Here is a 144,179-nt window from a genome sequence, read left to right as displayed (position 1 = left end):
CAACGTCTTGATTTATTATATAGAGGATAATTAGTGCTGTGCACCTTGATGATCAGGTTTGACTACATTCAAGCATTCTACCTCCCATTCATTTCTTCTTGTATCAATTATCCAAGCGACTGTTATATTATATTTTTTTTACTGTTATATAACATTATACATATGGCTCATGTAATATTTCTCAATTTATGTAGCCAGTGCTCAGCAAGCATCAACTACTACATGCATAGGGCAACTTTGGTAACAGAAAAGACCCTCATGATGTATCAAAACAGTTAAATACTTGAGCAGATCACTTTATCCAAATTACTTTAAAAGGCTGTTCACCTTGAGCTGAGTTAAAAAATAGGACTAACTCAACTTCAAAAGTTAGCTCGTGAAATGAGGATTGTCTAAGGAGACATCCCATTTCGTCAACCAATGTGGGACATTCTAACAACCCCCAACAAACCTAGGCCTAGACATTTAGAGCATGAAATATGTAAAATGGGGACCCAAATTGGGTAAACTAAGAATTGGAATGGGTCTAGCTGTTATACCATATTAAAAAAAAATATGGACATTGGGCCTAATTTAACCCAAAAAGCTAGCTCATAAAATTAGCATTACCGAAGACTAACATCAATAAAATTATATTACCCAACCAATGTGAAACATTCTAAGAAGACCATATACGAAGGATTGCCGAAGAAAAGACGGATTGTCGAAGACCATATAAGAAGACAATGACTCATTCTTGGAACCAATGTGAGACATTCTAATAAGAAGAGAACCCGCATCATCAAAAACATCAAGTTTGTGAGAGTGTCTCTAGTTGACCCTTCAAACACTCTCTCACTTATGAGTCAGATTCTTTTTGCTTATTTAATATATGACAATGGATGAAGTAACACAAGACCCTTATAGAACATTTTGGATGCCCTTTACAACCAATGTGGGGGTTGTATACATATCAACATCTCCCCACACGTGTAAGTCGAATTTTGGAGTTCAAATGTGGACTTGATATGCACTTACGAGAATGAACGCGCTTACCATGTTGATGCGCGAAACATTTCATGTAAAAACATAAGCTTTTAAGAGGAGATACTTTTATTTATTAAACTATGTCTTTACAATTAATCCTTCACAAGATAGGGGTAAGGTCTGCGTTCACACTATCCTCCCCATACCCCACTTGTGAGATAACATTGGGTTCGTTGTTGTTGTTGTTGATGTTTTCACAATTATTATTAATTATAGTAACTGACGTTTCAACTTTCACTGCTAATGTGGCCCTCCTATCAACACATATGTGATTCATCCCACAAACATTTACACCACACCACAATAAGAGTATAAACATATATTGGTAATACAATCATATATATATGTGTGTGTGTGTGTTTATAAGGACAATAAAAATTGAACAAGACGATAAAAACATGAACAGAAAATTAAAATAAAACCAACTTATCTTGTTGGATATTGTTAAATGAATGTTTTATATGCCTAAGGGAAACACAGAGAGCACTAGAGCACAACATGCATCTCATTGTTACTGATTAGTGTAGTACCCATATCAAGGTTTTTGCCCCAACTGCTCCTTTCTCTTCTAGTCCTTGTTTTTCATCCTTTAACCAGTCATGTATAGCTTGGAAATAACAGACGATGAAGCAGCTCAATTAAATTAGGAAATACAATGGAAATATAGAATTTTTTAATTTTTTAATTGAATTATGCAAATAGGTCTATGGGGAAAATGAAACTTCCCGCCTTGGAATAGAAAAACCTTGGTATGGAAGTTATGCATGAATGTAATGCTCACAACTTCCCTCTAGACCTAACTGTTATCGAAGCTCCATCTACAAATAGTCCGAATAATGTTGTATATAAGCAGGCTCCGTAAATCCAGTACAAGTGAACTAGATAAAATGAAATCAATCCAAATTATAGAGCCACGACACAATAAACCCGAACGAACAAAATGTTAAATTGAATCATACCAGTCTTCCAAGAGCTCAGATCAAATCGGTATATCAAACGAAGCATCCAACATGCTGCTTAAACATTAAGGTAAGGTTGTATTCCAATTATATAACTAAGCAGAACTTGTTATATAATATTTAAAGGAAGAAAAAGAAGTTTCAAATCATAATAAAGTTCTATTAGCCTTACAGCTCTTCCCTTTCCAACCCCATAATGTCTTCATGTCAGAATTAAATATGCACCGGGTCCTCAAATTCTGCCCATCACCCACATTTTGGCTAGACATATCCAGTAAAATCATACTGTTACTTATCAAGATAATTGCAATTTCCTCTCAGACAGAGAAAAGCAAAAACAAACTAACGTGCTCAGCTTTACTTACAACAGAAAGTCTGCACACATTATCAGTGTCCACCATGAAATTACAGAAATGCATCTAATACTTAAACACAAATTTTCCTGACTTTTAAAAAATTCAATCGAACACCGCATATGGAAGCTTGCCAAAGCATAGCCTGTTCTGAAGCTCGCTATAAAAAGGAGAGTTACAGTAGATAGACAGTCAGCATAAAATTATCTAACTATACTTGGTCCTCTTAATACTGAACCCTGAATAAAGCCGAATGAAACAAAATTATAGCCTATCCCAACTAATTTCTCATGCAACTTCACATAACGCAGAATTTGATCATTTTGGATAGATGCTAGAAGGATAGAGGCGTACTTACTGATTGAACAAAATTCCAACTAACACAAGTTGACTTAAAACTTTCCACAACGCTTATAAATAGCACTTGCAACAGTACAAATTTCAGCCTTTTGCATAAATCGATAGAATGACACAGGTAAACTCAACAATAACGCATGAAAACTTGTTCAATGCTTAAAGCTAAACTAAATAAGTTAAAGAAATCACAACATGCTGCCAATTTTTCTTCTTTCTTTTAAGTTCAAACTAGCTTACACACACCTCGACTATTCCACCGGGTACACGCTATCTCCCACCAGCACAAATATCGGGTAATTGTCCTATCAAGGCAGGCGTAGGCAGATAGACAGAAATCAGCTAGTAGCCTTTTTTGCAACTGCCAATTTACCATAGCCCGAAGGCTCGCCCTCAAACTAAAACTAAATTACAGGAGTTAAAGTGGTAATTAATACTTTCCAGAATGCTCATAAATAGCAGTTGCAAAAGCAATCTTTGACATAAACCAAAAGAACGAAACAACTAACACAGCAATAAAGCATGAAAACTTCAAATTCAACCCAAATTACATAAGAAATGACAAATTGCTTCAAATTTTTAAACATTGTACCGAGGTTCGCCCTCGAAATAAAACTAAACTATCGGAGTTAAAGAAAATTACCACATGCTGCCGCGGTATTTCAATGTATAAGGCCCACTCTCAAGCGACCGATCAAAATGACTATGAACCTTATGCTTCCCTTTACCACTCTGATCAACAAGCGTCAACTCAAACAAAGCCCTAACATCCGTTCCTTCACTTGCAAGCGCAATAAAAACCGACACGTACGTCGAAGTATCCTCGGGATTTTTCCCATCCGGATAGAAGTAAATCGCCCACTGATGACCTCCGACGGTGAAATTATCACTTGCGATGTGTTTTCCCACTCCCATTCCTTTCGCCAACGAATACCCCTGGATCACGAACCGGTGCGAACCGTTTACAGTTTCTGTCACGGATCGGGAGCTCGTCGGCCGGTTCAATGGACTTGTATCGGAGACGTGAGTGATTATTGGCTGCTCCGACATTGTGTGAATTGGGGATTTTTTGGGGTTTTAGGGTTTGTGAAAGGGGAAGTTCATGGGAGGGAAAAGGAAAAGGAGTTGGAGGGAATTAATCGGAATTGTGAGGGTAAAATTTGGGAAGATTGTGAAGAAATTTTGTTAGGGTTTTTGTATTTTTGTTTCGGGTTCTGTAAAAAGATTGAAGATGGCAATAATTATTGGGTGGCGTTGGTTTTTTCTCTTTTCTTTTAGGAAAATAGGAGAAGTGTCCCATATTTCATCCCTCCGAGTTTAATACTACAACTTAAACTTAATAAGGGACGTTTGATAAGCCGACTAAATTATTTCGGGATTATAGTCAATAAAAATAACATCAACAATAAATTTAGTGTATCTTACAAATAAGGGTTTGGGGAGGCTTACTCATACCTTATGCCGGTAGAGAGGCTATCCCGGGATTATAGTCCTGAAATTATAATTCTTGTACTAATTTTTTCCACCTGGAAAGTGGGATAAAACAATTACAAGTTGATAGGATAAGGTGGGATATCCGGGATTAAATTTGTCTACCAATAGTGTTGTCTCAAGTCTTAATACATCTAGCGGCACCCGGATGAATGGAGTATCGCGAACTGTGGGCCTCCTAAAGAATCAACTCAAGTAAACCATCCACATTAGACCGCAACACACCATCATCCCCAATAGTAACCTCCTTGGCATCACTGTGATGAACCATGTCCTTGAGGAAGGTTCTTTCAAATTGTTTCTCATTATTGAGAAAGGGAAACAAAGATAAAATACGAGCTTGTTTTATAGCAAGAGTAATTAATCGTTGTTGTTTCAAGGTCAATCTATTCACTCGTCTTGATAATATTTTTCCTTGTTCACTAATAAATCGACTAATTAAACTCATGTTTCTATAATCAATTCGATCCCCCGATTGAATCGGGGGCAAACGCCTACGAAAAGATCGCTTGAATTTAAGAAAAGGTCGCTTGGATTTATCCATGGTTTGTTTGTTTAATTTATTCCTTATCACTAAAATCCTATTTCTTAATTCTAATTCAGTTTAAATCCACCCAAAATAGGATTTTTAAAAAATAAGATTTGTTTATTTTCTATTTAAATATGTTATTTGGGGTCGCCATATTAACGCTCTCTAATACGGGCGGTAAAATTTATCGTGGGATAAATTTATATCGTCAACTAAACACAATATAAATTTAATTCCATTCTTTATCTCACCTTATCATACGTAGCAAATGACCTATTAACAGAGTGATAACTACTCTTTTATTCATAATTAAAAAAATTAAATTAAAGTATTGAGTATGAAATTCATTTGCTAGAAAGCATTTTGTCCCCTAATATAAGATTTTTTGATGTACAAGACATCAGATACATAACCAAAAAAATTACTAATAAGTATCACATAATATTTGCTAGTTAATTTTGTTGGTGAACTGTATTTAAAAACAGAAAATCAACAACAACAAACCCAGTTTGATCCCAATAAGTGGGGTCCGAGGAGGGTAGTCTGTACGCAGGCCTTACCCTTACCTAATGCAGGTAGAGAGGTTGTTTCCAATAGAACCTCGGCTCAGGAAGGGCAAGTAGAATAAGAGGAAATCAAGGGAGGAAGAAAGATGGAAGATAAAAGAAAATCGATAGATAAAGGATAAGTAGTTCCAAATAATAGCAAAAGGGAATACAATACCTGAGAAAATCAAAAAAGCATAAAAACGTTAGTTCAATAAATAAAATAGAAAATAATTCTGAACCCACAAGTTGTTTGTGTGTCCTTAAGAAATTTAATCCCCTCACGATTGTTCAAAGTTTTTGGATTAATTTCTCCCATGATAGAACAGAATAACTATTTTATAATACTAGCAATCGAAATTACAAAAATTCGGCGAACTCAACAAACGGAGCAAATCACACTTGACACTTTATTTATTTGGAAAAACAATGCAACGGTGTAGAAAAGAGAGGAAAAGTTTTCATATTTTACATGTTTTTTGATACAGTTTACCAAAATTCTTAAGGAATTTAATGAGTGTGCACGGTAAAATCGGAGGGTCCAATTTTCCGTCATTATGATGCCCCGTAAACATATTTCACAAGGTTCAAGACTAGGGTTGAGGTTCACCCTCGAGGGATGTCGACGCTCGACCTCGAGGCGATGCAGACCAACGACTATATTGGAAAAGTGGAGAGTTCCCAAGGGGTGCAGCTAGAGCCGATAAAGTATGTCAGGCTAGTCTGGGCCCACATCATAACATCAACTAGCGGTCCCATCTCCATATCTTTGTAATAAATACGTTTGTACTATGTTGGGATTCCTCTATCCTATATAAAGGGGGTCCTTGCCATTTTGTAAACGGTTGTTGCTCCATACTAAATATACAAGAACATTCTCTCTACCCTCTAACACGTTCTTTTGATATTATTATTCTTCATTTATTGCTTATTATTGGCCATAAATAGCCATTATTGATTTTATTATAACTGTTAGTCGTCCATCAATTGCCCTCGATAGCTCCCAGCCGAGCATCAGAATCGACCTCGAGGCCCCCGGAATCGATAAGCCCGAGGCCCTGATTGTTTACCTATCTGTTTGGTTATCACCTTGTTCTGAACTCTTATCCAGTTTCTAAGTCTTTCACATAGTATCAACTGCCTAGCAACTAGCATAAAAATAGATCATGTATTTTTAGAATCTCATATTCAAATTTAATTATTATTACCATTTTCGCGGTAAACAGTTTGGCGTCCACCGTGGGGCTAAAAATATTAGTAATTATTTTCTTGCTAGTTTTACTATATAACACAAGTTACTTTTCACGCTTTTTCTTGTCCAAGATTTTTAATTTCAGGTCAAGATGTCTGATTCGGTAAATAACAATCTCGAGAACCATGAAAAAAGGGTATAGATGTTCCAGGTGTCGGTGTACCACCGCAAAACCCTATGAATGCACCAGAGTTGATTCCAGGGGTACGACCTCACACAACGCCCAATACGTTAGCACCGGTCTTCGCAGTCACCAAGAAGCGTGTCGAGAAAGTCAGAGGGAAACTCGAAAAAATCCAACCTTGGCAAAAAGAGAGATCCTTCGGCATGTCGTTTATATGATTATCGGAGGGACCGACATTCCCCAAGGACCCACGATCAAATGGATAAAAATATCTGTTGTAATAGAAGGGCCGATCCGAGACTGCGTGACTGAAGACACCCTCGCATTCAGCGAAGAGGATCTCGAGACCTTGGCAGAACCACACAACGACGCGTTGGTAATTTTATTTATTTCAAGCAACGTTCGAGATAAACATGTGCTCGTGGATCCAGGCAGCTCGGCTAACGTAATCAGGTCAGAGGTAGTAGAACAGTTTGGGTTACTCGATCAAATCATACCCGCCTCTCGGGTCTTCCACTGCTTCAACATGGCCGGCGAAGTAACAAAAGGAGAGATCGTCCTCCCGATTGACACGTCTGGTGCGGTTCAGAACACCAAGTTTCACGCCATCGATGGTGACATGAGGTACAATGCACTGCTTGGCAGGCCGTGGATACACAACATGAGGGCAGTGCCATCAACTCTACACCAGATGATAAAATTTCCAACAAAGGATGGTGTAACGACCATATACGGAGAACAGCATGCGGCGAAAGAAATGTTCGCGGTTTACCAGGAGACGCCGACTCCCATACGCTCCACCTCGGATGAGTCTGGGAGCGTACAGACCCCCGAGGACGATGAAGAAGATTTCCTCGCTCCTCGAACTTTCGTTGCCCCCGAAGAGTCGGATGCAACAAAATCAACAATTGAAGATATGGAGCAAGTTGTTTTGATCGAACACCTCCCAGATTGGAAGGTACACCTAGGAACGAGATTAACCTCCGAACTCAGGAAAGAACTCATTCAATTTCTTATTAATAACATCGACTGTTTCGCTTGGTCCCACTTAGATATGACAGGAATCCCGCCGGAAATAACCTCTCACTGATTGAGCGACGAAACATGCATTCATCAAGGATGAAGTAACGAAACTCCTTAAAATAGGGTCCATTAGAGAGGTAAAGAACCATAAATGACTGGCCAATGTAGTAGTGGTACCCAAAAAGGGAAATAAGTTAAGAATGTGCGTAGATTATAAAGACTTAAATAAGGCGTGTCCCAAGGATTCGTTCCCATTGCCTAACATCGATCGTCTGATCGATGCTACGGCCGGCCACGAGACCCTCACCTTTCTCGACGCCTACTCGGGGTATAATCAAATCCAGATGAACCTCGAGAATAGGGAAAAGACTTCGTTCATCACGAAGTATGGTACCTACTATTACAATGTAATGCCCTTCAGACTGAAAAACGCATGGGCTACGTACCAGTATCTAGTTAATAAAATGTTCGAGCATAAAATAGGTAAATCCATGGAAGTTTATATTGATGACATGCTAGTTAAGTCCCTGCACGCAGAGGACCATTTAACTCATTTGTAAGAAACATTCGACATCCTCAAAAGTTACAACATGAAGCTTAACCCCGAGAAATGTGCCTTCGGAGTGGGTTCGGGCAAATTCTTAGGCTTCATGGTATCAAACAGGGGGATCGAGATTAACCCCGACAAAATCAAGGCCATCGAAGAAATCACGATGATAAATAATGTAAAGGTTGTGCAACGGCTGACAGGGCGGACAACGGCTCTAGGCAGATTCATATCGATGTCATCTGATAGGGGTCATCATTTCTTCTCTTTACTCAAAAGTAAAAACAACTTCGAATGGACACCATAATGCCAACATGCCTTAGAGGAGTTGAAATGATATCTGACTATCCCACCTCTGCTTCGCACGCCAAAGGAGGATGAAACGTTGTATCTATACTTGTCTGTATCCAAGATAACAGTAAGTGGTGTACTAGTCCGAGAAGAGCAAGGTACGTAATTCCCTGTTTATTATGTAAGTAGGACCCTAGGGGATGCCGAAACTAGGTATCCGCACCTAGAAAAATTAGCTCTTGCGTTAATAAGCGCATCGCGAAAATTGAAACCTTATTTTCAATGCCACCATATTTGCGTTCTTACAACGTATCTCCTCTGAAGCATATTGTATAAACCGAACTGTCGGGCCAATTGGCCAAATGGGTCATCGAACTCGGGTGGTATGATATCGAGTATCAACCCTAAACGACCATCAAGTCCCGGATTCTGGCAGACTTCGTGGCCGACTTCTCGCCCTCCCTCGTGCCCGAGGTAGAAAATGAACTTTTACTAAAATCAGGCACGTCTTCTGGGGTATGGACCCTGTTCACTGACGATGCCACAAACGTGAGAGGATTTGGACTCAGTATAGTCCTAAAGTCACCTACGGGCGACGTGATCAGGCAATCTGTAAAAACTGCAAAATTGACTAAGAACGAAGCCGAGTATGAGGCTATGATTGCAGGTCTAGAATTGGCCAAAAGCCTGTGAGCTGAGACCATCGAAGCAAATGCGATTCACTCCTGGTTGTAAACCAGGTGAATGGGATCTACGAGGTCTGAGAAGACACGATGCAAAGGTATTTGGACAAAATCCAAGTCACATTATGCTGTTTCAAAGAATGGACCTTGGTCCACATACCTCGAGAGAAGAACAGCGAGGTTGATGCCCTCGCAAACCTGGATCATTAGTTGAAGAAGATGACCTACTCCTCGGGACTATTATTCAGCTATCTAAATCAGTGGTCGAGGAAGGTCATGCCGAGATTATTCAACTAGCCTAACATGGGACTGGAGAAATAAATACATTAACTATCTGAAAGACGAAAAATTGCCCGCGGATTCAAAGAAATCTAGGGCCCTGCGAACCAAAGCAGCTCAGTTCTCGCTCGATGAAAACAAGACTCTGTACATAAGAACATTTGATGGTCCCCTAGTAGTATGTCTGGGGCTAGGGGACATGGATTGCGTACTCCGAGAAATTCACGAGGGTACTTGCAGAAACCACTCCGGCGCCTATTCCTTAGTTCGAAAGGTGATCAGGGTAGGCTACTACTGGGACAACATGGAAAAAGACACCAAGGAATTCGTCTGAAAGTGCGACAAATGCCAGAGATTTGCCCCTATGATTCACCAACCCGGCGAACAACTACATTTGGTCTTATCGCCATGGCCATTCATGAAATGGGAAATGGACATCGTCGGACCCCTACCAATGGCACGAGGTAAAGCGAAATTCATTTTATTTATGATTGACTATTTTTCAAAATGGGTGGAAGCTCAGGCCTTCGAGAAGATAAGAGAAAAAGAAGTCATTAACTTCATCTAGGATCACATTATGTGCCTATTCGGGATTCCTTCCGAGATAACATGCGATAATGGGAGGCAGTTCATCGGAAGCAAAGTAACATAGTTCCTTGAGGATCACAAAATCAAGAGAATCCTGTCAACGCCTTACCACCCGTATGCAAACGGCCAGGTCGAGTCCACAAACAAAACCATCATCCAAAACTTAAAAAAGAAGTTGGGAAGCGCTAAAGGAAAATGGAGAGAAATATTGCCCGAAGTGTTGTGGGCATATCGAACAACTTCAAAGTCAAGCACAAGGGAAACACCTTTCTCTCTAGTATATGGCGCTGAGGCCCTGATACTAGTGGAGGTCGGGGAGCCAAGCCTAGATTCCGACACACCACTAGGAGCTCGGACAATGAGGACATGCCTACGGCCCTCGAACTATTAGATGAAAATCAAGAAGCCTCGCTGGTCCGAATGACCTCCCAAAAGCAAAGGATCAAAGGTATTATAATAGGAGAACAAACCTCCGACATCTCGGAGTTGGGGACTTGGTCCTAAGGAAAGTCACCATCAACACCTGAAACCCTAATAAAGGAAAGCTAGGCCAAAATTGGGAAGGACCGTACCGCGTCCTCGGAGTAATCGGCAAAGGGTCCTACAAGCTCGGTACCATAGAAGGCGAGCAGCTTCCAAGCAATTGGAATATATCAATACTGAAACGATACTACTGCTAAGACATGCGTTGCACTCTTTTCCTTCGATCGGATTTTATCCCAAAAAGGGTTTTACCGGTAAGGTTTTAATGAGGCAACACCCATATGCTACCTGAGGAAGACTCAACAAGTATTCAAGGCTTCTTTTACAATCAACCTCAAATACTGGGGGCATCCCCCCTGAAGGTCACCAACTCACAGAAGCCAAGATATGCCAAGAAGGGCCTTGGTAGGAAAATAATATACCGGGCCAAACGGTCGAACGAACCATGTCCCCTTAGAACAACCGAGCCTGCAACAACAAAAACATGTATACTTGTACCAAGTAATCAATGAATACTTCCCAAAAGCATTTTGCATCTCAAGGAAGTTCGATATTTTTGCAAAAAATATCCCAAACACTCGGGGACTGGCATCAACAACTTTAAAGAATGCGACCCATAGGTCGGAGCTCCTAACTCGTAAGCCCTCAATGAGGTATCAACGATATCACAAAACAACTCCAGAGTTAAAAACATCTCGAACACTCGGGGAGTGGCGTTGAAAACTCAAGGCTATACGACCTCCGGGTCGGAAACTCCAAAATCATAAGCCCTCGATGAGGCAATACCAAGTTCACAAGTAATGGCTTCCGAGCCAAGAAACCCCCGATGACTCAGGGATTGCCGACAATCGCCATCTTCATCGGGTTATCAAAACCCAAGGCCATAAGACTACATGCGGGCAGCCTCGGTCTCGTAAGACCTATATAAGGCAACAGAAATATCTGTAAGACCTCAAGCAAGGCGTGAACCGTACTTGTACCAAGTATTCAAAACTGTAAGACCTCAAAGGCATGTAAAAATTGTAAGACCTTACTAAAGGCATAAACTCGATCCCAAAGTTACGACTATATATCAAACTTGTAAGACCCCTAAAAAGGCATACTCTCGATATAGATGCCGAAACTACCTCACTCGGGATTAAAAATGGCTCCGGCTAAGCACAAATGACTATGGTCACAAGGCTGTACCAGCCAAACTAACGCGACTCGGGGATGCCCGACCGTCACTACAAAATCACAGTCCTTCATTACTTCGAATCTACTTTGAAAAGAACCGTTTAAATAGGCTACCCTCGACAAAGGCAAAAGAGCTTCAACCATGTCAGCTCCAAATTATAGGCTTCGAGATACTCAGCCTCCAATCCAAACCTCCTGAGGTGCTCGATGATCACCACATAATGACTCGTAATCGAGGTTTTTATCGAACCGTCAAAGAGTCGGGCAAACATTATTTCAAAAAAGTCCTTAACGAGGAAAAAATTAAGCCTATAAAAGGCCGCATCGACCCAAGGCGTAAGAGCTATTGTCGCCAACCTATATAAAAGGTCGCATCGACCCAAGGCATAAGAGCCACTATCACCAGCCCATACAAATCCAAAAACTTGAGGGTCGAATGAGCTCGAGTTGAAACCCGACTCGGAGACTAAACCCAAAACAATTAACTAAAAGGTCGCATCGACCTAAGGCGTAAGAGCCATTATCGCCAGGTCCCACAAATCCAAAAACTTGAGCATTGAATGAGCTCGAGTCGAAACCCGACTCGGAGACTGAACCCAAAATAGTTAACTAAAAATGCCTAAGAGCCAAGGCGTAAGAGCCATTGTCACCAGCCCACATAAAAGGTCGCATCAACCCAATGCGTTAGAGCTTAAGGGCCATCTTGAAATTTTAAACTTGAGGGTCAAATGAGCTAGAGTCGAAACCCGACTCGAAGACTAAATGCAAAATAGTTAAATAAAAATGCCTAAGAGCAAAAGCATAAGAGCTCAAATGCCAGCTTATACTAAAAGGGCGTACTGACCCAATGCGTACGAGTCATTATCACCAGCACTAAGATCAAAGGTCGAGCCGACCGGATGCATGAAAGCTAGATCTGACCCGAGAAACTCTCGGGGACTAACCTTTGTCCGTTACAGATCACTCGACAACAACAAAAAACCGAGGGTCTAACCCAAGATTTGAAGCCTCGGATCAACTGTCAAAAAATATCACATATTGTTTCCAAAAAAACAAAAGGGAAAAGAAGAGGTAGGAAACAAAAATCCTTTTTATATGGCCCACAGAGGCATGTTTACAAGGCCCGAAAAAACCCTTACAAAGAAGGAACCAAACAGAACCCTAATCTGTCATCAAGCCTACATGGCTCCACCGGAGGCTGCACCCCAACGATTTCGGCTACAACTTCAGGTCCTTCGATGACCTCTTCCCCTATGGGGGCTCCGCCTTCATTTTCATCATCTCCTGGGCCACTGCCCAGCGCACCTTTGAAAGCAGCCGAGGCAACATCCTTCTTTTCTAGGGTCTTTAGCCTCTCGAGCTCGACATACTAGTTGATACCTCCCGCGTTTATATCCCCAAGAGCCTGCCTTCGAGATCTTAATCAAGCATGCTCCACAACTCGAGTCATTTTTAGCTCGGCCTCTTTAGGCGCCCTCCCAGCTTGAGCGTTTGTCGCAAGACATCCTTTCTATGCAAAGATATAAGCGCCTCGGCTTCAGTTTTGATCCCGGATAATGCATCCACTAACTCGAAATGTAGACCTCTATACTTTTTACTGTCCTCCCTCGCGTCACTAAGCTGATGCCCAATCGAGGCCACCTTTTCCTGGAGGGCATCCCTCTCAGAAGTTATATCTCTCACATGTCGTTTGAGTTCGGAGTCTCTGGTCCGGAGCTCCTCCCTCAGCAAGGCACCTTCATTCTCAAACTGTACGAATTAGATCCAAGATGTTAAAACATTGGGTTTGGCAAGCATTCAGATAATGGCAAATGAGAACTAGGCAACCTATTCAGCAAGATAAGCCTTCTCACGCTCATAACATGTCACCTCAGCCTGAAACCGGGTGAAAGTATGACTATAAAGCACCTTGGACTGAAGCCATGAAAAATACAAGTTAGAAAGACAAAGGACAGAATGATAGAGGCCAGAACGACAAATAGGATTCGCAAAAACTACCTGCTCATCTCACCGAAGACGAGTGAACATCGATCTCGGGGATTCCCTCGGGAATAGCTGGAAGCCTTTCGAGCACATCTTTGCCTTCGATAGGCACCCCCGCATCGAAAGATTCTTCATGCCAGACATCTTGCACTCCCGTAGGGGTAGGGTCGTTCCTTGAGGGGAATCACTCTCGATGACACCAACAGGGTCAACCAGGACCATATCTTGTCCATTCAGGGCTGTAGAACTAGGCTCCTCCGAACCACCTATGAGCACGTGATTTTTGCTTTCACGAAAACTACTCCAAAAGAAATCAAAATAAAATAAATTTTCTTTGGCATACAATTTATTTTTAGAAATTTGAAGGGCATTTTAGGATAACTATTTGTGCATTTATCTGTGAATGTTTATCTTGTTTTGATTAATTAAAATACCAAAAATATGTTGCATGTGTACTTAGGATTTTATTTTTTTACAATTAGGAATTAACTGCACAACATTTGGTTTGTGAAAGAAGAAAATCACAAAAATATATATCTGTTGTAATTTTGTCATTTAACGTATAATTGTGTGATTATTGTTTCAATTAGTATTTAATATCGTGTGAGATCCCTTTTAATATTTTATTTGAATTTTACGGATTTAATTGGGCATTTAGGAATTAATTAAACCATAATTTGGTTTTAAAAGAAGAAAATCACAAAAGTATGTATTTAGTCTATTTTGTCATTTAAAGTGTGGCATTTTGTTGATTTTATTTTAATTAAATATTTTAACTTGTGTGATAGTTGTTAAGGGATAATTAATCTTGTGTGGGTTAATTTTGATTTTTACAAAATTAATTTAGGAATTTTGGGTTAATTAGGAAATGAAAGGAAAAAGAAGAAGAATGAAAAGTGTGAAATAAATTGGATTGGGCTGAAATTATAACACAAAAATCAAGCCCAAAACACTTAAATGACCCGGTCCAGGTCCCCTAATCTTTCAGACCAACCAAACGACGCCGTTTTTGCATCTCAAATCTGGGTCGTTGATTTGTCTCAATCAAACGGTCCAGTTCAGCCCCTGCTAAGTTGAAACGACGCTGTTTTAGGCAAATTGATCTGAGCCATTCATCTCGTTTAATCCTACGGTCCCCAACACATCTTATGACCCGACCCATTCTCAATTGAGACCGACCCAGTCTCACAACTGAGCCAAACGACGTCGTTCCTTTAAGTGAATTGATCTAGGCCATTGATCTCTCTTGATCAAACGGCCGATATCAAACCACCCCACCCCTATATAAATTCAATCCCTTACCCGACGCCCCCGAGTCAAATACCCCCCTTCTTCTTGTTCATCGTCTCTCTCAATCAGAGGCGAACATGAACAAAACCCTAGCGCCGCCCCCTTGTACTCCACCATTAATCCCGGTGGCCTGAGGTCCAATAACCCCCATCTTCACACCCCTGAATCACCTCGACCTCCTCTTTCTAACCATCACCATAACTCCCCTCGAATCAGGTCCCAGCTCTTCGAATCTTAAATCGAAGGTTGGCCTGAAAATCCAACCGTCTCCGATGATCACCAAACTAACACCCTGTGACCTTCCAGCCACCCCCAACACAAATCCTCAAACTGTTTGGCTCGAATCATCTCAGAGCTTGATTCGAGCCAAACGGAAACCTACACCAATCAACCCCAAATTTACACCACAGCACCCCCTGACCTTCCTAATCGCCAAATCATCATTGGTTTGGTTCGAATCAAGCAGAAACTGTTCGAACCCCAAATCAGACCCTCAAGAACCCTAGAAAACCAAACTATGGAATCTGTCCAATTAAAAGAGGGATTGGGGTCTAATATACCTTAATCGAGGTGTTCTCAGTTGAGAACACTTCGATTGAAGTCCGTTCGACCTCAAAAAGGTCAAGCCAAGTTGATCCTGGGTCATTTCTGTTCTTAAAATCCCTGAGGTATTTTCTCTCTTTTATTTGTTCTTTTGGTTTATTATTATTCAGTTGTGTTATTGTATTAATTTTATTTTTATTGTTCCTCTTCTTCTCAAATCAGACCTTTTATTTGGTCAAATTATTTCTGTTCGTTTGTTTAGTATACATTATAGGTTGTGTAAACGATTGATAAGTTTCGTCGATTAATTAGTTTCCTGTTAGCCCCTGTTTTTGTCAATACCACTGAAATCACCTGTTTGTGAGCCTATTTCTGGTTGTTTGTTGTTAATTGTGGTATATTATGGCATGTGTAATCAATTAATTAAATGTCGTCAATTAGTCTTTTAGTTTTAAATGGTTCAAGCCATGACATGTAGCAATAGAACCTGTGTTAACTGCGGCTATTTCAGTGTATTTGCAGTAGGTTTTGTTCATATTTAGGTTTAATTTAGAAATGTATCATGTTTTCTCCCTGTAGTTCTGCCAATCATGACCTTGATAGTTCAATATGATGAGTTATGATTCATCTGCAGCTTGGTTGAGTTTTTAATTTCAGATTCATTAGTTTAAGTTGAGTCAAGAATCATTTAGGAATTGGTTGTAGCTGTTAATCAGATTAGGTTTAGATAATTATTAAGTTTGAACAAATTGGTTTGGGAAGTCAGTAATATTAAGGGGTTTTCAGGGCTGATTTGGGAATGAAATAGTTATGATTATATTTTAATATTAGTGCTTTGTTAGTGAAATATTAATTAATACACTAATGGGGAACCAAAGGGAGTGGAGGGGCTGGTAATAAGGAAAAGTTTGCCTTAGTTGGATTTAAAGTGAAAAATCAGATTTTAGTGGGAAAAATCTTATTTGAATAAGGAAAAGGGTCGGGCACTAATTTTAAAAGGGGGTTTGGTTGTATAAAAAGGAGATTCAGGAGAATTTAAAAAAAAGGATTTGAGAGCTAAAAGCAAAAAGAAAAGACTATTTTTTTTAACTCTGAAAAAGAATCAGTTAGGAGGGGATTGGAGGAAAAGAATTCTGGAACAAAAAGGGAACCGGAAAAATTTCTAAAGAAAAGAAAAGAGAGTGAGAATTGCAGGAGAGAAAAATTCAGAAAAATCAAAACTTTACATTAAAAGTTAGAGTGTTTAGGCTGAACTTTTTACATTAAGAGTTTCAGGCTGCTTTTCTTGAGTGTTTGACAAATCAGGAACTACTGTTTCCTTGCATCTGTCTGTGTTGCTTTGTGATATTGTTTGGTTTGAATTTGGAATTTCCTGGGATTTCTGTTGTTTCTTCAAGCCCTGTTCTATTGAGTCGCTGGGTTATTCTCTTGTTTTCAATATATTCCTGGGATTTCTGCTATTGTTATTTCTGGTTTCATTGGTTTTGTTGTGTTGTTGAATCTGCTGTGTTGTTGTGTGTGTGCTACTGTATTTCTGCTGATCTTCCTCTTCTTTTGCTTTCCAATATCAGGTACACAACTGATACACTGACTATTCTAAGCTGAAAATATGGAAGCATGTACATTATGAAAGAATGGAAGTTTGAAGTCTTAATATAGCTTTTCTTTTCTTTTCACTAATTGTAATTAGAACATGCCATATATTGTTCTTATGTAATTTGATTCCCCTTTGGTATAACTGAGCAGTTTTGTGTAGTAATGTAGTCAGTGATATTTTGTTCATTTTAGTTTGGTTATCAGTTATTATGTATTCAAATACATGTCAAATAAAATCAGGTCCAGCAGATCATTTTAATTACAATGGCAGTCTAGTTTCAACATCCAATGGTTTGAAGTTAGAATTAAAATTAGACCTCTAAGTTATCTCACTCCAATTGATTGATTCTTTAAAACTTGGGTAATTTGTTTAATTAGATATCATCATTTTTACCTTTCAACATTACAAATTTGGAATATGTGTAGAATAGTTTAACTAGGCCTCAATATTGGAATAAAATGGCTCAGGTTCAGTTTAATACTACCTACGTTGGACCTGGGCCCATGCTTGGCAAACGGACTTTCCATATGCACCTTTATATTCTGCTTTAACAAACCGCGTTCGGAACTTAGCTATAACATGTAATTTAATTAGGACCTTTTTCTTCATTTACGTTAGAGACAAACGAAATAGAAAACATAGTCATTATAGGACGACCTTTAAAATTAAAATGAGATGAGCCTCGCCAAATAAACTATAAGTTCCAGGGGACTCAATAAATATTGTACTTAATTTTTAGACTTCGGGATGGGCCGTTTAGTGAATTTCACGGCCTTTCCCAAAATAATAACGCATTAGTCTCTTTAGGGCGCGCCTTTAAATTTATCTTCTCAAACTCGGGTGCATATTTATGTGACCCAAATCCAAATCCCAATGAAGTTAAAATGTGTCAACAACCACGGGTGCATTTATGTGACGTGATTCGAGACATGTTTTTACGACGTTGCCATTCTCTTTTAAAATAACAATAATAAAAGTGGCTAAAAGTTAAAAGTTGCACATAGACTCATAATTGTTAAAATCAGATAATTTACGCCAAAGATGACAGTTGAGCGACCTGCTAGAAACACGGAACTCGGGAATGCCTAACACCTTCTCCCGGGTTAACAGAATTTCTTACTCGGATTTCTGGTGCGTGGACTGTAATACAGAGTCATCATTTTCCTCGATTCGGGATTCAACTGGTGACTTGGGACACCAAAAATCTCCCAAGTGGCGATTCTGAAATAAAGAAATAAATCCTGTTTCGATTGTCCTTTAATTGGAATAAAATCCCTTCCGCGTCTCTTTTGCGGGTGGCGCGGGCGAAAAAGGAGGTGTGACACCACCTACCGAAGGCGTCCCAGCCCAAGGGAAGTTTTGGCCATCGGTCAGCTCAGAAACATCACCCGATACTCCCTCAGTGTCCTTTCCCTTCCGAAGTTAGACCACGATGATGTCATACTCCGACTTCAAAGCCACCATATCTATGGCCCGAAGATCGGCCAGGTTTACCCCTCCCTCGGGCGCTGTCGAGAAGTACTTTCCTCCTCACCTTCAACTCGAGGACTTCCCATTATTTCTAGAGTTAGGGTTGTCGGGTCGGCCTTAGTTTCTTCCGCCTTAATCTTTTTGGATTCCGAAGGTTCATTCGACGGATCCCTTTGTCTTTTCTTCCCTTCATCGAGTACCAAAGCACCCTCCTCACCAAGTGATGCTTCCTTCATCAGTAGGACCTCCCCTAGACCTACATAAATGCAAGAGGTAAGCATAGGAAACGAGAGCGCTGTCAATAGCAATTTAGGTGGAAATATACGACTACAACAGGGGTGAAGGCTCACCATGATCTTTAGCTTCCCACTGAGCTTGAGACAAATCACGCCACACTCTCTCAGCGTATGGGCAAATCGAGTCCAACCGGCCGACCCAACTCAGGAGGTTCACGACAGCACTGGGATAAATTGATGCAACTATATTAGTAGGAAAAATTAAGTGCCTGGAATAATGTAGTCAAAAAGAAGCAAGGGAATGCTAGATAACGTATCTACTTATATTCCATATTCCACCTCTCGGGGAACGACATCTTTTCCACCGGGATAAGGTCCGAAGTCCTTACTCGAATGAAGCACCTTATCCTCCACGCATTCCCAAATTCCTCGGTGTAGGCAAAGAGGGCCCTCGGAGCTCGGCAACGGAGCTTAACCAGACCCCCACGGAAGAGGCGAGGGTTGTACATCCTAATCAAGTGATCGAGGGTGAAGGGAATCTCCTAAATCATGTTCACATAGTATCTGATCATGTTGACAACACACTAGAACGAAGGATGAATTTGACAAAGGGTCACTTGATACCGTTGGTAGAAGTCGAGAATCACGGGATCAATCGGGGGCGAGGATGGCCCCACCGGCCCTAAGGTAAACGGGTAAGTATACATACTGAGAAAATCGACTTTGTATGTCGTTACGTCCTCCTCCCAAGTAGGAATCTCCATAAGAACCGTGTCCCCCTAGCGACAATCAGTTCTTACTCTTCTGATGTCTGTTATCGAGCTAATATACTGAGACACAGGCTCACGACGCCCTGGCTTCGAAGAAGGTCTCTCGACCTTGAAATCGGAAGCCATTGCAAAAAATCCTGGAGCACATTCCTCAGCACAAGGAGGAATTGCCGCTTCACCTTGAAATAGAAGCGAAGAGGATGAGGTCACATTCTCTTGAGAAGTAGGGGCGAAAGTTTTTGCCATTCCTAAAATATTCCGGAAGAGAAAGGGAAGTTGCATTTCTAAGAAAGAACAGAAGTTAAGGCAGAAGGAACCTTTTTTAGGGCTTGGTAATGTAGTGAGTTGTAAAGAACGAGAAAAGGGAGTATTTATAGCGGCCCCGCACGCGCGTTGAAGGAGTCCAAGGGACAACTAACTGCCATAATCAATGCGAAGGCCTTCAAGGGCTGCGTGTGCGTCGTCTTTTGGCACCTTATGGCTGTCGTCATTACAAAAGTACCAGAGGAGCAAAAATTCAAGGTCGTTTCTTATCACCTTCACTCTAAGAAATGCAAAGACTATATGTGCACGGTAAAATCGGAGGGTCCAATTTTCCATCATTATGATACCCCGTAAACATATTTCACAAGGTTCGAGAGTGGGGTCGAGGTTCACCCTCGACCTCGGGGCGATGCAGACCAACGACTATATTGGAAAAGTGAGGAGTTCCCAAGAGGTGCAGCTAGAGCCGATAAAGTCTATCAGGCTAGTCTGAGCCCACATCATGACATCAACTAGCTATGCCATCTCTATATCTTTGTAATAAATGCATTTGTACTATGTTGGGATTCACCCTCCTATATACAGGGGGTAATTGCCATTTTGTAATCGGTTGTTGCTCCATAATAAATATACAAGAACATTCTCTCTACTCTCTAACACATTCTTTTGATGTTATTGTTCTTCATTTATTGCTTATTATTGGCCATAAAGAGACATCATTGATTTTATCATAACTGTTAGTCGTCCATCAATTGCCCTTGATAGCTCTCAGCCGAGCATCAGAATCGACCTCGAGGCCCCCGAATCAACAAGCTCGATGCCCGATTGCTAACTATCGGTTTGGTTATCACCTTGTTTTGTACTCTTATCTCGTTTCCAAGTCTTTCACGTAGCATCAACTACCTAGCAACTAGCATAAAAATAGATCACGTATTTTTAGAATCTCATATTCAAATTTAATTGTTATTACCATTTTCACGGTAAACAATAAGATTATTTGATGTTTGTATATTAAACTAACATTTTTTCCTTCAGCATTCGTCCTTCTGAATATTGAAACAGTAGAGAGAAAAATGCCCCACTCCTAGTCGACTCATCACATCCTAGGGTTGAAGAAGGTCCAAAGGGTTCCGTTGTTCGCCATTTTTTGATTTCGAACACAGATTACTAACAATCTTTTTCATGTTTAGAAAATGAGACAAATCCTCTAAATTTATAAACAATAAAAGGGTTAGATAAAGAGGTGCAATTCAAGAGGTGCCTCTTCCATTTCCCATTCACGTCCTTTAAAGAAAAACCTAACAAATTATCTAATAATATTAAGTTAGATCTACTTTACATCTCTACCATTATAATTTGGCATATTATAACAAATAATTTATTCATTTCACATATTATTAGTAAAAATACTGATTATGTAATGTTATATGCAATTAAATAGAGTTTTCATTCAATTTAATATTTTTACCAAAAACGATGTACCATTATTCGTTTAACAAAATAAGATGAAGATAAAAGAAAAAGGAAATGTTCGTACAACTAATATTTTTCGATTTAGTTATATAAATTTTTGAGTGGTTATTTTTAAGTAATTATTTATTAGTAATATGCTAAGTGAATACTTAGTAATATCATGTATTTGACTTTTTCAACTAACCCTCTTATCTCCAAATTCAAGCTCTTATGTCTGGATAGACTTAGGACTATATTATGTAATATTTGTGTTACTTGAACTCAACTTGTTAGTTTCATTATCCAAACCCATAAATATAATTTGATTAGAGATCATGCTAGGTCGAATCTTTAATAGCTTGAGTTGTTTGGCGGGATATCCGATAGCTGGTAACAATTATACTTATTTTATGTTCCTATTCTTGTGTTGCAAACACATGACCTATTATTCGATAAGTTTTCTTCCTTTCATGTGGATCGGGCCGAATGCCTCGACAGTATATTGAGATTCATTTATGGTTCATGTCGGTCGACCCTCGGTAGTATACACACTATTCTGGATCGGGTCGTACGACCTCTGCACAACTAGTGCGTAATACTGCTAGGAGTTCAATATTCATGAGATTCCTCTTTTGGTTAGGATATGGCAGTTACATGAAATGCCTTATTTGTTGGGATAGCGCTTGATATCCCTTACCTGTTTGAGGTAGCCTTTGATTCTCCTATTTGTTGAGATAGTACATGAGATTTGAGAAATTTATATTTATCATCAGATTGAAGGATAGTTACAGTTCTTGTCTCATTATTACTGTTGTGTTTCATATCTATTTTTGATTTATTATATTAATTTATTAGATCACTAGTAAGTGTCGGTATTGATCATTCGTCGCTACTTCTTCGGGGTTAGACTAGATACTTACTAGGTACATGGGTTATACTAGATACTTACTATGTACATGTTGATTTACGTACTCATGCTATACTTTTGTACTTATTGTGCATGTATATTTCAAATAGTCATTTAGGCGTAAGGGCGCAACTATTGAGGGTACTTTAAGCTGAGTTGCATCACATGATACGATCTGCAGCACAGAGTCTCCATCATGTTTATTTATGTTATCCCGTATATTTCACATTCTAGACATATATTGTATTATTATTGTACTTCCTAGTTGATGCTCGTGCATTTGTGACGCCGGATTTTGGGATATTCTAGTTGATGTTAATAGTTTTGCATTAATATTGTCATTTTATTGTCTTATATCTTACTAATATTTGTATTATCTATGATTTTAAATACATTAAATTCTTTATTTAATAAAATTTATGATTTAAAATGTAATAAAATGAATAATTATTTAGATGGTTCATCGTTGGCATGCCTAACGGCGACGTCGAGCGTCATAACGACCTATAATGGATTTTGGATCATGACATCTTGGTATCAAAGTTCTAGGTTTACTTAGGTCTTACGAGTCATGAGCAAGTCTAGTAGAGTCTTGGAGATCGGTACCAAGATGTTTGTACTTATCTTCGAAAGGATACAGGGTTGTTAGGAGAACTTTCCTTCTTGATTCACCGTCGTGCGATTTGATTCCTTTGGAACTCATGTATTCATTTCTTTCCTACTCATATTTATCCGATATTGAGCTCTTGTTATCAATTGGGGGTCAAGGAGTTGTAGTGGTGCTGCAGATTTGGTACATAATGTTTTTCCATGTGTATTTGGGCTCACTATTATCGTTGCCTTGTGAAGAGGTGTTTTGTCGTTGCATCCCAGTGTTGGTGTTGCCTAGCGTTTCGAGCCTATGCACAACGTATTGTAATGTTCATGTGTTGTTACGACATAATGCTTATGTAAATGGTAGGATGTTAATTTATGTGTCGCAAAAATGAATGACTTGATAGGATGATTATTTGGTTCATGTTTTAGACATTCGTCATTTTATCCCAACGAAGGAGAGGGAATTGGACTGTGGATGTTCAGCCTTTGGTTGACGGAATAGCGAGATCAGATATTTTCGAACATAGTGGAATTCTCATTTGAGTTGTGGTGTCGTCGTCCTTGTTTGAACACATTAAAGCTCGTTAGTGTGATGGTCTTTGTTTGTTTGCCTTTGGGGTACAGTTTCGCAAAATAGTACATAAGAAGTAGTTAATGAAGATGATGGTGTTTTGCCACTGCAGGGTCGGATCAGTGTCTCCAGTGTTGATGGCTCGAGGAAGAGGATCTTTAAAAAGGCTTAGAGTTGGTCGCAATTTATTAGTTCGGGTGCTACAGAGATGGATTATGATTTAAGGCAATATTTTGGTAGCGAAGGATGAGGAATGACATGGTAGGAGGTGTCTCGCGGTAGTTGAATTGATAGCAGGTCGAGTATGAGCAGCAAAGGTCAAGTAGTTCTCTTCGGAAGATGGTTAACTCAGATTCAGAATATTAGCGTATCGTATGGATTTTGTGGTAGGATAGCCACATGCTTTGAGAAAGCTTGGTGTGATTATGATCATGGTACAAGGGGCTAAGTCTGTGTTTTGTTTGAGATGGTGGCTTCCACGCTTCAGAAATTTGAATATGATAGAAAGAGTTTTCTTGGGATATAATATGACTTCGAGTTTTGAATGCATCGCTGGACCTTCTTTGGTATTGATGGATATAAACGGGCGTGTATAGCTGGTGGGTGAGTATGGACTTAATAGGATTAACTGTTTTTATGGTAGTTGTAACCAGGGTAGTGACGTGGAAGATATCGATATGGGGTTGCACGGGTGGGCTATCTCCTGTGAGGAGGTTAGGAGTGGCATGACGTCTGACGAAATTCCTATGAAGAGTTCTAATTTCTATCCAACAAAGTGCAAGTACTAGATGTGAGCTGTATCGCTTGGGAAGATGGCGCGACTGTATGAAATTGAGTGTGAATCTAGGACTGCTAATTCGGGATGGGTTATAATTAGTGCAACAAGAACTTGTGAGAAATTTAGTCGAGTAACGGTATGAGATTTTGGTAACTGAGAAGGATGAGTCATTATGGGCTCAAGATTTTTGTGATTGTGGCTTAAAGCTAAGTGGGGGAGCCTACCGTCTACGATTGGGTCGCGTGGTTATGTGCCTTGGCTGTATCAGAATATTTGTATGTTGGTGGATTAGTTATGACTAAATGAAGGAAATAGCATGGGTAAGTCGAACAAGGAATTTGATAGCTGGATTTCACCTTATTATATAGGAAGTTTTTGAAATGACCTGGATTTGATACTTCTTCGTGAAGGTAATGTGCAAGGAAAGAGAGTCATTCAATTTCTTCTTATGGGGTATTCCTGTGCTGGCGGAGCACTGGTTGCTAGCTATATAATCGGGACCAGGTCAGAGTGGGCGACTTTTAACAACGGTTCTAGTGGGCTTAAGAATTTAAGTGCGGTGCCTAAGAATTTTCCGGTTCGCTATGCGGTTGAGGATTGGGTTTTGCAGTAGAGTGTGACGGGTATTTGGAGAATTCCTATGTTAACATTGAGTTTGTGGTACAATACTAGAGAAATGGGAGAGACAACTTCGGATTCGCAGAAGATCTTATAGAATGGGTGTATCAGTTGGAGATATTATTGAGTGCATGATAAGAGTGTAAAATGGCTTATGGGTATTGAGACGACGCAGACTCGTGATTTGGGTCACTCGGGATGAGTGTTGTTTGAGGTCTGTTATGTTTTTGAATAGAGGTATTATTTTGAAGGCAAGATCAAGAGTAAATCAGAAGAAGTTGAGTCAGTTAGTAGTGGTTTGGATCAACATGGTTAAGGAAATGATCAATTCCTTTAGTGTGGTAAAGCTATACAAGTGATTCATGGATGTACGTACGAGCTTTACAACTACCGTATTTTGATTGATTTGGAGGTATTTGATTCTGATGGTTTTGTTATGTGTAAATAGATCCTGGAAGAGTTACGGTGGTTTAGAACACGACTTGAGGTTTACATTTTCTACGGTTATGAGAATTTGACTGCGTGTTGTAATTGTTCTTCTCAAATGAGTTAAGTGAAAGGTTTCTAGCCGATGAAGTGTTTATTCTATTAGTGGTTCAGGAGTTGTGATGAAATTCTTGTACTTTCACCTAACAAAATAATAGGTGCAGTGAACAGTATGGAAATTTGGAAGTTGAGGATCAATGTTGTTGTTCAGTTTTGATAAGAATGTCACGAGCTCGGAGGAGCGAGGGAAGATTTCAGATGTTCAGAATATACTGGCGCTATCTTAGTGTCGCCTGAGAACAGTGTACTGTGGAAGAGGCATTGTATATTGATTTGCGAATTCTTGATTTGTATCACAGTGATAGTATAGTTGGTAGCTATGGATGTGATAATTTTGCTACCTGGTGCGATGGGTTATGGAAGTAACTTCCACGGGATGATTGTGTAAGTGCGATGTGTTAGTCATTTAAGTGATAAAGTTGAAATCAGGTATGAAGATTCTGGTACTATCGCTGATTGGAGAGTTTATGTCTGGGAGGTGCTCTGTTCCTCTAGTTGCGGACAATGGAAGTTTGTTCCGTATTCGACGGTTTATCATATGTGTCATGTATAGGGTTATTGTGGATCTTTGGGAAGTTATTGGCTTATTTTGGGATGATCGTAAACGGCTTAGAGGTCAGTTAATAAACCAAAGGTGAATGTATATTCTATACCAGATCAGATATACTTATTCGGCATAGCATCGCTTATGGATGAGGCTTCAGGCGTAGTGGGTGTTATTCCTATTGCCGTGTAGTTCATGTGTTACTCTCTTATGACATGTAGGGTTGAGAGGCGGCTTGATTATTCAAATATTTGTTGTGATCCTACATAGCTTGTTGGGTTATATGAGCGAGATGGCTCTCGAGATGCAGATCATTTATTGCACCTTAGTCGTGCTTGGCATTCTGTAGCGCATGGCACTATCTGTCTCCTCTGGATTGTGCTTATGCATTTGGCGTGATTGTGGTCGATATTCGAGAATTTTGTGGATATGCGCATTTTGGCTTGATGGGTATTTCCTTATTGATTGTCATGTGTGGATCGGGTTGCACGCCGGAACAATGAGATGTTGAGTATGGATCATTATACCTTATTTTGTGTGTTTTGTTTCTTATCTCTGAGTTAGGTTCGTAGTATCTACTTGGTTTTTTTATTCGTTACGCGGGTCGGACAGTCCTGGATTCGGGTCTGTTTTTCTTTATTGGTCATATTTAGGGGTGTTCATAAAAACCCGAAAAATCAAACCAAACCAGACCGACCAAAAAAACCGATACTTTTTGGTTTGGTTTGGTTTTGGTTTTGAATTTTAAAACCGATCAAATTTGGTTTGGTTTTGGTTTTAACCAAAAAATAACCGAAAAAATCGAACCAAACCGACTATAGGAGTAGCTATTTCAAATTTATTATTACACCTATATATATGTATATTTTTATACAAAGTTTCAAAAATTTTATGGTGAATGTTAATCGTTTGCATTTTTAGTACAGTTCTTTACCTTTATATTCTAGTTTGATTGGTAGTTTTCTTTTGTTAAGTGTAAGAATCCATTTCATGTTAAAAAAATATATTTTTAATTGAGTCCTTAATTATTCATCACTATTTGATTCAATTATCATCAATATATCTTGGTAAATAATAGATTTCTCAAAGGGCATTTGATTTGATAGTGTTGTGTTGAAAATGTGGTCACCGGAATATGTGTTTGGTAGTGTATGTCTTATATTTAAAAAAAACCGACAAATAATCGAAGAAACCGAAAAACTGACAAAACCCGACATAAACCGAATCGAGAAAAAAAACAACTTAATTGGTTTGGTTTCTAATATTTGAAAAACCTACTTACTTGGTTTAGTTTCTTTTAAGGAAAAAACCGATCCAACCCGAACCATGAACACCCCTAGTCATATTTGAGTTGTGGCTTGTTGGGGCATTGACAGCGTCGTATGAGATCTTAGACGATGTTCGATGTGGATTACTGTCCGAGCAGCTTGTAATGGGTGAGACGAGATTATTGGACCTGAAATCAGTGCAATCAAAATTATATAATATATATCAGAAGGACAATGTCACTAATCGATTCACAATGAGGCAATGGTTCTTGTCAAGCGGAGAGACTACATGAGTTATTAATTTGATGGGTGGTTATGAGTTCTTTCACATCTCTTTCATTGTTGTAGTATTGTGAGGTTGAGATCAAGCTTATGTGTGTTATGCGGTATACTACAAACATCTGGTTCGTGAATTTGCAGTTATTGTAGTTAGAGGATGTTAGTATGAACATACGAATTGTGCGGTGCATTGTGTGATTTCAGCACGGATGCATTATGATATTTTGGTACATCTATTTGAGATTGATATGGTGTTCTTATGTTAGAATTCCGGATGCTGGAATTTGGTTCTAAAGCTTGGGGGCTAAGGGAGAAGGAAGGATCTTCAGTCTGGTGTGAGCTAATGTGCTCATATGGGTTGTGGTGGCACGGGTAAGTATGTATGATGTCAAACAGTGATTTTGAGCAACTCCGGAACAGTTCTTGGCACCTTCGAAGGTGAACGTATGTTTAAGTGAGGAAGAATATAACTACCCGACTGGTCATTTTGAGCTCTAGCGTGTCACTCGGCGGTTTGAGACCTTGAGTAGCTTCATTTTATGTATTATGACCTGCACGTGTGGTCAGTTTCGAAAAGTTCGGAGTTGATTTGGAAGGATAATTCTCAATTCGGAAGCTTTAAGTTGGAAGAGTTGACCAAGGTTTGACTTTTGAGTAAACGAACTCAGAATAGGGATTTAAAGGCTCCAAATATGTTTGTATGATGATTTTGGACTTGAGCGTATGTTTGGATTGAGCATCAGATGGTCTAGGAGTGTTCGACACTTAATGTGGAAATTTGGCATTTTCAAAATTTTAGAATTTCCTAAGTTTGATTTGAAGTGGACTTTGGTTTTATTGATGTCCGTTTGGGATTTCGAGCCTTGCCCTTGGAATAGGTTCGCATTGTGATTTATGACTTATACGTAAAATTTGGCGTAGATCCAAAATATTTAAGTGTGATTCAGACGCGTTCATCGAAGTTTGAATATTCGAAAGTTAAAAGAATGATCTTAATCGTCGGTTCATGGTTTTGATGTTAATCATGGCATTTCAAGCCTTTGGATAAGTTTGGATAAAGTATTGGGACTGGTTTGTATGATTGGAAGGGGTCCCGGGGGCCTCGAGTGTGTTTCAGGCCATTTTTCCTTATTTTGTAAGTGTCAGGTGTTGTTCTTCGCGAACGAGAAAGGATTAAAGTGTTCACAAAGAAGGATTTTTGGTTGCTGGGATTCTATGCTTTGCGTTCGCGATTGTAGACTCGCGTTCGCGAAGATTTGGACGGCAATGCTTTGCCTTCGCGATTCCAAGATCGCATTCGTGATGAAGAAGTTGGGCTTGGTAGGGGACTTGGCCTTCACGTTCGCAAATGTGCTACCATGTTTGTGATGGGCAAGCTGGTAAAGCTTCGCATTCGCATGGAGTAATTGGGAGCAGAAGCTAGTTGTACTTCGCGTACGCGAGGGATTTGCCGCGTTAGCGAAGAAGGGTCGACTAGGCTGTGTATAAGTTTCCAAAAAAAACGGATTTTGGTTTATTTTATCTCAATTCTTCCGCATGAGCCGAGCTTGGGGTAATTATGAAATGCCATTTAATCATCCATCATGTGGTAAGTGAATTCATACACATTATGAATTAAATACATGAGTTATGTATGGATTTAAACATGAAAATTTGTCGAAATTTTGGATTTTTTTTTTGAAGAAAATCAAGAAATTGATTTTTTGGATTTTTTTTTGAAGAAAATTGGACATGAAATTAGGAATAAATTATATATTTGAGTTCGTGGTGTTATGAGTAATGTTTATCTTCAAAAAAATTCGGAATCCGTGCACGTGGGCCTGATGGTTGACTTTGTTGACTTTTCGAGCGGAGTTGAGAATTATTATAAAGTGATTAATTATGAGTATTGGAGTATATTTTTATTGGTTTGCACGTTGTTTGTCTAGTTTCAGATCACTATGCATCGATTTGGGGTGTTAGAGAGGCGTTGGAGTCGGTTATTAAATTTCAGAGCAAGGTAAGTCTCCTATCTAACCTTGTGAGAGATAAATTATCCCATAAGTTATGCATTTGTTATATGCTACTTGTTGTGGGGGATACATACGCACGAGGCGACGAGAGTTCGTATGTAGCTAAAAGCATTGCTTATGTCCGGGTAGACTTAGGACTATATCATGCCATATTTGCGTTACCTGAACTTAACTTGTTAGTTTCATTACCCAAACCAGTAAATGTAATTGGATTAGAGATCATGCTAGGTCGAATCTTGAAACCTTGAGTTGTTTGGCGGGATATCCGACTGTTGGTAACAATTATGCTTATTTTATATTCCTATTCTTGTGTTGCAAGCACGTGACCCGTTATTCGATAAGTTTTTTTTCCCTTTCCTGTGAATTGGGTCAAACATCCATGCAGTATATTGAGACGCATCTATGATTCACGCCGATCGACCCTCGGCAGTATACACAATATTTTGGATTGCGCCGTACGACCTCAGCATAACTCGTGTGTAATATTGCTAGGAGTCAGAATATTCATGAGATTCCTCTTTGGACTAGGATTTGGCAGTTGAATGAGATGCCTTATTTGTTTGAGATAGCGCTCGATGTACCTTACCCGTTTGAGGTACCCTTTGATTCTCATATTTGTTGAGATAGTACATTAGATTTGAGAAATTTATGTTGTCGCTAGGTTGGAGGATTATGTTAGTTACAATTTTTACATCATTATTATTGTTGTATTTCATATCTGTTTATGATTTATTTATATTGATTTATTGGACCACTAGTAAGTGTCGATGCCGATCACTCGTTACTACCTCTTCGGGGTTAGGTTAGATACTTACTGGGTACACATTGATTTACGTACTCATACTACACTTTTGTATTTATTGTGTTGGTATATCTCTAATGGTCGGTTGGGCGCAGGGGCAAAACTATTGAGGGGACGTTAAAGTGAGCTGCATCCTACGATTCGATCTGTAGCACACAGAGCCTCAATCATGTTCATTTATGTCATCATGTCTATTTTACATTCTAGACAGATGTTGTATTATTATTGTACTTCCTAGTAGATGTTCATGTACTTGTGACACCAGGTTTTGGTATATTCTAGTTGATGTTAGTGGTTTGCATTAATATTGTCATTTTTTATTATTTTATATCTTACTAATTTTGTATGTATCTATAATTATAAAATGCACTAAATTATTTGTTTAATAAAACTTATGATTACTAAAGTAATAACATGAATAATTATTTAGATGGTTCACTGTTGGCTTATCTAACATCGACGTTTGGTGCCATCACAACTTATAGTGGGCTTTGGGTTTAAAACTAAATTTTTATTGCTCAATTTAATACACACCAACCATTGAGTTGCAAAATTAAAATTCATGAACATAACCCAAAAGGTATGGAAAATAATCACAAGGAGTGAAGAAGATGAATAGGAGACTTCCAGACTTTATTAAGCATGTAATTACAAGTCTAAAGATGTAGTAGCACTATTATACATGGCTTTATTTCCTACTTCATCCCCTTTCTCAGGTCTCTCTCACAGTCTTCCTCAACTCAATTCTCTACACACTAACAAAGTCCATTACCTTGATTATTTCATCTCCTTTTACGTGATACGAGACACTACACGGAGAAGGTAAGGAGGGAGTCAGCTCTCGGCATTTTCAACTGGCCATTTCAATTTTTTGTGAAAAGCATAATTCTATATACAGATACACTCCTCCACATATCACCGTATGAAAAAATCAGTTTTGATAAGTACACATCACTACAACAACAACAACAACGACCCAGTATAATCCCACAAGTGGGGTCTGGGGAGGGTAATATGTACGCAGACCTTACCCCTACCCCGAAGGGTAGAGAGGCTGTTTCCAGGAGACCCTCGGCTCAAAAAGCAATAGGAGATGATATATTAGTACCATAAAAATGCGTATTAAAAATAACAACAATATACAAGAGATATGAAATATGAAATACAGAATACGAAATACGAAATACGAAATAGATGGCTGGTATAATACAACTAGAAGGTAAAGCCCTGCGTCAATAGACGACCAATGACATTCTTAGTCTAACTCCTAACTGGATAGTCTCACTCTATTGTGCTGTAGAAATATTCACACTCTCCCCTAACCTACAACCTTAATACTCGACCTCCATAATTCTCTATCAAGGGTCATGTCCTCAGTAATCCTAAGTCGCGCCATGTCCTGTCTGATCACCTCTCCCCAATACTTCTTAGGTCTTCCTCTACCTCTCCGCTTACCCACTACAGCCAGTCGCTCACACCTCCTCACCGGTGCACCAGTGCTCCTCCTCTGAATGTGCCCGAACCATCTAAGTCTTACTTCCCGCATCTTGTCCTCCATGGGGGCCACACCCACCTTCTCTCGAATATCTTCATTCCTAATCTTATCCATCCTTGTATGCCCGCACATCCACCTCAACATCCTCATCTCTGCTACTTTCATCTTCTGGATGTGTGAGTTCTTTACCGGCCAACATTCAGTTCCATACAACATGGCAGGCCTAACCACTGCTCTATAAAACTTACCTTTTAGTAACGGTGGCACTTTCTTGTCACACAAGACTCCCGACGCTAACCTCCACTTCATCCACCCCACCCCTATACGGTGTGTGACATCCTCGTCAATCTCCCTGATCCCCTGAATAACCGATCCAAGGTACTTGAAACTACCTCTCTTGGGAATGACTTGAGAGTCAAGCCTCACTTCAACTCCCGCTTCTGTCGGCTCAACTCCAAATTTGCACTCGAGGTATTCCGTCTTCGTCCTACTCAACTTGAAACCTTTAGACTCAAGAGCATGTCTCTAAATCTCTAGCCTCTCGTTGACGTCGCCTCTTGTCTCGTCAATTAGAATAATGTCATCAACAAATAGCATGCACCATGGAACCTCCCCTTGAATATGATGAGTCAGTGCATCCATCACCAGGGCAAATAGGAATGGGCTGAGCGCAGACCCTTGGTGCAACCCCGTAATAACTGGAAAGTGTTCAGAGTCGCCTCCTACTGTCCTAACCCGAGTCTTAGCTCCATCATACATGTCTTTAATCACCCTAATATAGTTACTCGGGACCCCTTTATCCTCTAAGCAGCTCCATAAGACCTTCATAGGAACCTTATCGTACGCTTTCTCCAGATCAATAAACACCATGTGGAGATCCTTCTTCTTATCTCTGTACTGTTCCACCATCCCCCTAATAAGGTGGATCGCTTTTGTGGTAGATTGTCCCGGCATGAACCCGAACTGGTTGTCTGAAATAGACACCGTCCTTCGCACTCTCATTTCTACCACTCTCTCCCAAACTTTCATGGTATGACTTAGTAATTTGATGCTCCTATAGTTGTTACAGCTCTGGACATCATCTTTGTTCTTATACAACGGGACCATTGTACTCCACCTCCACTCTTCAGGCATTCTATTAGTCTTGAATATAACACTAAACAATGCAGTAAGTCATTCCAAGCCTGCTCTACCCACACACCTCCACAGTTCAACCGGAATTTCGTCTGGCCCGGTAGCTCTGCCCCTTCTCATCTTACGCATTGCCTCCATGACTTCATCGATCTCAATGTCCCTACAATTACTTAATTCATGGTGACTGTCGGCATTCCTCGATTCCCCAAGTATAATATCCTGCTCCCCTTCTTCACTTAGAAGTTTATGAAAGTAGGTCTGCCACCTCTTCTTAATCTGGTCATCTTCCATCAAAACTTTATCGTCATCATCTTTTATGCACCTCACTTGGTCCAGATCCCGAGTTGTCCTCTCTCTCGCCTTAGCGAGTCGGAATAACTTCTTCTCCCCACCTTTGTTCCTTAGTTCCTCATATAGACGAGCAAAAGCTGTCGTCTTAGCCTCCGTCACTGCCATCTTCGCCTCCTTCCTAGCTACCTTATACCTTTGACTGTTCTCTCTCTTCTCCTCCTCGTCAGTGCTCCCTACTAACCTTAGGTAAGCCGCCTTCTTTGCTTCCACTTTACCTTGGACAACTGCATTCCACCACCAATCTCCTTTGTGTCCACCATAGTGGCCCGTAGATATCCCTAACACCTCTCTCGCCGCCTTTCTTATACAGTCCGCCGTCGTCGATCACATTGTGTTTGCGTCCCCACTACTTCTCCAAGCTCCCATTGCCGATAACCTTCCTTCCAACTCTTTAGCTTTATCCTTAGTTAAGGCGCCCCACCTAAACCTGGGGCGTCCTTGCACTGACCTCTGCTTCCTCTTTATCCTAATACAAATGTCCATCACCAAAAGCTTATGCTGCATTGAGAGGGTCTCACCTGGGATAACCTTGCAGTCCTCACACAACCTTCTGTCACCTCTTCTGAGGAGGAGATAGTCAATCTGAGTCTTCGCCACCGAACTTTGGTAAGTAACCAAATGTTCATCCCGCTTCGTAAAACTCGAGTTTGCAATGACTAGATCGAAAGCCTTGGCAAAGTCCAACAGCGCAATGCCCCCTCCATGTAAAATAACAGTTGTTCTATATCTTTTTAGGCTCATTAACATAAATTGACAAATACTCGTTATTCAATAGATGTGATATCTCAAGGCATAATACACGCAAGACAAATAAATACTCAATTTTTTTGCATAAATAATGTGACTAACTATAATGACTACTATAATATTATTAAAATACAGAGATAAAATCTCTTACAAGATATTCAACAAATGCAAATAATTGTTTCCTTATGATTTTGGAACATCTATAGTGTCACACCTCCTTTTTCGCCCGCGCCGCCGCAAAGGGGCGCAGAGGGAGTTTTTCCAATTAAAGGACAATCGAAACGGGATTTATTTATTTATTTCAGAGTCGCCACTTGGGAGATTTATGGTGTTCCAAGTCACCGGTTGAATCCCGAATCGAGGAAAAGAATGACTCTATATTACAGTCCGCAAACCAGAAATCCGGATAAGGAATTCTGTTAACCCGGGAGAAGCTGTTAGGCATTCCTGAGTTCCGTGGTTCTAGCACGGTCGCTCAACTGTCGTATTTAGCTTAATTATCTAATTTTATACACTTATGAACTTATGTGCAAACTTTAAACTCTTTACCGCTTTTATTATTATTATTATTCTAACAGAGAATTACAACATTGTGAAAAACACATCTCGAACCACGTCACATCAATGCACCCGTGGTTAGAGACACATTTCGACTTTGTTGAGATTTGGATTTGGGTCACATAAATGTGCACCCGGGTTTAAGAAGGTAATGTTACTTAAAGTACGCGCCTAAAGCGACTAGCGTATCATTATTTTTGGGTAAGGCCGTGAAATTTGCTAAACGGCTGAATCCGAAGTCTATACAATTATTAACCAATTATTAAGGGCCCCGCAACTTGTGCGTTTTATTGGGCGAGGCTCATCTCGTTTATTTTAAAAGGATAATCCTAAAGTGCCTATATTTTTTCTATTAAATTTGTCTCTAAAAATGAAAGAGAAAAGGTCCTAATTTATTTACATGCTTACGAGTTGTTATAGTCGGGTTCCGAACGCAATTTGTTAAATCAGAATGTAAACACAATATGGACAGCCCGTTGGCCAACATGGGCCCAGGTTCACCGCATGTAGTATTAAACGTGACTTGGGCCGTCTTATTCCAATATTGGGCCTTAGTTAATTATTTCTACACATGTTCACAATTTTTGCACTTACAGAGATATAAGATGATAGTATCTAACTAAGCAAGTTACATGTAAATTTTAGAAAGAGCAATTAATTGGAATGAAGTAACTTAAGAGTCTAGTTTTAATCCTAAATTCAAACAATTGATTGTTGGAGCTAGATTGCCATGATATTAAAACAGTCTACTGGCATGGTTTTATTTAACATGCATTTGAACCTATACTACCTAATAACCAAACTAAAACAACGGGACATTATTGACTACATTATTATAATACTGTCCAGTTATACAGAGATGGCAGAAATTTTTTTTACAAAAAAAACAGTACTATATAGAATGTCCTAAGTACAATCAGTAACAAAACTAAATCAAATTAAAACTTCAACTCTTTATTTGTATTCATGCTTCATGTTTCAGCTTACAGTAATCAACGTATCAGTTGTGTACCTGATATTGGAAGCAAAAGAAGAGGAAGATCAACAGAAATGCAGTAGCATACAACAACAGCAACGGAAACAAAACAGCCCAGTAACAGTGTTTAATGAAAAGCAGAATTCCAGCAACACCCCAATGAAACAATAACAAATAACCAACCAAACTCAAGGAACAAACCAAACGAAAGTCCAGAAATACCAACAGCAATCAACGTGCAGAAACAAAGTGAACCCTTTTTTTAGGTTGAAAGACCAGTTAATGTTTAACCCTTAAATTCTGACTCTGTATATCCAGTGTATTCAGAGTGTATATCGGGTGTATACTACTCTCTCTTTAGATTTCCAGAATGTTTTTTCTGTTCCGAAAAATCCTCAATTCTCTATTAATGTTCAGAAAATCCCCCCTAACTTGTGTCAAGCTCTTCTTTTTTATAGCCAAACTTGAAGCACTTAAATTAAATCTCACCATCTTCTCCTCATCCCCCTTTTGAATCTCACTACTTAATTTTTTGTCCCTCACTATATTAAACAAATACATTAATTCCCACTACCACATGTCTTTTCTTTATTTATTTCCCTTATTCCCCACTACCGCATGCTTTGTCCCCCACTATATTAAACAATGTATTAATTCCCACTACCACTTGTCTTGTCCCCACAATATATTAAACAATGTATTAATTTAATATTATTTAATACTTAGTGGGCAGAGCACTCATTAATCATTTTTTAAAAACTTAAAATCCCGAAAATGCCCCTGAAAATATTGCAATTTACCATTCTACCCCCATCCTTTTCAATCTGTACCAAAACCATATCAGCTATAACCAATTCACCTAATCAATTAATCAAATTACATCAGCTATAACCAAATCAAGCCTGACAATTGACAACTAATAATCAAACTCTGCATAATAAACTCGCCAAACAAACTCCTAATCGACAACGTTCATGAATTAACAACAAAGTCAGATTCATATCCGAACAAACTCATCAGAACAAACAAGTAAATCCAAATTACTAAACTCGATCATCAGTTGACCTCAAACCAAATCAAACAACGTCATAACCAAGATGAATGATTCATACTAAATCAAAAAACTAAAGACCAACACATAAATACTCACATTAAATCACTTGATGAAAAACTAACGAACTTCAAAAAAATGAACACGAATTAAATCCAACAACATTACAACAAAGATGAATGATTCAAACTAAATCACTCGACATTCGACATTAAATCACTTGATGAAAAACTAATGAACTTCAAACAAAAATGAACACGAATTATCTCTAACACAAATAAAGACCTGGGTTCGAATTCAAACCAACCTATCAGAACACGAACATAATCATAGAAAGAAGAAAAGGAGCGGAAGATGAATTTACTGAACGAAAACTAAAAGAAAAGAGAACGGAAACCTACTAGTTTGAAGTGTGGGTTCGAACGGAAACTCGACGTACTGCCTCAACATATGACTGAGCATGACCTCGGATGCATGACCTCGATGTACTGCCTGGAGATAGAGTTGGAAGCAGAACAATGGGGTCACTGGTTGCCGACGTTCGCGGATGAAGCTGGACGTTGCAGAAGCGATGGTGGTCGCTCATGGCTGGACGTAAGGTTTTTCCGGCGAAGGAGATGAAGTTGGTTGTTTGGACGGGCTGCTAGTGGCGAGGGGGAAGGCAGTTAAAGATGAAGCAGCAGCCATGGTGGCTGGCTGGAGCTCGACGGACTGTGAGGTTTGCTGGAGGTCGACGAGGTAGCGGAGATGAAGAAGAAGAAGAAGCAGCAACCATGAGAGCTGGTCGTTGGAGCTGGACGTGAGGGATGATAGGGACGATGGGGAGGCTATTGAAGACGACTGTGTGTGTTATGGGTGAGCTGCTGGTTGTCATGGTGGAGCTGGGGTGGTGACGATGTGGTCGTGGTGGACGTGAGAAGGGCAGCCATGGGAGCTTGATGGGTTGTTTGGACGAAGAGGAGTGAAGCAGCAGCTATGGGGGTGGTTGCTTGGTTGCTGCTGGAGGGGTCGCTTGGGGTAGATAGTGAGGCAGCAGCTGCCATGGGGGTGGTGGCTTGGAGCTGGAGATGGAGGTGAGGGGGCAAGGGAGGGTGTTGCGAAGAAGACGATGCAACAGGGGGCGGGTGGCTTTTTTAGGGTTTTGGGGTTGGGAAAAATGAAAAAATGAAAATGGGGAGTTGGGATTAGTTTGGGTTATTGGGTGGACTGGGTCGGGTCGACCCAGTAGGGGTTATTTGGTTTGGGCCTGGTTGATTTAAATTAAAAGGTGGCTCAATCCGATTTTCTTCTTATTTCCAATGCTTCTTTTTTTTCTTTTATATTTTCTTAAACTAAAACTAAATTCTAACAATCCTAAATTATCCTATAGAACTAAATTAATTTATAAAAGTGCAAATTAATTCTTAATAACAATTAACACGCAATTAAATAACAATTACGATAAAATCACACAATTTGGACATTAAATGCTAAAAATGCAACGTACATTATTTTTATGATTTTTTGTTCTTGTAAAACAAACTTAATTGCTCCTAATTATAGAATCAAAGCCTAAATGCAAATGCGACATATTTTTGTATTTTTTATTAATTTAACAAATAAACATGCACGAACAAATACAAATAATTATCAAAAAATGCCACGAAAATTCTCAAAATTGCACACAAAGGAAAATTCTTTTATTTTAAATTTTTTTGGGAGTAATTCTCATATAGGGCAAAAATCACGTGCTTACAGCTGCCCCTCTTTGTCCGAAAACACGAAGAGTTTTCGTGCAAAGATAAAGTGAGCAGATACGAGCGATTTTTGCCCGTCCGAGTACTCCGTGTGAAGCAATTTTTTGAAAGATTTAACCGAACCTTTGCTTCAAAGGTTTCCTACATATCCCTGGCTAGAAGGGAATCAGGTTAATGTAGGTCGGGAAATTTTGGTAGCTGGGCCTACCATGGGACTGCAATGTTACTGCTGTTGCATGTTGTTATTACTGCTTGTCGACCTCCTTATTACACCATGCTGAAAGAAAACAAGAAGCTAAACTAAACTATAGTCTATGAATTACAAAATCTTATCTAGATCTTCAGTCGTGCTCTTGTATCTCTTGTTGCTTTGATGTCTTGGTGACTTCTCGGGTATTTCTTTACTTCTGATTTGTCTTGTATTCTCCCTTGACTGCCGATCTCGAACTGCTTACTTCCTTCTCGTGAGCTTTGCATTATTTTCCCATCAAATCTTGAACTTCCTTCCTCTGCTGGGGATTCTTGTTGTTTCCCGCTGGGGATTTCGGTTGTATTCCTCTACTTTACTGACTTCAACACCAATGTATTCCTCTGTTATATGGGCGGGCTCCCAACTTCAAAACTTGAGATGTAACGACTGAAATGTATTCCTCTGTTATATGGGCGGGCTCTTAACTTCCAGACTTGAAATTTAACAACTGAAATGTATTCCTCTGTTATATGGGCGGGCTCTCAACTTCCTGACTTGAAATGTAAAGACTGAAATGTATTCCTCTGTTATATGGGCGGGCTCCCAACTTCAAAATTTGAAATTTAACAAACTGAAATGTATTCCTCTGTTATATGGGCGGGCTCCCAACTTCCAGACTTAAAATGTAAAGACTGAAATGTATTCCTCTGTTATGTGGGCGGGCTCCCAACCTCAACCAACAACTTTGAAAATAAATCGTCATTCCGTTCTTCAGGCGGGGCTCCTGACCTCAACAACAACTTCAAAAAATAAATCGACATTCTGTTCTCCAGGGGGGGCTCCTGACCTCAACAACAACTTTGAAAAATAAACTGCCATTCCTTTCTTCAGGCGGGCGAGATTTCAACAACAACTTCGAAAAATAAATCGCCATTCTGTTCTTCATGGGGGGCTCCTGACCTCAACAACAACTTTGAAAAATAAACTGCCATTCCTTTCTTCAAGCGGGCGAGATTTCAACAACAACTTCGAAAATAAATTGCCATTCCGTTCTTCAGGGGGGCTCCTAACCTCAACAACAACTTCGAAAAATAAATCGCCATTCTGTTCTTCTAGGGGGGCTCCTGAGTGCTCCTGACCTCAACAACAACTTTGAAAAATAAATCGTCATTCTGTTCTTCAGGGGGAGCTCCTGACCTCAACAACAACTTCGAAAAATAAATCGTCATTCTGTTCTTCAGGGGGCTCCTGACCTCAACAACAACTTCGAAAATAAATCGCCATCCTTTTCTTCAGGCGGGCGATATTTCAAAAACTTCGAAAAAATAAATCGTCATTCTATTCTTCAGGGAGGGCTCTTGACCTCAACAACAAACTTCGGAAATAAATCGCCATTCTGTTCTTTAGGGGGGGCTCCTGACCTCAACAACAACTTTGAAAATAAATCGCTATTATGTTCTTCAGGGGGGCTCCTGACCTCAACAACAACTTTGAAAAATAAATCGCCATTCTTTTCTTCAGGCGGGCGAGATTTCAACAACTTCGAAAAATAAATCGTCATTCTATTCTTCAGGGGGGGCTCCTGACCTCAACAACAACTTCGAAAAATAAATCGTCATTCTGTTCTTCAGGGGGGCTCCTGACCTCAACAACAACTTCGAAAAATAAATCGTCATTCTGTTCTCCAGGGGGGGCTCCTGACCTCAACAACAACTTTGAAAAATAAACTGCCATTCCTTTCTTCAGGCGGGCGAGATTTCAACAACAACTTCGAAAAATAAATCGCCATTATGTTCTTCATGGGGGGCTCCTGACCTCAACAACAACTTTGAAAAATAAACTGCCATTCCTTTCTTCAAGCGAGCGAGATTTCAACAACAACTTCGAAAAATAAATTGCCATTCCGTTCTTTAGGGGGGCTCCTAACCTCAACAACAACTTCGAAAAATAAATCGCCATTTTGTTCTTCTAGGGGGGCTCCTGAGTGCTCCTGACCTCAACAACAACTTTGAAAAATAAATCGTCATTCTGTTCTTCAGGGGGGGCTCCTGACCTCAACAACAACTTCGAAAAATAAATCGTCATTCTGTTCTTCAAGGGGGCTCCTGACCTCAACAACAACTTCGAAAATAAATCGCCATCCTTTTCTTCAGGCGGGCAATATTTCAACAACTTCGAAAAAATAAATCGTCATTCTATTCTTCAGGGAGGGCTCTTGACCTCAACAACAAACTTCGAAAATAAATCGTCATTCTGTTCTTTAGGGGGGGCTCCTGACCTCAACAACAACTTTGAAAATAAATCGCTATTCTGTTCTTCAGGGGGCTCCTGACCTCAACAACAACTTTGAAAATAAATCGCTATTATGTTCTTCAGGGGGGCTCCTGACCTCAACAACAACTTTGAAAAATAAATCGCCATTCTTTTCTTCAGGCGGGCGAGATTTCAACAACTTCGAAAAATAAATCGTCATTTTGTTCTTCAGGGGGGCTCCTGACCTCAACAACAACTTCGAAAAATAAATCGTCATTCTGTTCTTCAGGGGGCTCCTGACCTCAACAACAACTTCGAAAAATAAATCGTCATTCTGTTCTTCAGGGGGGCTCCTGACCTCAACAACAACTTTGAAAAATAAATCGTCATTCCTTTCTTCAGGCGGACGAGATTTGAACAACTTCGAAAAATAAATCGTCATTATGTTCTTCAGGGGGGCTCTTGACCTCAACAACAAACTTCGAAAATAAAGCATCATTCCGTTCTTCAGGGGGGGCTCCTGACCTCAACAACAACTTTAAAAAATAAATCGTCATTCTGTTCTTCAGGGGGCTCCTGACCTCAACAACAACTTTGAAAAATAAATCGTCATTCCGTTCTTCAGGCGGGGCTCCTGACCTCAACAACAACTTTGAAAAATAAATCGTCATTCCGTTATTTAGGCGGGGCTCCTGACCCCAACAACAACTTTGAAAAATAAATCGTCATTCCGTTCTTCAGGGGGGCTCCTGACCTCAACAACAACTTTGAAAAATAAATCGTCATTCCGTTCTTCAGGGGGGCTCCTGACCTCAACAACAACTTTGGAAAATAAATCGTCATTCTGTTCTTTAGGGGGGCTCCTGATCTCAACAACAACTTCAAAAAATAAATCGTCATTCCTTTCTTCAGGCGGGCGAGATTTCAATAACAACTTCGAAAAATAAATCGCCATTCCTTTCTTCAGGCGGGCGAGACTTCAACAACAACTTCGAAAAATAAATCGTCATTTCGTTCTTCAGGCGGGGCTCCTGACCTCAACAAAAACTTCGAAAATAAATTGTCATTTCGTTCTTCAGGCGGGGGTCCTGACCTCAACAACAACTTCGAAAAATAAATCGCCATTCCTTTTTTCAGGTGGGGCTCCTGACCTCAACAACAACTTCAAAAATAAATCGTCATTCCGTTCTTCAGGCGGGGCTCCCGACCTCAACAACAACTTCGAAAATAAATTGTCATTCCGTTCTTCAGGGGGGGCTCCTGACCTCAACAACAACTTCGAAAAATAAATCGCCATTCCTTTCTTCAGGCGAGCGAGACTTCAACAACAACTTCAAAAATAAAGCGCTATTCCGTTCTTCAGGGGGGGCTCCTGACCTCAACAACAACTTCGAAAAATAAATCGTCATTCCGTTCTTCAGGGGGGCTCCTGACCTCAACAACAACTTTGAAAAATAAATCGCCATTCTGTTTTTCAGGGGGACTCCTGACCTCAACAACAACTTCAATGATTCAAACTAGGAAGTGCGTCTCCTACGAATGAACTTAAATGAACCAGACTAGGAAGTGCGCCTCCTAGGAGAAAATCTCAATTTAGGAAGTGCGTCTCCTAAAGCAAAAATATAACCGAAAGACCCAGACTAGGAAGTGCGTCTCCTAGGGGTGAAACATCAATGACTCGAGCTAGGAAGTGTGTCTCCTAGGAATGAACTTAAATGACTGAGACTAGGAAGTGCGTCTCCTAGTAGAAAATCTCAATTTAGGAAGTGCGTCTCCTAAAGCAAAAATATAACCCGAAAGACCCAGACTAGGAAGTGCATCTCCTAGGGGTGAAACTTCAATGATTCAAACTAGGAAGTGTGTCTCCTATGAATGAACTTAAATGAACCAAATAGGAAGTGCGTATCCTAGTGGTAAAATCTCAATTTAGGAAGTGCATTTCCTAAAGCAAAAATATAACCCGAAAGACCCAGACTAGGAAATGCGTCTCCTAGGGGTGAAACTTCAATGATTCAAACTAGGAAGTGTGTCTCCTATGAATGAACTCTCAATTTAGGAAGTGCGTTTCCTACAAGTGTAACTTCAATGACTCAAATTAGGAAGTGCGTCTCCTAGGAATGAATTTAAATGACTGAGACTAGGAAGTGCGTCTCCTAGAAGTGAGAACTTCAGTGACTAAAACTCATATGATCTAAACTAGGAAGTGCGTCTCTTAAGGGTAAAATCTCAATTTAGGAAGTGCATCTCCTACAACAAAATATAACTTGAAAACCCAGACTAGGAAATGCTTTTCCTAGTGGCGATGTGTGATCTTCTCAATAGCCTTTGCGTAAGCAGAATTGGGGCATTACACTTGAAAATTTCAACCTTCCAAGCTTTGATATGAACATAGCTTTCATCCCTGTTTCAGACAAAGAAAACTTGTGAGTTTAAACATGGTGGTTGATTTGTGGCCTTGACTTTGCGGCGGATGCTCCTTCACTTGCCATGATAACTTTGATTTCACCTTGAAAGACATTGATCGCTTTAAAAATTGTTTTGCCTTCTCCCGAAAAACTGCTGGGGATACCGCTTTTCATCAAACTTGTGTTAGACTTCCCGAAAATTTTCGAAATGAGCGAAAATTTTCTGCCCCAGTTTGACAATCTTTCTTGTGGCGCATCTTTCCGTCATCGGTAACATTCCCTGTCCCTGTTTCAAATCAAAGAAAATTTGGTCAGTTTAAAACGTGGTGGTTGGTTGTGATACTCCTACTGGGGATGTTATCAACCATTTTCCCATCTGTGTGTTGTCTGACCATCTTGAAGCTTGGCTGATACCTTCTGCCCTTTTTGGCGATTCCTCATTCACAAACCTCTTAACCATTTTCCCAGTCTCCTTATCTGACCTCATGTATTTTTATGACAACCGATTTCACTTGAAGATCTTGCATGTTCATTTATTAACCACTCCCTCCATCATCTGTGTTACTGAAATACCTTTTCCCGGTGCAGACCCAATATCTTCTTTTGCGGTACTGTACGTGAACTAGCATTGCCCCAACCTTTCAGTCCCATCTCCTACGAATTTCCCGATTATGTCCATTGCTTTCCGCGTTGTTCTTTCTTGATTTTTCGTTGGCCTTGGCCTTATAACCCTCGATTTCTGTTGGGGATATCCTTCTTGACACTAGTCCATCCTTTTGTCAATCTCATCATCGAATATACCCTCGGTTTAATCCCCTTGGCCCTCTTTTTGTTACACTGTCCCTAAATTGATATGGACCAATCTTGGGTATTTTGCGCGAACCTCAAAGCACGTTGACTATTACCAGCTCATTGCGCTTGTTCTTTCCTGACTTATACCACTTTGATGTACTAGTCAGATCTCGTCTTGCATAATTGGAAAGTTGATGGCAAATTTTGAAATCATTTCTCGCTTGTTCTGACCAAAGAGACTCAAGAAGAAGAAATGACAAAGGTAAAAGGAACGGAGTAAAGGACAAAAGGAATAGATGGCTCCTAACGAGAAAAACTACAAAGTAAAACCTATCATATGTGGATACCAACTCTATTGGCCATGACATGCACACGTGGCCTATCCTCCGTCGTTAATCGCCTTTCACAATCTTCGTCTGGTGATTCCCTATATGATTCTCGATCTTTATTCGACTTGTAGTGCCCGAAGGGTTTTCACTATCAAGCCTCTCTCATTTTGGTTTTTCTCTCAACTTATAGCTGCCTCAAGGTGCATGTGAAGGTTTTCACCGATAAGACTCTCTCATTTTATTATTTTCTATCGGGGATCAGAGTGTTATTCTTGACTTCCATTTGCATGACTTGGCATCTTTTGAATACTGGTCAAAAGGTCTTTCTTTGGACCGTAACGTGGGGTTTTGGCTAGGGCTAGAAAGAAAGGGTACTAGCGGCTCAAAATGAATCAATTTGGGTTCAAAATTTACAACCTTCAGAACCAGATTTCTTTACCTCAGACACAACTTCTGCCCCAGTTTCTGCATGGGGATTTTTTATTTTTTTGTTACACTATGTTACACTATGCACACTATGACCAAGCCGTAAAGAGCCTACGTATCCTCTTTGAGGAATCAGGTCAAACGTAGTTCCCAATTCCTTTTTTTCACTTATTTATTATTTTCTTTTCTTTTCTTTCTCTTTCTCATTTCTCCTTTCTCCTTTGTCGTTTGTTGTTTGTTGTTTTGTTGTTTTCTTTTCCTTTTTCTTTTTCTTTATATTTATCTTCCATGCTTGTGTTTTCTAATCTTTGCTACTGATTCTAAACGAGGGGTACAAAAGAAAACCAATAAGGCTCAAAGGGTTAACAAAGGATAAAGTGTTTAGATAGAAGAATAAAATGCCTTCGTCATTCCAATCTTCAAAATATGCCAAGCACAAACAACACAATTAAACATTCGTCACATCTTCTGATTGTGCCGGACTTGATAACCATATCCACACATTTGCCTTGTCATTTGTCATTTTTAAAGCGTCGTTGGGCAATATTCTCACTTTCGTTACCGTGAACGGCCCCCTTGTCAATATGGCTAACTTGTTTTTATGGTTTTTCCTTATGTTTTACTTGCCCCAGCTTCACGTGGCTCGGGCTTCGAATGATCTCCAGCTGTTCTTATTTCCCTTAAGTGTCCCAATCATCCCCCAATGGCTTTATAATTAACTTTTGAAATTAGGCCTAAGCTGTGCGCGCATGTCATGTCACTAGAATCGGCGTTGAACAAATACAAAACAAAAGGATAAAAGGAACTAACCAAAGAAGATGACTGGAGGTAACAAAAGACTGGAATTTGCATTAGACAAGCGGTGAAATGGTTCGTATAACCAAACAAGCAAAACAATTGGGGTACAACCTTGGAACAAACCTAAAACAATCCTAGACAACACTAAACAAACCGCTATGACAAAATGGAAGGATAAGAGGGTTTGGCACAAGACAATATCCGGATTACAACCCTGCCAATAACTCGGACAACAGAAATGACAACAAAATGAACCGCCAAAGCTCCGCTCCGACTGACCAAGAAAGGAAACGTCTTCCCAATTACCAAGCACGTCATCTTAGCCACTGAGCTTCGCATCAAGACCACTATCTGCTTCTACATCTTCAGCTTTAGTCAATATCCCAAGAGGGTTTACATGCTCTTTATTACTGTCATCGATCGTAATCACTCCTTCGTGAATCATTCTTTCTATTTCCCTTTTCAACGAATGACAACTCTCAATGCTATGCCCTGGGACATTGGAGTGGTATGCGCATCGTGCAGTAGGATCAAAGCTTCTTGCACGTGGATCTGGAGTATATCCGGGGAGCGGCTCAATCAAGCCAGCATGCTTAGTCTTTCAAACAAACTTGCATAAGATTCTCCGATAGGGGTGAGAGTCTTTCCTTGTTTCAGCAACCTCTCGTTCCTAAATGCTTAATTTGGCCTAAAACCTGATCCAGGGGGTTTCTGGTGTGCTCGTGGGTAGGCCTTTCGGGGAGCTGGATACTTGGAAAGTGAAGCATATCTTTGGGAGTCCTGTGGAGAGAAGTGACATTGGGGAGGGAAGTAGTGTTGGGAGAATATAGTTGGATGACGAGCGATGGAGCTACTCGGGTGGCTGGGAAAGCAGTTATAAGTGGGTAGATATAGAGAGTATGGGGGATCATCCGTTATTGTGTGAGGTGCTTGGGTAAGGACAGAGTTCAAGAAGCTAGGCGGTGGCGGGGGTGGTGCTTTCCCAGTCATCCATGCCTTATACATGTCTGCCACATGCTGCCTCAACATTCTTACCTCTTCTACCAACCCGTAGTCCTGTTCAACCAACTGCTTTCTGGCGTCGGTACCAACCCACTCAGTTCCGTTGCTCTCTGCCATTGTCTTTTGCCTTTGTTGCAGGGAAGCGTTACTTTAGGATCACAACCAACCACCTTTCTGGATTATTGAAAGAGGACAAAATGGAAGCAACCTGTTATCATTAGGGTTTTTAACAGATAGGAAATGCATATTGAGGATGCAATGCAACTAGGCAGTTAACCCTTTCTATCAATGCATGTGCAAATATCCGGTTTCTTGTAATTGCGCTCCCTTTTTTCTCTCTTTTTTTAATGGTGGTTGAATCTTATGTGGATTGCCTACGTATCATGTCCCCGCATGAATCAGACCGTGCGTAGTTCTGACACATAAAAGGTAAACAACAATAAAACATTTTTTGAAATCACTTAAAGGCGAACAACAGACTCGAAAGTCAAACGGCCCACATACTCTAATCAAAAGAAATACAAACTCAAGAAAAATAAAATGACAGATTCCTTCCCCTATATGCCGATTTTAACCAAATGGCTGTTTTTGCAAACGTGGCCCCTTCCCAATTTCACATGAATTTTGAGGTCGGAAAGATTATTTTATGACACTTCACAAACTTGTCCGTTCTTTTACGAAAATAGCCTTTTGACAACTGAAAGATACTCTAAGGCTATCTCGGCAAGAACAGTTTAAGACACCGTTGAAGCTGGCTCGGCTTATTTTGACCAAAAATCTAAACGGTATTCTTGACCACTGACTCTTTTTCTTATTATTTTTCAAATTAAAATAAAGACGGGGTTTTGCCAACACGGCCTTTCGGCACCTCGGGGACGAAGATTTTAAGGTTGCGTTAGCTAACCGACCAAAATCCTAAAAACATGACCAAATGTGGCCGTTTATGCAAAGTCAGCCTTCCGGTGTCCTTTTCGGGAACATTCGGCTATTTCTGACAAAAACAGCATCACCCAACTCTATGACGAATTTTTTTGACATTTTTTGGCTATTTTTGCAAAAGGGGAGGTTGGACCCGATGAGGGCTGCCTACGTATCTCACATCCTGTGAGAATCAAACCGGCGTAGTTCAGGCCAATCAGGAATAAAGGAAATAAACTAATATTTATTTTCCGAATAAAATACTTACAAAGACGAGAGAAAATATTTTTGGATTTCGATTTGTTTGTTTGTTTTTTTTTTTGAAAAGAAAGACGTCTAAAGAAATATTTTTTTGAATTTTAACTTCTTTTTCTTTTTTCTTTTGGAAATTTCGAAAGAAAAAATTCTAAAGAAGAAAGGAAATATTTTTGGGTTATTACTCTGAATTTATGAAAGAAATACTACAAAAGAAAAGAAAAAATATTTTTGAATCTTGAATTTTCTTTTGAATTTTTAAACAAATATTTTTTGGATTTTGAGAGAGATTAAAAGGAAATCTTTTTGTATTATTTTTTTTTAAAATTGAGGTCTAAAAGAAAGACTTTCTAAAGAAGCGAGTAATGGAAAATATTTTTTGGATTTTTTTGAATATGGTGGGCCGGAACCGAAGAGGTTTGCCTACGTATCTTATATCCGGTGAGAATCAGACCCGCGTAGTTCAGACAACATAAACTAAACTTGTAAACAAGACTCCTTTCTTTTGTTTTTCAAATAAATCAAACTAAAAAAGACAAAAAAAAATTCATTTTTCAAAATTTCGGGAGGGTTTTGACACTACTTGGACATTGATTTTATTTTTCTAAAAATAAGTAGTTATCTCCCTACACTGCTATTTTTCTTTTCTTTTTTTTCACAATTTTTCAAAAAATCCCGATTTCAGAAGCCGGTCAGCATGCAGATCTGAAGCAAATAAATGTGCAAAACAAACAGGATGCAGCAGGATAGTCTTTTTTCATTTCAGGCTGCTTGTCCTAGACGGACCCAACCCCTGTGTTGAGTCCCCTAAGTCAAATGCAACATGATGCAAATAAACGTTCCTACTAGGGATCCGGCATGAAGTCAAGTTATTCTAGGTTCAACCTGGGTATATGTTCTAGACAGTGTACTCGAGCGGACAACTCGAGTTGAGGAAGGAGCTCCTTTCCGGGAACCAAAAGGCCAGCCGGCTTAGAAACTTTCCGACCTCTTTTATTTCAGGGTATGACACTAACATAATAGGGAGTCTCAACCAATAAGCACATCCCTGAAGGTGAGAAGAGAAGGTTTCAGCATAGTTTATATGTACAATTCAAATAATATCAAAGCAGTAAAAAAGCAGCATTTAGCACATTAGACCCCAAACATGTAAAAATCAGATAAAGCCAAATATAACAATTTATCTAAGCTCGAATTCTGAACCCTGAACCAGAGGTTCTGGGTTTTGTGGTCCCCAGCAGGGTCGCCAGAGCTGTCACACCTCCTTTTTCGCCCGCGTCGTCGCAAAGGGGCGCAGAGGGAGTTTTTCCAATTAAAGGACAATCGAAATGGAATTTATTTATTTAATTCAGAATCGCCACTTGAGAGATTTATGGTGTCCCAAATCACCGGTTGAATCCCGAATCGAGGAAAAGAATGACTCTGTATTACAGTCTGCGAACCAGAAATCCGGATAAGGAATTCTGTTAACCCGGGAGAAGGTGTTAGGAATTCCCGAGTTCTGTGGTTCTAGCACGGTCTCTCAACTGTCATATTCGGCTTGATTATCTGATTTTATACAATTATGAACTTACGTGCAAATTTTAACTGTTTACCGCTTTGTTATTATTTATTCAAAGAATTGCAACGTCGTGAGAATGCATCTCGAATTGCGCCACATAAATGTACCCACAATTTTTGATACGTTCCAATTTCGTTGAGATTTGGATTTGGGTCACATAAATGTGCACCCGAGTTTAGGAGAATAACATTATTAAATACGCGCTTAAAGACTAACGCGTTGTTATTTTGAGAAAAGCCGTAAAGTTCGCTATGCGGCCTGTCTCGAAATCTAAGCATTCGAAATAACTGTCCGTTGAGGGCCCCGCAATTTGTGCGCTTTGCTAGGCGAGGCGAGGCTCATTTATTTTAAAAGGACAATCCTAAAGTGACTACATTTTTCTATTAAATTCGTCTCTAAAATAAATAAAAAAAAGAAGAGGTCCTAATTAGTTACATGTTTATAAGCTCATGCCTCTTATTAGTTATTAGATTAAAACAAATGCAAACGGAAAATTGTAACATAACTTGCTCAAGGGAGATTGTATCGTTCCTTATTCTATTAGTTAATAACACTAAAATTGAGATTATGAATAGAACACGAGGTTGACACCCAGTAATATCAAAACAAACTAACTATTCTTTGATTAATTTAAACTAACATTATCAGATGAATTAAACTACTAGAACTAACTACGTGTAATACAAAGCCATTTTTTTCTTTTTACGACTTGTCGAAGAAATGCGTCAATGCTTTAAAAAACTGACTTCAGGCTAACATCAATCACTAACATTTGAGAATATTAGTTACTAACATTATTCATATTGTTATTTAAAATGATGTTGTTTACTCAAGTGAACTCACAATTTCAGAACTAACCCTATTAAACCAACATGCTATTTTCATAAACTATTTGAACCTGTTTTGTGACTACTGAACAAAAGAATTAAATACAGTATATTCCATAACTAGTAATCATCAACTAAGATTAATTACAATTGATATTCCATGTTTGTAGAAATAGATTCAATCAGTCCGGTTTATGCATTTCAAAATCATTCCAATACATACTATGGAACAACAAATGAACTACTGCTTATACATCAAATTAAACACAAAGAAATAGTTATTTTCAGAAATCCATTCCAACAACTCTTTACTTCATTTCCTTTAAATTTGAGAGCTGTAGAACATGTACCCGGATAATGGAAATACAAGAAGATGAAGGAGCAGTCAGCAACAGTAGTAACACAGCAAAACAACAGCAACCCAACAACAGCAATTCAAACCAGATTCGAGGCCCAGAAAAATTTGAAGAAAACCAAACAAACTCAATAGAACAACCCCAAAGGTTTGTAAAAGACTAAACAACAACAAACAACATCACCGCAAATAGACTCAACCACGCGTGTATTAAACCCAAAACTGAACTCGTAGACTACTTTGTTTTTATTTTCTCTTTTTAAACTCTCCAGCACTCTCTTAAGATTTTCAGAAAAATGTTCAACCCCTCTCCAGATTTCCAGAATGTCTTCCTCTCTCTCAAAATTCTCTCTTTAGATTTCCAGAATGTCTTCCTCTCTCTCAAAATTCTCTCTTTAGATTTCCAGAATGTTTTTTTCTGTTCCGAAAAATCCTTAATTCTTTCTTAATGTTCAGAAAATCCCCTCCTTTAACTTATGTCAAGCTCTTCTTTATTTATAGCCAAACTTGAAGCACTTAAATTAAATCTCACCATCTTCTCCTCATCCCCCTTTTGAATCCCACTACTTAATATTTTGTTCCCCACTATATTAAACAAATATATTAGTTCTCACTAACACATATCTTTTCTTTATTTAATTCCCTTATTGCCCCACTACCGCATGCTTTGTCTCCCACTATATTAAACAATGTATTAATTCCCACTACTACATGTCTTGTCCCCCACTATGTATTAAACAATGTATTAATTTAATATTATTAGTACTTAGTGGACAGAACACTCAAATTAATCATTTTTAAAAACTTAAAATCCCGAAAATGCCCCTGAAACTACTGCAATTTACCATTCTACCCCATCCCTTTCAATCTGTACCAAAAACATATCAACTATAACCAATTCACTTAATCAACGATCCAATTAACAAACAAACTCTGAATAAACAAACTCGCCAAACAAACTCCTAATCGACAACATTCATGAATTAACAACAAAGTCAGATTCATATCAACAAACTTATCAGGACAAACAAGTAGATTTAAACCACTAAACTCAACATCAGTTGAACTCAAACTAAATCAAACAACATCATAACCAAGATGAATGATTAATACTAAATCAAAAACTAAAGACCAACACATAAACACTCACATTAAATCACTTGATGAAAAACTAACGAACTTCAAACAAAAAATGAACACGAATTAAATTCAACAACATTACAACAAAGATGAATGATTCAAACTAAATCACTCGACATTCGACATTAAATCACTTGATGAAAAACTAACGAACTTCAAACAAAAATGAACACGAATTATCTCTAACACAAACAAAGACATGGGTTCGAATTCAAACCAACCTATCGGAACACGAACATAATCATAGAAAGAAGAAAAGGAGCGGAAGATGAATTTACTAAACAAAAACTAAAAGAAAAGAGAACGGAAACCTACTAGTTTGAAGTCCGGGTTCGAACGGAAACTCAACGCGCCTGAACAAACATCACTGTTTTCAACCCATTTTCGTTTTTGACGTAGTGACGATCGAGTTCATGGCTGGACATAGCAGAAACGATGGTGGTCGCTCATGTGGAGTGGTCGTTGCTGGTTTTTCCGGCGAAGGAGATGAAGTTGGTTGTTTGGACGAGCTGCTGGTGGCGAGGGGGAAGGCAGTTGAAGACGAAGCAGCAGCCATGGTGGCTGGCTGGAGCTCGACGGACTGTGAGGTTTGCTAGAGGTCGACGAGGCAGCGGAGATGAAGAAGAAGAAGAAGAAGAAGCAACAACGTTTTGTCGCCGACTTGGTGGTTGCTCAGAAGCGAGTTGGGGCTGGCTGGGGTGTTGGTCGTCGATGCAGACGAAGGAGAAGGCAGCCATGGTCGTTTGAGACGAAGGGTGAAGGGGACGACGGGGAGGGCAGCCATGGACATGGTGGACGTGAGGAGGTTGTTGGTGGTCAGCTGGAGGACGATGGAGAAGGAGATGAAGGTAGCCATGGGAGGGTAGTTCGAAGAAGAAGGAGAAGGGGGAAGAGCTGCCATGGAGGTGAGAGGGCAAAGGGGGGGGGGGAGGGGGTTTGGAGAAGATGAAGGGAAAGGGGGGCGGGTGGTTTTAGGGTTCTCTTTTGGTTAGGAGATAAAAAATAGAAAAAGGGGGGGGGGGGTAGGGTTCGTTTGGGTTATGGGGCGGACTGGGTCGGGTCGACCCGGTGGGGGTTATTTGGTTTGGGCCTGGTTGATTTAAATTAAAAGGTGGCACAATCCGATTTTCTTCTTATTTCTAATGCTTCTTCTTCTTCTTCTTCTTCTTCTTCTTCTTCTCTTAAACTAAAACTAAATTCTAAAAATCCTAAATTATCCCATAGAACTAAATTAATTTATAAAAGTGCAAATTAACTCTCAATAACAATTAACACACAATTAAATAGCAATTACGATAAAATAACACAATTTGGACATTAAATGCTAAAAATGCAACGTACATTATTTTTATGATTTTTTGTTCTTGTAAAACAAACTTAATTGCTCCTAATTGTAGAATTAAATCCTAAATGCAAATGCGACATATTTTTGTATTTTTTATTAATTTAACAAATACATGCACAGACAAATATAAATAATTATCCAAAAATGCCACGAAAATTCTCAAAATTGCACATAAAGAAAAATTGTTTTATTTTGAATTTTTGGGAGTAATTCTCGCATAGGGCAAAAATCTCGTGCTTACACATAGTTTCTCCCCGAGCTCTTGAATTCAATTGATCTCCCGGGAAAAAAAAGTTTTCCCAATTTCGTCTATCAAAATCCTAACTCGATTTTTTTTATCCGGATCTTCAATATGAAAAATCTATCTTTAATTCAACTTATTTTCATGAATTTGAGGTAAAACTCCATTGTATAGTGCTTTTACCGTTGATCTTAATTTTTTTTTGCATGTGGGCTGAAACAACAAAAGAAGGAGAAATAAATATAAAACAACAAAATTAAAATTAAAGAGGAATTGATTGTTTCTATAGCAGATGCAGAGCAAAAAATATGGCCAAAATTGATAGAAATGCACCTGCATTTAGAAGGAATTTGAGCAAGACGAAGAGAATCTGAGAAGCAATCCAAACTTTGTAAGTTTATTATGTAAACAAATTGGATAAAAACCTACACCTGTATTTATTTAAAAGTTACACATATTATTTGTGTAGGGAAAAAAGCCACGTATTTGATTTATTTGTAAGAGCTAATATGAAATATCTTAAATAACCTCAAACTTTATAAAAAAAGACTTTAAGCATACATGCCAAAACTGCAACTTTTCTAATATATAGTAAAATACAGATAAATGAATTTAAATGATATCAGAGAAAAAAATGTAGACATATTCTTATTATCCTTATTTGCAACAATAACGTTAAATGATATTTACACACTTTATTTAAAACTATAAAATATATACTCAATACGTACAATTTCGACAAATAAAATGTATTTAATAAGTCGGTCTCCTAGATTAGTTATTTAAATAAAATTATGTGACAAGTTCAATGGGCATTTATATATTATGCATATCCTAGTTAGTTTTAGGTTTTATTTAGCTTTTGAAAATAGGCATATTCACGTATATTTAGCTTAGTTGTCTAAATAAAATTATGGGACAAGTTCATGAGACATCTATGTATTATGTATATTTTAAAGTTAATTTTAGGATTTATTTTAGCTTTTGAAAATAAATATATCCACGTTTTTTTGGAACTGAAATCTGAAATAATATTTGAAGATTACTTCAAATAACAAATGGTTTATCAAATAGCTAATTATTTCAACTTCAAACTTGAAATATAGAATTTGAAATTTGAAGAAAAAGTTTGAGGAATTTTTATTTTTATTTTTTTAATTTTCACTCCCATAAATTCTAGCTTATTTTCATGTCCAATATACAAATTTTTTTTTTCAAATGCTCTTTTCAACTTCAACTTTACATATTTTATTTTTCAAATATCAACCAAATCATGTCCAAACATTAACAATAATGAGAACTCTATTTTTCCTCTTTCATGAAAACTTTATTTTAACTAGTTAAAAGTTTATTAGTATTATTTGCTAACTTTATGTCACTTTCACATTTATCTATTGATTTAATTATTTCTTCATTGGTCCAACTATTGGAAATATTTATATACCCCTCCATTCTACTACCAGTTGAATTGACTCATTGGTAGTACTGAAGAGCCAAAAGAATGGGCGAAAATGGAGGAACCCAAATCTCAAACAAGATGATACCTGTTGAAGAAGCACTTGACATGGTTCTAAGTGTAGCTCAGCGGCTGCCACCTGTAACTTTGCCTATTCACGAAGCTTTAGGCAAAATCTTGGCTGAGGATATTACTGCCCCTGACCCTCTTCCTCCATATCCTGCTTCTATTAAGGTATTTTTTTCGCATTTATGTACTGTTTTATCAATTGGGTATTGCTACTTTTTGGTATATTCTCTGTACTTGTTAAGTGTGTGTGTGTGTGTAGTACCATGTTAATATTGATTGACTATTTTGGTGCTTAAAAACTTAAATCTTGGAATTATGCTTAAAAACTCAATTAAAGTATTTATATTTCTCGCATTTATGTACTGTTTTATCAATTGGGTATTGCCTCTTTTTGGTGTAAACATGTTAAGGGGTGTGTGTATAGTTAGTACATGACAATGTTGATTGACTATTTTTGGTGCCTAAAAATTGAATGTATGTGTGTGTATATATATATATATACACACACACATATGTATGTATGTGTGTGTGTACGTATATATACATACATATATATGTAGTGTTAGTATGTGTGTGTGTCTGTGGGTTGTACATGTTAATGTTGATTGACTATTTTTGGTGCTTAAAAATTTAATCTTGGAATTATGCTATATATATATATATACATGTGTGTGTGTGTGTTGTACATGTTAATGTTGATTGGCTATTTTTGGTGCTGAAAAGCTGAAACTTCTAATTATGCTATGGGTTCCGTGTGAAAGTTGTTATCTTTCTTGGCTGAGTATATCACTGCCCCTGATCCTCTTCCTCCATAGCCTGCTTCTATTAAGGTATTTTTTTCTCCACATATATGTACTGTTTTAGCAATTGGGTATTGTCCATTTTTGTATGTATGTTGTAGGTTAGAGGGCCATGCCCATTATCCCCTAGTTTCCATGGATGCAGTTAGTCATAAGGGTTGGCCCCGAATGGATTTCTCATAAGTAATATATATATATATATATAGTTCTGCAATGGGATCTCTCTGAAAGTTGTTGTCTTTCTCGAGTCAATGCCTTCTTTGCAGCCCCCTATTCCCAGGTTGCGGTGCCTAGACTCTGTGTGTGTGTGTGTGGGGGGGGGGGGTTGGAAGGGGTAGGCAGTGAAGGAAGAAAAGTGGTCCCTGTAAGGACAACCTGATGGTTAATAGGCCACTGTTTGAATGACGGTATCACGAGTTGCAATCTGGGGGATTTTCGGCTACCGCTGTCCAAATGGACATGATTTTTTTTAGATAAGACAGGATACGAGGTAGAAACTATAGCAATTCGGAAGATGAAATCAAAATGGGAGATGGTGAAAGGATAAATAAAAGACTCTTAGTGCTTATTGATAAAGATTTCATATCTATTGTTGTCTCTTTGAAGGGTATGGTTAACTTTTCTTTTCGGGTGGACCTGTTTCAGGACGGGTATGCCGTTGTTGCCGCTGATGGACCTGGTGAATATTCTGTAATTGCTGAATCAAGAGCAGGAAATGATGGAGTTGGTGTGACGATTACCCCTGGAACTGTTGCATATGTAACTACTGGAGGTCTGTTTGTTCAGATATTGTGGTTCCATCAATATTGTTAAAATATTTATGCCTAGACGATATATTTTCTCTTGTTAATCTTGGTAGATATTTTGAATTATATCCAAAAATAAGAAAATAAGATATCGTTTTATAGGAAAAAATTGATGTGTGACATCTATGTGCGACCACTTGTTAGATGTCTTAAACTAAACTTCAATTTTATTGAATCTATAAGGATCAAGTTAAGGTATGTCAAATTGTCCTTAGGGTTTTCTAGAAAATCTCTACTCTTACTGGTCATGAAAATTTGAAGTCCTATGACATGATATCCTCAGTGAAAGTCGGGCCCCTCTTGAACCGTAGCCAACGGTTGGTGAAACCGTGCCACATGGTTTGACTTGGGGTCTTGATTCTTCAATTCTCAAGACTCCAATTATGATATTCTCTACTTGAATCCTCCAAGTGACTCTTTAAACATCTTCTAGTCAATTGTTGAAGATCATGCAACTTCTCAGCGTGCATCCCTCGGGCGTTCTTGGACTTGGAGCGAGTCAATGATCCACTAGATAATTCGGTGTCATCTTCAATAGTCTCCACTCTTCCCCGGGCTATCTAGGATCGTATCAACAACACTGCTTGAATGTGGCGTCTTAGTACATCCATCGACAAGGCAAATAAAAAATGACTAAGAGTTGATCCTTAGTGCAACCCCCTCACGACCGAGAAGTGCTTCGAATCTCCTCCCACAGTCCTAACCCAGGTTTAGCGCCATGATACATATCCTTAATCGCCCTAGTGTATGTTACAAGCATACCACTAGTCTCCAGACATAGAACATCCTTCGGGACTTTGTTATAAGCTTTTTCTAAGTCAACGAACACCATATGCAAGTCCCTCTTTCTCTCTCTATACTGCTCCACCAACCTCATTACAAGGTGAATGGCTTCAGTAGTTGATCGCCTCGGCATGAATCCGAACTGGTTCTCGGAAATGGATACACTTCTCCTCACTCTTACTTCCACTACCCTCTCCCAAACTTTCATGGTGTGCTTAGCAGCTTGATACTCCTATAGTTGTTGCAATTTTGGATATCACCCTTATTCTTGTACAATGGAATCATCGTACTCCACCTCCATTTTGCTGGCATCTTCGTCGTCTTGAAAATGACATTAAATAACCTAATAAGCCACTCAGCGTTCTTCCAAAATTTCACAGGGATCTCGTCTAGCCCGATTGCTTTTTCCTACTCATCTTACGCATAGCCCCACAACCTCTTCAACCTTTATGCGCCTGCAATACCCAAAATTTCGACGACTCTGGGAGTGCTCTAAATCTCCCGGCATAGTGTTCCTAACCCCTCTTGGGAATGACTTGTGTATCAAGCTCACTTCCCCGTCCGCTTCACGAGTCACATAACTGAACTTATTACGTTTTAGTCCTGTTCAACTTGAACCCTTTAGACTCCAAGGTTTGTTTCCAAACCTCCAACATGGATAATTTATTCAAATGACAAAATTGCCTTTCTTCCAAAGCCATTTCTTTATACATTCAGGCATTTCCAACGTTATAATTGAAAACAAGACTTTATCCAATTTAAAAGCAAACGCATGTTTTAGATTATGCACCATGTATACCATTTGTGATAGTATAAACCAAACATCCACCAAGAAATGCATGTGCACTACATAATAAATGAATTATTAATCCACGTATTACAATCTTTTCTTTAAAGATAATGAGCAATCTGGTCCAGTTCAGTGGATGTAATTGCTACTTTAATGGGTTTAGAAGCTAGGTAGCTCTATTACTTTTCGACAAATGGTCATCCAACTAGTACTGTTTTGTGTGTCAATTGATTTCTCCATGTTGTCCACTTATCCAGGTCCAGTGCCTGATGGTGCTGATGCGGTTGTGCAAGTCGAGGACACTGAATCAATTTCAGCTGCTTCATCTGAACTGAAGCGAGTGCGAATATTGAAGCAAACTAGCCCTGGGGTTGATATTCGTGCAGTGGTAAGAACTTGATGCTGTATCTTAGGTATGTCTTCTGCATTTATGGTTTTGAAAAAAATGGTTGCTTGTAGGCTGGAAGAATTGCTTTTGGAAACGACTTTCTAATTGTGTTTCATTTTCTGAAAAGCAAAATATTTGTTTTCCGGAAAACATGTAGAAGACAACTGCTTTATTTCTTAGAACAAACATACCAATTAGTGGAGATTAAACAAACAATGTATTTACCATGTTATCTAAAAACGATTTTACATATATACATGTCTGTGTTTGACCTCATTCTAGAGAGAATGAGTGAAGAGGCAGATTGCATTCCGATTTCTGCCATGGTTGAGCAATAGAAATCTGGATATTGGCATGAATATTTCGGAATATTGATCCATGGATTTTGATAAGTGTTTTCATATTTTGAAGTGATTAGTTTGTATTAACTAGAGCCTCTAGTACATAAAATGTTTGGCAATGAGCTGCAACTCAGACCTAATGATACATTAAGCTGACTGAAGTTTGTTTCTGCACTACTGCTGATTGGTGCGGCTATTGGCAATTTGTGCAACCCTAGGGTTGGTCTATATGACGGAGAAGTGAGCTTAATGGTCAGTTTGGTCTTTTTGCGAGTCAGAACTATTGATAGCTTACAGCATAGTTTGGTCTTTTTGCGAGTCAGAACTATTGATAGCTTACAGCATAGTAGTGCATGTTAACTTGTTATCTTTTGCTCGAATATGACAACCCACTAATTTTGAGTCAAGTCAGTTTTAATGCATCTTCATAAAATTCTTTTGCCCCCTGAGAGCCATAAAGTATATATTCCCTCCGTCCCAATTTATGTGACACTCTTTCCTTTTTAGTCTGTCCCAATAAGAATGTCACCTTTCTATATTTAGAAACAATTTAACTTCAAAATTTTCATTTTACCCTTAATGAGATGATTTATGGCCACACAGATGTAGAAGACTTATTCTAGACCACAAATTTCAAAAGTTTTCCGTTCTTTCTTAAGCTTCCTGCCAAATCAAACGGTGCCACATAAATTGGGATGCAGGGAGTATTTCTTTTGGAATACTGCATATTTACGACTTTTTTTGGGTAAAAGCATATTTGAGAAAATGTTCTCCTTATAGCTGCTTGAACTTTATTGTTGAGCTGTTCTTTTTGGAAAGGAGGCTATAGGACTTGAAAATGGAACAATTGCTTTTAATTACTTAACTCATTTTGACAACCACTGAGAGTGCTCAGTTGGTCCTTTCTAACTGCTTTAAAATTTTCTTTTCCAGGGATCTGACATTGCACAGGGTACTATCGTAATGCAATCTGGGGAGCGATTAGGTGCTGCGGAAATTGGTCTACTTGCCACAGTAGGTGTTGTCACAGTGAAGGTATTTGTTTTATTTCCTTGCAGTTTCAATGCTATATAACTCATAATGGCTGCCTATTTCTTATGTTGCATTTCGGATTGCTGATATACAGGTTTACCCTAGTCCAAAAGTTGCCGTCTTATCAACAGGGGATGAGCTTGTAGAACCAACAGTTGGGAGATTAGACCGTGGTCAGGTTGTGGAAGCTACTATGACGTTCCTTTTAAAGAAAAATTACCTGATGCTCACAGTGGCGATGCAGTTGCCATGATAATAACACTTCTGTCTGCATTAGTTTGTGACTTCAAAAAGAAGCACCTTAATCTGAATATCTAAAACATCTCATCTATAATATCATTATTCTGGAATGTTGAGCATAGATATCTAAATTGTTTGCATTCACGCTTCGAAATCCCATTTAGTTTCACCTCAACGCCGCTCTTCTTATGCTGACTAAACTTGCAGTGCATATATTTAGCTTTACTTCTACTTATCCTAAAACCCTTAATCTCTAGAATCCTTCTCCAAAATACAAGCTTTTGGTTGATTCCCTCGCTGGTTTCGTTAATTAGCACTGTTAAGCTCGATATTAATTGAAGCAATGTGTTTTGATCTCGTTACATGGTATTGGACAATCCTCCCCTCAAGAGCTAGGTTTTGAGATTCAGTTAGGCCCAATGTCTATTTCTTCACATAGTATCGTAGCCAGACTCAAGCTATCCCTGTTGTTGGGTTTCTCAATGTTAGGCTCCGTGTTATGTTATCGATGCTCCAATTGTCCAGTCTTGGGTGTGCGAGGGATTAAAGTCCCACATTGATTGAGAGTGGATTGTGGTCTCCTAATATGTCTTGGGCAATCCTCTCCTGAAGAGTTAGACCAAAGATCCATTTCTTCACAAGCACAATATCGTCAACAAGTAGCATGCACTATAGGACCTCTTCTTACATTATATTACATTTGTTGATATATCAACAAATATTTCAACCAATTTGAATTTTATATTATTCTTAGAAAACCTTTATCTTTTGGACCTGTTCTCTTACAATTTCAAAACCATGGTGAAACTTCGTCAACTAAATATTGAGAAATATCAATTATAGAACATTCACTTGTGCACCCATAACCTAATCGTACTTGTCAGATTGGGTGTTATTCTTTCGCTAGCTTGCAGCTTTTCTTTCATGGAAATTCTTCAATAAATTTCCTTTTTCTATTATTCGTATATTGATGAGATTTCGTCAACTAAATATGAGGAATCTGTCTTCCTTCCTTTCTTTCTTGTTATGCTCAGGTATCTTATACATAATTCCCTCCTGTTCATTGTATGGTTACTATAGTACTTGTAATTGACTACATTATTTGCAAAGATATTCGCCTCTGGCGTATTTTACTTAATTTCTATTTGTCACAAGCAGATTAGGGACTCCAATCGTGCAATGATCCTAACTGCTGCAACACAGCAGCAATGCAAAGTTCTCGATCTCGGTATAGCTCGTGACGATGAGCAGGAGATTGAGACGACGCTAGACAATGCATTTGCTTCTGGAATTGACATCCTTGTCTGCTCTGGAGGTGTTTCCATGGGAGACCGGGATTTTGTGAAGCCTTTACTTCAAAAGAAAGGGAGAATATTGTTTCAGAAGGTAATGCTGGCAATTTCTGTTTACAGATTTTGGGAACTTGTATTTTCAAAGGGTAATGCTCACTGCGTATGCTTATGGGATTGAGCTGGGAGCGTGTGCTATACATTAATGTTTCTTTCTTGTATCTACACACGTCTTGTATCTATGGAATCAGAGAAATAATTACTTTAGGGCTTTTTCACTTTTGTCTGGTGGCCCAATATAATTACGGGCTGTAGCTCAAATATACAAAACATATACCGTGATTATGTATATTGTATGTATATTTATGTATATTGTATGTATATACACAGATATACATCAGTGTTTCTTCTTTGTATATACACACGTCTTGTATATATGAAATCAGGGAAATAATTACTTTATTTGCATTCTTTGCAAATCCAGGTTCTCATGAAACCAGGAAAGCCTATCACATTTGCTGAGATCGTTCCCAGATCATCCAACGGGACTTCCGGGAAGATTCTTGCATTTGGGCTACCTGGAAATCCCGTGAGCTGTTTAGTCTGTTTCCATCTCTTTGTGGTTCCAGCCATTCGACACATCTCTGGGTGGGCAAACCCTCATCTTCCAAGGTTGCCAAGAGTGCCCCTCAATCCTTTTTCTATTCAACATTTGGTTGATTAATAGTCGTTCAATTTCACTAAAGCAGTATCTGTTTCTAATAATTGTAGAGTGCAAGCTCGTGTAAAGCATTCAATTAAGACAGATCCTTTCCGTCCAGAATACCATCGAGCTATTATCTCCTGGCAGTTGAACGATGGGTCGGGTTCCCAAGGGTAAGCAGTCTTATTTTCTGTTTTTGTTTCTCTTTCTTTCAGAACATGCAGTTCCATCCAACTATAATCCTTGAACAGTAAATTTTGAGAGTTAGTTTCATATCATTTTCCAAATGTATTCATCAAAATATCATTTTCCAAGAAGGGGAGCCTTGGCGTAACTGGTAAGTTGCTGCCATGTGACCAGGAGGTCACGGGTTCGAGCCGTGGAAACAACCTCTTGCAGAAATGCAGGGTAAGACTGCGTACAACAGACCCTAGTGATCCGGCCCTTCTCCAGACCCCGCGCATAGCGGGAGCTTGGTGCACCGGGCAGCCCTTAAAGTATCATTTTCCAAATGCACTTACTGGTGTCATAGATGCTGGTTTTCCTGGATTTTTAGCCTATTGTAGCTCCCTTGTTTATTCTTTGTCCAATGTATCGCATATTGCAAATTATGAAGTGCTTAATATACGATCTTTTTCAGTGATAAAAAATCATTTGATGTGAATGCTATTCATTTTACTTTGCTTTGTAGTCTTGGATGTACAATATTTCATGAAGTCCAAATTTGACCTATTTGTAACACATTCGTGCTTTTAACCGGTACATAGATCATAAGATTGTACATTTTTGCTTCTTCATTGTTTCTCCTGTAAAATCCTAAGGGGTTGTTTGGTTCAAATCCTAAAAGATTCATTTGAACCCAAGTAGAGCAGGCGATTCATTCATTGGTTGATATTTTGTTTCGGGGAAGGAGAGAAGAGGGGTCAAGATTAAGATGTCCAATACTTCGTTCATACTTTATTAGCAGACTGTTGCAGTGGATGGCATCAAATGCTTCTTTTTCCCCTTTATGATTTACAGGTTCATGGCTGAGAGTACAGGTCATCAAATTAGCAGTCGACTTCTCAGCATGAAGTCAGCCAATGCTTTATTAGAGCTTCCGGCTTCAGACACTTCATTACCTGCTGGTGCTTTAGTGTCTGCAATTTTGATTTCTGATATAAGCAATTCGCCAGGGAGCAGGAGTTTGCAATTGCCAGACTTGAGTAGCGTCCAACAAGAACATAAGCCAGCAGCTGCAAATACTGGCAGTTGTGAAGATTCTGAATTTAGGGTAGCTATTCTTACAGTAAGTGATACTGTTGCCGCAGGATTGGGACCTGATCGCAGGTAATTTATAGCAGGGAGCCACTTCTCTTCTATATTTGCCATTGTATCAAGTTGCTCCTTTGTTTTGACCTTATGTTCCATATATTTCAATATTTCATAATATCTTATTACATGCACTCTTATCTTTTCTCCTTTCTTCCTTCTGCTTATTTTTCTACTCCTAAAGAGGACGACCTTCAAACTTTGTAGTCATGGGAAATCATTGTTAAGAAAGAAACTCTTATTTTCATTTGCCTCCATAGCCACTATAAATGACCTACATCTATCTCTCGGTAAAAATTACTTCATTTACTTGATTACTTCCAAGGCCACTATAAATGACTACTCTAACTACTCTATCTCTTGAGTGAACCACTCTTTGTCCACAAATGACTACTCTAACCAGTGTTGTCAAAGGCGAAAAGCTCTAAAAAGCGCTCTAGGTCAATTGGGGCTTTAAGCGCAAAGCGCAATTTAAGTGGGGGCTTTAGTTAAAAAAGGCGCAATGCTAGAAAAAATAAAAATATATATGTAATTCAATAGAAAAGTAACAAATTCATTTATATTGTTTTCCTTAACAACTAATACATTTATTTGCCGATTATATTTATAGTCTAGCATTGCTCCATTCAAGATAGAACTCATGGGCAATAAGGGGCATGTCTTGGTGCTCTGCCTCAACTTAAGTGAGGCGAAGCGCCCTCCCTGAGCTTTTTTGAGCTTTAGGGCTTAAGTGCGCCTTAAATGAGCCTTTGACAACATTGACTCTAACTACTCTCTATCTTGAGTTTACCACTCTTTGTCCGGAGACATATTGGCGCAACTGGCACACCACTTCTCAGTTTAAAATTGAAAGAGATGCATCAGGATACACCTTTTTGGTTCGTGATTCCAAAAGGGTCACTCTAGTGATGCAAAAGGAAAAGTGGCAAATCTGATATTGCTCCATGTAAAAGTGAAGCATGTGGGTACTCAGGCTCTTCTACGAATATTAAGCTACTTCCTATTACTTGGTGTTTGAATGACTTCTTTCCCCCACCTCTATCTTATAAAGAGAGAACTTGCATCAGGATACACCTTTTTGGTTCGTGATTCCAAAGGGGTCACTTTAGTGATGCAAAAGGAAAAGCGGCAAATCTGATATTGCTCCATGTAAAAGTGAAATGTGTGAGTACTCCGACTCTTTGCTACAAATATTAACTACTTCCTAGTGTTCGGTGTTTGAAGTGCTCCCTTCCCCCACCTCTTTTACATAAAGAGAGAAGTTGCATCAGGATACACCTTTTTGGTTCATGATTCCAAAAGTGTCACTTTAGTGATGCAAAGGGAAAAGTGGCAAATCTGATATTGCTCCATGTAAAAGTGAAACATGTGAATACTTGGACTCTTTGCTACAAATATTAAGCTACTTTGTTACTTGGTGTTTGAATGTCTCCCTTCCCCCACCTCTTTTATATAAAAAGTGAAGTTGCATTAAGATACACCATTTTGGTTCGTGATTCCAAAAGGGTCACTTTAGTGATGCAAAAGGAAAATAGCAAATCTGATATTGCTCCATGTAAAAGTGAAACATGTGAGTACTCAGACTCTTTGCTACAAATATTAAGCTACTTCCTATTACTTGGTGTTTGAATGGCTCGTGTATCGTTAATTAGGAACCCATCACTTTAGCTTCCAGAAGAGGCAAGGTTTACCATCCTAAATGATAAAACAACTGGGAGGATTCCTTGTGGTAGTCATGTTTGAGAAGTTGAAACTTCGCGGCAGGCATATGCACTTTGACAAGCCTTTCTCCCCAAAAGAATTAGCTCTGCTTCTATTTTTTCCTTGGTTTTTGCTGAGATAAAAGAACTACTGCTGTACAATTGATTTGATCTGATGGTATTTCTTTTCTTTCCACTTAAAATGTCTCATTTGCAAGTGAACATTTTGTCAAATGCGTAGATATTCTATTTTGGGTTCATCATAAGCTGATTACTTAAAAAAAAGGGCTACTCGGTGCACTAAGCTCCGGTTATGCACGGGGTCCGAGGAAGGGCCAGAGCGTATTGAGTATTTTTTACGCAGCCTTACCTTACATTTCTACAAGAGGTTGTTTCCGCAACTTGAACCCCTGACCTCTTCCTGGTAACACAGAGGCAGCTCTTATCATTACGCCAAGGTCCCCTTCCATAGGCTGATTCCTTTCTCTGCAATAACATTATTTTTTGTTAAAGAAATGGATCTTGGCCCTAAATCAATCCCAAAAGCTAGCTCAAGAGGTAAGGATTGCTCAAGCCATACTAAGGAAATCACTCATCCCTTAAAGCACCGATGTAGGACTCTTCACACCCGACGCCCCTCATGCCCAGGGATGGACATATGGAGCGTGGGAATTTAATGAGGGCCCAACATCGGGAAATGAGAATTGAGATGAGTGCAGCTCTGGTACCATGTTAAAGAAATAAATCTTGGGCCTACCTTAACCCCAAAAGCTAGCTCAAGAGGCGAGGATTGTCCAAGCCTAAGGAGACCACTCATCCCTTAAAGCACCGATGTGGGACTCTTCACAGTTTTCACCTTGGATAAATATACATGGCTGCTTGATATTTTCTTGCTTCCATAATATGTTAGAACCCATTAGAAAGGCTCCCCTTCCCTGATTATCAACTGATTTGATGCTATATGATCTCGCAGTGGTCCAAGGGCAGTTTCTGTCGTCAATTCATCGTCAGAAAGGCTTGGAGGGACAAGTGTAGTTGCAACAGCTGTTGTGCCAGATGATGAGCAAAAGATAAAAAACATGTTGCAGATGTGGAGTGATGTTGACAAAGTGGATCTTATTCTTACCCTTGGTATGTTCCTAAGTTATTATGGTCATGGTCCCATTTCTTTGCCGAGCTGATAATATTTTTATTAATTACTCTTACTGGATGAGTCAGGTGGGACCGGCTGTACGCCAAGGGATGTTACCCCTGAAGCTACCAAAAGTATGATACAGAAAGAAACACCCGGTCTTCTCTATGTTATGATGCGAGAAAGTCTGAAGGTATCAAAGTTCTCATATCACTGTTATTCCATTGGCATTTTATTCAATTGCATATGTATTAAATTTGGTAAAATTTGGCAGATAGTTTATACACCCTTGTCTGTATAACCTTCACCTAGTTCATTGCCGAAACTATGGGGGCGTTGAAAAACAATGAAAAGATAGAACTAGGTGCACAACCACATGCTCATGTCACAAGGTCTTTGTCGTTTGTTACCACTTCTGAAAAGAAGATAATGTACTTTACAGGTAAAAGATTAGGATAAGAAGACATTCTATGACGTTGTAGGGAGACAACAACAGACCAAGTACTTAGTTGAATTTTTCCCGTCTGCCTAACTTTAATAGACAGAGTTATCCAGTGGATAGTCGAGGTGTCGAGGTGTCTGTAAGCTGGTCCAGACACAGCTGTTATCCAAAAAAGTATATAAATGAAATAAAAGGGAGAAGGAGCAAGCTTTGAAGCTGACTCTGTTCTAGACCAAAAGAGCTGTATCCCAAGCTGCACCCCACCCACCACGAAAAGTATCTCAAGCTTTGAAGTTGACTCTTTTCCTTAAGTATAAAAATGAACGTCGAGAATTCAAGTTAAGCAAGTGAATTTTCTGTCTGCCTTTCTGGTGGCCTTCTTGTATAAAAGCAACGAGGGATGTGTATTATCAAACAACTAATGACGTGACCTTCCTTAGATAACATCAAATATTTAATCTTCCTCAGGATTACTATATATCTCTGTTAGCCCTTCTCTGATGGTTGAACATTTCGCACGCTTACGCAAGGCAGCTATAAATTTTTTCCCTGACCTAGAAAAATATTTGAATTTCTTCTAATTTCATGATGCATCTGACTTCACACAGGTAACACCTTCTGCAATGCTCTCACGTGCAGCAGCTGGAATAAGAGGATCAACACTGGTAAGACCACAAGTCCAATCGTATCTTTATTTGCATGAACCACAAAACACTCCAACACAAGTTAGCCCAAAGTTCCCTCATATGGTTGATAAGCTTAGCCTAAAGTTGTTTCCTTGAGTTATGTTGCAAAGGCCCAAACCAGTTAGCCCATTATGAAATAATTAAAGACCCATTTCTTATAGAGATCCAAGCCATCTCAACTAAAGAAAAGAAAACAGACGTGGAAATAGAGAAAGACACTGTCGACAATCACGAAGGAATTGCAGAGGCAAAACCTTCGACCAAGGCAGCCAGTGACAATGCCATGGTTCTCATCAACGAAATGGAACAACCAGTGACAGAGGATCAAGACAATACCGACATGCAGACTGGGGAGGGGAATTTCTTGGGGGATTGGGGCATAGAAGATGTTCTTCCTTTAAACTCTCTAATCAATGAAGAAGAGGAGGACCCAGAGTTTAACGCTCCAATTTGGGTGCATCAGAATATTATCAGATTGAGCAAAGAATTTGGGATGGAATTTGAAGGGTGTGAGAAAGAAGCTTTCCAGTTATTTATGAAAATAGATGGCAAGAGGCGCAATGCAATGGAGTTTTCATCATCAACAATGGAAGCAGCCACTCCAAAAAAGAAAGAAAGTAAAGAAGTAAGAAACTTAGACATCGGGAGCAAATTCAAAAGTAATGGCACCAGGAGCAAGGGGGTATATGGCCTTAGATAATAAATGATGATTAAAGTTGTTTCTTGGAATGTTAGGGGTCTAAATAGATATAGGAAGAGGGAGTTGATAAAAAATATGATGAGCAGTTGGAAGGCAGAAATCTACTGTTTTCAAGAGACCAAAGTAGAAGGGGAAATTAGAGACATTGTCAGAGACTTGGGTGCGTATAGGTGGGTGAAATTTGCTCAACTAGAAGCAAGTGGTACGAGAGGGGGTATTTTAGTTATGTGGGATAGTAGGGTATGGGAAGGGGAAATCAGTAGTGTGGGGATGTAATCCATTACAATCAAGTTCAGTGGTAAAACACAAGAGTTTTTATGGCATTTATCCAGCATTTATGCTCCCAACGATAGAAGGGAAAGAGAAGAAGTATGGTGGGAGGTGGGTGCTGCGACGGGTTTATTCCCTGGGCCTTGGGTAGTGTGTGGGGATTTCAATACTATTAGATACCCGTCAGAGAAGAAGAATTGCAACAGATTCACCAGATCAATGGCAGATTTCTCTGAATTTATCAATGATATAGGGCCAGTAGACTTGCAATTGTTGGGAGGTAGTTTCACTTGGAAGAAAGGGGTTGAACACAATATTGCTGCTAGATTGGATAGGTTTCTAGTATCTGAGGAATGAGATGTAAGGTTTAGGAAAATCAAACAGTCTATACTTCACAGGGTCACATCAGATCACTCTCCTCTGTTGCTTCAAAGTGGGAACTGGGAACCAGTTAAATCCTATTTCAAATTTGAAAACTGGTGGTTATTGACTGAAGGCTTTAAAGAGAGAGTCAAATGTTGGTGGGAATCTTTCTTCTGTGAAGGTAGACCGATTATGTTCTAGCTTTCAAATTGAAAGCCCTAGAGGAGAAACTCAAAGAGTGGAGCAAATCAATACAAGGCAGTTTGAAGATGCAGAAACTGAATATACTTGCCAATTAGTTGAACTGGAGGAAACCCAAGAATGGAGGATGCTGAATGATGAAGAGAAACACAAAAAATACACCTTATTGATAGAGTTTGAGGAAAATGCTAGGAAGGAGGAGATAGCTTGAAGGTAAATGTACAGAGCTGTATGGTTGAAATAAGGGGACAGAAGTACCAAGTTCTTTCACAAAACTGCTAATGCACACAAAAGATACAACAACATTGATAACTTACAAGTGAACGGAGAAATTGTGGAGAATCCTGAAGATATCAAGAGGGAGATAGTTGCTTATTATCAAAATCTATACACAGAGACTGAGGATTGGCGTCCACACTGCAACCTAAGGGACTGTCCCACCATCAATACAGAAGATAACCAGATGCTATTGAGTCTTTTTGACCCACAGGAAATTTGGGAGAGTGTACACCATGGCATTCTATACTCAATGCGGGGAAGTGATAGGCTCATATGTGATTGCTGCTGTCCAAAACTTCCATGCAAATGGGACCTTTGAAAAGAGCTTCAATGCCACCTTGGTGGCTTTGATTCCAAAGAAGGTGGGAGCTAAAGAACTGAAAGACTTCAGGCCCATTAGCCTGATAGGAAGTTTCTACAAAATAATTTCAAAGATCATGGCAGAAAGAATCAAAAAAGTCATTGGCAAATTGGTGGACACTCAACAGATGGCCTTTATCAAAGGTAGGCAAATCATGTATCCTATCCTAACTGCAAACGAGTGTGTTGATGTTAGAATGAAGAGCAAGAAACCTGGCATTCTATGTAAGCTAGACATAGAAAAAGCTTATGACCATCTGAATTGGGAATTCTTGCTGGGAGTATTAATAAAGATGGGCTTTGATGAGAGATGGATCAGGTGGATCAAATTTTGTTTGTGGATCAAGTTTTGCATCAACACTGTTAAATTCTCAATTCTGATAAATGGTTCTCCGGCTAGTTTTTTCTCTTCACAGAGAGGTCTGAGGCAGGGGGATTCTATATCCCTCTTTTTATTTATTCTGGCAATGGAAGGTTTAAACAACCTGTTTAAATCTGCCAAGGCGAACAACAGGATCAGGGGTTTCAGGGTAAATTATAGAGATCCAGTGTCAGTAGAGGTTACTCATCTGCAATATGCAGATGATACTTTGGTGTTTTGTGATGCTGATAGAGACCAGGTGCTTCTTTTGAGAGTGATATTCATCTTTTTTGAAGCTATTTCTGGATTACACATTAACTGGAATAAGAGCTTCATCTATCCAGTTAATGAAGTAATGGAGATTCATAGCTTGGTGAATATTCTGGGAGGAAGAGTAGGAACCTTGCCAACAGTCTATCTTGGAATGTCTCTTGGAGCAAAAAGCAAATCTAAAGGGATCTGGAATGATGTAGTTGAGAAGTGTGAAAAGAAATTAATTAGCTGGAAGAGTCAATATTTATCCATGGGAGGAAGACTTACACTAGTTAATAGTGTATTGGATGCTATGCCAACTTATATGATGCCACTATTTCCTATGCCTGCAAGTGTAGCAAAAAGACTTGATGCCATGAGAAGAAACTTCTTATGGCAAGGTGCGAGTGAGAAGAGCAAAATCCATCTGGTCAGATGGGATGTCCTTACAATAAGCAAGAAGGAAGGAGGGATGGGGGTTAGGAATCTGAAAATTACAAAACCAAGGTCTGATGATGAAGTGGCTATGGAGGTTTGCCACAACAGAACATTCCTTGTGGAAAAATGTAATTGAGGTAAGGTATGGGAAGGAAGGCAGCTGTACAACCAAATCTGTGAATAGCCCTTATGGGGTTAGCCTGTGGAGGTCCATCAGGAATCTATGGCCAAAATTCAGCAATAGGTCCAGCTTCAAAGTGGGCAATGGTATGAAAACTTCTTTTTGGGAAGACAAATGGCTTGGGCAGAGAACCTTGAAGCAGCTATTTCCAGACATTTACAATCTGAACCAACAAGGCTCATTTGTTGGAGAACTGTGGACAGTTCAAGGGTGGAATCTTACGTTCAGAAGACTCCTAAATGACGACTCCTAAATGGCTGGGAAATACAAAGGCTGACAGATTTTTATAGCATCTTAGAACTATTCAAAGGGACTTCCAGCTCTGAGGATAAGGTGTTCTGGCTAGGGGGGAAAGAAGACAAGTTTTCTGTCAAATCTGTGTATAAAGAGTTTAACCAATCTAATAATCAAATTGGATGTTGGCCATGGAAGATGATCTGGAAAGTAAAAATTCCATACAAAGTGGCATGTTTCACTTGGCTATTAGCTAGAGAAGCAGTCCTGACATAAGATTATCTACTCAAGAGAGGATATCAACTGAGGTCCAGGTGTCACTTATGCGAAGCTCAGGGGGAGACAATCAACCATATCTTTTTACACTGCAGAGTTACATATCAATTATGGAAGATATTCATCAACCTGAGGCGGATCCGGTGGGTTATGCCAGGGAGAATCAAAGAAGTTCTAACTAGTTGGAAAAGAGATGGGGATCATTTCAGTCAGAAGGAGAGATGGAAGATTGTCCCGGCTTGCATATGGTGGACAATATGGAAAGAAAGGAATCAAAGATGTTTCGAGGACAACCATAGTTCAATACAAAAGTTGAAGATGAGCTGTTTAATGCTTTTTTATTTTTGGTGTAAATAGGAGTATCTAGAAGAGTGAATGTATTTTTGATGTTTTAGACCAATTGTGAGTCTTGCTGATGTAGTTCTCCCTTCTGGTACTTTCATTGTAATTACTGGATGGTTACACTGATTTAGTGTGTAACCAATTTTATACTTAATACAAATATATTACCTTTTCAAAAAAAAAAGTTATTTCCTTGAGTAACACCAAAGATAAGGCATTTGTGGTTCTGTATTTGCATTCTTAGTCTTCCATTCTACTGAACTCCTTTCCTTAGCAAGTCGAATCTGAATGTTGAGTTTTAAAACTATGGTTGGTCTTTCATTTTATTGAATAATAAACTCTTTCAGCAAGTCAGAGAATTGAGTTTTAGAACTATGGTTGGTATTGCCATCAATTATGCATTTTCTCTCCCTAATCCAATGATTATTTCTATTGTTTGTTTGTCCATTGGTTTTCCTCTACATTTGTGTTTTAGGTATACGATGTTTTGCCTCCGGCAACAGGCATCACACTTCTATTACACTACCATAGTTGAAATTAATGGGAAAAAGAATCATGAAGATCTTCGATGTAATTTTATATCCATCCTTGCCCCTAGTGACTTGTTTGTTTTGTCTTCTAAAATTCCTCCGAATCACATAGTTAACTGCAGAAGGTAGCTAATTATCTGGCAGTTGACAATTGATTGCTCAGGGAATTAACAAAATTTCCCGAAAATAGCTACTTCTGCTGCAATCGTTAATCTCCTATGATTTGCACATGTTTCAAACTTTACAAGAAAGGGAATACTTAAAGTGAGTGTTGAGTTTTGATGGATTTCTTTATATGTGATCCATAGTTGCTGTTGTTTTCTTTCTAGTAATCGACATCGTATCCTGCTTCTTCTTTCCCAATTGTGTCTCCTTTTCTTAATCACTCGACTTATCCGAACCAGTGGCAGTCATAAGTAGACCTAGCTACTGAATAGCCAAGTAGAGGATTCAGATTTAGTTAGGCATTGGGAAACTCTCTTTTTCTCTATTAGAAATAGGGAAGCTGTTTAATCTGTGAAGTACAGCCACTCTTTTCTTTCTTATTTATAGCCAGGTGCAGCCTGCATTAAGTTGAAAGGATCAAAATGTAACAAAATTGAAGTGATCGACCCTATTCAATTTGGGATTTTTACACAAATTGTCGGTCAAATTCACTGTTTACTTTTTTCTAGCCAGTATACATTGATTATACAGTGTTATATACATGAATTAGTTTAGGCGATTTGGTGGACGGCTATTTGGGTTAATTCTTCCTTCAATTTCATCATTTTGTTAGAGATCTTGTGCTCTTCTGGCTACTGTGCCATGTTATTTGACCCTCTTATAATTTATGTCAAATTCTGAACCTGAAGAATCTTACCTTCGTTATGTTTCACAATGTTTTCAGATCATCAATATGCCAGGCAATCCAAATGCGGTTGCCGAGTGCATGGAAGCTTTGCTCCCCGCCCTTAAGCATGCGCTGAAACAGGTAAGGGGTGACAAAAGAGAGAAACATCCTCGTCATGTTCCTCATGCGCAAGCTGCTCCAACAGATACTTGGGAACGCAGTTACAAATTGGCTTCCAGTGGTGTCGAAGAACATGGTTGTTCATGTTCCCACTAAAATGTGACTTAACGAAATATTCCTGTGAATTTTCCGATGAGTTATGTTGTTATAGGTTACTGAAGTATTTTGTAATACTTGGCAAAGTTTACTTCTCAGTTCAGGAATATATACCAAAGACTCCAATTAATAGATTCAAATGCTAACGATCTATTCCTTCTTGTGATCTATCTCTTTGTTTGAACTGCCGATAATATCTATTTAACATTTACTGAATTGAGTTTTTATTTGAGATATGATCCTTCCATGTGGGAAATAAGACACACATTGTCAAAAGATGTCTGTTATGACGGCATTGTTTTTCACCTGAATTATGCTCTCTATTCGTTTCTCTATTTGATTGTAACAAAATAGACCTGTCTTTTACCATTTAGACCTCTCTAGTTAGCAACCCAAGTGACCAACCAGTATTTAGACCAGGCTGCCCCAAAGCAGAACGTGCCGCGAGGTAAACCATCAGATGGTGTAGATAAAATTTGAATTTCTGTTCTTGGCTGTGATGATGACAACTTGACTCTCAAGTTGATGGATTTGATGAGATGCTGAGACGGTTTGAGTGAGCTCAGACAAGCAACACCATGTGTATTTTGTTAAAAATGCTCTTAGATTTTGGGGGATATAGAAGTTAAAAGTCAAGGCCTAAAAAGAAGAAAGAAATTATCTTTCCTTGCATGAGCAGAGAATCAAAAGATGAAGGTGGAAATTGTTTTACTACAATCATCTCGAGACTTTGAAACTTCTGACAGCTAAACTTACTTTTGAGAGATTCATGTTGTAAAGAGTTAGTACTAAATTGAGAATAAAAAGAGTTTAGTACTAAGAAACCTAAAAGAAGCTGACATTCATGTAATTTGCTCACATGTTGTATTCACGTGTCATTCAACGAAAAAAAGAATTAAAAAAATAACTACAAACGAAATAGTAATGACACATTTTTAAAAAATGAATGAACTAGTTATATTCACAAAAAAAATATATTCTGGATTTACATGACTTCACTAGTAGGTAAAATCATAATCAACCATAGCTTTTCTCCAAAAAAATCCACACTCCAAAAGTCAAATAGTAGTATCACACACCACTTAGTCTAAAAGCTAGTGAGATCACAACAGTAACATGATCCCAAAACCTTTCCACCAAACTTAAAAATAAAATTCATCAAGAACAGGAAGCAGCATCAGTAGTAGTAGGTAGGAGATTTCTTGCTGGCGGGAAGAAGGCAACAGCACCTCTATCCGGACTCGAAAACTTCCTGTAAATTGCTTTCAGCTTACTTTCTGCAGCACCCAAGTGATAACTAACCAATTGCTTTGCACATTCCCTGTTACAGAAAGTTAGTTAAACTCATGAGACTATAGAAACTTAATATCAACCTAATTAAGATACTAAAACTGAAATGAGTTCTTGAGGAAAATTACATCAACTGATCTTCTGAGTAGCCAGTATGGTGCTGCAGAGTTTGAGTCCATAATGGAGTTTTGTTGAGAGTGCTACGAGCAGCATAAACGGACGATGCTGCTAGCATTGATGGGCAGTATGATATTGTGGTCTTGTAGTTCATAAGACCAAGTTCAGCAAAAAAGAATGTCATGTTCTCCATCTAAAACAAGCAACAGAAATATTATTAGCCAAGTTGAGATAAAAACAAGAATTCGTGTCAAAACAGTATGTATATGTATATTTTTATGTATTATATGTATATTTATACTTAATATACGAAACATATAGATTCGCTGGCTATTATCCCAAACAAGAATTTATGTCAGAAGATGGAACCAAAAAGATTAGTATAGTACCTCCTGATTATCAGATGGTGTTGCAGCTTTAATGTATCTAACCAGAAAAACATATGGTGTTGGAACAGTCAAATACCATTCCAATTTCCCAAGAATAGCTTTCTCCATCTGAAGTATTTGCTCTCTGGCATATGCATTGTCTGATATATGAATGAAATCATTCACCTGCAGAGATCAAGAACATATCTAAGTTTCAATCTACACACAACAAATTACTATAGTATACTGAAATGTGCATAATATACTACCTCTGGTGCCCAAATCTCTTCATATTTGCAAGCAATTAGCATTGAGCTAATGCCAACTAACTGAAGTTCCTTCCTTGGAACCGTCTTCAGCGAGAGGAACCGGTCCAGTATGTTAATTGCAAGGTAAAGGCTCTCAGGCATAAGCTCAAATTTCCTGTGAACTTCTATCAACCAGTCCACTAAAATGGCTCTCATCTTGTGATTCAGGTCTGGCTGAAAGTTCATGTAATCATCCACTCGACTTTCACCCTGGATCAGACAATCACAGAGAAATGAGATTCTAAACAGAAATAGAACAAGAGAATGAGATTCACAAATATACCTCAGTGAGCTTGTAGAAGTTGTAGATATCCTCAACATACTCTACAGCAGCCAAATGATTATCAGCATCCACGACATCGATGTCATCAATCTCATACTTTGGTCTATTGGAAAGTCCACAAGCAGCCTGAGAAAGAACACAGTTTTATCAAAATTTTGATATTACTACCAAGTACTATTGATCTAAACAGAGAAAATGTTGTGTATAACCTTGCTTCTAGCAGTGAGAGTAGAAGTGAGAGTCTTTCCGCTCTTCTTTGCTTTTCTTTTGCTCAATGAACTTCCCTCAACAGTCTTTATTTCCTTATCTGATGCCTTCTTCTTGGCTGGTGCATCTTTATTGACAATTTCTGCTAGTGCTTTCTACAGAAAAAAGAAAACAGAAAACAACTTATATCCACCATTTTCAAGGACCTTGAAAAGTTTCATAAACACCATTTACAATTATAATTGTTTAGGCAAATTTCCACCTTGTTCTTCTCTGCTTGTGCATTAGCTAGCAACTGTGCACAAAAGCTCCTGAAAAAGAATTCAATTGGAGTTAAAAACAGACAGATATATATAACCAAAGATAATACAACAACAACTACTACTACTAGGCCTCAGTCCTAAAGATGATTGAATTCCAAAATAAATAAAATTGTGAGTTTAGTATTACCGAGTCACAGGGCGAGAAATCTGAGCTGCTTTAGGCTTTCCTTCTACAGCAGGAGCAGGCACAAGGTTGCCAATGTCACCGAGAGCACGCCTATTTCTTCCATCGGCTTGTCCATTTTTCTGTTTTCCTCCCATTTCTCCTACAGATATAACAGAATTCTCATGAGACAAAGGATAATGAATCAGGAATTTCAAGGTTTAAATTAATCAACCAATTAGCAGAAAGTTCCATAATCATATGATACTAACTAATACCCAAGAAACCAACTTAATCAATCAATGAACAGTTCAATCCTAAACTAGTTCAATCCACTCTCTATATCTATTCCAGTACAGAAAAAAAAAGCTCCACTATAAGCACACACAACAAAAGAATCTTGAATGTCTGACAACAAGAATGAATCAGCAGCAAAACTTAGATCAGAACCCAAAAAAACATAGAGATCCAGTTTAAACTTAATTAAAACAAATAATATAACAATACACAGTACTTCAAGAAATCCACCATAAGCAAAAACACACAAAACAATTAGTAGTTTTTTTTGGTCTAAAAAAGGAAATATCCAAATGAGATTCAATTGGAATTCAGTCAAAAATTGGAAGAAGAAAAAAAGAATGTAACAATACTAAATAATTCAAAAAAAAAAAAAACCACTATAAGCACAAAATAAAAAAAGAATCACGTGTGTCTGAAAACAAGAAAAATTTCAGCATCAAAACTAATATTTCAACTGAAAGATCGTTTTTCTTTGTGGAAAAGAAAAACCCCAAATGAGCTTCAATGAAAATTCAGTAAAAAATAGGAAAACAATGTAAAAATACTAAATATTACAAGAAACCCACTATAATAAGCACACAAACAAAAAAAATCATTTTTTCTGACTGATATGGAAAAAAACCCCAAACGAGATTCAGCTGAAACTAAAAATACCAAAAAAAAGGAAATAACCCAGATGAAATTTAATTAAAATTCAGTAAAAAAAGCAGAGAAAATAATAAAACAAGGAATTTGATTCTAACCTTTGGGTAAATTGTGAGGAACAACAACAGTTTTGTTATCCATTTGAAGATCTTCCTCTTGTTCTTGATTATTATACTGACTAAAAACACCACCTATACTCGCAAATATCGATGAAATAAACGATTGGAGACGACCGTTACCCGTCTCTCCTCCTCTTTCACTATCTTGAGTCGCCACTATTTCTCTTCTTCTTCAAAATTTCTTTCTTTTTGAGTTTCTCTTCAGATATTTGTGAGTGAAAGAGAGAATTTTGGTGATACTATTAGGGTTTTTATATTGGGCGAAAAGGAGCGCTTTTGATTTTAACGGTCATATTTTTTTGCGTTTTTGAATCAGGAGCGTTAGATTGGATATGATCGGACGGTTGAGATCTGTTTAAAGGCTTTTTTTTACTAGCCGTTAGACGGTAGTGAGCTTATGGGAGAAGATATTGGATGTTACCGTTTGGTAAATAAAATTCAGCATTTATAAATTTCCTTTTGGAAAAGTAGGTAATTATTTGGAAACGGTTCTCTTATTCTCCTAGCTTTTTATTTTTTTCCAAAAAAGAAACCTTGAAAAAAATATTTATGTTGACTATAAGTGAGTAATAATTTAATTAAATTTACTACTCTTATTAAATTATTATTAGATTAGATATTTGATTTTAAAATTATAAAGATTTAATAAAATACCAATTTAATTAACAAAATAATCTTTTATACATAAGCTCTTTTACATGTCAATGAGTTTTTAGCCATACCCGTTCATATACGTGCTCTATAAAGATTTTTTATAGTATCAAAATTGTTTAATGACAAAATATCTTAAAACCCCCTTAAACTTGATACGGATTATTAGTTCCAGCCTTAAGCTATTCGTGGTCTTAATTACCCCCTCAACATAGCCTTTTGAGAGCCATTACCCCCCTAGACGTTGATGTGACAAAAAGTGTGGGTGCACTCTCCTGCCATGTGAATTTTTCTGTATATGTGGCATTTTTTTGAAAAGTAAAATATATTTTTACCTTTTTAAGAATATTACCTTTTAGATAATTTTTTTCGAATACAATTTATAATAAAACTTGGATATAACTACATTATTTAGGCTAAATATTTTTATTTGGCTAAAAATAATAAAATTTTAGTTAATCTTTTTTTGAATTTGACTTAAAAATAAAGATTTATACAATTGAAATAAATAGTCAAGGCATCTAAAAAGTTATAAAACATATATAATTTGAAATTAATTATTTTGGCTATAATATTTTTATATAGCTCTAAATTACGGTGCTCTAAAAATATTTTATTTCACAGATTTTACCTGAAAAAGTAAAAATATACAGTTGAAATAAATAGTTATTCTATCAAAAGAAAAATAAAAAAAAGTGTACAGTCACAGTATAATGTAAGTGATTCGTTTTATTTCTTGCAATTGTATACTCTTTTTATTTCACGGTGTCGCCTTTTACTACAACAACAACAACAACAACAACAACAACGACCCAGTATAATCTCACAAGTGGGGTCTGGGGAAGGTAATATGTACGCAGACCTTACCCCTACCCCGAAGGGTAGGGAGGCTGTTTCCAGGAGACCCTCGGCTCAAAAAAAAACCAATTAAATTAACAAAATAATCTTTTATACATAAGCTCTTTTACATATCATGAGCCTTTAGCCCTACCAATTCATATACGTGCTCTATACAGATTTTTCATAGTATCAGAATCATTTACTCGGTTATAACAAGTTATTTTATTTTAAGTTATCAATTCATTGCTTATTATAAAAATAAAAAAAATACAAGTAATTGATTATTAGATAACCCAATATTGTTAAAAGAATCTTTATTCTGTCTCTCATATACAAGTTAAATCCTTAAAGAACCTGTCAAATTGTTTATTGAGCTACATTTAAGGGAAAAATAAGAAATATACTTGGGAATTCGAATATATAGACTAGTATTTAATGTGTAGGTAAAAAAATGTCTAATCTAGTTAGTTTAAATTGAGGCTTAGCCCAGCGTATGATAGGGGTGTCAATAGTTCGGTTCGGCTAGTTATTTTATAAAATTTATATCATACTAACTTTTCGGTTAATTAATAATGTTTAACCAAAATTAGACTTTTTGAAACCGTCCCAACCATGTCAGTTTCTCTTTGGTATCAGTACAGTTCGGTTAATTTTCGGTATTTTTTTAAATATCATGAAAAAGTTACTAGTAGAAGTAGAATGCAATAACATATATACTTTTATAGGACTTAATAAAACTATGTAGATATTTTTACTGTTTAAATAGTGATGAATTGTGAAAACATGAAAAATGGCTAGAGTATAGATCCATTAACTATTCTACAGCAGCGTAAAGGAAACTAAGCAAAGACAAAAAAAAAAATATATAAATCACACGAGTAGAAAGATATTAACCAAGTTGGGACTCAAAAATAAAATCTATAGAAGATTAAATATTCATAAAGATAAATCTAAATCATACGGAAGGAAGCATATTCAATACATTGTAGTTTGCTACTCATAATCGCCATAATACTTCATGTCTTGCTAGTGAATATGCTGGAAATAATTTACTGTCAGTAGAAGTAGCATAATAGGTTTGAGAATTGAGATTTTGAGTTTAGTTACTTGTTGATTTGTAACCTCTTTCATAATTCCAAGGCCATAGGAAAAATTTAATGCTTTATTATTTTTAAACTTAATATATAAATATATTTTTCACATATAAATTTATTCGGTACGGTTTGGTATTTTTCGGTTTATTTTCGTAAAATAAAAAATCTACCCTAATTATCGGTACAATTATATATTTATATAAAACCCTATGATTTTGTTAAAATAAATCTAAAAATCGGTTTAGTCGGTTTTTAATATCTATTGACACCCTTAATGTATGATGTACCCAATAATATGAGGCATATCTACAATTTGAAGTTTTTGGACTTCTATTGCAATCTCAAGTTAATATACAAGAATAACTGGCCAACGAATTAGTGTTCCGAGGTAAATATTAGAATAAATTTAGTGAAATTTTTAATACCAATATAGTATATATGCAAAAGTTACTGGGTACGTGAATCATACATAATGCTATAGATCCGCCCCTGCTTATAATTCTTGTAAAAGTAATATTTTAGCTGTCCTATATTAGGCTTAGGTTAATGTTAAACATCTCTATACCATCTCCAAATCTTGCTTTCGTTTACAATATATTTAATCAATTATGTCTTAATTTAAGTGAAGAAGATGCTTCTCTTTTCCCAAAATGTTATCAACTGTATATAACAAGATAATTTTTTATATTTTAATTGTTAATATACAAATAATTCAGATTTAATCAATTAAAAGAAAGTAATCAAAAGAATGAAAATGGAGATGCGGGGGATCGAACCCCGTGCCTCTCGCATGCAAAGCGAGCGCTCTACCATTTGAGCTACATCCCCTCTCGTTTGCTTATATTATACACAATTATTTTCATTTCGATGATTGGCTTAACTCCATCCGTAGCCTTTTACTATTTGGGGAATCAAAAAAGATTTTCTTTGACTATATAAATATTATAAATTATTAATTATTGTGACTTATGATACTTTTATGCAGTTCTATATATGTAAATTTTATTTTACAGTGTAATTTTTCAACGAAGGATGATGAAACCATGTGGCTTCGCCAATGAGAGGAAGTAATTTTGTGCTTCCTTATTACAGTTTGAAAGAAGTACTTGCCTCTTTGAGAAGTAACAGATCTTGTTGCTATAATGCTACCATGAAAAGACAAATCATTTGGATTTCTTTTTCATCTGATACCATAGCCACTAAATGCTCTGTAAAGTAGAGCAACACATATTCACTTTATTTTTTGAAATCGAATATTGAAAAATTGTTATCTCATTGGTTATTTGTTTGTTTGTTTTTTTAATTTTAATTTAAAACAAAATTTCAAGCTTTTGGTTAATTTATTGCGTGTATCTAAATTAGACGGTTTGAATAGTCTTTGATTTTGATTACAACAACAACAACAACAATCCAGTATAATCCCACAAGTGGGGTCTGGGGAGGGTAATATGTACGCAAACCTTACCTCTACCCGACAGAGGCGGATGTACCATAGTGGGTACGGGTTCAACTGACCCCACAACTTTCGGTGCGGATCATAAGTTTATGCGTAAAATTTCACTTAAATTGTAATAAATAGTAGACAAACCATAACTTAAGAAATATAACAGGTTCAATGCTAAAAATCTTAAAAGTTGCACCCATAAAATTTAAATCCTGAATTCGCCTCTGTACCCCGAGGGGCAGAGAGGCTATTTCCAGGAGACCCTCGGCTCAAGAAAGCAACAAGAGACGCTATATTAGTACTATCAATAGACTCATAATAAAATAAAATAACATAAAATCCATAACATAACATAAAATACCATAAAATAACAAAATAACAGCAATATAAGAAATATAGGAAATACGAGAAAGATGTAAAGTATACTAATAACCAACAGATAAAGCCCATCATCAGTAGCTGGTCAGTAGCATCCTAAGACTAACTCCTAACTGGCTAGTCTCACTCTAGTGCGTTGTAGAAATATTCACAATTTCCCCCTAAACTACAACCTTAATACTCGACCTCCACAATTCCCTGTTAAGGGTCATGTCCTCAGTAACCCTAAGTCGCACCATGTCCTGCCTGATCACCTCTCCCCAATACTTCTTAGGTCTCCTTTTACCTCTCCTCGTACCCACCACAGCCAGTCGCTCACACCTCCTCACTGGTGCATCAGTGTTCCTCCTCTGAATATGCCCGAACCATCTGAGTCTTGCTTCCCGCATCTTGTCCTCCATGGGGGCCACACCCACCTTCTCTCGAATATCTTCATTCCTAATCTTATCCCTCCTTGTATGCTCGCAAATCCACCTCTCTGCAACTTTCATCTTCTGGATGTGTGAATTCTTAACCGGCCAACACTTGATTTTGATTAATTTTTAATATGTTAATTTTAAAGATATCTAACGTGCATTAATCCTCTTATAAGTAGGGTTGTTGGGTCTATTCATGTGTAATTAGTTCATAGGCAGAATAATGCTTTTGAGTTTGGGTTCAATGCAACTATTGCCATCTCTAGTATTTGATCACGCTATAAATCGAATTAACCTCCAATCGAATGAATCGTAACACTAATAATGATCGACTGGACTTCCAACCAAATAAATCGTAGCACTCATAATGATCGACTTTACAAAGACTACTGGATTCCAAAAGTTCGTAGCATTGGTCTAGCACAATTCCCTAACTTAAGAAGCTGGGGCCGCCATCAGCCCCTGACTTGAAAAAAGCGAAGCAAAATCACCTAAAAAGGATCAAAGTATTCTTAGAGTTATTTACCTTACCTCAAATAATGCATTGTTTGAGAAAGTTGCCAGTGCAACAAGGACAAAATGACTCCAAAGGAGTAAGATGAAGTGAAGAAGGTTCATACATGAAGCAATCCAAAATCTTTGACTATTTTATATGAGCGTTAGCAATTGTCAATCAAAGGAAACCGTATAGGGAGCATCTTTTTTACAACTCATGTCAAATGAAAAGTCGCTGCAGAAACACAATAAGTCCTTAACGGATGTATTCCCCGTTTCTTTGCTGGGGAATATATTAGGAGCTTGTTCTCTCTTGAGTTCTACAATTTCAGATCTCGTGGAGGACACTGTAACGAGCAGCAAATAATGCTCGTGGACAAAATCTCACCCCAGAAAACAAAAAGGAAAGGGTGGAGAGTGTAAGGGGGCATCATCCCCCATTTTATACAAAAGGAAAAAGTTGTTTGAATGAAAACAGTAAATGTGAAGACTGCACAACTACTGTCGTTTTGGTAAAGGAAGCAAGCAATCATATACCCGTTCCATCCGTGATGTAATCCTGAGTTTATGCACAGTTTGAATATCTGGCTTTGCCAAATCGATGATATCCTGCCTCAAACTATAAAACATGCAAACGTCATGTTAGAGTTATAACATTTCAGAAAATATACTTTTCAAAATCGGCGAAACGTCCCATGCCTTGAACAAAGCAAGGGTTAAGATAAAGGACAAAGAGAAACAAACCTTATCCATTCACCAGTTGCTCTTGCATGTCCTTCCACAGCACAGTATAAGCGATCCAGATAATATAATGCCAACCCCAACATGCATTGAGCATCTTTTTCCTGAAGGGTTCGGGGAAAATAAGAAAATAGGGAAGAGAAAAAAACAAAAACAAGAACTCAGCTCCAAGCTATGGCAGCATTACATGCAAGCACCTAGTTAACTTGTTGGAGACCAAAAGATATTTACTACATAACTGTTAGGGAGAACGGAATTGAGTGAAGGGTTCTAAATTACTAGATGAAAATGGGTTGTATGATAGTGAAAGAAATATGAGATTCTCAAAGGCACAAATACTAGTGTACAAGGATCAAATAAAGATGTTGATAAAGTTCAAAGGGCCTTACTTGTCCTTGATCTTTGCAGCTTTCTAATTGCATAATCTTTCTCTCTATTTCCACAATTAGCAGTCGTCGTTGAATTCGAGCAACCCTTCCCCTGCCTTCTGCTCTCTTATCCTGATCTCATTCAAAAATTAATGGCATTATATGATTTTGCACAGCATGTCAAGACTCTTAAAAAAAGAGAACTACATTAACCATCAAACATCTCAACCAGTAATTTCCATTTCCTTTCTTCATAGTTTCAAAAAATAATCACTTCCTCATGTCAATAGCATTAGAACTTAGAAGGGGGAAAGAGAAATGAAGAAAATATTCGCTGAAGCTGTCCTGAACTACAATTGAGTCCACTTCTTAGGTTTAAGATGGAATTGGAAGTGCCCAATCCAGTAGGATCAAACAATTGCGTACAATTATAAAGATTTCATTTTTGTATAATATAATATGAAACTATTTTGGTGAATTGCATAACAAGCCTCCCTCATCAGAAAACTGCTTCACTCCATCTCTTTCTCTGGAAAACTCTTCTCTATCTTTTTCTTTGATGAGATTGGAAATAGGTTTCCTTATTTTTCTCCTATACTCCAATACTCCGTGTAGAGAAATCTCTGAACTTATGACCATCCTTTCCTTCAGTAATCTTACAACAAACAGGACAACAGAAGAAAGAGTAGTAGCTGAACCAACTGACATAGCTTGATATCATCAAAAGCAGAGGCTTCAAGAACTGTGTAAACGGGGTGTGGGTAGAAAAGACGGCCTTATACAAAAGTAGCACAGTTAAGCAAAGTTGGAATACTCTCCCTGCTCCCCCTCTCCCTACAGTTCCTCCTCTTTGTCTCTCATGCAACAAAAATCCTAATCCGTCTTACAATTATTTTTATTGGACTAATATTATGTTGCAAAGATTCAACTTCTGTAGTCCGTTGGACTTCTAACAATTAGTTTGCCTAGTATGGTTCTCAAGTGACAATGGCATCAAACTTTTGATGTTGCACTGATCTGCCTTAGGGTATTCCTGATCAATTTTCAGAATATTCCTATAAGGAACTTCTAAGTATGATAAAAAATTCATCACCGTATTGTGAACTCAATTCTTGAATGGAAATCAAATATAAATGAAAAAACCAGGATCACAAACATTTAGGAGAATTCTTTAGCTATGCACTAAAAACAATCATACACACAATGAAACCAGTGTACCTGTTTAAACCAAGCGCGCACCAACATGATCACGACGAGGGAGAGGAAGAAAGCAGGCAAAGCAGCTAAAATAGCAAAGTTGATTTCATTGGCCCTAAGAATTTGATCCAGTTCCAGCATAGCCCTGTTTAAAGTATGAAAATCAGAGAAGAAAATAAGAAAAGACTTGAACTCTCAGAAGTTCAGAACAAGCATATCAGTTGCTCTCACTTACTCTTCAATGTCAAGCTTCAGCTTCTGAACCTGTAATGCAGAAATGATACGTTAGAAACATGCCAAAACCAGAAAGAATTGATTACAAGAGTATGGAGTATATTACCTGGATAAGAAGAGCACGAGAAAGCTCTCCAGAAAAAAGATTTTGAATTGGATGCATCAGTTCCTTTTCATACCTAAAATAAAGAATCAGTTAGCAGATAGACATAAAAGCACACACCTTGCTGTACTGTGGACCCAACTGCTAGTAATGTGAGAAAAAATTTAATCTGCTTCAAACGTAGTCTGTTAGCATATATCCAAGCTATGCAACAAACTTGTATTATTGCATTAATAAACATTCAACATATAGCAGGAAAGTGTATAAAATTATTTTGCAACTGTAACTGGTGCAGCTACGATTATTATGGTTGAAAGTTAAAGATTCTGCTGTTACATCAGAAACCCCAGTCTGTTAACTAGAATGAGAAAATAGCTGGTCCACTCTGCCATAACACCACCACCACAACAACAACAACAACAACAACGACCCAGTATAATCCCACAAGTGGGGTCTGGGGAGGGTAATATGTACGCAGACCTTACCCCTACCCCGAGGGGCAGAGAGGTTGTTTCCAGGAGACCCTCGGCTCAAGAAAGCAACAAGAGAAGATATATTAGTATCAACAATAGACTCATAATAAAATAACAACAATATAAGAAATACGAAATAGATGGATGGCATAATAATAACCAGCAGATAAAGCCCTGCATCAGTAGATGACCAGTAGCAGCCAAAGACTAACTCCTAATTGGCTAGTCTCACTCTAGTGCAACAACAACAACAACTACCCAGTAAAATCCCACATAGTGGGGTATGAGGAGGGTAATGTGTACGCAGACCTTACCCCTGCCCCGGTAGGACAGAGAGGCTGTTTCCGATAGACCCTCGGCTCAGAACGACGGAAATAAAGAAAAACAAGGAAAACAAGAAAAGAAAAGAGAATTCATTAGTAATTCCAGTAAAAACCATTATAGTAACAGAAGCATAAAAATCAAAAGATGAATGACATGGAATAACAGTAACCAGAGACTAAGGAATCTAAGATAAACAACAAGAATAGTGTGGGTTCAACATAAACTGCAAACCATCTAAGATCAACCCCAATCCAACCCCGCCTCACCCCCGGCACGCAGAAAGGCAAGCTCCACTACCCCTATCCTACAACTCTAATGCTAGTCCTCCAGGCCTTCCTATCAAGGGTCATGTCCTCGGAAATCTGCAGACGAACCATGTCCTGCCTGATCACCTCTCCCCAATACTTCTTAGGTCTTCCTCTACCTCTTCTCGTGCCCACCACGGCCAACCGCTCACACCTCCTCACCGGAGCATCGATGCTTCTCCTCTGCACGTGCCCGAACCATTTGAGTCTCGCTTCCCGCATCTTGTCATCCACAGGGGCGACGCCCACCTTCCTCCGAATATCTTCATTCCTGATCTTGTCTATCCTAGTGTGCCCGCACATCCACCTCAGCATCCGCATCTCTGCTACTTTCAACCTCTGGATATGGGAGTTCTTAACCGGCCAAAACTCTGCCCCATACAACATTGCTGATCTAACCACCGCTCTATAAAACTTACCTTTGAGTATCGGTGACACTTTCTAGTCACACAAGACTCCAGATGCAAGCCTCCATTTCATCCAGCCCCCCCCCCCTATGCGGTGAGTGACGTCCTCGTCGATCTCTCCGTCCCCCTGAATCACCGACCCAAGGTACTTGAAGCTATCTCTCTTGGGGATGACCTGTGACCCAAGCCTCACGTCCCCGCCTACATCCCTCGACTCCGTGCTAAACTTGCACTCCAGGTACTCTGTCTTAGACCTGCTCAATTTGAAACCCTTAGGCTCGAGAGTCTGTCTCCAAACCTCCAATCTCTCGTTAACACCTACCCTCGTTTCGTCAATTAAAACAATGTCATCAGCAAATAGCATACACCACGGCACCTCCCCTTGAATATGATGTGTCAAAGCATCCATCACCAAGGCAAATAAGAATGGGCTAAGCGCAGAGCCTTGGTGTAATCCCATAACAACCGGAAAATGCTCCGAGTCGCCTCCCACAGTCCTAACCTTAGTCTTAGCTCCATCATACATATCCTTGATCGCTCTTATGTAGGCTACCGGCACACCCTTCGCCTCAAGACATCTCCAGAGCACCTCCCTAGGAACCTTGTCATACGCTTTCTCCAAGTCAATAAACACCATATGCAGATCCTTCTTCTTATCCTTGTACTGTTCCACCAACCTCCTAATAAGGTGGATAGCTTCCGTAGTGGAGCGACCCGGCATGAACCCAAACTGATTGTCGGATATAGACGTCGTCTTCCTCACCCTCACCTCTACCACCCTCTCCCAGACTTTCATGGTATGGCTAAGTAACTTGATACCCCTATAATTGTTACAACACTGGATATCACCTTTGTTCTTGTACAACGGTACCACTGTACTCGACCTCCATTCCTCCGACATCCTTTTCGTCCTAAAAATTACATTGAACAACCTAGTCAGCCATTCCAATCCTGCTCTACCCACATACTTCCAAAACTCAACCGGAATTTCATCTGGCCCGGTCGCTCTACCCCTACTCATCTTACGCAAAGCCCCCACGACCTCGTCGACCCTAATGCGCCTGCAGTACCCTAGTGCGGTGTATAAATATTCACAACTTCCCCCTAACCTACAACCTTAATGCTCGACCTTCACAATTCCCTGTCAAGGGCCATGTCCTCAGTAATCCTAAGTCGCGCCAAGTCCTGTCTGATTACCTCTCCCCAATACTTCTTAGGTCGCCCTCTACCTCTCCTCGTGCCCACCACAGCTAGTCGCTCACACCTCCTCACCGGAGCATCAGTGCTCCTCCTCTGAATGTGCCCGAACCATCTGAGTCTTGCTTCCCGCATCTTGTCCTCCATGGGGCCCACGCCTACCTTCTGTCGAATATCTTCATTCCTAATTTTATCCATCCTTGTATGCCCGCACATCCACCTCAACATCCTCATCTCTGCTACTTTCATCTTCGGGACGTGTGAGTTCTTAACCGGCCAACACTCAGTCCCATACAACATAGCCGGCTAACCACTGCTCTATAAATCATTCAAAACACCAAAAGGTTCAAATCATTCAAAAACTTGTCCTGCAGTTTCCAAATATTGAAAACCCTTCTTACATCTGCATGATACAACCTGTAATTGGCTGAGCAGGCAAGCAGCACAACAAATTCTTGAAACATAAGAAGCACTAATCATTGTAATAAAGTTGCAAGGATAATTGCTTCTGGAAGAGGACAAGGACCATTAGATAAACTATATAATATTTTTTTTGGTAGCAAAAGATATCTATTTAAACACTAAGCAGAAGTTAGCCCAGAGGGCATAACAGAAGTTGTAGCAGCACTCATAGAGTCCCTGCTAGTACTGAAAGTAGAGATATAGCTACTTATGGAAACATAGTCATTGCCAAGACTTGCCAATTTAGTACATAAACTATTCGAAATACTCTTAGGAATTTTTTTTCCTTCCTTGTCTGCTGTTAAAGCTTCAATAACAAATGCTAGGGGATATGGGTACATCCTGATTAATTGGTCGGAAAGCTTGTTACCCTCCTTCGACAAGAGGTCTGCTACTTTATTTCCTTCCCGGAACCGATGCTTGATTTCTGGGTTCCTTAACTGTATCTCCTTTAAAATGCACATAAAGTACTTTATAAAAAAAACTTTTATAAAAAGATGCACATTAGTAATTTGTTTATAGGAAAAAAAAAACTTATTTGCGTTTTTTGACAAGGAAAAGAAATGCAGATAAGTATCTCAACGAGAATCTAGATTATCTGCCTTTACTTCCCACTAAAACCTTGGCTTATGAACTTCCTCTCTAGATTGCCGAAGACTGCAAGGCAACATGAAGCCATTTGGGTGATTATTGATCAGCCAACCAAGCCAGCACCTAGGATTCAAAGTTGCCAGTTTTTAGAACTCCAGCACACTGGAAGTATATTATCTTTCTCGGATTATCAGCTAGACAACAGTTAGGTAGAAAAGGGGCTCAGCATTCGTAATAGGTGCTCTCTGCGCGAGAAAGAAGCAGAGGATGTAAATCGCCTTCTTCTGCACTGTCAAGTGACCAAACAGATCCGGGACATGTTTCTTAATCCATTTAGAGTGTTCTGCATAATGCCAAAAGCAGTTAAGGAACTTATATGGTGGTGGTCTAGAAGGACATTGGAAAAATACATCAAGAGCCATAGCTCTACTGACTCTACCATCCTCCTGCGCATTTGCTGGATAATTTGGCTGGACCAAAATCACAGGTGCTTTGAAGGAAAGGCTGAACCAATACACAATCTTAAATATAAGGTCTTGTATTTTCTGGCTTTTTTATGTAAATACTGAAAAGTTATGACAGGCACAGTTTTTTAGAATTCCAAAGCTCCCCCCATTTGTAATAGGAATTGAATTTCCGCTTGTACATACTTGCACCTACTTGGTGCAGTTTTACATACATAAAATGCTTTATTTACCAAAAGTATCTCAAGTCAGATTAGGTTAACTGTTATATCTCCACACTCAACCAAATTACACGAGATGCATAAACAAGTGACTACACGGAAGGAATAACTCAGATCGGATGATAGGACAATGATTAGATGTAAACATATTCTGGTAAAACAATAAGAAACAGAGAGATGAATACAACAAAGAAGTCAATATACTCTAAAGTAAATAGTTATTAATGAGTAATTAGCTACCGAATTGACCCCAATGCGTCAGTGATTACTATTAGGCTTCATAATTCCGTCGGTCTTCTGAGTGGCCTTAATACCTCCATTGGCACCACACGCCGTCCCATAAACAGCTATACCTAAGAAATATTTGAGGTCCCCATGTCATCCACATCCACAGTCTACCATCCTCATTGTCCCATATATTAACCTACTAGCTCTAGTATCAAGAATCAAATGCTCACAACCTCTAAAATCCTCATCTCTACGCAAATATTGTGTTACTCATTCTGATCTGTATCTCTTTCCTTACTTGTAGATCCTCATCCCAGAAAAATAAATACATAGAAACTAAAGATACATGTAATTACAAGCAATTCAAGACCTGTATATCAAGAGTTTCATAGCATCTGAAAGGATCAAATAAAACATGCATGTATTTTCTTAAAAATCTAAAAAACAACAAGGGTGAAATATGAATCTATTAGGTTGCAACCATATCGTGCAAAACGGAAGGCAAATACAATCCTCTACAATGAGTAGTATTATTCAATCCCTACATATTAAATAAGCAACAAACAAAAACCAGAAGGAAGCCACACCTCATCATTACTATTTCAAGCATTTGCTGATCCGTTGCATTAGGTGGAGCCTTCTCACCCTTTGTCTGCTCAGTGAAAGCTTGCAACATTCTGCAAATCAATATCAAACCAATATCATTGTAACAGGTTTATCCCATAGCACTAAGTACGTAAGAGAAATCGGTTTAGCACTTAAGAGAAGAAGACAAGGCAGTAACCATTAAAAGAGTGAAAGAGAACAAGCACTGCTAGACTAAGTTACTCGGACGCGGGTGCGGATCTAGACGTCGGATCCTTCGAGATGTAAATTCTAAGATTCGGGGATACAGATTCTAGTAAGGATACGGGTGCGGGGATCTGGTTAAAAATAACTCAAAAAAATAAAAATAGAAAAATATCCATAAATGGTAATCCCCAAGGTTATTTCAGATCTTCAAGGGGGTTAAGGCAAGGTGACCCCTTGTCCCCGTATTTATTTGTTCTAGTCATGGAAGTATTTAGTAGAATGCTGAAATAATCAGAGCATCTGGGCTGGATTAGGGGCTTGCATATTGGTAGAAGAAATGGAGTAAACTGTAATATATCCCATATTTTGTATGCAGATGATACCCTTCTGTTCTGTGAAGCAAAGAAAGAACAATTCCTGTATCTTAGAGGGGTTTTCCTAATTTTTGAAGTTGTGACAGGATTGAGAGTAAACCTAGCAAAGAGCAGCTTATACAGCAACAAAAACAACAACTACCCAGTAAAATCCCACCAAGTGGGGTCTGGGGAGGGTAATGCGTACGCAGACCTTACCCCTACCCCGATAGGGCAGAGAGGCTGTTTCCGATAGACCCTCGGCTCAGGAAGACGGAAAGCAATAAAAAAAACAAGAAAAGACAATTCATTAGTAACTCCAGTAGAAACCGTAATAGTAACAGAAGCATAACAACCAAAAGATGAATGACATGCAATAACAGTAACGAGTAACTAAGGCCCGGGGCTAAGATAAACAGCAAATCACTGCATAGATGAAATAGCTGAAAAAATGTGCTGTAACGTGGAGCAGATTCCTACTACTTATTTGGGACTCCCTTTGTGTGCTAGGAGAAATGATCAAAGGATTTGGCAGGGGGTACCGAATAGGTGTTCTAGTAAGTTAGCTCCATGGAAAACGCAATATCTATCTCTTGGAGGTAGACTCACTTTGATAGGAAGTGTGTTGGATGGGATCCCAACCTATCTGATGTCTCTGTTTCAGTTGCCTGTGAAGGTGGAAAAGAAATTGAACACCATTAGGAGTAACTTTTTATGGGAAGGAAATGCAGAGAAAAGAAAGATTCATCTTGTCAAATGGCATAAGGTGATGACTAATAAGAAGGGAGGAGGCATGGGGGTCAGGGACTTGAGATTACACAATAAAAGCCTACTATATAAATGGTTGTGGAGGTACAATGATGGAAAAGTAAGCACCTGGAAGGATTTGATAAACGCCAAATACGTAAAGAGAGATGGTTGGTGTCCCCCTATGTGTCAAAGTTCTTCAAAGGGTGGTATTTGGAGTAACGTCAGTAGATTGCTGGGCAATGGTGTCAGAATCAAATTTTGGACTGATGTGTGGATGGGGGATGTAAGTTTGAAAATTAGATTCCCTACCTTGTACAACTGCTCCACCAATAAAGCACAATCTGAATTTTATTCTCCTAGTGGGTGGCAGCTAAATTATAGGAGAGATTTTCATGATTGGGAGTTGGAAGAAGTTGGACAATTATTTCAAATACTGCAGACAGTGGTGGTTGAAGAAGATAAAGAGGATGCCATGGTCTAGACAACTAGCAATGACATGAAGTATTCTGTCAAGAGTGGTTACACTCTTCTCCAAAAACAATCTGAGTATTATGTGATGAATTGGCCATTGTGGTGTCATTTGGAGTCTAATTGATGGCTGGCAAGGGCAAAAGATATCAAAGTCCCAGAAGCAGCTTCGGAGGACCATTCCCCTATTGCATTTTCTGGACCATTTCGGCAGAAAGAAACAGTGTCTGTTTTGAGAATAAAAAGAACAATATTGCTAGTCTCAAAACTTTATGTCTGCATAATCTATTTTTTTGGTGTAATAGGTGTTTATTAGATAGTATGGATCAGTATCTGGAATTTTTGGATTTGTTGGGAAAGATGTAATAGAGTGCTCTCTGTAGGTGCTGTCTGCCATGTTTTGTACTTCTTTGTGTACCTTCTTGGTAAACTTTTTATTAATAATACTTTGCCTTATAAAAAAAACAAATCTCTAAATTACAAGAAATTTTGTGGAATACTTGCGTATAACTTGTAAAGTGTGGATTTCTTTTTTATTCTCAAGTTATAGATACGTAAAGAATTGATTTCCTAGATAAGGTATGCTATTTTCTTTAAATTTACCCTAGTTTTGGTTCTGAAATTGTATCTCGTCTCGAATTTTTCCATCCGTCGTGGTCAAAGTACCCAAAACTATTTGACCAGATCCAGTACGGATCCCATACCCACACCTATACTAGTATCGTGTCGACACGGGTGCGGCACCTAAACTGCCGTGTCGAAGCAACTTAGCTGCTAGAGCATCATATTGACCATAAAGCAGCATGGTGTTTCTCAACAAAGATCACGCAAAATATTCTACAAAAAAATGTTGAAAGAAAATGCTAATAGAATACATAGCATTTTTCGGCCAAAACAAACTGGAGAAACATCTATTACAGAGGAGTTACAGCCACATAGAGCTTCTTAAGAGCTTATCCAAAAAATAAATTAAAAACATATAGCTTCTTAAAAAAATATATAAAAGAGCTTGTCCAACTTAGAACCTTCTTCTCCCGGTAAGATTACTTCTGTGTCATTGCTAAGAGTATTGAGCAACAAAAACAGTTCAAAACCAAGGAGTATATGGCTTGTATGGAAGTCCAGTAACTTATCAATATTTTTTTTTTGATAACCGCACTTATCAATATTTATTTCAGATAAAAAAAATGTATGTACAAGTATAATAAAAGCAAGCTAAGAGTATTGAGCAGCAAAAACAGTTCAAAACCAAGGAGTATATGGCTTGTATAGAAGTCCAGTAACTTATCAATATTTTTTTCAGATAAAAAAAATGGATTTACAAGCATAATAAAAGCAACTCATTCGCAAAGCATACTACTGTATCTTGTGACCTATCTGAGTTTGCATATTGAGCACAAGGCGTAAACGAAGTTATAGTTGACTAAACTAACCTATGTAGAGAATCAGCAGTTAACTGCACTTCTTCAGGTTCCATTGCTCCCTTCTGCCTCTTCCGGAAAGTGTAGAAAAGATCGTCTCTAATAGAGAGAAGCTGGTGAAAACAAGAGCTATTTAGCACAAAAACCAATTAACACAAAACCAAATATAAGATCTCGCCTTAACTAACCTGCTGAACCTACTCATGTCAGCAAAAAAAGACAAAAATTAGAAGAGATTAAGAGTTTCATCATTTCAAAAGTCCATCAGAATGCAAAGATCATTAAAATATGCTAGATATGCTATCTCATTCTCCGAGAATAAATGAGAACTAAGATGTAAGATGGAAACAAAACAGACGAACACGAGTTAAAGAAGTGTTTCTTAGCAAGTATGATCAGACAAACAGAAATAGAAAAATCAAGGAGTAAATATTCTCCTAGTGTAATATGCATGTACAATGTAAGAATCTACATATCCAAGAAGATTAAAAAAATCGAAGTAATCTTTACTTGGCATCAGCAAGAAAGCAATCAATATTGTCCAAAAGTTACAGATTAATATGATATTAAACATTAATCAAGAATTTTATGCTCTCATTAAAACTTGAAAAAGTCCTAGATCTATGCGATCAGGAAATATGTGTTCTAGTCCTACTTATGTGCATTAAAGATGTAAAGGATTTACACAGCCAACACAACAAATTTGGCATTGAAGCATAGTTGCTTGATTGATATAAGAACACAGCTTACCGGTTGCTCTACATGGTCATTCCAGAAGCTACGTGTTGAGTCCTTTGCCTCACGAATCCAATTGTCAATGTCAGAGCTTCCTACTAAACTGCTATGGCGAATAAACCATAATGAACAAATAGAGATGCCGACAATCCCACAGGTATACGGTATCCAGTAACGAGTAACTCTCCTGGGCTTTCGGTGAATTGTAACCTTCAATATCAATGGTAAACAAACAGTCCTCAAAAATCTGATTAAAAAAAGTCCTCAAAGGAAGAGTCAAACTACATGCTTTTCCTACAGATTTGTGTATGGGAACCTTTTATTAAACTTATTGGAACCAAAAGCCTTTAAGGAAGCATTATATTTATGAATTGCCACAGCTTAATTGTCCTGATCTAGCCAACCACTAAACTTCCTTCTGTCTAAAGTTAGCAGCAAACCCAGCATCCAAAAAATACGAGAATATGAGTCCTATATGTGTGTAATTACAACCCAAGAGCCAAAAGAAAGAAACAAAAAGAAAAGAGAAGCATCAGAGAGTAAACCCGGCAAGATATAGATTAAGATTTAAAACTGTGATAAAGAAAATAACAAAGCTCTTTTGCAAATCCAGATTTGTGTTTATTCACTTCTGTTTCTTTTGCTTCGGTAATAACTGATCAAGTTCTAGTCCACTTAAGTTGCTCGCTTTGCTTCATCACCCTCATTTTCAACCTCTTGTTTTTCACTTTCTTCCCTCATCTTTTATCAACTTTGAACAGAAACCTCCTAGTACTTTACTAATGAAAGCCAAAAGACAGCCCTAATATCAGTTTAAACATCACACTCTACCAAGCACCCGTTTAAAGATAAAAAGATATTGGGATCATAATTTCCAGACATATGACAGCAATGTGCTGCATTGAATAGAAGCAAAATCCCTTGTTTCCCCCTTCAATAAGATAGCCTCCTGATAACTGCAGCAAACATCAGTTATGCCAATTTTCTTCCACAATGTTACCTAATACAACCTAATCATATAATTCTGACATCTAAAATAAACAAGTTTCACTAGATGCAAACCAAGCATAATCCACTTAAATAATAACTTCTAAGACAAACAACCTCCACCAGATTCAACCCAAGTACAATCCACTTCATTAAAACTTGATAATTCATAATTAAGATAAATCTTGGCAATTAAAAAGAGATTTTAATTTGAGAGTGACAAATCAGTTGGATTTCTAAGTAAGATACTATTGTCCATTCATGTTCTTGTATTCTTTACTCTGCGGACAGATTTATGGGTCTGCTTTGTACCTTTACACAGTATAAAATCATTAGGCTATCTATCCAAGACATGCCATTTAATAAAACAATTGCATGATATTGGTATGGGAATTAAAAAACCGATATTTAGGCGACGCACACAGCGTGCTCGTATCAAATACTTGGGAGACGCTACTATATTCATACAAACTATGTATTTTACCTTTCTTGAATTATTTATTTTGTGACATGCGCATCCCTCTACCGGGATACATAAATCCTTCAAGGGGGCACCAGATAGAAAATTTTGAAAAATAAAGTTGTGGGGTGATTTGTAACAACAAAAGTTTAGAAATAAAAACCCTATTGAGGGACCTAAATATACAGTTTTTGAATTTGATTTGAATTCTGCATGTTTGAGGAATATCTGTATTCGAATTTTCTTTCCATAGTTGAACTTTATGAATGCTTTTTGTACAAAATGTTGGTTAGAAATAAGGCCATGGAGATTTGAGAACACAAAACAAATGATGTATTCCAGACTAATACTGTATCTGGAATTTTACAATTTTCAGGACTTTGTGTTGTATCCCAACCACATACATACTAATGTATGTACTTCAGCTATGCAGATCTTAGTTGACAACTAATTTCAAGGAATGATATGTACGTTATACAGCATCCCAGATAATTTGATGACGATGAAACTAAATTGAAAGCTAAAACATTAGAAGATGAACAGAGCTTTAACATAAAAAGATAAAGTTATCTCAATAAAAGTCAGTAGGGAACTCTTACAATGGCAGCTAAATACGTGTTCAATCTGTCTATATTTTGGTAGATCAGATTGGTGGCATCTCTAATCTCACAATCAGTCCATCGAGAGCCTTCTTGATTTACTTCTGGAAGTTTCTCGAATATCAAGGGAAAAGAATAGCTTTCATCAACAGAAGAGCTTTGCTGCAGAATCAATCAGTGGACAACGTCAAATACAAATATTTGACGAACATGTAGCTAGCAAAACAAATGTCATTTTCAAACATTTTAGCCGGGAAACCTTATCATTACACGATTTCCCTCACCTGGCGCATTGCATGGAAATGGCCAATTGATGCCTCCAACTTAAGAAATAGATCATTCATTTCAATCAATAATGTTGATAATGACCTCTCAGGATCCTTAACCAATTCCTCACCAGCTTTGTCAACCTTCATATAGACCTATACATATGCCAGGAAAGATATAAATTGAGAATTACCATACAGCATTGAAATATTCTTAAATCATCAAGCTATGCAACATTAAACCGACTCCTTAGAGAGATTATTTCTTCCAAGAACATCCAACTAAGAAGCAAGATCTTAACTTGATAACCCAAAAAAAGAAGTGAACACCAGTCTGTGGAATGCTATAGGACATGATGCCAAAACCAAACTCTTTTCTCTCTAGTAATCTATATATCGACCAATCAAATTAAGTGAAAATTATTCAGTAAAACTCATGTGAAATAAGATAAAAAACATGCATATGTAAAGATGCATACCTTTAAGTTTCAGGTTCAGATTAGTGATTACTTTTCTTATATCAAATTTCTAGTTTCTTATTCTTAATTGCTAATATATGTGCCATAATGTTTCCTTAGCAATCAATACAGAACTTAGTTTTACACGCTACATATTATTTGTTATTGCCCTCTCAAGATAGAGCCCTTGGGCACTGAGATGTGCGCCTACGCAATTTGGTGCTGCACTAAAGTGCCATCTAAGCTAAATGAAGTGCCCAACCTATGGTACACATAGCAAAGAGCTTTTAACTAGAAAGACAAAACTCATTTCAATAATAGCCATCTTACACCGCTTATGATAAGTGATTAAAAACATATTATTTATTCCAGAAAGTGACATATTTTATACGGACAATTCCTAATGAAGAGATATAAACGGAGAAAAGGTTATGAGAAATTTATGGAAATCGTCTCACAGATATATTGCAACTATAAAAGCAAAAAAATAGTGCGTAAGGCAGAGCAATGTGTTTGGTATGAAGGCGGGGATATGGACTGATAGAGAACGGCACTGCAAAATGTAAAGTAGACTAAAGAGGAAAATCAAAATTGAAGGATCATCTTGTGGACGAATTACAGTATCCAACTGGACCCTAAACTTGAAAAGCTTCAGTTCCTACCCTCTTGGTTAGAAGCTCAGCAACTCTTAAGGTATCCAAAACAAATGGCTCAGATTTTCATTTCCTTTCTACACAACCATAATAAATGTACATAAACCAGTATGGGATGAGAAAACGAATAAAGGGAACACTTTTTTCTTTAATAACGGGAACACTCTTACAGCATCAAAGAAAAGATTGATGGAATAAACTACCAACTAATGTTATATGATTATTCGTCACTTGATAAGCGACTAACCTGGGCCAAAAATGTAGCCAAACGATATCTTAAGCTACTCAAGATATTTATCCTCTCGGATATATAAGAAGATGCTAAACAATATGTATGTTGCACCCCAGAACCTTCACCAACACAATCGCGTATCAGCTGAGCAGTGCCATTGAGAAATGCAGACGGTCCTCTCTCACATACCATGAAGTATGCTTTTAGAGCATTTGATCCCTGAAATTGTACAAACATAACAATTCAACTTGAATTCTGTTTGACAAAAATATTGTATAAGCATATAATTTCAAACAAACAAAATAGCTAACCTCTGCTTTAGATTGCCAATAATCTAAGTTCTTCTGGACATAATGCAAATTTAGAAAGAGACACTCCATGATGTCCTCCAATGTACCAACAATTTTAGATGCCTCACATACAACCCTGCATATCCCCAGCTTAGAAACTTTTCTTATGAACAAATTGTTATCTCATCCTTCACTAATAAAGATATATTTTTAGAAATTTTCACCCCCCCCCCCCCACCTATATATAGATATATAGATAATGCACATATAAAACCCATACGGATATTTATATTTATATTTATATATCCTATCCGTGGATAATGCACATATGAAATGCTAAATTTAGAGATTTGAGAGGACTTACGTGGAAGATTCAGGGGAAGAAGAGGAGGAAGGGAAAGGAAGAGGGAGACAAGTCTTCCTACGACGTCGTTTAATGGCGCCTGAGCTGCTGCCACGGTAGAAATTGGAAATCCTGTTGACAAAATTAGTCGCCGGGAAGTAGTTGGAAATTCGATTCAAAAGGTAGTCAGTGTAGACGGAGATAGTAGTAGGTTTTAGGCCCTTTCCGGCGTTTTCCGGCGGCGGAGAATCCATTGCTGAGTTCACTGAGTTGACCAACGCCGGTGATCGGGAAAATGAGTACGGAGAGCTTGTGTCGAGTTAGCTGAATTTAAAATACCTGAAAAAACACTTTTTAAATGTTGGGCTAAATTTTAAACAGTGTTTGGATAGAAATTGGAAAAATAGCACCTTTTTCATTTTAGAAAAGTAGATGTTGCAAAACTTTTACTCCCTTTGTCCTATTTTATGTGAACATTTACAATTTCAAAAGTCAAAAAGAAGTTTTGTACCATGCTTTTGATTTTAAATTATTAGTTATTATAATTTATAATATTTTTTACGATTTCTAAATATATATAAATTTTATTTTAAAAAAAAAATAAAGATTCTATGTTTAATTTCGCATCATTTGACCCGTACTCTAAATTGTATCCTAATTGGTAAAAACTTATCCGCACCGGGTGTTTACACTAAATCAATAGATATATGATTATGTGTCTTGCATATGAACTCAATCACTTAACCATGATAAATTACATGCATTCTCATCTAATTAAATTAATTAACCATAGTGAATTAATATAGTTTGGTGTAAACATCCGGTGTGGGTAAGTATTTACCTAGGAACGGATGGAGTATTTCAGAATTAGTGCAATTATGAAAATTAATTTATGTTTTAACTCACAATAAGTTGTAATATTTTTTCCGAAATATACGATATAAGGTTTTTTTAAGCAAAAAAAGCATAAGATTTTTGAATAAATCCCAATTATTTAATTAAATAAAGTATAGAATATTTATTATAATTAGAATAAATGCTGTAATTGAAACATTGAACAAATGATAAAATTGCAAAAGTTGAAAGAAAAGTACAATAATTTTCCTTCGCTCGCGGCTTGTTTGGATGGTTGTTACCTATTATATGTGTTGTTACTTTAAGAAAAAACTACTAGTTGTCACACCTCCTTTTTGCGCGCTCGCCCCGAAGGGTAAAATGCGCGAGGGAGTTTTTTTATTTTAAGTGACAATATTCGAAATGAGATTATTTATTTAATTCAGAGTCACCACTTGGGAAAGGTTTGGCTTTTGGTGTCCCAAGTCACCGGTTTATCTTGAATCCCAAATCGAGGAAATTTTCGACTTTCCAAATGAAGTCTGCGAACCAGAAATTCTAAGTAAGGAATTCTGTTGACCAGAGGGAAGGTGTTAGGCACCCACGGATCCCGTGGTTCTAGCACGGTCACTTAAATTGTTATAATGACTAAATATCTGATTTTAATACATGTTATAACTTGTGTGCTTTTATTAAGTTTGAACCGCTTTTATTATTATTATTTTTTATGGAATTGCAACGTCGTGAAAATGCATTCCGAACCACGTCACAATCAATGCGCCCGTGGTTGTTAATACATTCCGACTCCGTTGAGATTTGGATTTGGGTCACATAAATGCGAACCCGAATTTAAGAATGTAATTTAATTAAATCGCGCCTAAAGAGTCTAACGCGTTATTATCTTTGGGGAAGTTAGTGAAATTCGCTAAACAGTCCGTCCCGAGAAATCTAAATATTTATTACGACCAATTATTGAGGGTCCCGCAATTTGCATTTGTATTTGGCGAGGCTCGTCTCATTTTTTTTTAAAGGATAAACCTACAGTGACTACATTTTTTCTATTATGTTTGTCTCTAAAAATGAAAGAAGAAAATATACGCTAATTAAATTACATGCTTGGCCAGCTCCGGCCTCTTATTAATTATTAGATTATAAAAGATGTTAATGGAAAATTGCACTCGAATTTGTTAGGCGGGGAATTATTTCATACCTTATTCCATGAGCGAACGTGCCTTTTAAAAAATATGCATACAAGATTGATAAATGTTAATTCACGCTAAACGTTCTCCAAGTTGAACTTAAACTAACTCGTTTTTAATGAGATTAATGGAATTAACTACTATAGGATGTTATTAATGGGGTCCAAACATTGTCCTATAAACTGCCTAATGGAATCCGATAGAGTTAAAACTCAAATGATTAAAGCTATGTTGCATTTGGCAAGGTTAGAAGCAGTCTGCCCTATATGTACAAAATATGACTAGAGATGAAGTCTAATTATCGATATACTAATTACTTGTGCATTCCACAAATTACATAACTATATCATGTATACAACTAAACAACTATAGATAACAGTATTAAACAAACTAAGTTTTAATTAAGTACAAACTACCTAATGCATTTTTCATTGAGTCATAAACCAAAAAAAAACTACATAAATCCACTAACATTTTATAAAACTACAAGTACAAAACCAAGTGATTAAACTCCTTCGCGCCTTTTATTTCATGCTCAACTCTACTATTACATCAGTGTGTACCTGGATGTTGGACACAAGAAGGAAATGGGGTCAGCAGGAACAGTAGTAGCATACACAACAACAACAATAGGTTTGGCAACACAGCAAAACCAGCACAACCAGGAACGACAGTAGCAAGAATTTCAGGAGCAGATTAAAACCAAGAGGAAAAAGCAGTAGCTTGAAGAACAGTACTCGCAAAATCAGCAGACAAAACAGGCTGCTAAATGAAGCCCAGCAGTGCAAAAAGATCACAGGCAGAGGCAATAAAACAGTAATTTCTGATTTTTGAACATTTGAGCAGAAAACCAACTGAAGCTCTTTGTTGTGAAACCTAACCTTAGAGTAGCAACATTCTGGAAAATTTCTCTCAACTACATAGCCTATATTTTGCTTTTAAGGCTCTTGGAACCTTTTTAAAATCCGGACTCCTTTGTTCTCCAAATCCTTTTAGTTCTAACTATGCTCTTTCTTTCTTCTATCTTTTCTGGGTTCTGACCTTTTTTCTGGTTTTAAGGTCTTGCTCTCCCCCCTTAATCCCCTGGAACCCTTCCATTTTTATAGCCCAAACTGACTTCATTCCACAGCCTGTTAAAACCCATTAAAACTGACCCCCCCCCCCCCCCCCCCCATGTTCTCTTTTCTGTCTTTCCACTCACAATTTAAAAGAAAAGTATTCCCCATGAGATTCCCCTGACAGCCCTCTTCCTTATTATAACAGTTTATCCTTTATTAATTTAAGCAAGTATGGGCAGCATGAGTATGTCCTGACAGCACATGCTGTCCATTCTACTTTAATTCATTAAAACTACAATGCACATGCTGTCCAAGATCTAAAATGAGTAAACATGCCAGCAATTTTATATCAAACTAAACTCTGGAACCTATATTAAAACTGCAGCTATAATCAATCCTTAGATGATTTTGATTCAACTAACAAACTACAAATAGTTATAATCAATTCTCAGCTGATTCAAACAATGCCTCAGTAAACAAAATTAAACAGCATGAGTCAGATTACTACCATTCCAAACTGAAACTAATTGACGACATATATCGAATCGACTACGCGAATTACAACACATACAATCAATAGCTAATGATCAGAATTGAACAGTATTAACATGGGATTCAAATTGTACTGTCAAAAACAAAGAATTACCCTGGAAACTAATTAATCGATCAAACTCATTCCAATCGATTATACAGTTTAAACACATACACTCATCAGTGAATAGAGAAAATTCGACCAAATAAAAGGTCTGGGCGAGGTGGACAGAATAGTCGACACAAGAATGAAAACAACTCAAATTGACATTTAAACATATAAACAAACATCAACAGACAACAACATGGAACTGACAAGGAGAAGAAATTACCTTAAGAAATTGAAGGTTAGACGACCCGGTCTTGGACTCTGAATCGGACCTCTTTTGAGATTGAACGGACTTTAATCGAAGTGTTCTCAACTAAGAACACCTCGATTAAGGTCTATTGAAACCCCAACCCTTTCGTTTAATTGGACAAAACCCTCAGATTCTGGATTTCTAGGGTTCTTGGGTTTGATTTGGGATTTGGAGTTTTCTGGTTAGATTCGAACCAAACCAAGCTTGGTTTGGTCACGAGGGAGGTCAGGGGAGTAACTGGTATGGATTTGGGGTGGTTTGGCATAGGTTGGGGTTCGGCTCGAATCTTCAAATGAAGATTCGAGATGATGGGGGAAGATTCGAGACGAACGGTTTGCAGATCCGTGTCCAGGGGGTCGAGGTGCACTAGGGGTGTTAATCTGGTGGTCACCGACATTGTTACCGCCGGGTTTATGGTGAGGGAACGGAAGGGCGGCGTTAGGGTTCTTGAGGGTGTTTGGGGAAAGAGACGATGGTGGGGGAGGGGGTCTGGCTTAGGGGGCGTGGGGGTAAGGGATTGGGTTTATATAGTTAGGGAGAAACTTGATCTAGGTCGTTAGATCATCAAAAATCAATGGCCTGGATTGATCAGCTCAGTGAAAACGACGCTGTATGGGTTAAATGAGACCGATGGGTCTCTAGGTGAGACGGGTCGGGTTAAAACGTGGGTATAGAGACGTGATCTTGGCCGTTGATCAATCTGAGATCAACGACCCAGATCAAGCATGATCAAAAACGACGTCGTTTGGACATCCCTGAGGTCAGCTGATCTGGACCAGGCAAGACAATGCTTTGGGACTGATTTGGGTCCAATTTGAACGGCCCAATTCTGATTTATTCCACTTTCAAACTCTTCTTTTTTTTCTATTTTTAATTAAAAATCCGAATTTACAAAAAATCCTAAAAAAATAAATTATAAAAAAAATATAAAAATTAAAATTATATCACAAGACATTAATTGATTTTTAGTAATAATTAACACACAATATCATATACTAATTAAACAAAAATCAACCTTTAAACGATAGAATGACAAAATTACCAAAGATAATATTTTTGTGATTTTTTATTCATTCAAAACCAAATACGATTTAATTAATTCTTAATAGTAGAACAAAATCCTAAATTTACACGTAACATATATTTTTTGTATATTTTTTTTTAATTGATAAAACCAAACAATCACAGACAAAAACTACAAATAACTACCAAAAAATGCCACGCAAATTCTAAAAATTGTACAACAAGACAATTTGTTTTATTTTTCGATTTCTTTTGGAGTAATTGTCGTGTAAACAAAAATCACGTGCTCACACTAGTTATGTCGGGCCATAAGCAAATTAGTACAAAAACTAACTAATTCATAAAATATTACTAATATTAACCAAATGCTACAAATATTAGCCAATTTAGCTATTTGGAGCAAAAAAAATCAATTTTTTGCTTTCTTTTGAGTGAATGTTGTTGGAATAAGTTGGGTATATCTTAAGAAGTTTGTACTCAGTTTTGGAATGATTTGGTAGAGTTTTGAGGTGGTTTGAATTAAAAATTAGGAGTAGAAGATGAACATGAAAAAAATGATGAGTGTATCACATATGTATCGTATGTGTATCAGATATGTTTCACATTCATATCCACGTGTATATGTGTGTGATATATATGTGTGATACATGTTTGATACATGTGTTATAGAAAAAAAAATTTAAACTCGATTTTATCTATGAAATTTGATATCAAATCACTTTCAATATTCCTCAAATTTTGTATATTGACTCATATGTATGTTGTCAATAAATTTCAACCATATTCATTGAAAAAAGTCCCTTTTTTCTTAGATTTTTTAAATTTTGTATATTTTTTTTATTTGTGTTTCATCAACTTGTTTGCTACCTTATCCATGAATTTTTTTGTTCGTCTTGTGTCTAATATTGCTAATCACGCTTAAAAATATGGAAGGAGATCTTTGTGTATGATTCTTGGAGAGAAAGAACCTTATTTATTTGAGTTTTTAATTTTTATATGTATTTGGCTAGTTTTAGTAAATCTGTGATTAATGGCTAGAGGTTGGTAATTCGGACTAGATGTGGATATGTTAAATGGATATTAATTTGATATTTTAGACATACGAATTCCTATCGAGATGAGTATGGGTGAAAATAGTTGTTTCAAAATCAAGATGGAAAGCGAGGTGCATAAGATTTGACAAAATCGGCTAAGTTTGCAGAAGGTCTGTATTCCAGCAGGGTTTTGTTTAAATGTGTAACAATTGGGGAAAACTCAAAGCATGAAAGTTGTAGACCTATGAAATAGCTTTCCAACGATATATTGTGGAGCCCAAAAAGAGCTCTGTACAAAAAGTTATGCCCGCTTTATAGAACAGTGTGTAACCACCGCGTTCGGCCGCGTTTGACCCCGACCGCGGTCGTGAGGCAGTGCTACAGCTATTTACCGTGGTTGGGACCGCAGTCAGGCCTACTGGGAAATGATGGCCGACTTGAGAAGTCGTTTTTTCCTATTTCGTCCCCCACAGCCCCAAAACATAAAAACTTGCTCTAGAAAGGAAAGCTCTCAGAAACCTAACTCCTTAAGGGTCCATCCACCATCTAAGGTAAGTTCTAATGGTGATTCTAAGTTAATTTCAATTCCCCAACACCTTATTAATATGGTTAAACCCTCCATATCATTAGATATTCGATTGGGACATCATCGTTGAGAGAAGAAACCATAGAACTCGAATTCAAGAAGATTGAACGTCAAAAAGGTAATATCTTCACCCTCTAATTGATTCTATTATTGAATTAATGATTATAGACTATAGTTCATGAGATATAAGTTGATGGGTTTGATAGAAAAACATGAACGGTGATAGGTTTAGGTTGTTGATTGGTTATTATTGGTTAAGGGTGTTGTTTATCTTTGCTGAAGAAGAATGATTTTTGATTATAAGAAATTTGGGATTTTAGAGTTTATCTAGGAGCAAGAGAATGGCTTGTTGGGTGTACAAACACCATTAATAAGGTCTATAAAGCTTTATGCCACCAAGTGTTTGATAAAATGCCTAAGTGACCAAAACATGACTATTGTTGCTAATTTGGAATCCCTTTGACTTGTATTGATATAGATTAAAGTTGAAAGGGTTGGCTAATGTTGTATTATGGTCAAGAGCAGGAAGTTAAGGTATGTGAGGCTAACTCTCTATGTTTGGAAACGTTAATGATTCTCCCTACACTACGTTTCTTTTACGACGTTACTAATTGTCTCAGAAATATAGTTTAGCCTAGTTCCTTGAATAGTTGTAGAGCTTCTATTCTTTAGCTTCATAACTCGTTCATGACTTTCATTCTGAACGTTGTGAGCTTAGTGCGTATTCAATATAGACTTGGGTTTGATTCCCCCGAGTCTTAGTATAAATTACTCAGCATACCATAAACAGTTGGAGTTTCAGTGTTCATACTCAGTTCAAGAATACATGTCTCAGTCTAGTCCTATTCAATATTCCAGTATTATGTAACTCAATGTGATCCAGTATTCCAATATCATATAACTCAGTGTGATTCAGTATTTTACTATCATGTATTGTAGTATGATTCTCAGTTCCTTATTTTAATTCCTGAATGTTGAACACCTGCATTTGGGCCTAAGGCCGTAATTTATATGCTTTATGCATGTTTGGGCCTGAGGCCGTAGTTTATGCTTTATGCATTTTTGGGTCTGAGGCCGTAGTTATGTATACGTATACTTGGGCCTGAGGCCGTAGCTTTTGCACATATATATTAGGCCCGAGGCCGTAGCTTATTCAAATAAACAGGTTGTTCATTATTCAGAAGAGGGAGTATTCATATCCTTACTTCCTTTGTGCAGTTCAATTATCAGTTATCAGTTATTAGTTATTAGTTCAATTATCAGTTATCAGTTATCAGTTCATCTATCAATTATCAATTTAGTTATCAGTTATCAGTTATCAATTCAGTTATCAGTTATCAGTTATCATTTCAGTTTCAGTTTCAATAGTTATCATTTCAGTTATCAATTATCAATTCTCAGTTATCAGCTTAGTTTCAGTTTCAGCATTTATAATTCTTTCTTTCATTTGCTTTACATACCAGTGCAATTCAAATGTACTGATGTCCTTTTTGCCTGGGGCATGTATCTCACGATGCAGGTAATGATTTACAGGTTGACGATTCAAAGCAATAGGATTCTCGTACCAGCTCTTTGGTAATCCCTAGTTCTTTCGGGGCATTATCATTACCTTACAATCTTCAGTATTTTCAGATAGTCTGTATTTTTTCAGTGCTTCATTAGAGGCTTCATAGACTAGAGTAACAGTTAGACAAAGTCTCAGGCTTTTCATGTTAAGCTATGCTGGCTACAAATATGATTCAGAATTGTATTAGTATTTCCGCACTTTGATTTATATCATTCAGACTTTCAGTATATCAGCATATGTTAGTTTATCTTCCGTATTCAGTATGTTATGATACCACATGTTGATTCGGCCAGCCAGTTGGTTCGCTCGGTCACATGTAGTCAGACACCGAGTGTCGTGTTACATCCAGGCCCAAGTTCGGGGCGTGACAAAGCTTGGTATCAGAGCACTAGGTTCAAGAGTCCTAGGGAGCCTATGAAGCTGTGTCCAGTGGAGTTTCCTTTATATGTGTGTGTCGGCCACTCATATAAATGGTTAACTACCAAGACATTCAGGATTGTCTCATTTCTTTCTACTCTAGATCATGTCATTAAGCTTAGAGCAATAAACCTTCTCTTCCTATCGAATTCCAAACGTATTGGATGCCCAAGAGACGCGCAGGAGAAACCTAAGGTCCTAGAGAGGATAATTGCCTATTGGGGTGTAATTATGGAGTACAGGTTGGTAAATATGAGACTTAAAAGGATGTTAAAAGTGGGATGCAATGGATAGTAGTACAAATTGGAGCATAACCTTATCAGAAAATACAAAGTAGTCAGTATGTTTTATGGTTATCAGTTTAGCTCAGTTACCAGTTATACAGTCTTTTAGTTAGTAGGTTTATGGTTATTCAGTATGCGAGTTATTTGTTGTTCAGTTACCATATCTCCAATTTTCAGTGTATCAAAATTTCTGGAGACTTGTGAGTATATGGTGATGCATATGGATGCTCAAAGAAAATGTAAGTAACAGTGATTATAGCAAAATCTTTGCATGTTCTAGGGATTAGGTCCCAAGACTCACCGGATGACGCAGGAAGTGATTTATCATATGATGGTATACTTTGAAGGATAAGTTTGTGCATGGTAATGTATTCGTATGTGTTTTGCCTCCTAGAACAACTTCATTTAATTCTTGGAAATGGAGCCACAAGTTGGATGATGATAGTTCAGATGTCAGACCCTAATATTGGTCACTATAGTTTTGGACAGAAACGAGCCTAAGGGGTAAAATACCTAGGGGTCAGAAACGGTTGTTATTACCAAAGATGTGATTTCGTACAATTCATGCAAATGACTAGAAGATAAGATGTATCCAATGAGAACCAAGAGTAGCCAATAGTGAATTTCAGGAAACGATTTTAAGTTGTTCATATTTATTCAAATCAGAACTAGAAGTACCACGTTAATAAGCTACTATTAGAAGCGATGATTGATGTAAGATAAAAGATATGACAGTTCTCCCATAGATTATGTGACTAAGTATTAACTCCAGATGTTTATAGTATGATATGATTTTGTATTGTATAGAAAGTTTGGGGGTTAGATATTCCAATTTTGTTTAAGACAGATGAACTTTACCTAAGTGTGATCCATGTACATGGTAAAAAAAAACGGTAAGTATGCGACCGTAGAATAAGGTTGTATGGTGATGGAAGTTAGGAATAACCTTATGCTTCACTTTAGTTATCCAAAGTAGAACAAAAAAACGTGATTCTAGAAGGTGGTTGGAAAAAGAATAGTAAGTAAGTTTTGAGTTGATATAGTGAATTAGCAATTTCAGCAGATCTAGTAGAGGTACGATTTGATTTACATAGCTAGGTTAACACCAGTGAGTGGGTAACCGTTCGAACACTGAGGATGTGTTAAAACCCAAAGAGTTTAAGTTAAATCTGAAGTACAGTGATAGTGAAAAAACACCCAGCTAGCAGTAAGAGAGCAAACTACAGAAGAATAGCCTTTAAGAGTTATCGAAAAGAGATTTCCCCAAGATTGACAGTGTGAGTAGAGTTAAATCATTAAGTTTGTGTATGATGGTTGTGAATATATTAGCTTTCCATTTATGTAAGTAAATTAGTTCTTCTTAGTAAGGAATGTTGCTCAGAAGTAAGTCGGAAGATGAGTGGTCATTGACATAAAGTGCAAAGAGTTGCAGAAGATAAAGAAAGTTGTTAGGATCCCCACAAAAAAATGGAAGGATCCGCAAGTATAAGACCTTTGGTCTAAGGGGTGATATGAAAATTTTCAGTAAGTCCAGTTAGAGATTTGAAATCCGAATAGTTATCCTAGGATATAAAAAGGAAAATCAGTTCGGAAATGAGGGAAAATTGAATAATTACCACAAGGAATATGTCTAGCATGTGTAAGAAACACAAAGTGAGTATAATGATCACTGGGTTTAGTTATTGATGATAAAGTGATCATAGAAAAGCTATAAAATCATGCCCAATTATGTATCACGAGGGTTGTGCCATTGCACGAGACTCTAGTCTTCGGAGTACTGGTCAAAGACTTAGCTCAAAACAATTCTATAAGTGTTTTCAGGGAGTGCTTAAGAAGATAAAGTGTGGGAAGTATAACTTATGATTTAGGTAGATAAGAAAACTCTAGTGAAAGGAGTTTACCAGCCAAGATAGGAGTTTGACTTCGGACTTTGAAGATGATGGAGTTGTTGTCTAGAACAAGACTTGTTCCCCCTTAGTAGCCGAAGAGAAGGAGAAATAATGTGATGATCCCTACGTGTTGTAGTTGAAAGAGGATATTCACAAGTATGAGAAAGTGGCTTTTGAATAAGGGGGAGATAATGGTACTTTGAGGTACCACGATAGATTGTGTGTTGCAACCATAGATGGACTTAGTGAGGGAGGAAGATGTTAGAAGCCCATAATTCCAGGTAGAGAGAGAGAACGTTGCAGACCTTATGGCCAAGTGTCCGAAGTATCAACAAATGAAAGTCGATCAACAGAAAGCCCAGTCTTTTACCATAGTTTACACATACTTTTGAGTGGAGATGGTAAATATGGAATTTATAACAGGATTATCATGCTCATAATGAAAGCATCATTTGATTGGGTGATTGTAAATCGACTTACCAAGTCAGCACATTTCTTGCCAGTAAAGACTACAGATTCAACAGAAGATTATACCAAGTTATACATTCATAAAATCGTCTGATTGCATGGGACTCCGTTGTCCGTCATTTCGGACTGTGGTGCTCAATTTAAAATGAACTTTTAGAAGTCCTTTCAGAAAGGATTAGGCACAAGTTTTTCATCCTCAGAAAGATGTCCAGTCAGAGCGCATTATTCAAACAGTTGAGGATATCCTTGATTTTTTTAGGCAATTGGGATGATCACATACCTCTCATTGAGTTTTCTAATAATAACACCTACCATTCTAGTATAAAAATGGCACCGCACGAGACTCTGTATGGGCGAAGGTGTAGATCACCAATTGGTCGGTTCAAAGTTGGTGAAATGGAGTTGTAGGACCCGATTTGGTCTATCAGACTATAGAGAAAGTGAAGTTGATTCAAGAGCGTTTGAAGAAAACTCAAAGTTGCCAAAAGTCCTATTCGAGCGTGCGACATAGATACCTAGAGTTTCAAGTTGATGATTGGGTATTTCTGAAAGTTTCGCTTATGAAAAGCATTATGAGATTTGGGAAGAAGGGGGAATATAGTCCCTGCTATGTTGGTCCATATAGATTCTTACGAAGGATCGGTCAATTAGCTTATAAGTTGGAGTTGCCACCATAATTAGTGGTGGTACAACCAGTATTTCACGTGTCATATTATAACATTCAAGTTTCCAGTACTCAGATACTCATGTCAGTTCAATACTCAGATACTCAAGTCAGTTCAGTATTCAGATACTCATGTCACTTCAATACTAAGATACTCATGTCAGTTCATACTCAGCTACTCATGTTAGTCCAATACATAGACATTCATGCCAGTTTAGTACTCAGATTACTCAAATATTCATGTCAGTTCAATATTCATATATCCATGTTAGTTCAGTATTCACGTATCCATGGCAAACCAATATTCAGTCAATATAGTAGTCATTCAGTTCAGTATTGCAACAGTTCAGTAATCAATGTATTCATACAGTTTAGTATGCAAGTGTTTATGAAAGTTCATATTTTCACTAGACCCGTTTAAGGCTGGAGTTAGCAGAAGTTACAATCAGGATAATCATTCGAGGACGAATGATCCCAAGAGAGAGATAATGTAACACCATGTACATTTGGACTAGATATGGATATGTTAAATGGGTATTAATTTGATATTTTAGACATATGAAGTCCTATCAGGATAAGTATGGGTGAAAATAGTTGTTTCAAAATCAAGATGGAAAGTGAGGTGCATAAGATTTGACAAAATCGACTAAGTTTACAGAAGGTCGGTTTTCCAGCAAGGTTTAGTTTAAATATATAAGGAATTTGGGAAAACTCAAAGCATAAAAGTTGTATATCCTTGAAATAGCTTTCTAACGATATATTATGGAGCCCAAACAGAGCTCTGTGCAAAACGTTATGCCCATTTTACAGAATAGTGCGTAACCACCGCGTTCGGCCATGTTTGACCACGACCGCGGTCATGAGGCAGCGCTCCAGCTATTTACCGCAGTCGGGACCGCGGTAAGGCCTACTGTGACACGGTGTCCAACTTGGAAAGTTATTTTTTTAGCCCTATTTCGTCCCCCACAACCCCAAAACATAAAAACTTGCTCTAGAAAGGAAAGCTCTCAGAAACCTAACTCCTTAAGAGTCCCTCCACCACCCAAGGTAAGTTCTAATGGTGATTATAAGTTAATTTTAATTCTCCAACACCTTATTAACATGGGTAAACCCTCCATATTATTAGATATTCGATTTGGGCATCATTATTGAGAGAAGAAACCCTAGAACTCGAATTCAAGAAGATTGAACGTCAAAAAGGTAATATCTTCACCCTCTGATTGATTCTATCATTGAATTAATGATTATAGACTCTAGTTCATGAGATATGAGTTGATGTGTTTGATAGAAAAACATGAACGGTGATAAGTTTGGGTTGTTGATTGGTTATTATTGGTTATGGGTGTTGATTACCTTATGGGTGATAAAGAATAATGTTGATTATAACCATTTGAGACTTTAGAATTTATCTAGGAGCAAGAGAATGAGTTATTGGGTGTGGAGACATTAATAAGGGCTATGAAGCTTTATGCCACCAAGTGTTTGATAAAATGCCTAAGTGACCAAAACATGACTATTTTTGCTAATTTGGAATCCCTTTGACTTGTATTGATATAGATTAAAGTTGAAAGGGTTGGCGAATGTTGCTAATTTGGAATCCCTTTGGGAACGTTAATGATTCTCCCTGCACTACGTTTCTTTTATGACATTACTAATTGCCTCAGAAATATAGTTTAGCCTAGTTCCTTGAATAGTTTAGAACTTCTATTCATTAGCTTCATAACTTGTTCATGACTTTCATTCTGAACGTTGTGAGCTTAGTGCGTATTCAATATAGACTTGGTTTTGATTCCACCGAGTCTTAGTATAGATTACTTAGTATACCATAAACAATTGGAGTTTCAGTGTTCATAATAAGTTCAAGAATACATATCTCAGTCTAGTCCAATTCAGTATTCCAGTATTATGTAACTCAGTGTGCTCCAGTATTCCAATATCATGTAACTCAGTGTGATTCAGTATTTCACTATCATGTATTACAATATGATTCTTAGTTCCTGATTTTAATTCCTGAATGTTGAACACTTGTATTTGGGTCTGAGGCCGTAGTTTATATGCTTTATGCATGTTTGGGCATGAGGTCGTAGTTTATGCTGTATGCATGTTTGGTCCTGAGGCCGTAGTTTATGCTTTATGCATTTTTGGGCCTGAGGTCGTAGTTATGTATACGTATACTTGGGCCCGAGGTCGTACCTTGTGCACATGTATATTGGGCCCGAGGCCGTAGCTTATTCAGATAAACAAGTTGTTCATCATTCAGAAGAGGGAGTATTTATATCCTTACTTCCTTTGTTCATTTCAATTATCAGTTCAGTTATTAGTTATCAGTTTAGTTGTTAGTTATTAGTTCAGTTGTCAGTTATCAGTTATCAATTTAGTTATCAGTTATCAGTTCAGTTACCAGTTATCATTTATCAGTTATCAGTTCAGTTTCAGTTTCAGTTTCAATAGTTATCATTTCAGTTATCAATTATCAATTCTCAGTTATCAGCTTAGTTTCAATTTCAGCATTTATAATTCTTTCTTTCAGTTGCTTTACATACCAGTGCAATTCAAATGTACTGATGTCCCTTTTGCCTGGGGCCTGTATCTCACGATGCAGGTAATGATTTACCGATTGACGATTCAAAATACTAGGATTCTCGTACCAGCTATTTGGTGATCACCAGTTCTTTTGGGGCATTATCATTACCTTACAGTCTTCAGTATTTTTAGACAGTTAGTATTTTTCAGTGTTTCATTAGAGGCTTCATAGACTAGAGTAACAGTTAGATAGAGTCTCAGGCTTTTCATGCTAAGCTATGTTGGCTGCAAATATGTTTCAGAATTGTATTAGTGTTTCCACACTTTGATTTATATCATTCAGACTTTCAGTATATCAGCATGTGTCATTCAGTATGTTATGATACCACATGTTGATTTAACCAGCCAGTTGATTCGCTCGGTCACATATAGTCAAGCACCGAGTGCCGTGTTACGTCCAAGCCCAAGTTCAGGGCGTGACATTATTTTGAACATTTCCATAAGGTTCTCAAATATAAAGCCAACATACACAGAGGAATATACCGTCGAAATTATGTTTGATGGAAACTTATGTGTGTATTTTATAATTTAAAAAGTTTATAGTAATGAAATTTATTAATTTTTTTTTATAAATAACTATAAATCATGTAAGGAAACCAAGCCTCACACTAGGGGTGTGCATTTAATTTTTAGGTTCCGTTTTGCAATATTCAATTTTTGGTTTTGAAAAAGTGCGATCCAATCCGAACCAAAATAAGTTTAGTTTGGTACGACTTTTCCCTTTTTAGGTCAATTTTTTGCGGCTTGGTTATTCGATTGTTCGATTATGTCACTTAAGATAATTAACATAATCGAATATTAAAATTTTATGGCAAAAAAATAAATATTATATAGAATGAGAAGTAATAATATTAAATCTCACAAATATATTTTCTAATATTAGTCACGAGTATTTTTTGTAAAACACAATATTTAAAGTAACATGTCTAAGCATAAACTTTAAATCATAATCCAAGTTTAAATGGGATTAATTCTTGCTCGCAAATATTAAAACCAGAAGAAACAATGAAATTTTCGACGAAATCTTCGCAATCAAAGTACTACTTAGTAAAGACGAGAAATAAGGAGTTATATTCTAAAGATGAATAACGAGGCATTACACGCTCTAGTACAAATAGACAAGTAGGTAAGCAAAGTTAAAAGTAATAAAAGACTCAAACACCAACTCCCATAAATGGAATGTACACAGACAAACACACACATACACAATACTTAAATATGAAATGAAACCAAAAAATTAAAATTTTAATTTCTCAATTCGAAACCAAAACCAAAAAATAATCAAAATTAAAAATTCGACTTGGTTCAGTTTGATTTTTTCATTTAATCCGAATAATGCACCCCCTACCCCGCACCATCATTTTCCTTCTTATCTAAAACATACTAATTTCAAAAACAGTGTTCCAAATCATGGCCAAGATATGTAAATAATTTGAGGTATATAGTTTTGCACTAAAATTATCAGAAAAATTACGTAATAATTTTACAAACGTTCAATGTTGGTAAAAGCTTTTTCTTTTGTTGCCTCAATTATCTATTTCTGCTCAATTTTTCTCATGAGAAAGCTTATTGCTTTTCTCATAAGGATTTTCCATCTCTCTCAATTTTTGAAAGGCGAATATAGAAATTAAAAATATCATCTTAACCCAAAAAACACTACACTAAGATATGTAAATATTTTGAGGTAAATAAATACTTTAACTAACATTATTGGGAAAATACTAATAATTTTACAAATATTTAACTTTATTAGGATTTCTTTTTGCCTCATGTTATTTATTCCTTGGCAATTTCTTTCTTGAGAAAATTTACTACTTCTCACATGAGTTCCATTGCTCTTTTTTCCTAAAGGTGAATATAGAATATATCTCATCTTAACACGGAAAACGAAACACTAAACTAAGATAAATTAATTTCGATTCGTTAATCAATTAATATATCAAAAATCAACGAAGAAAATGAATTGATCTGGAATAATATCGATAATAGACGAAGACAGAATTTGATGCTGATTTCGATTCTGATTTCAATTTTATGGAAAAATTTATCATTTTGTGGTGTGTAAGTGGCAGTGGTTTAGGCCCTTTTGTGGTCTTCTTGTTAGCTTGTGGTTTTCACGTTAAGTTCTGAAGAATTTTGTCAATACTCTTTATTCTAGGGTTTCACATTTATTTCCAATGTCTTATCTTCTTCAGGAAATGAAGGAGGACAACAACGATTCTCTTCGCTTCTACTAGCACTGTATTGCAAGTTCTCCTTTTTATATGTTTTCAGTATGTTCTAGTTGTACTTAGCTATTTCAGTAATGAGTAGTCCTAAAGCTAATTCTCCTTCAACATTGTCACACTTCCTCTTTCCGCCCCGCGGGGGTACAGGGGAGTTTTTCTAATTGAAGGACAGTCGAAACGAGATTTATTTATTTATTTTAGAGTCGCCACTTGGGAGATTTAGGGTGTCCCAAGTCACCAATTTTAATCCCGAATCGAGGAAAAGAATGACTCTGTATTACAGTCTGCGCACCAGAAATCCGGATAAGGAATTCTGTTAAACCGGGAGAAGGTGTTAGGCATTCCCGAGTTCCGTGGTTCTAGCACGGTCGCTCAACTGTCATATTTGACTTAAATATCTGAGTTTTATACAATTATGAGCTCATGTGCAAATTTTATCTTTTTACCGCTTTTATCATTATATTTTTTTTTAAAAAAAATGGGAACATCGTTTAAAAATATGTCTTTGGATTGCGTCACATAAAATGCACCCGCGATCCGAAACGTATTTTTATTCAATGTTTTGGGATTTGGATTTGGGTCGCATAAAATGCACACCCGAATTTAAGAAAGTAAGCTTATTAAAATGCGCGCCTAAAGTAATTAGCGTGTTATTATTTCTGGGTAAGGCCGTGAAATTTTGCTAAACGGCTCATCCCAAAGTCTAATTAATTTTAATTAAACATTTTATGAGGGCCCCGCAATCTATACATTTTATTAAGCGAGACTCGTCTCATTTTATTTTTAAAAGGACAGTCCTAAAATACCTACATTTTTTTTATTGAAATCTGTCTCTACAAAATAAAAGAAAAAATATCTTAATTTATTTACATGCTTGAGTTGTTATAGATGAATTTTGAATATGATTCATAAAATCTGAAAATGATGCAAACATGACAGTCCGTTGTCACTGCAGGCCCAGGCCCAACGTGTATGACATAAAACTAAACCTGGGCTGTCTTATTCACATGTTATTACCAAGTTACATTATACTAGGCATGCTATCAGTTTGTCAAATTAAAAAAAAAAACAAAAAACTTAGCAATCTAATTTTAATCCTAGACCATTTACATGCTGAAATTAACCAATATTATTTAACTAAACAATATTTCTACCAAGTTCCTACTAGATAGCCTATTCGTTTGATTTTTACTTGACGGAGTTACTACACCATTTATTTATTTTTTGGCAATATATAGATAGTTCAATCGTTAAGCTATCGTCGGATGTTCCACTATATGTATTAAATAGCTACACGATTCTGATTTTTTGCAAACTAAATAAATTATACATACAAATAAAATTCAGAATATAATTAAAGCTAATTCAGAATTTCAACTCTTCATTTTTCGTATTCATGCTTCATATTCGGATTACAATAACCAGCGTGTCAGATGTGTACCTGATATTGGAAGCAAAAGAAAATGAAGATGAGAATCAGCAGCAGTAATAACAGTACAACACAGCAACAACAACCCAGCAACAGTAACAACCCAGTAACAGACCGGTGGAGTAGTAATCCCAAAACAAATGCTTCCAACTTTTATGAAACAACAACAATTAATGCTGATTTCAAACAATGAAAGAAAGCAGAAGATTTTTTAGTTTTTTTTTTATTAGTTTGAATATTTTTCGGAATTTTTCTCTCTCTTAAATATTCAGCTTCTTTTTTTTTCTCTGCCTTTGTGTTTTTCTGTTCTGTCTCTTTTTATTCTCTTATTTCAGATTCGTTCTCCTTTTTTTCTTGTTCTTCTGTGTTCTCTGTCCCTCTTATTCTGTTCTTATTCTTATTTTTCTCCCTTATCTTCTTCAAGACTTCCTCTTTATAACACATTCCCAAACCCTTTAATTAAAATCAATCACTTTCTCCTACCAAACTCATTATCTTCCCACTTACCCCCATTACATTAAATAAATATATCACCCCACCCCATTATATTTTGTCCCCCATGCCTAACATAAACAAATACAAGATTCCCCCACACTAAAATTTGTCTTGTCCCCCCTTTATATTAAACAACATTATCACAACTCACCCCATTACATTTTGTCCCCCATGCTTTACATAAAAAATTACAAAAATGTACAATTCCTAAACTACCCCTCCGACCTTACTGAAATTACCAAACTACTCCTGAACGTACTGCAAATTACCAAACTACCCCCATCAGCTATAACAAATCAACTAATCACACTCAACCAAAATATAGCCAATATGACCAATTTCTACACAAATTCACACAACAAATCACATGAACACAAAATGAACAACAAAGAACAACTAAAATTTGATTGAACAATATTTTTAGCAACAAACAAACCTATTTTCAGATTCAACAATAATAACAACAAACAAGTATATTTAGATTTCTAAATTCAATAATATTGAACTTAAAATCAACTCTAACAACATTACAACCAACAATTCCTATATTAAACTTAAACAAGATTATGAGACAAATTCAAGAAATAATCATAAATGATAAACAATAAAACAAGAAATCAAACTATACAAATTTCGGATTCAAGATCAACCAAACAAAGTACAAACATGAATGAAAATATTCAATAAAAATAACAAAACATGACGGATTCACATGATTTAAACAATGTTAACAATTTCTGAAAATACATAAAACACATGAAACAATATTGAAGAAACAATTAATTTAAACTTCAATTTGAATCTAACAAACATTAAACTAACAAACTTTTACCTAAACAATAAAACAAACATGAAAAACCACTAATTAAATTTCCATTTGAAATCTGAAAATTAATTCAATCAAAACACATGAACAAACTAAAAATTAATTCAAACGATAGACATGAACAAAGCAAGGATCGAACATTTATCGATTTTTACTTCGAAAAAAAATATAAAAACGAAATAAACTCAAAACCAACTAACCGGAGATGAATCAACGACGAACTCGATTGTAAACAAATCTGTCCGAAAAATGATTATCGTAGATCTTGCCTTCAACGATAAACTCCCCTTCCTCTTGAACTCAAAACAACACACAACAGACTCAAGCGAAAACCAAACGAATCCTTGACGAAAACGAAGAAGATGACGCGCCATCAAAAGCAGAAACGAAGCTGCAGCAGCTGGTCGACGCAGCTGGAAGGTGGAAGGGAAGCAACAGCGACATGGGCTGAAACGTGAGCAGCTGTGCGTGCTCGTCCATGGCGGATAAGCAGCAGCTCGGAGGAGAAGAAAGGAGGAAGAGAAGCAGCAACACTGGAGCGCGGGCAGCAACGTTGCGGCAACGGAGGAGCTGGTCGACGCAGCTGTGCGTGCTCGTCCATGGCGGGCTGTAAAACTTCACGAGCTGGAGAGTTTCTGGACGTTAAGCAGCAGCGTAAGGTGTGTTTGGACGTAAGGTTGAGGAAGGAGAAAGCAAAAGCAGCTGGTCGATGAGCAAAGCACAGCAACAACGTTGCTCGTCAATAGCGGACGGTGGAGGGTCGTTTTAATCGAGCCGGGGTCGTGAGGGTGACGTGCGTGTGTGTGTGTCGAGGGGATAGGCAGGGCGGCCATCGATGATGCTTGGAGAAACTGCAAAGGGCAGCCATGGGAGGTTTGGAAGGTTTGGAGAAGAAGAAACCAAAGTGGGGGGGGGGATGAGTTAGTGTATTTTTTAGGGTTTTTTCCTCTTTTTTTTTTTTTGTTTTGTGTTGTTTGTAAGATAATAGGGGTGTTGGGTTATGGACTGGGTCGACCCAGTTTGAAATGGACTGGGTCGTTTGGGAAGATTGAGCCATTTTTTGGGCCTGTGGCTTGAAATCGAAGAAGAGGCCCAATTCCGACTTTCTTTATTTTTTCGTTCTCTTTTCTTCTTTTATTTTTTATAAAACTAAATTATAAAAATACTTAAACTATTATTAAGAACTAAATTAAGTTATAAAAGCGCAAATTAACTCCCAATAACAATTAACGCACAATTAAGTAATAATTAAGCATAAAATTGTATATTTGGACATTAAATGCTAAAAATGCAAACGATGCCTATTTTTGTAATTTTTACTTTTTTGTAAAACAAACTTAGTTACTAACAATTGTATAATTAAATCCTACATGCGAAATGTGACATATTTTTGTATTTTTAATAATTTAACAAATAAACATGCATAGACAAACATACAAATAGTTACACAAAATATCACAAAAATTGCACACCAAAAAAAATTATTTTATTTTTGAATTTTTTGGGAGTAATTCTCATATAGGGCAAAAATCACGTGCTTACAAACATCATATGGGTCTCATCTTTTTATTATTCATTCCACGAATAGCCCAGGAACTCACCTAGTTTCTCCGTAATTTGACGGGACTAAATCTTTTATTTGGAGAAGGAACATGCTAGTTGCTCTCTCTGCTAAGATTAAATTGGATCTTATTACTAGTAGAATTCTTAAGCCACAATTTGGCTCGCCTTATTATACTTTCTGGCAACGTTGTAATGACATGGCTATTGCCTGGATAACCAACTCAATATCTAGAGAGATAGCTACACGTGTGATGGGATATGATACTACTAGGGATATCTGGACAGACATTAATGAAAGGTTTGGTCAATCCAATGGATCCAAAAATATCTAGATACAAAGGGATATTTGTAGTACTTCCCAAGGGTCATCATACATTGTTGCTTACTTCACGAGGCTAAGAAGTCTATAGGATGAACTATCTACAACCTATGTTGGTCTAGTGAGCTCTTGTGGAGCCTTATCAAAATTCATAGAAGAACAAAATATTTTCTAATTGTTAGTGGATTGAATGAGTCTTATTCAACTTGCAAAAGTAACATCCTGATGATACCTTCTCCGCCTTCTTTGAGCAAAGCATACTCCATGCTCCAACATGACGAAAAATAGAAAGAAACTTCTGCTCCTATGCTAAGTTTTTAAAATGAGTCAGTTTTATTCACTACTTCTTCTGGTCCTATTAATACCAATACTAAGAATTTCACCCAAAGAGTCCAATTTGATCTAAAAGGGGTTCTACATCAGGTTTCCAATTGTCCTGCAAGTATTATAAAACGCCTGGCCACACCATTGAGAAGTGTTTCAAAGTTCATGGTTTTCCTCCAGATTTTAAGTTCACTAAGAATAAAAGGGTTGCTACTTGTGTTCAATATGAGGGTTTCATTCAGGATTCTGGGGTCTCTAGTAAATAACCTCTTGAGCACATGGTCATGGTTTCAGCAGGGAATAATATTAACACCTCATGACCTTATTTCAACAAGTTCAGTTATTACCAACTATTAACTCAGAGGCTGCACACAATGACAACACAAGCTTTGCACATTTTGCAGGCGTGTCCCAATTAGGTACAAATCCTTGGATCATAGATTTAGGGTCATCAATCATATGACACCACATAAACACCTTCTCGACAATCTCACACCACTTACCATACCTTTTTTAATTACTCTACCTAATGAATATAGAGTGAAAGTCATATCCACTGGTTCTTTGCATCTCAGGCAAGATATGACTTTACATAATGTTCTATTAGTTTTCTACTTCTATTTTAATCTAATTTTTATACACAAGCTTCTTAGTCAATATAAAGGCATTGCAGCTTTTACTGGTGTTTGTATTTTACAGATCCCTTCTCTGATGAGGCCACAGAAAATTAGTAGAGTTGCCAATGATTTATATTTCTTCCGCTTAGATGCTTCGCAATCTATTCCTTCATTTCATGTTCCTGTTTCTAATTCTGTTCTGATATCTCTAGTTATTTTCTTTGTAATGTTGCATCTGTTGTAAGTCATTGTTCAACTTGTAATTCTATTGTTAATGCAAAATAAAATTATTTTGGCACCAAAGATTGGGTCATATGCCTTTCAATAGGATGAAGTGCATTCCTTTCTTGTCTGATAAAATATCTTCTAAGCAATATTTTCTTTTTGATGTTTGTTCTATGGCAAAGCAACAAAGGCTTCCTTTTCTAATAGTAATATTCATTCTTCCACTCCTTTTCAACTAGTACATATTGATGTCTTGGGTCCCTATAATACTAAGACTTATAATGATTTTAGATACTTTTAACTTTGGTTGATAATTTTTTCAGAGTCACCTGGAATCATTTGGTTTCCTATAAGAGCAATGCACTTTCTGAGCTTAAAGCTTTCTTAGCCATGGTTCAAGTTCATTTCAAAACTAATATACAGTGTTTCAGATCAGATAATGCCTATGAACTAGATAGCAGTTCTGAGGCACAATAATTTTTTTCTGCAAATGACATTCTTCATCAAACAATTATTCCTCATGCCCCTCAACAGAATGGAGTGGTAGAAAGAAAAACAAAAACCTTTTGGAGGTCTCTAGGGCCCTTTTATTTTAGTTTAAACTTCCCCTTAAGGATTGGGGTAACTTTGTTCTCACAACCACTTATCTCCTCAATAGAATCCTTGCTTCTGTCCTAAATAACCTTTCTCCTTTTGAGAAGTTACATGGCTCTGCTCCCTCCTATGATTACTTAAGGTCCTTTGGTGTCTTTGTTATGCTGCTAGTCCAAGACCTAGGAGGTACAAATTCCAGTCCAGAAATATTCTTAGTGTCCTTTTGGGATTCCCCTATAGTATAAAAGGCTATAAGTGACTTAATTTATCTTCCCATTCTATTTCCTTTTCGAGAGATGTGTCCTTTCATGAATATATTTTTCCTTATCATCATCCCTCCATTTCTCCTTTTCCTCCCCTACCTACTTATTTCACCAACCCTCCTACTTCACTTCCTATATCTTTCTCTACACCTAATCAGTCTTCCTCTCTCACTTCTGTTCCTGCCTCTACATATCCTCTTCCTCTTTCCCCACCTTTCTTCTTCTCTAGTTCCACTGATTTCACCTCCTACCCCAATCCTTAGAAGATATGTCAGAACCACTCATCATCCTCCCTATTTAGCTGATTATATTTGTCGTCCTCTCCCCATTTCCAACTCTTCTGCTTCTATGACTGCCAAGGTTTCTACTGCTGCATTAAACATGCTTAAGCCTCAATTTTACCAACAAACAACTTCTTACCCTACTTGGCAAGAGATCATGCTCAAATAGTTTCATGCCCTTGAGGCAAACAATACCTGGGATATTATTCCCCTCCCATCTCACAAGAAACATATCCTTTGCAAGTGAGTATAGAAAATCAAACAAAAATCAGATGGTTCTATTAAGAGGTACAAAGCTAGACTTGTCATTAGGGTTATTACTTAGAAATAAGGAGTAGACTGTACAGAAACGTTTTTCCATGTTGTCACTCTTACCACTGCAAAATGTCTTTTGTCCCTATCGATTAAGAGAAAATGAACTATTTTTCAGCTTGATTTTAATAATATATTCCTGCATGGTAATCTCCATGAGAAAGTGTATATGAGAATTCCTCCTGGTCTTCAGATTTCATCTTCCACTTCTTCGTCCTCCTCTCCTTTAATTTGTAAGCTTAAAAAGTCTCTGTATGGCCTCAAATAGGCACCAAGACAGTAGTTTGCTAATCTGAAGCCTTACTATCTAAAGGCTTCCTTCCTAGTAAGAATGATTGTTCTTTGTTCAAATCTTTCGCCATTCTATGATTATCCTAGTGGTCTATGTTGACGAATTTTATTGGCTGGGAATGTATTGATCAGATGGTTGTCCTGAAAAATTTCTTAGATGATCAATTTAAAATTAAGGATTTGGGCCTTGTCCATTACTTTCCAAAGTTAGAAATTTCTGCTCATCCAGATGGTTACATTATAAATACATCAGCACAAGTATACCTCTAATTTGCTGAAAGAGTTTTACTGTTCTCAGTTCCCTCCTGTGTCAACTCTATTGGATCCTTCTCTAAATCTGTCTATTGATGTGGGTGAGCCTATTCCTGATCCTAGCACTTACAGAAGGTTAATTTACAAGGCACATTTTTTACAACACACCAGGCTAGATATTTCCTACTCTGTGCAGCATCTGAACCGATTTCTCTAATCACCTAAGGTTCACATGTTAGTTGGGCTCCATATTTTAAGGTACATTATGTCTGCTCTCACTCAGGGCATTCTTTTATCTAGATTTTTTGATCTCTTCTTGCTGCATATTTAGACTCCGACTAGGCTGCTTATTTATTTTAAAGGAGGTCTGTCACGGGTTTCTTTGTTACCTTTGGTGGCTGTCCAATTTTTTGGAAAAGAAAAAACAACCTACCATTCTCTTGTATATGCAGAGACAAAATATAGAGCATTGAGAAATGTTGTGGCTGAGGTATCTTGGCTCATTCGTTTATTAGGTGATCTTGGTCTTAAGAAATCAAAATTTTAATAATGCATTCCAAGCTATTAAGAGAAAGTGGACTACTTTTCAGCTTGATTTTAATAATGCATTCCTGCATAGTGATCTCCATGAGAAAGTGTATACGAGAATTCCTCCTGGTCTTCAGGTTTCATATTCCACTTCTTTTTCCTCCTCTCTTTTAGTTTGTAAGCTCAAAACTCTCTATGGCCTCACACAAGCATCGAGAAAATAGTTTGCTAGGTTATCTGAAGTTTTACTATCTAAAGGCTTCCTCCCTAGTAAGAATGATTATTCTTTGTTCACTAAGTGTGCTGCCCTTCTAAGATTGTCCTACTGGCCTATGTTGATGAATTTTATTGGATGAGAATGATATTGTTCAGATGACTGCCCTGAAGAATTTCTTAGATGATCAATTTAAAATTCAGGACTTGAGCATGGTTCATTACTTTCTGGGGTTACAAACTTCTGCCTATCCAAATGGTTACATTATACATCAGCACACGTATACCTCTGATTTGCTGAAAGAGTTTTACTGTCCTCACTTCACTCCTATGTCAACTCTATTGGATCCTTCTATAAAGCTATCTATTGATGTGGGTGAGCCTATTACTAATCCTAACACCTACAGAAGGTTAATTGACAAGGTACATTTTACAACGCACTAGGCTAGAAATTTCCTACTCCGTGTAGCATCTGAACCAATTTCTCCAATCACCTAAGATTCTTCACATGTTAGCTGGGCTCCATGTTTTGAGGTACCTTATGTCTGTTCCTGCTCAGGGCATTTTTTTTTGGATTTTCTGATCTCTTCTTGCTGTATATTCAGACTCTGACTAGGCTACTTGTCCATTTTTAAGGAGGTCTGTCACATATTTCTTTGTTACCCTTGGTCTTATGATATTTGCTCTTGTTCCTATATTTTGTGATAGCCAGACTGCTTTGCACATTGATAAGAACCTTGTGTTTCATGAACGCACGAAGTACATCAAGGTTGACTATCACTATGTGCGTGATTGCTTGTCTTCTAGGCTGATCTCTCTTCACTTTGTTCGTAGTTCAAATCAACTGGTTGATATTATGAAAAATGCATTATTTGGTCCTCTTCATTATTCTCTTTTGGGAAAATTGGGAGTGTCTTCACCTTCCAGCTTGAGGGGAGGGGGTTTAGAACATGCTTGAATACATCTGTAGTTCCAGGACCACTTACAAAACAAGACCCGAAGACATGTAATGATTAGTGGCATTATATTCTTTGCACATTTAGTCCATGTATTCTAGTACTAAATGTATGTATATATAGGTTTGAACACTCTACATACACGTGTAGAAAATTCACTCGATTCATTTTCAGTTCAGATGAATTAAAGTTCTCTCTCTCTCTCTCTCCATCTTATTCTCTAGGATTTTTCATATATATATATTCTATTTTGTGTGATTGTTGCAATCCTTGAATCTAACAATCTTCAATGTGCCTCAACGTCTAATCTATCAATTAACGATGGAAATGTTTTGCTTCTTGACCTATAAGTGTGTCTTAGTGATGAATAAAATAAAATAAAAATTATATTATATCATTGTTCAAATCTCATCGAGACAAAAATGCTAGTTGATTTCTTATCATATGGTCAAGCATTGATGGATAAAGTTAAAACATCCTCGGATTATGGAAAATGACCGGTAATTATCCCACAACTCTTGAATACAACCACTCACACCACATATGGCAAAATCTTATTGGTTCTGGACAACAACTATTTTGTTTAATGTCTACGTGTAAAAATTTGATTGGCTAAACTCCTTTGTTTTACTAAAACTAAATAAACATACTATGTTAATAGGACGTGGATATGTAATTTTTTTCAGGTAACAATGCTTCAATATCACTCATCCAAGTTGATGGCACTAAAACTAGGTCTCTAAATAGTATGAGAGTTAAAATTCGTACTTCTGAAAATTGAAAGTGATGAAATAAAAGTAATTAAAATATTAGAAAAAGGATAGAAGGTGGTGGTTAGACTGGAAAATAAAGTGGCTTATCTTTTGTCTAAGGAAGCCTCCAAGAAATTCAACATAAGTTAGTCTATTTTGCAGTTCCACCTCCATTCGTCAAGTCCAAAATATTGGTGGATAGAGAAGGAATACATGTTATTTGAATAGTATATGTATTAAGTTGGATAAATTTGGCAATCAAAATGCCCTAAGAAGCATAACTATGTGTTGTAATATTTCTAAACAATATAATGCTAATACTAATATAAGTTTTCCAGATTTAGGATTATTGAGTTTGCATGAAGCTTCACATGTAAGGACTCATGGTGAAAACATCTTAGAATACACACTTACCTTTTCTACTAGTCATCTTGAATCTATAGCTCTACATTTGAAATCTCCATTTATGTAACAAGTGACACATGCCCTTGAGCAAACTTTGCACAAGGGTGTTCCTTGTTAAGACCCGATTCTTCATCTCATCAATCTATGAGAAGGAACAATCGATGAACAATGTGTTGCTTCGATTTGCCAAGTTGGATTTCAACTTGCTTCAGAGGTGGCACACATAAAAACTTGTTAAATATCAAGGTATGGTATATAAAAATAATAAACCCAATTTGGTTGATCATTTATCAAGTATTGATGATAATTTATTATGCTGCAGGTAGTGGAACAATTTGAATTTTATGACAACACTTCCATAAGCTAGAGATAAAGTAGTTGAATGCTATTCTTGGGCATTAGGAGTATATTTTGAGCCACAACATTCTCTAGCTCGCGTCATGGTTGTTAAAACTATAGCAATGATTTCGATTGTGAATGACATTATTGACACTTAAAGTGACTCGAGAGTCGGATGTCGAACCCACAGAGACTTAGATTAATCGTTAACTAAGCAAAGTAAAATCAATTAACTGTCCAAGATAATTGAGAGTGATGTTTTTCTATTAATCTACTATTGCGGAAATTAAACAAGTAACAACCAATTTATTAAGAATGCAAACATGTATAATGAGATTTTAATTCAGAGGAGATGAAAATTCCAGGGTTGTGGTTGGTTTATCAATCCTATTAAGTTCAATAATCACACTCGTTAATCCAGATTATCTATGGCTGCTAATTAACTGAATCATTTATATGAATAGCATTTTCCCACAATACTACTCGCATGTACGCAATATATCAATCTTATATTCCTATAGTATTGAATCTATCATGAACGAATATAATACGGTATTCAACTAAGCAAGATTGTATGGTATATTCCTATCCTAACCGCGAAATCGTTCCCCGATCCACAGGTTCAGAAACAAGCTCTCTTTAATTCTACTCTAATCTAAACATGGCTTTCCCAAGCATATAATAGATACTAGGGTGATTGGTAGCTGCAATAATTCACAAGTTAAAACTAGAATTAAAGAAACAACCACAAAATGATAATCGAAATTAACGGAGATGTAATTAATAAACGTTAATACTCATGTCAACCACAATCCTAGAAACTAGAGTGCTTAGCCACTCATGTTCGTTGTAATAATTTTTCAAGTATGTTGTATAAACAAATTACAAAGAAAAGATAAAGGAATGAATAACTCGATGATTTTCTCCTCCAAAAGTTGTTCCCCGTGATGCTCTTGCCTCTTAAAATGGCTTGTTCTTCCCTTAGGTCTAAAGTATCTCAAAAGTCCCAAAAAGCATATTTTTACATGTATTTATACTAAGTAGGGTCGGGCCCAAACGAAACCACTTTCTCCTAGCCGAAATTGGATTGTTACTCAGTAAAATTGTACAGGCGCACCGCATGGGATGACGCGCCACGCGATGTGGTAGTGGAGTTTATCAGGGAGTGTGCACTTTGAAGGCAGCAACAAAATTAGGCGGCCGCCGCGCATGGGTTTTTCTCAAAGCTTGCCTTTTTGTTTGATTTTTGAAGTTCAGACGTGGTTCTCGACCCCCGAACACGATCCCGACTTAATCTCTTGGGCTTTTACTCAGACTAAAAAGCTCCAAATAGCTCGATTTCATTCCTTAACATTTACATAGCTCGGAATCACTCCTACAAGACATAAAACACATAATTAGTGAAAAACACTAGCGATTAAAGCTCAAACTCAATTAAAGTATAGAAAATTAGAGTGCGATAAGCGACTGAAATACATAATTATAGCCTACCATCAATACCTCACACTTAAACCATTACTCGTTCTCGAGCAATCAAACTACACTTTATATAGACACGACCTTTTTAAATAACCGTCCTAACTCATCATACCAAGAATATTTAAAATAGACTAAGCACCATAGTGTAACATCTTCACCTCAAGATTTGACTCACAAGAACCACACAATTTTCACAACTTACTCACTTAATCTAACATAGAGATCAAGCATTACCTTTCCTTTACGAATCAAGTGCTCTCACACAACAAAAGAGAGTAGTTCCACACACATAAAATTTCAGAACAATTAGGAACTAAAGCTAGAAAGAATTCACTCACTCTCAGAAATAATATTCATATGGCACAAAAGACGTACCATAGGCTTGCCCGTAGTGTACTACTCTGCTAATCGAGCTCATTCAGTCTAGGATCAAGTAGGACTTTAATTGGCTATAATATAGGTTGTGGGACATATAGGATACATTTGGATATAAGAGTGACTACATCTCCCTAAGCACTTTAATACATACATTTTACTTTTCAAAACCCCACACTTATGTCAAACTATAACTCCACCTTCACATTAATATACATTAACTTCCTACTTCTTTAAGCATAAGTACATCAAGAGTCATCACTTATCAAGGAATATTTGCACAACAATACAACAATTTTTTTTCTTTTTCTTTTTCAATTCAAGTAGCTCTTACTTTTTAACACAGTGCACCTTTCTTCTTATTTCATTAGTTCCACTCAAAATCCAAACCAACCACCCCCACTTCAACTTTTACCAAGTTCATAACAATTCAAATGCTCATGAGAGGTGAAAAGTTCCACATAGATGGTCAATTCAAACAAATGGATAAGGCTTGTAGTGTGGCTGTCAAAGAAACATGATTACATGTTCAAAGGGTTAACTATGAACATAACAATTGGGCGGGTAAAACATATATATCTGGATCAACAAAGAAACGCCTATATCACTTCCAAGACTGAATAAAACTATTATTTCGCCTTGCAAACACACGTGACAAGTTCTAGACATCAAATGCAATGCATAGAATAACACAAAAACCTTACACACACGACACATAACTCACTCAGGATTGGACTCATCAAGATACTCTAGTCAAAGAAGTTAAGCAAAGTTAAGATCATACAATTTAAGGTACTTATACAAGAGTCAAAAACTAAGCCTAAGCGTCACAACTAAGCACTCACTATTCTCAAGGTATAATAAAGTCAAGAAATATTGCTTCAATTCAAAACATAGCATAAGGTTTCTTACTTCTAACAAAATAAAAACTAACTACACCCGATTCAAACAAAACCCAGAACCGCGACATAACAAAAAACTAAGGGGGAATTATTACACTACCTACAAAAGAAAATATTTTTTGTCTTTTTTTCTTTCGACTTAAATCCCTCAAAAAAATTGTCTAGGGGATCCATCATCAGGAAACGTTCAATTTTTCTACCTTTTCTTTCACATTAAGAAAAAGTAAATTTAAGCCACTAAAATACTACACAACTACGAAAACAAAAATAAGAAGCTAAAATTAAAATAAGAAGTTAACATTTTTCTAACATACTAATACTAATTATCTAGAGGACTTCTCCCACCCCACACTTAAAGAAATGCAGTGTCTCAAATGCATAAATAAAGCAAAACAATAACGATGGTGGACAAGAAACTCCCTGAAAGGCCAAAGGCCGAAGCAATAGTGGCTCATGGGGTACTCAAACTTCCCCCAGGCATGGTCCTTTCTGTAGGCACCCCACATTTAGTCCTCACCATCTAGCTCGCTTTTGCACTCTTCCAACAACTTTCCTTCCTATCATTTTAATCTTACAAAATAAAAACAGACACTACAAAAATAATATAATAAAAATAAAAACAAAAGAAAACAGTAAAGCTGAGTTGCCTCCCAACAAGCACCTGATTTAACATTACGCCACGACTTGAACCACTTTTTGTCTCCATCTCGAACTTATGTATTGATCCCTCAATTTGGCATCAAGCTTTTTGCTATCCTCTCGGGGTGGTGGGATAAATGTAATTGGGCCAAGTAACCAATTTCGCATTCTACACTTCTTGACTTTCAGATGAGGTATGTAATTATGTTTCTCTGGTACGATAAATTCAAGAATGTAAGCACCTTGTTCCTCGTCCATTGGCTCCTCCAAAGGCTCGAATGACTCAATTTCCATATCATTATCCAAACACAATATTGAAAAATGCATGGAATGATGACCAATACGTCCTAACTCTAGAATTACGTCACTATTTACATCCTCATATATATACACACTAGAGTCTTTAAATATTATATTATCTACTTCCTCACATGACTCTAGAACACTCCTCTCATCATTGGCATCCTCAAGAAAAATATGGTCTAATGCTTGGTATTCTCGTTTTAGCTCCTCAATTTGGTCTAGAAGATTTTTTTCAGTTTCACACAACTCATCATTAAATTTCTAGGTGTTGAACGCATCAACCTTCACACTCAAATCTGCATCCACGTTGTGCAAAACCAAGCCAAACTTGTCAATTTCTTGTGCAAGATCAACTCTCTCCTTTTACCAAACATTTACCAATTTTGTTAAAAGATAACGTCGTTCTGCATATTCCCTTAATCATGAATATTCGTTCCAATACCAACCATTACTCCTATTTTCAAATTCAGATCCCCAGAGTTCAGGTCATGACAAACCCAAAAAGATGGGCCATAAAAGTCTTCCGTTAACCAAGCGTCTTCGTCAATAACCTTACCTCCGGATAGTTTATCTCCAGATGTCATATAGAGAGAACTATGAACACACTAAGAGAAAAATCAAATTGGTGCAAAAACAAAAATATTTACAAAAAGAAAAAATAAACAAAACCTATAAAATTAAAAGTAAAAGTCTAATATTGAAAAATAACTGAATAGAAAAATTAAAAACTTGAACAGAAATCAATTAAAAGCTTAACTTAGATAAACAATCAATAACTAAGTCCTCGACAACTACGCCAAAAACTTGTTGGTTCCCCAAGTACACGCAAGTATATGTGGCCGTCAAGTAATAAAGTGACTCGAGAGTCGGATATCGAACCCATATAGACTTAGATTAATCATTAACTAAGCAAACTAAAATCAATTAACTGTCCAAGATAATCGAGAGTGATGTTTTTCTATGAATCTACTATTGCGAAAATTAAACAAGTAACAACTAATTTATCAAGAATGCAAATGTGTATGATGAAATTTTAATTCAGAGGAGATGAAAATTCTAGGGTTGTGGTTGGTTTATCAATCCTATTAAGTTTAACAATTACACTCGTTAATCCAGATTATCTATGGCTGCTAATTAACCGGATCATTTATATGAATAGTATTTTCCTACAATACTACTCGCCTGTCCGCAATATATCAATCCTATATTCCTATGGTATTGAGTCTAACATGAACGAATATAATAAGGTATTCAACTAAACAAGACTGTTAAGTATATTCTTATCCAAACCGCGAAACCTTTCCCCAAGCCACGGGTTTAGAAACAAGCTCTCTTTAATTCTACTCTAATCTAAACATGGCTTTCCCAAGCATAGCATAGATAATAGGGTGATTGGTAGCTACAATAATTCACAAGTTAAAACTAGAATTAAAGAAATAACCACAAGATGATAATCCAAATTAACGGAGATGTAATTAATAAACATTAATACTCATGTCAACCACAACCCTAGAAACAAGAGTGCTTAGCCACTCATGTTCGTAGTAATAACTTTTCAAGTATTTTGCATAAACAAATTACAAAGAAAAGATGAAGGAATGAATAACTCGATAATTTTTTCCTCCAAAGGTTGTTCCCCGTGATGCTTTTGCCTCTCAAAATGGCTTGTTATCCCATTAGGTCTAAAGTATGTCAAAAATAATATTTTTACATGTATTTATACTAAGTAGGGACGGGACCAAACGAAACCACTTTCTCCTAACCGAAATTGGATTGTTACTCTGTAAAAATTGCACAAGCGCGCCGTATGGGGCGATGCACCATGCGATGTGGTAGTGTAGTTTATCATGGAGTGTGCAATTTGAAGGCAGTCGCGGCACGCCAAGAGCCACGATTGTGGATTTTTCTCAGAGCTTGCCTTTTTGCTTGATTATTGAAGTTCAGACGTGGTTCTCGATCCCCGAACACGATCCCGGCTTAATCCTTTGGGCTTTTAATCAGACTTAAAACCTCTAAATAGCCCTAGTTCATTTCGTAACATCTACATAGCTCGGAATTATTCCTACAATGCATAATATACATAATTAGTGCAAAGCACTAGCGAGTAATGCTCAAACTCAATTAAAGTGTAGTAAATTGGAGTGCGATAAATGACTAAAATACGTAATTATAGCCTATCATCATTTATGATACAATTAGAGAACTTGAAACATACACAGATGTTGTACAAAGGTATGAACATCATCAAATCAATTATTCAGATATTCCTTGAAAGTGAATATCATGAAAAAGATTAAGACGAGCTTTTACTCATTATAATTATGCTTTTTTAAAATGCATAAATTTATCTTAGGTTTTTTTACCTTGTAGATGGTAATAGATATTGTATCTAAGGATAGTTTAGTCATTTTTATGTATATGTAAAATACTATAAATGTCTCTCCATGTACTACGATACAAATAATTGTGAAATACACATTGTTACATGTTATTAGAAGTCTAGGTCATCTCTACATTGATTATTCCTCTCTTTCTTCGAATTATGGTTTTCGCTTCTTCTACGGAATCAACACCTTCTCCACCTACCTCCATAGTAGAGGCTTCCTCCCTTCTCCCATCATCTCATTCTGCTAACTCTGTCTCGAACATTAAGAATCTTGTTCCCACGGTTCTTGATTACATAAATTATATGTTATGGAGAGAACTTTTCTTGCATGTTTTCAAGGGTCATGGTGTCTATGGCTTGATTGATGGAATTATCCATTGTCCTGAGCCTTCTAATTCTCGTGATGATGGCACCTCTATATCTAATACTACTTTCGAACAATGAGTTCAACTGGACTCTATTGTTCTCTCATGGATTCAGGCAACAATTTCTGAAGAGATTCTGTAGGTTATAATCAAGCCACACCATACTCTCACTGGTAGGGATGGTTGGCTTCAAATTGAGCGTCTATTTCGTGACAAAGTCAGTTCCCGAACTCTTCAACTCAAGGTCCAGTTTCACAATCTTAAGAAAGGTGATATTTCAATAAATGAATATGTTCATCGTCTCAAGTCCATTGCTGATGCGTTAACATCCATTGGTAATCTTGTCTCTGATTCAGATCTCGTTTTACAAATACTTTCTGGCCTACCTTCTGAATACATGTCCGTGAGAATTTCTATATCTACTCGTATCCCTCTTCCCACCTTTGTTAAAACCAGATCCCTTCTTTTTCTTCATGAAGCTCAGTTGAGTAGTATCTCCCGTCCATCTACAAATAATTCTACTACTGCTTTATGGGCTAAACAACAATATTTTTCCTTTAGTGGTCGTGGACGTGGTAGGCAAAATGATCACGCCCAACTATGCCTTATAAAAAGGACAATGCGGACGTTGCAAATATAACCTGAGTATTTATGCCCAGAGTCGAATCCACAGAGAATTAACCTATCAATTACTTTCGTTGGACTTACTAAATTCTTTAGAATCAACTTTCCCAAACGTTGTGAATAACAATTGATGGTATATTTAATAACTAAGATTGAAGTCAATCAACAGTTGTAAACTAACTATGCTTAAGCTGTGAACAATAATGGGAAGGTTCTAAAGTAGTGATTTCCCCTATTGATGGAATCCCTTCTGCTTATGTTTCATATAGATTTACCAACACATTCTATCAATCATGAACACTCTTTTCACCGTGAATCTCTCCCGAATAATCACGATAATTTACTAAACGCACTCTCCCGAGATACACTAGCTGGCTTGTTTATTACAGTTCACTTTAGATTGCATCCAAGACTTCGTTATCCCTAAGCCCGCCTTTAAACCCGCAGTTATCGATCCCTCTTATACTTTGGGAGTGATGTTGTTCAACAATTTCCTAAATATGCACTCTCTCCCGAGTTATGCACACTAAATAGGCACATCTAATTGAGGATCCTGTCAATTAACTATAACAAACACGTAGTTGAACAAATAGAGATTAAACTGACAAACTATATTAACATAATCAAGAAGTTCATCCTTCAATAGGTTCCATCAAAATCCTAGACAAAGGATTTAGCTACTCATGACAATGGGTAAATAAACTATGAAAATATTCATGATTAAAATTGAAAGAAAAATAAAGAGAAAAAGAAACCAAGATGTTTTGGGTGATCTCTCACACTTGTTCTTCTTGCCAAAGTACTCTCTCAAACATTCCCTCTCCCTTAGGTGAGTTCTCTTGTTTAATATAGGGTTTTGGGCTAAAAATCCCGTGTTTTGCACTTCAGTCCCTGAAATTTATGCGTCCTGCCGCGGTCCTACCGCGGTTACGCCAGGACCGCGGCCAGAGTGGCCTTCAGAATCTGCAGCAGTGTTCTGCCGCGGTCCGACCGCGGTTACGCCGGGACCGCGACAGTCCATCTTCAGTTCTGGTTTTGCTGCCTTCGCGTGGTGCACTTAGCGGATATTATAAGATTGGCCTCTTTTTCTCCGTAATTGATCCCAAAAGTACTCCATAAACTTCTTTTATTGTATATAGCCTGCAAAGCATGAAAAGCACTAATCAGAGCATTTTGTTATCACTTTTTACCATAAAAAACTATACAAGAAGGTGGTTCTTTAGGGCATAATTATAGTCCAATTCACCTATTATCAACACCCCACACTTAAATCTTTGCTCGTCCTCGAGCAAGTTGAACCACACTTCTCGGCCTAATCGTTCAATGCATTACCCAATTTATGCCACACCGCCATTATGAAAGTACAACCTAAGCAGTGCAACAACCACACCTCAGATGAAGACTCTAATGCCATGTCACACTCATGCTTACTCTAGTTACTCTAAATAGAGGTGAAAACTTGCTTTTTCTTCCTGAGTCACATGCCCGCACATCACATTTCTGAGAGAAGTTTCACACACATAAAATCAAGTAACAAGGAACTATAGATAGAACGAATTCACTCACTCTCAGCAAAGAACATTCACATGCCACACTGATACACCATAAGCTTGCCCTTAGTGTAATACTCTACTAATCGAGTTGTTCAGCCCAAGATCAAGAGGTCTTTATTTGGTTATAATGTAGGCTAAGGGACGTGTAGGATATTTTGGATATAGTGACTAACCTCCCTAAGCACTTTTAATACAATTGTTCCATTCTATTCCAATTTCCATGTTCAACCCAATCATTCTTCCACACTTGTTTCATAGGTTACCCCCATTTTTCTTTAAGTGCAACTGGCCTCTTTTTTTTTATTTAACAGCCATTGCACCATTCAAGTATTTTTCTGATTTTTCTTTTCCCACTCCATTACCACCCCACACTTTGATTTTATATGCTTTTTAACGATTCAAGTGATTCTAGGAGGTACAGGTTCAAACAGTCAAACTAATCAAACACAGGGATATAGGTTATTGTAAAGTTATTAAAGAACAAGCTTCAGGCTCGAAGGGGTTAACTATGGCAATTTGTGCAGGTGGATTCATAATTATACAAGCTACACAAGAAAATGCCTCAATCATCTCTAAGACCAAAACAACTTCTATTTCGCTTTGCACACACACAGGGCAAGTTCTAGGTATCGCATGCAAGCACAGAATACAAGTATTATCTCACACACACTTGGCATGTAACTCATTCCGAATTAGTTTGTCAACACACTCACGTAAGCGTTTAAGAAAGACAAGGTGTGCAGAATTAAGGCATAAAATTACGAGTCCACAAACGAGCCTAGGCGTCGCACCCTCAAGTTCATTTTAGTTATTTGCAGGTGTGTACATTACGGGTTGCATTCTTGCCCTCACCCATCTAAGTCCAATAGAGTCCTAAGGGTCCTAAAAATATTAAAGAAAAATCTACGTAACCCGGTTCAAGAGAGACCCTTGGAAAAGAACCGTGGTCAAAAGAAAAACTAAGGGGGACTTACTACACTACCTACAACGAAAAATAAAATAAAAAATCTAAATGGACTACTTCCCTCAAGAGTACTGTCCAAGTGGTCCGTCCTCAGGAAGAGTCTCCTACATTTAAAACCCAACTATGATCCTCAAGAGACCTGTCGACAAGTGTCCGTCGTTGGGCCAAGTCAGTTTGCAACCAATTATACACAACACAAAAGATACGAAACTACAACATACTCAATGTATATGTACACTAATAATATAGCACTAAAGCAAGTCTCCTACCCCACACAAAAAGAATATGTCATGTACCCATGGCAAAACACAATTAAAATGCAGAAGGGTAAGAAGACTTCCCTGAGCCTCACTCGGAGTCGGAGACTGTGCTGGGATCCACATGACAAGCCCTTCCCAAAGCACGAAACCAAGCCATCATCTGGCTCTCAGACCTGGCCTGCCGCTGAGACATGGCGTCCATACGCACATGCAGGCCATCCACCGAGGAGCAAAGATCTGCCACCTCTTCCTCCAAAGAATGCAACATGGGTCGGCTGGACTGTGATCTAAAGAACCCTGCCCCAGTATGGGGTTGCCGAGAGGATCCGACTCCATCATAGGATCTCCTGGATGGTGCCATGGGTGATGGGGCATCATCCTCATCATCAAGCTCGATGGTTGTGGGAGCACCTCTGCCCACTGTGATCTTTGAAGCTCTGAATGCCGTTTTGCGGGCAAAGCTCCATCTGTAGGATTGGTGGGGACACCATCCAGCAGACACAACCTCGTCACAAGTGAGGGGAAGTAAAACCCCTTAGATAGCAGAGGTGACCGAAGGATCATCTCATCTCCAATAATTCTCGCCACCTCAAAGTCTTTCTTGGTGACGAAGCACCATACCAATAAAGCCTGTAGGTGGTTCACATCTGACGTGTTGCCCATGGGCAATAACCGGCTGCAAATAATGGTGAACCAATACTTAGCCTCATGTGTGAATGACCTGGAGTGAAGGGTAATATTTTCCTGTATCCAGATTGGTCGACCCCCTGCGCAAATTGTCTCAATCATAGTGTCCCACGTAACCCATTGGACGTCGTGGTAATGATCAATGTCACCAGTGAACTGGATCAGCCGCAAGACCTGGCAAATATTCATAATTGAGGCATCTACCACCCTGCCCCGCACAACCACAGACCGATACAAATGTTCCGGGCAGTTCGCGTAGAACTCCCGGACTATCATCGAGTTTGCCGTCTCAGGCTCATCAAACAAGAACTTCATCTCCCTCCGTCTAATTTCCTCATACATATCTGCTTTTTCCATACGGAGGGCAACCCTGTCAATAGGAATCTCAGGGATAAAGCTTTTGGTGGCCTTAGCATGAAACGCGTCCTCTGCCTCCTGTGATTGGAACCTGGTGGCATCATATAGTGGCATTTGGGAAGTGCTGGCCGAGCTCTTTCGCCTTTTTCGGGTCATATTACCTGCAGACAATTCAGGGTAACAATCAGATGTATCCTAACATGTGCCAGTCGGATGGGTACTCAGACTTCGCCACCCGATGGCACCAAACAGTTTCTTTTTGTCAAGTAAGGTGCCCAAAGTTGACAACCTCCACTATTGCTCTCACACCAATATGAATTCTACAATACCGCCATATAATACCCCACACAATCTCGCACAAGTGAATCATGTCAAATATTACCACCACCACAAGTTAAGAAAGGCACAAAGTGCTCCAAAATTGTACAACACACCCCAATTTTTCGGCCATTTAGGTCCCTCCACCAAGCTTCACCCTAAAAAATTTGTTTAGGCCTCCAAACATTCTAAAAATTGCCCCCAAATTAAGCATAATGAAAACCCAACCATTTAAGCATCAATCATGGCCAAAAGAAGCAAATAATGGGGAAAAAGGAAAAAAAAGAAAGAAATAAAATAAAATAAAGAGTTTACACTAAAACACTACCTAGGGTTGAATTGAAACTAATGTAGACTACTCATTACACTAAGTTATGTAAAAGAAAGAGAAAAGAATAGAGAAGCTTACCTTGAGAGATGGAGAAGAAAGGAGGGACAACAATGAGGGTGTGAGGGAGAGGGGTTTGTGTGAAAGAGAGAAAATAAGAGAGAAGAGGATGGGGGAATAAAGAGAGAAAGGGTTTGGGGGAATAGTGGGGGGATTAGGTTTATTAAAAAGGGGGAAAAAAGAAGATAACAAAAAACAAAATAAAAATTTTCTGCAATTTTTCGTACCTGGCCCGCGCTGATCTGCCGCGGTCCTACCGCGGTTACGCTGGGACCGCGGTGGACCTCTTTCAGAGGGGGTATTTGACCGCGGTCCTACCGCGGTTACGCTGGGACCGCGGTAGACTTCTTTCAGATGGGGTCCTTGACCGCGGTTACGCTGGGACCGCGGTAGACTTCTTTTAGAGGGGGTACTTGACCGCGGTTATGCTGGGACCGCGGTCTGGGCGTGTTCCTGCTACTTTTACATTTTTTTTGTTTTTTTTTTGGTTTTTTTGTTTGTTGAAGTTATGCATTGGACTTACAACACATTCGTGGGTTGCCTCCAATGTAGCGCCTGATTTAACGTCGCGGCACGACGCAGATGAGCGCATTTAAGGCTCGCTCAACCTCTGTGGTTCAGTCAGGTGTAGTTCAGACACTTCCTTAGGTTCTCTCATGCCCACATATAGTTTCAGTCTCTGCCCATTGACTCTAAATGTACGAGAGTCTTTCTCTGTGTCCACCTCGACAGCACCTGAGGGGAAAACTTCGACCACTCTAAATGGTCTAGACCATCGTGACCTGAGTTTACCCGGAAATAGCCTTAATCATGAGTTATAAAGCAGCACCATATCTCCAGGATTGAAATTTCTCTCCACAATGTTCTTGTCGTGCAACCTTTTCATTCTTTCCTTGTACAACCTTGTGCTTTCAAAAGCAAGATATCTGAACTCGTCGAGCTCATGCAATTCCGTGATTCTCGTTGTGCCCACAGTCTCGATGTCTAGATTTAGCTGTTTCAGTGCCCACCACGCTATATGTTCAAGTTCCACTGGCAAATGGCAGGCCTTCCCGAACACCAACTTATATCGTGACATACCAATCGGTGTTTTAAAAGCAGTTCTATAGGCCCAGAGTGCATCATCTAACTTTTTCGCCCAATCAGTTCTTGTGGCGTTCACAGTCTTGGTGAGTACACTCTTTATCTCTCTGTTGGACACTTCAACTTGCCCACTAGTTTGCGGGTGATAAGGGTAGCCACCTTGTGGCGTACATCATACTTTGCAAGCAACTTCTCGAAAGCTCTATTACAGAAGTGAGTGCCTCCGTCACTGATAATCTCCCTTGGTGTCCCAAATCTAGTGAATATGTTCTTTTTCAAAAAACCCACCACCACTCTCGCATCATTGGTGGGCAATGCTGCAACTTCTACCCATTTGGACACGTAATCCACAGCAACAAGTATGTACTTATTGCCATAGGAGCTGACGAAGGGACCCATGAAGTCAATCCCCCAGACGTCAAACACTTCCACCTCTTGAATTGTGTTCATGGGCATCTCATGGCGACGGGAAATGTTCCCGGTCCGCTGACATTCATTGCAGCCCTTCACCCATTGGTGCACATCTTTAAACACTGTTGGCCAAAAGAATCCGGCCTCAAGCACTTTCGCAGCTGTCTTGACCCCTCCAAAATGTCCTCCATAAGCCGATGCATGACAAGCCTGCAAAATGGAAGATTGTTCTATCTCGGGGACACACCTCCGGATCATATTGTCAACACATATTCTAAACAGGTAAGGCTCATCCCAATAATACATGCGGCAGTCACGATAAAACTTTTTCTTTTGTACAGATGAAAGGTCATAGGGAACTATACCGCAGGCTAGGTAATTTGCAAAGTCTGCATACCATGGTGCTTCTTCAAGAGTAGTGGCGAGCAGCTGCTCGTCTGGAAAGGTTTCCAGAATATCTTCAACCTCAACTGCATTTTCAGCTCCCTCAAGTCGTGATAGATAATCAACGACTTGGTTCTCTGTGCCCTTGCGGTCACGAATTTCCAGGTTGAATTCTTGCAGCAGCAACACCCAACGAATCAGGTGCGGCTTAGACTCCTTCTTCTCGATCAAGTACCTGAGAGCTGCATGATCAGTGTATACAATTACCTTAGAACTAATCAGATATGATCTGAACTTGTCGAAAGCAAACACCACAACAAACATCTCCTTCTCAATCACAGTATAGTTCAGCTGGGCTTCACTCAGCGTTCTACTAGCATAGTAGATTAGATGCATCAGCTTGTCCTTCCGCTATCCCAGCACTACCCCCACTGTGGAGTCACTGGCATCACACATGAGTTCGAATGGTTGCTCCCAGTTGGGGGCAACAATGATAGGTGTTGTGACCAGTCTCTTTTTCAACTCCTCGAATGCTACTCTGCAATCATCAGAAAACAACAAAGTGTGATATTTTTCTAACAACTTACAGAGAGGGTTGGCAGTTTTTGAGAAGTCTTTTATGAATCTCCGGTAGAAACCGGCATGGCCAAGGATGCTTCTGATTGCTTTGACTGAAGTTGGAGGAGGTAGCTTTGCTATTACTTCCACTTTAGTACGATCTACCTCAATTCCTTTGCTTGACACCCGGTGCCCCAAGACTATGCCTTCTTGTTCCATGAAGTGGCACTTCTGCCAATTCAGAACTAGGTTAGTCTCCATACACTATTTCAGCACACGAGTCAGATTTATCAAGCACTCATCAAATAAGTTCCCCACCACTGAGAAGTCATCCATGAATACCTCCATTATATCCTCTACCATGTCAGTGAAGATGGCCATCATGCACCGTTGGAATGTGGCGGGTGCGTTGCATAGGCCAAATGGCATCCTCCGAAAGGCATAAATGCCATAAGGGCAAGTGAAGGAGGTCTTCTCTCTGTCCTCCGGTGCAATGGAGATCTGGTTGTATCCTGAGTACCCGTCCAGAAAACAGAAGTGTAACCTCCCCTGCCAGTCTGTCTAACATCTGATCAATGAAGGGAAGTGGGAAGTGGTCTTTCCGGGTGGCTAGATTTAGCTTTCTATAATCCATGCAAATTCTCCAGCCTGTGACTATTCTTGTAGAGATCAATTCGTTGTTATCATTCTTAACTACCATCATGCTACCCTTTTTAGGTACACATTGAACTGGGCTGACCCAGCTGCTGTCAGAGATTGGGAAGATAATTCCCGCGTCTAACCACTTTATTACTTCCTTCTTCACCACTTCCTTCATGTTAGGGTTCAGTCTTCTTTGGTGTTCCCTGGACGGTTTGTGTCCCTCTTCCAGTAGAATTTTATGCATACAGTAGGCGGTGATCCCCTTTATGTCTACCATGGTCCACCCAATGGCAGTTTTGCACTCCTTAAGTACCTGCAAGAGTTGTTGCGCCTGCACATCTAATAAACTAGATGAGATAATAACAGGTAATGTGGAGTTAGGTCCAAGGAATTCATACCTGAGATGGTTGGGCAATGGCTTTAGCTCCAGATTTGGTGGTTCTTCGATAGATGGCTTGGCTGGAGGAGTCTCTCGATTTTCCAAGTGCAAGGGCTCAAATTCTAGAGTTCTATCCCAGAACCCTCTACCCTCTAATGCCAACACCCATTCCGCCAGTTTCTCTCCATTCACCTCATCCAAATTCATTAAACATGCAACAAGGAGGTCCTCAATGGTTAGCACCTCATCATCAGTCTCTACGATTACATCCACGGCATCAATAAGAGAACAATTTGCGAATTCACTTGGTCGCCTCATAGATTTCTGCACATTGAATGTTATCTCCTCATCGTTCAATCTCATCTTTAGCTCCCCGGTTTCACAATCAATGAGAGCTCTCCCTGTGGCCAAGAATGGTCTTCCCAAAATTATGGGGATCTCTTCATCCACTCTGCAGTCTAAGATCACAAAATCTGCAGGGAAGATAAATTTTCCTACCTGAATTAGCACATCATCTAGTATACCAGATGGTCGTTTCACTGTCCTGTCAGCCAGCTGCAACAACATAGAGGTGGGTCTAGCTCTTCCAATGCCCAGCCTCTTGTAAATTGTCAGAGGCATAAGGTTGATGCTGGCCCCTAGATAACACAGTGCTTTGGAAAAAAGCAAAATTGCCAATAGTGCATAGGATTGTAAAGCTCCCTGGGTCAGACAGCTTTTCTGCAATTGGTCTAGTCACCACTGCACTACATGTCTGAGTAAGAGTAACTGTGGCCAAGTCATGGAAATCAAACTTTCGGGATATCAAGTCCTTCATCATTTTTGCATACCCAGGCATCTCCTTCAAAGCTTCAATCAATGGTATGTTTACCTGGATTTGTTTCAGCATTTCTAAGAACTTCTTGTATTGCTCCTCCTTTTGGTACTTAGCCAACCTCTGAGGGAAAGGTGCAGGAGGTCTCTTCTTCCTAATCAACTGATATTGATCTTTATCAGCTGTTACATCAACTACAGGTTCCTGGACTGTCTCGGCTTCTTTCTCGGTCGCATTCTGAATGCTATTTTCTTCCTGGGCAGGCTGGACTGGCACCTCCATCAGTTTCGTTGACTCATCCAGCTCAATGGGCACTGGTATAAGTGTCTCATCTTGTCTAGTTTCTCGAACCCTCTCTTGCTCTACGTCCAGATCTCTGCCATTACGTAGACTTACTACCATCAACTGCTTTGGGCCTTGATCTTTTGGATTTTTCTGGGTGTCTGCGGGTAGTGTCCCATGAGGACGATTGTTCAGAGACATCGAAATTTGGCCTACCTGCACTTCAATATTCTTGATTGCTGCATCATGTGCATCCACTCTCTCATTAATCCTTGCATTAGACCTAATAACCTGTTGCATCATTGCCTCAAGTCTAGCAAACCCATCTTCCTGCCTTCCACCATACTGTTGTTGAGGAGGGTGATACCCCTGCTGCTGATTCTGATTATTATATCCCTGTAGCCTTGTGTAAGGTGCCATATTGTTAGGGGGTCTCATACCTCCCATGTTCCCAGTGTTGAACTGTGGCTGAGCTGGCCTGTACTGCTGCTAGTTCTGCTGACCCCAATTCTGACTACCCTGTCTCTGGCCTCCATAGTTAGATACATAATTCATGTCTTCCGGGTAGTGATAATGACCATGTTCTACATTCCACTGGTTACCAATGGGCTGACTAATGCAAGATGCACACAAGCCCCCATTAGTAGTATCTACGATGTGTACCTGCTGCTTCTGCCCTGACTCTTTCACCTTTTTGGTGAGTATACTCATCTGTGTCAATAAGGTAGCCATATTTTCAGCCACAGAATTTGATGGATCAAAAGGCACTGAGTGCACCACTGGAGTGATGGGTGCGTTCCTGATTGTCCATCCCGAATTCTATGCCATCTTGTCAATCAGACTCTGACCTTCTCTCTATATTTTGCTCAGGAATGCCCCACCAGCTGAGGCATCCATGATGTTCTTCATGCTATCTGACAATCCCATGTAAAACCGTTGTCCCAACATCTGATCTAGAATACCATGGTGTGGACATATAACCAACATTCCCTTAAAACGCTCCCATGTCTCATGTAGTGTCTCCATTGGTTTCTGTTTAAAGCTCAAAATTTCGTCAATTTGTTAAGCAGTTTTGTTGGGTGGGTGGAACTTGTTATGGAATTGCTTGACCAACTCATCCCAAGTTGTTATAGAATTTATGGGGAGTGAGTTTAGCCAGATCTGGGCAGCTCCTGTCACTGAAAATGGAAACAATAACAGCTTAATTGCTTCAGGAGTTACGTTGGGCTACCTTTGGGTCTTGCAGATAGATAGGAAGTTCTTCAAGTGCTGCTGAGGATCTTCGACTTGCGACCCCGAAAATAGTCCCTTGTTCTGCAACAAGTGCAGCATGTTATTTGTAATTTGGAATGACTCAGCCTGTATCTGCGGAACTACAATGGCTGTTTACAAATTTTCAGCTGCGGGTTGTGCCCAGTCATAGAGAGCAGCCTCTAGAACTATTGGTACCGCTGGGTTTGCCTCGTGATCCCCCATGACTGTTTCGAACTGTGCAGTTATTGGTTATTGTTTGTTTTTCCGATTAGCCCAGTTCAAGGCCTTGAAAACTTTCTCGGGATCTGATAATGCTTCAAATACTTTACCAGATCTCGATGAGTTTCTAGGCATGCACCTGTCCAACCAAGTCAACAAACGTTAAAATTTCAATGTAAAAATTGGGTATAGAGAAAAATGACTACAATAAGAATTTTTGTACTTCTTTCAATTGTAATTGATAACACCGTTAATTCCCTGGCAACGACGCCAAAATTTGATCATGCCCAACTATGCCTTATAAAAAGGACAATGCGGACGTTGCAAATATAACCTGAGTATTTATGCCCAGAGTCGAATTCAC

At 38.0% G+C, this 144,179-nt stretch overlaps 4 protein-coding genes, 1 long non-coding RNA gene and 2 other non-coding genes across 8 annotated transcripts in view; 2 read left to right on the top strand and 5 right to left on the bottom strand.

The window, feature by feature from the left end:
- Nucleotides 1–3,985, bottom strand: part of LOC107812473 (BTB/POZ and MATH domain-containing protein 4) — an 8,792-nt gene extending 4,807 nt beyond the window's left edge. Inside the window, exon 1 of one of the 2 annotated variants that reach the window (XM_016637599.2) lies at nt 3,336–3,985. In XM_016637599.2, coding sequence (XP_016493085.1) covers nt 3,336–3,742 — 407 coding nt within the window. In that variant the 5' untranslated portion in view covers nt 3,743–3,985. The remainder of the gene's footprint in view (nt 1–3,335) is intronic. The other variant, XM_016637598.2, reaches the window with a different exon arrangement.
- Nucleotides 3,986–50,129: 46,144 nt separating this feature from the next.
- On the bottom strand, nt 50,130–53,563 carry LOC142175681 (uncharacterized). Its single transcript, XR_012704764.1, has 2 exons — nt 53,449–53,563; nt 50,130–50,369 (listed from the first exon to the last, which is right to left on the bottom strand). It is a non-coding gene; the product is annotated as an uncharacterized LOC142175681 (long non-coding RNA).
- A 1,012-nt stretch (nt 53,564–54,575) lies between these two features.
- On the top strand, nt 54,576–73,146 carry LOC107812843 (molybdopterin biosynthesis protein CNX1). The gene is made up of 13 exons (XM_016638017.2): nt 54,576–54,805; nt 56,086–56,212; nt 58,077–58,207; nt 59,482–59,583; nt 59,675–59,758; nt 60,979–61,206; nt 61,594–61,781; nt 61,881–61,985; nt 62,833–63,141; nt 65,797–65,954; nt 66,042–66,148; nt 67,006–67,062; nt 72,760–73,146. Exons 1-13 carry the CDS (start codon nt 54,617–54,619, stop codon nt 72,976–72,978), a joined length of 2,004 nt encoding a protein of 667 aa, XP_016493503.1. The 5' UTR covers nt 54,576–54,616; the 3' UTR covers nt 72,979–73,146.
- A 764-nt stretch (nt 73,147–73,910) lies between these two features.
- On the bottom strand, nt 73,911–77,265 carry LOC107812841 (G2/mitotic-specific cyclin S13-7-like). Its single transcript, XM_016638015.2, has 9 exons — nt 77,021–77,265; nt 76,002–76,140; nt 75,814–75,862; nt 75,554–75,706; nt 75,345–75,470; nt 75,023–75,271; nt 74,775–74,939; nt 74,397–74,578; nt 73,911–74,299 (listed from the first exon to the last, which is right to left on the bottom strand). The coding sequence occupies exons 1-9, from the start codon at nt 77,061–77,063 to the stop codon at nt 74,137–74,139; spliced, it is 1,269 nt and encodes a 422-aa protein (XP_016493501.1). The 5' UTR covers nt 77,064–77,265; the 3' UTR covers nt 73,911–74,136.
- Nucleotides 77,266–80,381: 3,116 nt separating this feature from the next.
- TRNAA-UGC (transfer RNA alanine (anticodon UGC)) lies at nt 80,382–80,454 on the bottom strand. Its single transcript has one exon. It is a non-coding gene; the product is annotated as a tRNA-Ala (tRNA).
- Nucleotides 80,455–82,483: 2,029 nt separating this feature from the next.
- LOC107777326 (protein DGS1, mitochondrial) lies at nt 82,484–98,825 on the bottom strand. The gene is made up of 14 exons (XM_075244045.1): nt 98,503–98,825; nt 98,160–98,274; nt 97,864–98,067; nt 96,524–96,661; nt 96,240–96,401; nt 94,209–94,403; nt 93,471–93,571; nt 90,262–90,351; nt 85,006–85,078; nt 84,901–84,929; nt 84,687–84,810; nt 83,490–83,600; nt 83,104–83,204; nt 82,484–82,978 (listed from the first exon to the last, which is right to left on the bottom strand). Exons 1-14 carry the CDS (start codon nt 98,733–98,735, stop codon nt 82,858–82,860), a joined length of 1,797 nt encoding a protein of 598 aa, XP_075100146.1. The 5' UTR covers nt 98,736–98,825; the 3' UTR covers nt 82,484–82,857.
- Nucleotides 98,826–143,300: 44,475 nt separating this feature from the next.
- LOC142176955 (small nucleolar RNA R71) lies at nt 143,301–143,407 on the top strand. The gene has a single exon (XR_012705749.1). It is a non-coding gene; the product is annotated as a small nucleolar RNA R71 (small nucleolar RNA).
- Nucleotides 143,408–144,179: the final 772 nt, after the last annotated feature.

This window comes from Nicotiana tabacum, chromosome 22 (assembly GCF_000715075.1).
Source record: "Nicotiana tabacum cultivar K326 chromosome 22, ASM71507v2, whole genome shotgun sequence".
Lineage (NCBI taxonomy): Eukaryota > Viridiplantae > Streptophyta > Magnoliopsida > Solanales > Solanaceae > Nicotiana > Nicotiana tabacum.
Note: the sequence above shows the minus strand (reverse complement) of the source record. Positions and strands in the feature narration are given on the sequence as shown.

Excerpts from the sequence above, each read along its gene's own strand:
- LOC107812841 (XM_016638015.2), bottom strand. The coding sequence starts at position 77,063 with ATGGATAACAAAACTGTTGTTGTTCCTCACAATTTACCCAAAG. Across the intron at positions 75,707-75,813 it reads CACAAGCAGAGAAGAACAAG|AAAGCACTAGCAGAAATTGT; the intron begins GTGGAAATTTGC and ends TTTTTTCTGTAG. Across the intron at positions 75,272-75,344 it reads ACTTCTACAAGCTCACTGAG|GGTGAAAGTCGAGTGGATGA; the intron begins GTATATTTGTGA and ends TGTCTGATCCAG.
- LOC107812843 (XM_016638017.2), top strand. The coding sequence starts at position 54,617 with ATGGGCGAAAATGGAGGAACCCAAATCTCAAACAAGATGATACCTGTT. Across the intron at positions 63,142-65,796 it reads GGATTGGGACCTGATCGCAG|TGGTCCAAGGGCAGTTTCTG; the intron begins GTAATTTATAGC and ends ATGATCTCGCAG. Across the intron at positions 66,149-67,005 it reads TGATGCGAGAAAGTCTGAAG|GTAACACCTTCTGCAATGCT; the intron begins GTATCAAAGTTC and ends GACTTCACACAG.
- LOC107777326 (XM_075244045.1), bottom strand. The coding sequence starts at position 98,735 with ATGGATTCTCCGCCGCCGGAAAACGCCGGAAAGGGCCTAAAACCTACT. Across the intron at positions 98,068-98,159 it reads ATTGGCAATCTAAAGCAGAG|GGATCAAATGCTCTAAAAGC; the intron begins GTTAGCTATTTT and ends GTACAATTTCAG. Across the intron at positions 83,601-84,686 it reads TGCGCGCTTGGTTTAAACAG|GATAAGAGAGCAGAAGGCAG; the intron begins GTACACTGGTTT and ends GAATGAGATCAG.